The 144,179-nt window shown below is 46.8% G+C and overlaps 2 long non-coding RNA genes across 8 annotated transcripts; one reads left to right on the forward strand and one right to left on the reverse strand.

The window, feature by feature from the left end:
• Positions 1 to 10,339: 10,339 nt before the first annotated feature.
• LOC140645003 (uncharacterized) lies at positions 10,340 to 98,488 on the reverse strand. Of its 7 annotated transcripts, none has more exons than XR_012039891.1 (6): positions 98,412 to 98,488; positions 75,840 to 75,992; positions 63,262 to 68,350; positions 59,958 to 60,059; positions 41,632 to 41,730; positions 10,340 to 11,958 (listed from the first exon to the last, which is right to left on the reverse strand). It is a non-coding gene; the product is annotated as an uncharacterized lncRNA (long non-coding RNA). The 7 variants fall into 7 exon arrangements; XR_012039892.1 differs by having other exon boundaries at positions 41,614 to 41,730; XR_012039893.1 differs by lacking the exon at positions 10,340 to 11,958 and adding an exon at positions 24,905 to 25,096.
• On the forward strand, positions 85,941 to 90,578 carry LOC140645018 (uncharacterized). Its single transcript, XR_012039904.1, has 3 exons — positions 85,941 to 86,067; positions 86,509 to 86,599; positions 90,166 to 90,578. It is a non-coding gene; the product is annotated as an uncharacterized lncRNA (long non-coding RNA).
• Positions 98,489 to 144,179: the final 45,691 nt, after the last annotated feature.

Raw genomic sequence — 144,179 nt, forward strand, 5'->3', positions numbered from 1 at the left:
GTTGAAATACCATGGCACCTCTTTCTTCTTACCCTTACTGACTTCTCTGCAGCAGTCAGGAGGGTGGCAAAGGTTTTTTGAAGAAAGGGCAGGGAGGATGGAGGGAAAAGGGGATTTTCAGCAGTGGGAGCCAGCCACCTGACTTGCCACGCGTCTGGAGAAGCCTCCCCTGCCCCCACAGCTACAGCTGATGCAAATACACCTAAATGCGTCAATATTCGCAACACAGCACTTTAAAAAAAATAGCTGGAGGAAATCAAACATGTTGCCTCCTGAGAAGACCAGGGAATATACATTCCCAAATGCTGAGGAAGATCATCCATTATACATTTCTATCTATTCCGCTGCCTGCCTGCGTATCCCCCTCCTGCCTACGCAGGACAGACACCCTGGTTCTGTATCCAGCACGGGAGAATTGCATCCACCAAGGAGGCACCCCTGTATCCGTGGGTTTGCTCTCCTGAAACATTGAGATGCCAGCACTCTTTCAGGGACAATTTTCTTGGCAAGAGAAGATCTTGACTGTTGATTGCACTTCGGCAGCAGCCAATATAGGAAGTAGCGGTATAAATTCTCATTCTCATTAAATGTGTCTGTCTGACTGATGGACGCCAGTAGAATTACACAGTGGATCCAGATTTGTGGGTCTGACAGTAATAAACCAAATTTTCATATAGAATACATGTCTCGGAGGGGTGTCGGACGTGCTTTATTTCCGTGAGTTATAGGCGCTGCGTGACACGGGAATGGTGCTGGCCACCACTGCGGGGAATGGTCACCGAAACAAGCCCAGCCCTGACAAGCGGAGCAGTGACCTCGCAGACATACGCTGTATTCACTCCCCGAGAGATGGGCTTGCCCACCACTTCTGTTCATCCAAAAGACCTTTTCCTCCGAAAAGCTGCCCTGTGTGCCATGAGCCGCTCCTGCACTCTCCTGTGGCAGTCTTGGTGGGAACAGGCAGAGAAGGGAAAACCGGGCACCCGAGCCTCTGAGCTGCTCTCCCAAACCCACCACCACCACTCCTGTCACCGGTGACCTCTCCAGACAGCCACTGCAACCGGGCAAGCAGCGGGGAAAGTGCTGCAAAGGCCCAGCTACTGACCCTTTTTCCTTCTGAAGCAAGAGCGAGCCGAAGGTGTAGGTGCTGGGCCTGGGATGCGGTGGGTCACTGCACTGCTGCGAGGCAGCCAGGACACCTGGAGTTTTGTTTTCCAAATCACTACAGCAACGGCCGGGGTTAGATACCGGAGCCGTTAATTCATCTGCATGGCTGCCAGCGGTGGAGTGGTGCCAGAAGGAAAGGTCTGCAAATTTTCCCAGTGAGACTATTTCTCAATACTGTTCTCTGTCCTGCTGTTTCGGGTAGGTTCATAAAAGACGTAAAATATTTCCTTGTCTTACTTTTGCACTTCGAGCTTCTGTTTTGCACACAAGGCTCTTTTCTCATCTCAACTTCTTCCCAGCAACCTGTCTCCTCCCAGCCCTGCGCAGCCGCCGTGCTGACCCTTCGAGCCCGGGGTGTGAGGTGCCGTCCCCGCTGCTGCCAGCCCTGGGGGTGTGTTGGACTGTCCTCTCTTCAGTCTCCCTCCCAGGCACTAGATAACGCTCAGGAAACCCCAGGCCAGCTCCCGCTCCCTGGATTTCCTTGCCGTGGTCTAATTTCACGCCCTTAATTTCACTGCCAGGCTGCCGAGCCCATCCTGAATGCACCTCCCGCTCCCACCACCTGCACCGTGCGAGCATCCCTGCTCCAACAGCCTATTTGCTGCCACGGTCGTGAGCTCCTCCGCTGGCTGGGATTACTTCAAGTGAATCAGCCAGCAGCAGCTTTGCTTTTAAAGCCCTCTTGACAGCGCTTTCTCCCCCGGTGGAAGCGTCAAAGGAAATTCCCCTTGACAAGGTTGCCGGCTGTGGAAAATCAGCCGGGAGCGTGCCGAGCGGAGGGCTCTGGCAGATCTCATGTTGCAGGACTAATCCTGCGGCCCGCGATGGAGGAAGGTCCTTGGGACGGCGGCTGAGCGGTCCGGGCTGCCATGCCCCAGGAGCCCCTGAAAGAGGATTAGGTCGGCGCACTGAACAAAACGGAGGGCGAGTGGAAAGCTCAGTCATTTTGGGATTGCTCATCACAGCCGCAGATAAAAAGGCGAAAAGAGAGACTTAAAAGATTATTCTGAAAGCAGGTCAGACTTTAGGAAAGCAGCTAGCTGGCAGATGGGATTGTAGCATCCTCCCGCCCGTGCCCGATCCGGCCCGACGACGCTCATGGATGAGGCTGGGTGCTCCTGACCTCCAGTGCCAGGCAGAGGGCTCGCCGTGTGAGCGATGGGTCGGACGGGTCCTGAGCTCAGCTCAGGCGTGGGCTCAGCCATGCCTCCCTGCGCTGTAGGCAGCACGGGTGCTCTGCTCCCCGCCCTGCCCTTTGCCTTGGGGTGCGTGGGGAAGCCCACGGCAAAGCCATTTCACCGCCTGCGCTCGGGAGGGCTCGAGGGAACACTGAGAGCCTGAAGGGAGAAAAACAGGGACAGTGAGACTGTGGTTAGGCAGATTATATGAAGATGTGGGCCTCGTATTTGCTTTTTGGATCTGTTTTCTCTGTCAAGGGGCAGTTTCTGTGTTGATTCTGGTCCCATTATCATGGGCTTATTTAGGCTAATATTTACCATGCAGTTCTCCCCCAGTCCCAGCCTTTCTGCCCAGAAGCGCCTTTGGGTTTCCACACTGACAAGGCTCTCGCAGGGGATGCAGTAAGTGCTTACCTGCATGCTGGCGCTCCTCCTTGCCTCGACTGCTTGGAAGATTTTGCTGGAATGCTGACCTTTCTCAGTCTCCAGGTTGTACTGAGTTTTATGTTGTGTTTTAGGATTTGCGTTTTTATTTACTACGTGTTTCACCGAACAGCCATTCTCTAGCACAGATTTGTAATGCCTTGGAGGAGATTTTCTCAGTCTCCCCTCTCCTCCATGTCCTTTAAAAGTAATAACTGATAAAACTAAGCTCATTATGCATTCCCCAGTTGATCTCCCCGACTGATCGCATGGCTTCTAACTCCTTCTTCTCCTTCCCCAAGTCCTGCATTACTCCTACAGGCCATACAGACTGCTGCTCATCTGTAGTGTGATAGCAGATGTCTGGAAAGAGAAGAATGAAGAGAGAAAAAAGAAAATTGTAGAAATCCAAACCCCAACCCATTCCCAATGCTTTCAGAGACAGTCGGCATTTGCCAGATAAAAGCCATGTGTTGCAACACTTCCCAGAGATGCCTGTGATGGTGATCTGGAAAACCACCCTGAGCTAAGACTCATTCAAAATCTCTCTTGGCAATTTCAGATTTTGTGTCGAATAAAAGGTCTTGATTCCTACATGTCAACAAAATCCATTTCTGAATACTTCAGTGTCCAAGGAGGTTGAGAGCCAGCCTTGCAGTTTTGCCCTTGCTGTTTGACAGGCAGGGAAACGGCCAGAAATACCTCACCCCCATTTCACCCAGCGGTCCCTCCAGCGCAGGGGATCATCTCCCCAGGCTCTCACCCATGTGGGCACTGCTCTTTCCTTCCCGCAATCTGCCCTCTCCACTTTCCTGGCAAGTGGTGGTCACCTCCCGGTGCCATGGGACTTGGTGATCCTCGGGTGCTTTCCTTCGTCCTTGTCAGGTCAATGGGAAGAAATGAGATGCTATACCATTGTTTTGGGAGCTAAGTGTTCGAGATGCAATGCAGACCTGGCAAAGAGGCAAAAGGTTACGCCAATGAAGCTGAGAAGATGCAAGCTTTATCACCAGTGGATACTGGAGCCTTGCTACCCAGGGTGGGTGGGTTCCAAATCACTTCCAAAAATCAGATAGGAGAGGCCTTTTTTTTCGGTAAAACCTTCCGATAAGAACGAGGTAAACCAAGAGCCTTTTCTGCATCCACCAGAGGGGAAGGAGCCAGCATGTATTTACCCTTGAGGCAGATGATACGCTGGTCTGGAACAGACAAAGCTATTTTACTGACATTCGCTCTTCCGTCCCGCATTTTGCAGGAGTCAGACGGCAGCGACTGGAGCTGTAGGATATTAAAGGACTTGGCAAAGTTATCATAGATTGTGACATATTTATCAGGAGCTTGAGCTTCTCTGAAAACCCTGACTGCATCAACCGTATCTGTTACTTGATTAAAAATACCCATAATAATTCATACCCTCCCGCAGCTTTTGCACGGAGCTAAGTGCTAAGCTGTTCTGTGGGAACTCTCCTTGACTGATATATTTCACAATGCTGGATGTGATAGATAAATACTATTGTTACATCACATACTGGTTTCATTTTTGATAAGCTGGGCAGAACCGTACCATGCCGCCATGAAGATGTTACGAAGTCCAAACTGGCTGGTTCGCTGCCTCTGGGAGCAACAGACCGCACGTCAGCACTTAATTTGAGAACGCAAATTGTACGTTATTTGGAAAGTCCCTATCTGAGCCAGATGCTTTTGCCCCAGAGTCATGGGGCAGTAGTGCTTAAAGGCTTGCAATACCATAATCTAAACAGGGATGCACATATCATTTCACATTCATTCCAGTCTCCGCAGGACGAGTGGATTGGGTTTCTGATTGCACTTCCTACACGTACTGGGCAAACGGAGGCTGCCATCACAGAGCAGAGTGAATCAAATCGCCATGGCACGAGCTCTCCCTAAAGAGAAGGAGACGGCAGCCTGCACCAACCAAGTCAAGCAGAAGTCATTGCCAACTGACGCTGGCCACGAGTACTTCAGGTACTTCTGATGTGACGCCACACTTTCCTGCTAATGTTTTTATCCAGCAAGGGCTTCACCGGGGTGGTGAGGGAGGGTCTGGGCCTCCCTTCTGAGTGGGGCAAACAAACATGGCAACACCCTCAGTGCCTCTGTTGCCCGCTTGCAGGGTGGGCAGGGGATGACAGTGCGGCATACAAGTGGGCTGCAGGAGCATGGTGGGAGCAAGCACAAGGATGTGGGGAGGAGAGGGTGGCTCCGAGCAGCTGAAAGAGATGGGACTTTAGCTTCAGGAGCCAGAGGAGGCTATGGGGAACAGGGCTTACCTCTGGAGGCTACACAGCACCCGGTGGAAGGGAAAGAGCCACGTAAGTGGTCCAAGAGCGAAAGGCACTCACCTCTTCTCTGCTTAGTGTCTTTTTTTGGACTGAGTCCAAACCTGAGCACTCTGCAGCTCAGACCCACCTACACAGTGTTAGCTAAGCTTAGAAACAAAAATCCACAGTGCTGAAAATCAGATGGCTTATGTAGATAGCTAAATATAGCAGTGAGTGTCTAACTTCGGGGCCCTTTGCTGAGGAACTCATGCCTTGCACGCCAAGGGCGGCATTCTCTCTGCTCATACTCTCCCTCAAAGGACAGCTCGGCCTGGCTTGCACAGCGTACCTCAGATTTTTTGGGAGCATGAGAGGCCATGGTAAGGCACATGGGAAGGGGCAAGAACAGGCGGAAATGTGTATTGGGTAAGGAAGAATGGTGCTGACGTCCCAGGCTGACGCCCTGCTCCCAGCTGACCCAGCCGGCTCTGGAAAGCGTGCGGTCACCCTTTCTGAGTGCCCGCAGGCAAGCTGGGCTCCTCCGCAGCCGGGTTCCTGAGCGGGGGCGGCAGGCACCCAGCCTTCCCGGGGGGCTGGACGGGTGGCTGGGCTTGACGCTGAGGCAGCCCCGGCCCCTGCTCCCGGTTCTGCTGCTCACCCGGGGGAGGCACTTCCCACCTCCGCTCCCCACACTCAGGAGGGGGGAATTTATGATCCTGACCTTCTTCCTGCTGTCAGATCAGCTGATGAAAAAGTACTATCTAGGAATTGATTAGGGACCGGTCCAAATCACAACTATAAATCTAAATGCCCCCAATCAGGAGCTGCAATATAAAGTTGGATTTTTACGTCGACCCTATCTATAATAGGCCAAATCTGGATTCTCAGTCTCCTCCAGAACAGTTAAACTAAACTTTTCAAAGTCTAGCTCCTAAATACTTTAGTAGCAGTGAGTGAATTAGTGCTCTCCAGCACTTCTGGAGTTAATCAAGAATAAATTGGCATTTTCAAATAGATTCAGCAGGTCTGGCCATAAATCGTTTGTATGTCTGTATGATAAAAAGCAAATATAAATTTTCAAAAAAATTTAACCTTGCGTGGTGTATAAAGAGAATACATAATATTCTTGAGCATAAATACATCTCAAATCAAACCCATTGTGTATACACAGAATACGTAATGGGTTTGCTTGAGACATTTACCTCAAGCTGAGGCCAAACTGGCAATCTTTTTATGACCGAGGTAGGACTTTGCAATACCAGATCTCTCCACGCTTGTGTACATATAATTTTGCAGGCCAGTACAGACAGTCCTGAAGTACATGTAGGTGTGCAAAGGATATATAACATCTCTCTAATATTATAAGCTCTGGAGTCCGCTGTGGAAGCTGGCTCTCTGTAGCCTGAGAGGACAGAGCCTGTAGGCAGAAAGCAGCGTATTAAATGAAGAGGCGTATATGCCAGCTGGAAGAAGTGGAAAGGGATAGGCTGGAGCTCAGATCACCTTTATCTGATGGCTTAGGACAGGAATGAGAGACAGCAGCAAGAACCACACCCACCCGATGACTCTCAAGCGCTCCGGCTCATGCCACAAGAGGAGGAAAGAGGCTGTGGCCGCAGGAGGCACAGATAAAGACAAGTCACTGCCCTGTGCCTGTGCTGCGACACCGTGCCCCTGGCACGCACAGCGCTGAACCATGCACTTCAAGCCGGCATCTCCGCGGGCTGGGCAGTGGGCTCCGGGGCATATTGCACGGGTATGCTGATCAGATGTGCTGATCCAGCCCGCGGCACAAAGAGAACGAGGCTGTCCTGGAACTGACAGCAACAATCACCCACGTCATCATTCGCCTTCGCAGTGAGACGGTTCATTCTGCGATACGGAGGGCTCTGCCTGGGCTGGAGGCTGCAGGGAACAGCAGAGGAGCTGGCCTAAAGAGGCAGAGATCACGCTCACGTGCGTGTACATGCTCATGCACATGCACTCGCATACTTTTGCTCATGCTGTTTCCTGGCCTGGCGTATGTCACATCTGCAGATCAAGAGTTCAAGTCAGATAATCAGACTGTTATTATGGTGTTTGAGTTAGCGTAGGGTTCACTGACTGTGTCCACGTGGCAGGGCGCTGGTATCAGGATGCACAAGCACCTAACTGCACGTCTGGATGAGAAGGCGGGGGCACACCATCCCCCTGTATGTCTTGCTTGAAGCAAAACACGGGCAGCTGAGAGGGAAGGGGCAGAAATCAGATCCAGCACCCCCTCCTGCTGGCACCCTCAGAGGTCTGGGAATGTCGGTCACACTGCAGCATCCACCTGCCCATGTTGGGACAGGGCCATAGAGGGGGTGTGAGTTTCGTAAGGGCATCGCCCCCCAGGAATGTCCGTGGCAAACCCTTCCTGAAACACGAGGGAAGTTGGTTCCTCAATGCTGGCCTCTTGCTTGAGGTCTGTGGCTTCTTTAATGTTAGCAAAATCCATCTCGCCTCTATATTAACACCCTGTAAATGTAACTGCAACTCACAGGAAACCAGTGTGTGCCAGAACAGCCGTGCTGCATGCAGGAGACCTACTACAAGAATGATATTTATTCCCCAGTTCCAGTCACAGGCCAGGGAGCAGGTTTATGAAAGGTTAATACCCCCTTATATGGCTGCTGTCAGTTCTCACTTCTTCCAGCAGGTATGTTTTAGTCTTTCTTCCTCCACCCCCTCCACCTCCTTTCTTTCCATCTAAGAAATGCAGCTCCAGAAACATGCGAGGGAAGGAGTGAGGAAATGATGCCAGTGTCCCCAGCTGATCCAGGCAGTGACAGCCTGGTAACACCAGCGGCACTAGAAGTCACGCTTACCGAGCCGCGGTTCCTGGCTCATGGTTTGGCCAGGTTTTCTTCTCCATCTAGTCCCGGCAGTGGCAGCCCTCATCTGAAGTCCAAGCGGACACTCCAGCTCCAGTTTTCCAGTGGCAGCCCTCATCTGAAGTCCAGCTCCAGCTCCAGTTTTCTCCTCTGATCCAGCAGCTTTGTGCTCCTTCAGTGAGATAAATTGTTCTCCCCAAGTTTTGAGGGATGACCACATGGAGCTCCTTCAGCCACCTACGTGCTCAGGTGGTATGGAGCCATCCTAGCGATTTCACACCCTCTTCCTCGGGACCACACTTGTGTATGTGTGGGGGTACATGTCGAGGGAATAAACACTTCTACAAACTTCCTCCCTTAACCCTTACTTTCCTCACCTGTCTCTCTCGGGTGACATTAATAGAATTTGACATTGTGGCATAACCCGTTAGTCATCCTGCCAGACTAGTAATTTGGACAAATGACAAACTTTCAATCATTTGAACAAATGGCTGTTTCACTAGGGCATTTGATCAAATGATTAAAACTAAAAGGCATTTGGCCACATGACTGAAGATGTGATCATGGCTCTGGACAGGTGCCGGAACAGATTTTTATAAAACAATCAGACTGGAGTGTAATTCTTCATCTGCCGGAGCTTCAATATGAACAGGTCCTGCCTGCTGCTGACGTTACGAAGGAACATGGGTTTCCCTGCCTTCTCCCCCCGAGCGACCTCTCTCGTGTCCAGGGTGGCTGGGTCTGACCCTGAAGGCACAGGAGCACCTCCTGAGCCCTTTGGCCATGGGAGATGAGCTGGGGAAGGGGTGGTCAGTGGTGAGGAGGGGCGATGCAGGTGGGAGGATGGAGGGGGAAGCAGCAGCAGCGGGGCTGACCATGGTACGGTGCCCCCATGAGTGATCGCCTGGCCACCCCACATGCCCTCTGTTCAAAACACCAGTTTGCTCCAGGAAAGGCCCCTGCCTTTACCAGTAGCCCTGCCTTCCCAGCTTGAGCACTAGGGAGGGTAGGGAAAGGGTTTTCCTCCTGGTTTGCCTTTGTTTTTAACGGGCATGAAGCTCTCCGTGAAGAGCGAAGCAGCAGCAGAGGAGCCTGGCAGGACTGCTGTTGCTGCTAATGTGGGACGGGTCAGCCCAGGACAAGTTTTGCCACGCTGTAATGGGTGAGGGCATGCAAACTCCCTGCCATCTTCACCTTTGCCTTCACATACGACTACATTAGGGGTGCCTGGAGGGACGGATGTCACAGCAACCAAGGGCTGGGGTCCTGCCGGTCTGCATGGGGAGCAAGTGTGGAAGGACCTGAAATGTGGTTCTCCACATGTGCAACGGAAAGGCTCTGGGGAAATTGGTATTCAGAGGTGTGTCTGGGGTTTGATCTCTCCCCCAGAGATCCTCCTGGGCACCTTACCCATTCCCAGTCTGTCCCGGTTATTTACGACGGCAGGATAAACGCTTTCCAGGCAGAGAGGTGACCACAATCTCTCTTCCATGGAGCTGACAAGCTATGACTGGAGAGAGGGACAATGTTTATGGTGAAGAGCTTCCTGCAGTTACAGAGAGGTCAACAGGATGCTTACCAAAAATAAGGTTCAGTTCATTGAATTAATGAAGTTCAAGCATGGAGCACAGAATATACAAGTGAAGAGAAGAATAAAGCTTTTAAGCAACAACTACTGTGATGCATGTAGACAGTATTCCCAAATCACAATACTTGATGTTTTTGCCAAAAGGTAAAAAAAAAAAAAAGAAAAGAAAACAAGAAAGCAGAAAAAAAAGGCCATTTCCTGACCAGACTCGTTGCCCAACCACTGGCTCTTTTCAGGTTCTCCTGCACATTCACAAGAAATGTGACCTTTGTATGCTGTTGCTGGGGGTAGGCCTGGCTCCTCAGAGGGACGGGAAAATATGTGATTGCTGGATGAAAGCAAAAAGGAAGCAGCACAGCCAGCAGCAACCCTGGAGGTGTTTCCAGTGCCTACTGTACTTGGAAGACCCAGCAAAGCCATGTCTTCCCTCCTACGGCTTCTGGAGTTTGTTTCCAGCCTTCTCTTTTAACATAAGAACACAAAAAATGCCCCGCTGGGTCAGACGAGCAGTCCGTCATGCCCAGTGCTCTGTCTTAAGAGAAGCAATTTAAGGAGGGCACGTGAACCCAGCCACTCTCTGTGACCCTGTTCCCTTCATCCATTCCCCAACACCCACACTTGTAGGTGTGTTAAGGATGCTGAAGGGCACATCCCTGTCTGTTCTTTCACTTTAATATCTGTTTACGGACCTGTCACCCAAGACCACGTCTAATCCTTCCTATAGCTGTTCATAAGAAAAGGAGGGGAGAGACCTCATCCTCAAGACCCCTTATTTCATATTATATCCAGTAAGCTTTATTTCAAAACAGCCATTCAAAACATGCAGGCAGGGGGGACATGGTCAGCGAGTACGCCAGGCTGAGGACCACCTTCACCCGGTGTCCGCACCGCACAACCTAACAGGATCCCCATCTGGATCAGGAGCTCTCAGGAACGTGGGGACACACAGACACCTACATTCCTCTCTGCCTCTGCGTGTACTTGTGTCTGCACCTTTTGGGAAAGCCTTCTCTTTTTTTTTTCCAGTCCTTCCTCTGCAGAATTACATGACAAGAGGCTTTTAACTAAACGCTTGAAAGTTTCTATTTGGCCAGGGGACTGTGAGATTTTCATTTGGGTAAATGTGCGAAACTTTCGGCCACTTGACTGACAGAGCGTTTGGGGAGAAGGAGAGCCTTATCTGCTGGAATGATTTGATGAATTTACCGTCAGATTGACTAAGACGTAGATCTGCACATATGGGAACTCCTTTCTGCCTAATAAATAATGCTCGCTCGCTTGCCCCACCAGGGCATAGGGAAGACTCATTAATTACTGACTCCGCATAGCCTGGAAGTCAGAAGATGTTACGCAAATACTAACTGTTCCTATCTTGTAAAGCAAAAGGCTGCATTTGGGTTTGAAGTTTTTATTTTGGTGAAGGCACAGCCAGTAGTTCTGCGGTAAGGCTATTCACACAGCTACTTCAGGCAAGTATAAATCATATGGACTGCGTACGGTACAGGAGAAATCTACTCTATGCAAAATTAATGTTGGGCTGGCCCAGCAGAAGCAGCGCACGTAGCAAAGGTGAAGTGCACAGTCTTAGGGGGAAGCTGTGTGTCTGCCCACCTGGTAAATTTATGTCTTTCACCTCTAGAACTTCAATTCATGCACAGTGTGAGGTTGTAAGTGAAATGAATTTATTGGTGTCAGTTCATTCCCTAATGGGTAACAGTTCATGTCACAAAATCAGCACAGATAATTTGTCATGATTGGAAGTCCCTTCTAAAGAGAGGCTCCGGCGTGCAGGGGTATGGAGGAATTAGTTGCTGGCCCCTGGGAGAGACGGCAGAGCTCGGTAGAGAAGCCCACGCTCCAGCAGAGGAAACAGAGGTAATAACTAACCCTCCCTCCCACCTCCTCGCCCCCTTGTGAACTGCGTCAGAGAAAGTTCCTGTGCTGCAAGTTCAACGCTAATGAAAAACAGGCCTCCCTCAGATCATACCTCGTCTTAGGATGGGAATGAGATGCAACAGTTATGTTAGATCAACACTAAAGTCAGTGGGAAAACAATGCTAGCAGAGCAAAACAGAGGCAATGGACCATATTTGCAGCTGTGCCAAGAAAGAAACATCACCTAATGACCCCTAAGGGTTTACTGAAGGGGAGATCCCGCTGACATCTCCAGCGGGTCTTGACACTGTTCCAGGACGCTCCATCTCCCAGCTTAGCCCCGTGAAGCTGGCCTTTCATTCCCCACTTCAGCCTTGCTTGCTTGTGCTTCTTCTCAACCTGTGCAGAGCTGCGTGCTTGTGGCCACCTGTGCCCTGCAGCCAGGGTGGCCAGGGTGCTCCTGCACGGCACTGCCTGGCAGCGGCAGGGCAGGGCTCCGTGACACTGGGACGTTGTCATCCCACTGACTGTTCGATTCCCACCGGCCGTCAAGTGAGTGCCCTTTTGAGGCCAAGTCATTTTAGTGATAGCTGCAACAACAACAAAAAAGGATCATTACGTACCTTACCAACTGATTTTCTGAAAGGTTGGAGGCTACTGGGAAAGAAACAGCAAAATACATGTTCCACCCACTGCCACCTTACATCTTTGACTCCAGTCCGTCCTTCTGCTTGACCTGAGGAAGAGAAGCATCATAGGAGGCCAAAAAAACCTCGGAAGACGTCCAGTCTTCTCTTACAAAAGGTTATTGCTTAAGGGATGACTAGAAACTGCTCTTCCTGTGCCTTAGGAAATTCTGAATTAAAAAAACAAGGAAATAACAAGGAAGCAAAAAACCCAGCCAAGCAAACAAGTCAAATTTGATTCCAAAAGAGGAGGACAATGTATAAAGATAGGAATCTGCGTCTCTCCTGCAGGGCTGAAGTAGGAAGTCCCCAAGACTTCATAGAGTAGGCTGGCCATCCCCTTGTTTTCTCCAGCGTACTCCCAGGGCTCAATGGCCCGCCAGGAAGCCCAGCAGCAGGGAAGCCCTGGGAAGTGCCGCTGCCAGGGAGCCAGGAGATGGGGGCATGACAGCCTCTATCCCCTGCCTGCCGTCTCCCCACCAGCATGCCAGGTGGGCTGCTGGGGAGGGAGGTAAGCAAGCTTCCAAAACTTGCTTGGCAGGAAGGATGCCAGCCCACATCTGCCTGGTTTCTGGGAAGATCTCATCAAAATTGACGTTTCCAGTGTGTTTCAATGCCGGTGTATTAGCTTTTGCTATGCCAGACAAGCATGCCAGAAAATTTCTGACCAGCTGTACTGTGAACACTGAGCGCCAGCAACTATCAGCTTTAGCCCAGTCCATCTTTCCAATGAGCAGCCAGAGAAACCTGGGGAGCAAACCCACCCACCTCGATAGCAATGTCCCCACTGCATTCAGCACTGACTTCTTCAGATGTGGGCAGTGCAACGCTGGTGCACATGGGAAGCTGGTCATGGTGCCAGAAGGCTGGACTCCAGGCCAAGGTGTGCAGAGGAGGGATGTGGCCTGGCAGCCTTTACTTTATGCCTGCTCTTCTAGATAGGCCCTTGGCTTGACTGTTGACCTGGGTTCATTTCCAAGCCCTCCCCTATCAATCAGACATGCACACATACTGTTCCAGTAATGAATCAAGCTGGCTTGTTCTTGGCCTCAATCAACCAAGACTGTGTACCACACAAACTTTCATCTAGGTTGGAAATAATAGGGAAAAACAGCCCCAAGCACAGCCTATGAAGAGTGACTCCCCGTTGCAGCAGATCTTCAGAGGGTGGAAATCTTTCGATGTGCGCAGGTGTGCCAGAGACACTGGTCAACAATTAAAGACAGCAAGGACAAAGATCCCAACTCAAATATTTTCTATTAAAAATGTGTGAAGAGAGACGTAATACTATTGGCATAGAAAATTCAGAATGCATTAAAAGCTCAGACTCTGGGAATTTCTACCCATTTACAGAAAAGCAGGAATTCCTGTGCTCTGCTTTTAAGCCTGCTTGAGAAAACCAAGCTGTCAGAGTTAACTGGGGCACCTTCAAGCCAATAGCTGGGAATGGGCTGCCCAGCAAATCTGTGCAACTATAAGTTTCTGCTAAGCTCTTATAAACATACTGGGAAAAAGAGCCATGGAGTCAGCGCAGAGGCATTCGCTGGCCCCGGAACGTGCCAGGGTGATGTAACCTGACAAAGACTGATCTACAAGATACAGCAGAAAATCCTTATTAGGCACCAGCCTGCTTATCAAGCAACTCAACAAGCTCTCCTGAATCACTATATGAAAACTTACCAAAAAATGGGTCTTTGTGAATGATGCTTTTCTCTCCCAGCTGCGCTGAGCTGACCATTCAGGATTAAAAAAAAGAAGCAAGCTGCACCGGACGCATGCTTCAGACCCAACCAAATATATGTTTATCAGCTCCTTCCAGATGTTCCTGCAGCTGTATCGCCTCACCATCACCACAATTTGATGTGGCACCAAAGCAAATCAAGAGCTACATTTTTGTAGGCCTTGCTGATGCTGTGTGCTGTATGTACTCCAGCTCGCTTCTCAGCCTATTTTTTACACACTAGTGTCCTCAATTACTTTTCCAAATGAAAGGGAGTCATGCTACTTTAATTAAACATTTAATTGAAGGGAGGGGAAAAAAAAAGAGGGAGGGAGCTGATGTTTGCCAACGAGGAAAGGATAACGGTGAGAGATTGCTGCTTCTAAATGAAACCTCACAATGCTGCTTTCTGCAGCGAGAGGCACCCTGGGCTGGGGCTCATGTATCAAAGTACAGCTCAGCTCCTATTCAATTAATGTGTCTCTTTCGATGGGAAGGTTTTGTGAAGCATTGTTGGAAATGGTTTCTAATTTTCCCTTCAGTTTTTGGCTGGCTTAATTAAACTTACACCCACCGAACCCTTATGTCTCTCCAAAGGCAGACTGGTTATTGACCTAAGGGATTTTTTTTAATCATTTCTATGTTTCACTGGCCACCTTCAGTGACTTAGCGAATCCAGCTTTTCTTTTTTTTTTTATTTTTTTTAAGGTTCATCCAACACTGAAGTGTTTCTGCTCCCCCCCTCAGAAAGCTGGCAGAAATGTGCATCATCTTTCCCTTTTGGTGGGAGCCTGAGAACTTAATCAGCTGCGACTCTCCAGGCTGGGGCTTCCTCAAATAAAGAAGTCGTGCAAGCCAGCGCCTCCAAAGCAGAACCGGGACGTCTGGGCGCTCCTCGCCCCTTGCCCAGGGAAAGGATTATCTGAGAGAATGAATTCACTCACGTGTGTAAAAGTTCATGGGAGGTGGTCATCATGAATTTACGGCACACGTCTGTTTTGTGAGTGAGGGAACCGACAAGGTCTGGTTTGCTCTCAGCTTGGGTCTCCAAGTGAGCAAAGCCCTGTGGATTCACTAGTGTCTATGATGGACGGAGTCACACGGTGGCCTCTTCGTCACTGGGGAATTAGTAAGGTCTCTCTTCAGTTGCCTGGGACCCTGGGATTATATTTCAGACATGTCTCTCTCTCAAATTCAGTAGAAACCTGCTAATGGGCTCAAAAGTGATGGGAAGGCAGAATGAACAAACACGCAATTGCAGAAACCTCCTCTCCTTTGGAAAGCGGGCTAAAAACGAGGTTGAAGCCTGGGTTATGTGTCTGGCTGAGTGAAGGTTCATGCCACCCCCATGTTATTTACCTGTGGGCCTGACTGTATAAAACACAGCACCCATACTTCATCTGACGTTGTCACTGCAGGCAGTGAGTACCTTTGAAATTTAGGCTCTGCCTGCTTGTTAAAGGATGAGAACACTCACAAATGTCAAAACACAAAAGAAGGCTTACACAAAGAGAACATCCTGCGGCATACGCGCATTGCCGTTGCACAGTCGTTCTCGTTGCTAATAAAGCAGGGGGCGAGGGTGGGTAAACTGCACCACTCTAACAGGAGTGACTCATGGTGGAAAGAATAACAAGCGTGAGATCAGAAAACTGACAGTAAGTCTTATGAGCAGGGTTGCCTACCTTGTTCTCTTTTCCAAATGCTCTGAAAAAGCAGCAGGATCTAAAGTGTTTCTTGGGGTACAGCTGACTAAAAATTCAAGAAGAAAACATTCTTGTCTGCCCACAAAAGAGTACATAGGCTTGCTCCTGTCTAGGGCACAAAACCGGTCCCATTCAGACCTGAAACCTGGTTGTCACACGCTCTGTAGTGGAAAAGCAGTGGAAGTGCATCAACCGGCTGGACTTCCCAGCCCCAGCAGGCAGAATAGCTACTCACAGCAGGGAGCTAAACATGGTTTCTGCTCAGCATCGTGACTGTGCTATGGATTAGATTGACCCGCAGATTAACCCGGCGACCTGCCATCCACTCTCATCCATACCTAAGAATATAAGCAAAGGGAAGCTGATGATTAGGGAGAAGAACAGGTGAAGTTCAGCTCAAAGTTCAATGTCACTGAAAAAACCACGAATATCAAAACCAGAGTGGGTCTGCTTTTTCTGTCCATAAGCCTATGCTGAGCCCTCAAAGGCTGGGTCATTCTGCTGAGGGTTCAGATGAGAATGATAAAGGTCCAGCCTAGGTCCAGCCTAGACCAAGGTTCCTGGCATGGGGGACCTCCATGCTCAGTTCTTGTTTCTGTCACCAGCCGGCTCAAGCACAAGCCGCACCACTTCTTCTTGCCATACTTCATTTCAGCCACTTCTGACGTGGAGATACTAAAACATCCTCACCACATGGGGATCTTCTTGGCGCTGTGGGTGTTTGCTCTGAGCGCTTGGGGATTTACAAATGCAAGGTGCAGCAGAGCTGCAAAGTGAATTAGGAACAAGAATCAACCAAACTCTCCAGCACAACCACTCCTGCTTTATGTAGGAAGAGAAGGAGAGGGATTGGAGACAGACTTAGTTTTATCCAGATAGGAATAAACTTCATTTCTAGGACTGTTTCTAATAAAATAAAGACAATTCTCTCTGGCTTATAGCACCTTACTAATCACTGTAGCTGTGATACAGAATCATTCATGCTTTTATTCTGTTTTATTCTATTTATTTTTTAACTTAGGAAAAGCAAATCTATTCAAGCAACCCTTAGAACGGAAACCTACAATATTTGTTGTGGTGTTTTCAGGTAACTAAAATCATGTGGGCTTAAGTGTTTACTCTTTGCATGCACTTTACCCACACCTGAGGAACACCAAAACACAAAGCAGGTGGGGAAAGTGTGATGAAGCAAACTTTCCCTGCATGATGTAAGGCAAAGGGGCTGTCTAGCCCACTGCTTACCATACAAATGTATTTTATCCGGGCACTGCTGTTATTATTAATTATTTTTATTAATGTTCAGATAAGCCCCCAGGCAGGCAGGAGTGTGGGAGCCTGAGTGCACCAGGGCTCTGTGTCACTGTGACGGTGTCTCTGGAAGGGCAGCAGCTGGGTTGTATACCCAAAGCAACCTGTATGCTTATTTTACCATTCTTTTAGGATAGTTGCAGAATATGGCACATTAAAATACATGTTGTGATGTGTTCTCTCACTTGCTTTAAGACACTGTTCAATTAACAAGCAGTTCCGTGGACGTTGGCCCTGAGAGGAGGAAAATGCATGGATTTGTGTTTCAGGCACGGCTGGCTTTGGGCCCTGGGAGATGAGGAGTGTTTCTCCCTCGGTTTAGAAAGGTGCTCTCTCCGGTGTGAGGTCTCCAACGTCTAATAGTGGCTGAGCTCATTCAGCAGCATGGCATCCTGTCCAGTGGCAGGTCTCTTCTCTTCACAACTGCCTAATTTCACAGACCTTGTAGGAACTGAATTACCTAAGCAGCCTCTACCATGCTTTTGCATTTTGTTGGCTTTGGCCAGAGGGTTTCAAAAGTTATTACAGGGAGAATCACACATACATGGCATGCTCACATAAGCCTTTAAAAATCCTGCTCCTGCTATGCCGATTACCATGGATAGTCCCCTTAGCTGAAAAATGAGTCATAATTGTAGAAAACAGTGCAGAATTTGAACCTAACCCATTAATGCTAATGTAATATATGGTGAGAAAATACTATTAACATTTGGATGGATGAGTTACAATACTCTGATTACCACACATTTGCATTCCTTAGCTTCTGTGTGATTACAACCTCAGCTTTGAAGGTGTGTTACCACAAAGACGTCTTTTGCTGTTTCGATTTGTTTTCTTGGTGTGTGCATATTTAGAGCCAGAGTCAGTTTGCTAGTATTAATAATATTGATTGCACAATGATTCCTGCAGCGCCCAACCAAGAACTCAGAGAGGGAGGACAGATGATCCTAAGAGGGTGCATTCCCATCCATTTTTCAGGCTGAGCTTCTGGAGATTTACGGAGGAGTCACCTCACTGAATTGTGGCTGCTTAATGGCTCTTTAAAGGCCCAAGTCCAAGCTAGTTGTCCAGGCTTACAGTACATTCAGCAGAGAGAGAGAAAAGCACCTCTAGAGGGCAATTCATTCCACGTATTGCAGCTGCCTCTGGCGCAGGGAGCTCAGGCGCCTGCCTCCCTTCAGGTGCCTGGAGCTGGCTGGAGCCAGGGCTCCCCAAGGTGACTGTCCTGGCTGCAAGTGCTCAGACCGCGCAGAGGATGCTGCATTGCCATCCAGTCAGTCAGCAAAATGGTTTCTGCTGACTCACTTACCAGTGTTTTCCTCCAGGTTTTTCCCTATGAAGACTTCTCTTGTGCCTTTTCTGGTCAGTGTAAGGATCAGGAGGATTCCCTTGGTCACCCTTGGTGCTGCCGTGCTGCATGCCTTCTCCAAGACACGGGCTGAGAAAGTCTTGTTCCCTGGCTATCTAAGTCTGAGCGGCAGCAGTGTCAGAAGGCAGCAAGACAGACCTACCTCCCAAAATAACTGTGATGCTTCTGGTGCTCTTTGTGTGACAAAAATGTATGAAGAGATCCGATGGGCAGTGATGAGGCCAGAGATTATGCCCAAATGAGAAAGATCTGGCAGCCTCTGTAGTATGGGTAGGACCATATTCTAGGACCTATCAGAAAACAGTAAGCTAAGTTATGAACCCTCTGAATAGCTTGAGGACTCCCTAGCACATGACTTCTTTGATGGAAAATACCCATTTCCTACATCCTGCATGTGTCTTACAAGTTTTTCCTGTGTTCCTGCAATAACAGCCAGCCTGGAGGGCCAAGTTCTGCTCCCTCTTAAACTGAGAACAATTTCTCCAAGAGGTAGTTCGCGTCACCCTGGTGCAAGTGGAAAGAATGGCTGACCAAGAACCCCTCGGGCTGTATCCCTGCCTGGAGGACGTGGGCAGGGTTAACTCTAATTGCCATGCTGGGGCTGCAAGGTGGGGCCCTGCTCGCCCTTAGTTTTGGAGAGAAATATCAACATACATATGGCGCTCACAAAGCACATAAATACAGACTGGGTGTTTTAAATCTATTTTGTGCTGACACTGTAAAAGTCTCTGTAGTTCCCATGGAGGGAGAACAGCTGCTGGGACCACCCAGTGCATCCTTCTCTGGACCTCGAGAAGGGTACTGGAAGATGTGTTGACAGACTCAAAACAAAGTCAGAGTATACTCTGGCTTTACAGAGAAAGGAGCTTTCTATCGGTGCCGAGCAAAGTGCGTGGGCGTCAAACCTCACCCAGGGAAAGCTGAAGGCAATATCACGATGCTGGTCTGCCCCAGCCTTGGACCTGGCCAGGAGAAAATGCTGGCTGCTGGTTAGTATATGGAAGTGTGTGTGAGGGGAGGAGGGAGGTGTTGATTTTGTAACCAGCATCTATATTGCAGTTTTAAATTAATGGCAAGTTGTCTTAATCTTGGGACAGGTGTTCTTTTTTATTCTTGTCCCTGTAGCAGAATAAATGAATGAAATAAAAAATGAATAAGAACTTGAGCCTTCACATAATGAATATTGTGGATACAACCTCCTATAAATTACATTCTAGACTCCCAACGGGTAATGTCTCTTATATATTACTGGGATACTTACATGTTTTTTCAAAGGCTCTCTTACAGCAAAACCCTGAAAAGTTAGCACAGCTCCTGCAGGTTAGAGAGAGTCTGATGGAGGAGGAAGAACAGTAGGGTCATTACGGAACATCATTAGAGGCTTAAGAGCTAATGATCCAAAGCACATTGACATTAATGTGACTCTTTTCTTTGGACTTCAGGCACCTGGGCACATGAGCCCTTGCTTGTGATATTTAATATGTCTGGTTTTCATGCATTATTATCTATTTTGGAATGGGAAAGTTTTTTTTCTCCTCTGTAAAGTAAAAAGCAAACAAATAAACCCCTTGTGCTGGACAAATCAAGCCCTAGCATTGGAGACAAGTTTTCCTAAAATTGGTCCCATCATTAAATCTGCTGCTTTAATTTTTTTCCGTCTTTATGAAGGCAGTAACTAGTTCTATTGAAAGGGCTCAGGTTTTTAATGAAATTAAAAGTCAGAAATTAATAGTCACTATAAACCTTCCTACTTGGCTGTTGCAGCTGTCACAAAATACTGCTCCCATTCACTACAGTTAATCCACAGGGACAAAACTAAGCCATAGGTGTAGCAGATGCACCTGACGAGCTATTCTAGCAGCCGGAGCACACCGAGCCACCGTGCCTGGGCTTAGGCAGAAGGGGGATGGTTTCAGGGTTACAGCACTGGGGCAATTGCTCGGGCTGTCGCAGGAGGAGTACGCTCACTATGCTTAAGCGTCATGGTACCTGTGAAACTCATCTACTGTGTGGGTGGGAGGGCAGGGAGTTGGAAATGCCTGTCGAGATGTTTTCTCCCCCTGTGAGCCCTTGCTCCTGCCCTGTAAGCACACTGTTTCCTCCTTCCCCTGTTCCTCCTGGCAAGGACCGAGTGCCCTCTTCCTTTCCAAAAATCTGTCCCATGCTAGCAGCTAGCGGCAGTGGCCAGCACTGACCATGGACACTGATGCTCCAGACGTCTTTGTGCCAAAACTCACCGCCATACAATTAAACCTTGCCTTCCTGGCCAGTGGAAGGAAAAGCCAAGGCCAAGGGCATTAAACTATGCTTTTTCTTCTGCCACAATAAAGCCACAAAAAACTATTGCTGAGGCCTAGCTGGAAAATCAGAATGTTCTCCTCGGGGGCACCCTTTCAGCCCTCAGCGGGGAGAGGGTTCAGGCAACAGCCGGACTCTTGCTGAACGGGGCCGTGCAGGTGTTTCTGTGAGGGGCTCTGTGCCTCGCGTAGCTCTACATGAAGATTTACCCTCTGCTTGAAGCAACAGTTCCTGTGCATGCATTTTGACCTGATAATGGCTGTGTAAAAATCTGGGATCCCACTTATTTACATTACCCCCTGACAGTTTAAAAATTCATTAATGGCTCAGCAGTAAATTCTCAGCAGACTTCCCTGAAGAGATGAAAAACGGGGGACATCAGCTAATGAATTATCACAGAAATACTCTGAAAGGAGAACCTGTTCTGCTCTTCTACCCTGTTCCTATGGCTGAATGGAAGGGGGCTCGGTTTTTACGTTTCATTTTTGATTTCTGGTTTTCTGCAGAATGTGGGAGTAATGGAGACGACCTCCCCATCTGCCACATGCAGCCCATATGGCAGCCATACGCTCTCCTCCCCGCCGTTTTGGCGACCTCTGAACTGGAAGGGCAGCCCTGTCTGAAACCCAGCATGAGCACCGAGTCACTTCCAATTCCCGTCCTGTTCTCCCTCCCTCCTGAGCAACTTATTTAACGGCGACAATTTACATATGGTGGTTTTACGGTGTGGACTAGGATGCCCCAGGGACTGATTTGAGACTCGCAAATCCATTTCAGAGCCTTTGCGCTGAGGACACAGTGGGGCAGATTCAATATTCAGCTATGCTCATCTAAATCCAAAGGTGCTTCAGGGAAACAACAACCTCTGGATTTACCTTGGCGCAGGAGAGCAAAATAAAGGCACCTGCCTGGACTCATAGCCACCACACATTGGTGAAAAATACCCCGCATACAAAATTCACAGTACTTTTTAGCTAAAGATATACAGCAAGCATGCCACTATATATGCAAATATTGCAGAAAGCAGGAGGAGAGCAAACAATAAACAGATCTTTTACTGCTAAGTTACCTTTCCCTTCCTTCTCAAAAATGTGAGAGATTTAGAAAGAACTGAGAGCTGAACTAAATGTTGTCCCTGTCATTTGTATGATGAAGTTACGCCAAAAGTCTTTTTCCAAATAATTCTTTGCTATGGATTGCACGGATGAATGACTCCCACATAAGCCATATTCATTTTTAAATTTACTAGGGGTAAAGGGGAAATCCAGCTCAAAACCCACTAACAATGCAAAATGAAGAATCTGACTGAAGGAAAAGAGTTTTATTAAAGTTATGGAACCCTTTTCAGTTTTAGTTACATGGAGATAGTGAAAATGTGTACCGGGGAAGGGAAGACCTTTCCCAGCAGACCTCTACCAGAAGTACTTTGCCAGGGAAGACCTTAAGCACCACGCCATTTGAGGCTGAAACAGCTGAGAGAGGGGAAGAATGAGGAACAGAATTCCTTGGCCTCTGTCACTTTCTAAGAGGCAATTACTTTTATTTAAACCTTGACAATTAATTTTATTTCAACTCTGATTTCTTTTTACCATATAGGAATATGAAACAGTGTCCTGAAATTAATAATAAATGAAAAAAACCCTGCTGAAATAATCATGATGAACACATTATTTTTCATGCATACAATTGGTTCAATTCCAGTTTCAAAATTAAAATGAAAACGAAAATGAGAGGAAATCCAGATGTAGATTGCTTTGTGTAAAAACCAGCTATTTCCCTGAGGAATCCAGGGAAATTTCCAGCTATTTTCCAGGGAAAAATCCAGCTATTTCCCTGAGGAACCGTCATCCAGCTGCATGGTGCCATAGGCTAAAACAGCACAAGGAGCCATCCATTTTCATGTCAGAGGCTTGTTTTCCATCAAGAGGATCGGAGCCCACAGAGAAAGTCAAGAGAGACTATTCCTCCTCCACCTACACATTCCCATTAGTCCTTGTGTAAGCAAATGCTGGGCATGTTGCCACCCCGTATGAGGCACTGCCAGCCGTGCCACTTAACTGACTGCCAGCAAGCCTGTGGGCTGCTGGGGTGGCAGCTATTGCCTTCCACGCCATCAGGTACCTCCGTGGTGCATCGCGGTGATCAGCAGTGTCTCAAAGGGGACGTGGTGGTGTCCTGCCTGCCTCCTTCCTGGGTACACAGATCCACACCCCATCCGAATTCATCTCAAGTTATCCCTCTCCAGCCATGCTCTCCTATATACCCCAGTGCTGCTGGGGCTGCTGTGGATCTTTCATAGACCATCCATGCAAGGGAGGGTGTTCACATTTTGAGGGGGAAGCAGCTTGGGAAATTTTCTAAGGTACTAATCATGGAAAAAACCCGCCAGCATTGGAAATGAGGGGCTTTCAACTTCCAACATGTATAGCAAAACCACTTCAAGGTACTGAATGGCCCAGTAAAGACTTGGGAGCTGCCACTACTGGTGGTAGTAGCTACACCACCTCTCCTGCTGCTGGCAGTACTGGGGGCAAAAAATGTCACTGACACCCTCTAGGCTAAGTTCAGTAGTTTTGCCAGTAATCCTATATGAAGGTGAACAAAACCTGTGCTTCTGACGCCTCTCCTTGCTCATTTGAATGCTGGCCTTGCCACACAGTGTTCAAGAAGCAAATCTGGGCAAGGAGCTGTGATGGAGCAGGCAGGGGGTGGTCTGTAGGGAAAGCACACTCCACAAGTGTGAGACTGATGGATCACTTCCCTTGCTATCCATCAGTTACTTACAGCCAGGTGTAGGACAGTGTGTTTTCCAGGGAGGCTACTTAGTCTTTTATCAGTTAACAAGACACATGAATGTCTTCTTTTGGATGAGTGGCAAGAACATTATATATGTATATGTTTGTGTGTGTGTCTCTGTGTGTTTATGTTTAAAAAAAAAAAAAGGTACTCAGAAGCTCACAATAAAAAAATAAATGAATGGCACTGTTATCCATGAGATTCTGCCCTGGAGCAGGAAGTCCTGAGGCAGTTTCACATGCAGAAGATCACACCAGCTTTTCTCCAGCATCCCCTACACTCAGACACCCACAATTCTGCCAATGGACTTCCAGATTTAAAGCTGTTCCATGCTCAGATTTGGTCCTTTCTGCCAAGTTGCAACCTGGAATCATCCTGAAATTACAAACCTTCAAGCAAACCCTTCTGCAGTCCTAAGCCCAATATCCAGACTTCAGCGGGACCAATTGAATTCTCTGAGCTCTGGGTTTCTTGGCAAAGTTTCATTCAGCTCATGTGACTCACTGTTCCCCCTGTTGGGATGATGGAAAAGATAAACCTGCACTTGGATGTCAAGAGACCAGAACCACCAGAACCACAGACAACAGAAATGATTAAATATGAAAATATTTTAAAAATATCTCTAGGTCAGATATGAAAAAATCATGAACAGCAAATGCTTTCAGCAGATGTTTCCTAACAAAATTGCATCTGGAGGGTTCTGCCCTGTTCATTTTGCAGACGCATCAGGTGCTGTACACAAGTTGAACCATTCACATGATTTCAGCCCTCCATCTGAGATTAGCCTAGCCTAGCACTCACAAAAACACAATCCTAATCCCCCTAGAACGGGGCAGCATGGTGTACTCAGTGTGACCAGCCTGCAGCAGAGAAAGAGGAAGGCCAGCTGCTCAAGCAGTCCAAACTCAATTAGTTTACATTAGTTCCTCCATCGCTGCGACGTGATAGCCCAATCTAACAAAAACAAAATCTCTGAGTCAGTGGAAAGCCAAAATGAAAAGCCATTTTCCATGGGTCTGTCATGTACTTAGCAAGGTTATATAACCAGCCATTAGTTTACTCTTAAACTAGCCATTAATTTTGTTTTGTCTAAAAAAGGGTAGAGAGGGGGAGAGATGAATCATCCCTGTATGCCCAACAGTCTTCTTCCAAATCTTTGTGCGAGTCAAAAATTACATAGAAGCCAAGCTGCCATCAGAAAATTATTTCTACTGATGATTGGCCACAGCCAGTTGTGATTTCCTCCTCATCTTGCAGAAGTTTTCAAATCACTGAGTTCAGAACTGCTCCTGGTGAGCAGGAGGTGTATGACTTTGGAAACAAAACCAGTTTTTCCCCCTCTGAATGTGCTTTTACTTTGTCTCCTGTGAGAGGACACACACTACTAGTTACTCTTCAAGAGCCTGGGAACACATTCAAAAAAACCTCAAAACCAAAAAACACCCACTAGCCTTATATGAAGCTCATTTATCTTGTAAGCTTTTCAGGGCAACACCTGAGGGTCCTTGTACTGTGCGTAGCAAAAGGTATCCTGCTCACCTTCTTTCAGCTCTTTAAGAAATAAAATGTATTTAGTAACAGTCTCATTGAAGCCATCCAAACAAGAAACCCACCTTATCCACGAATAAAGCACCAGAACAGGAGCCAGGAGACCTCCTCTCTGTTCCACTCTGCTGCCGATCCAGAAGGGACACAGCCCCAGTAGTGGGAACCCAACACATGGGCATGGTGCATGGCTTCCCAGCCACAGCACGACGGTAATGTGGCTCTCGGGCATTCACCACCAAAGCACCCTCTGAAAGTCAGCGGGCTTCTCCTCTCTCACCCCTATCTTCAAGTGGTCATCTGAGAGAGGCAGGAACAGAAAAAATGCCAAATTCTGTCCATCACCTTAATACAGTAAAATATTGCTGCCCAGCCTTCATAGCTGGAGGCTTCTCCTTCTGCACAGACTCTAGCACGAATGACTTATGTCAATCACAACACATGCATGTCATTCACACAAGCTACCAGGAAGCTCAGATCTTTGTCAGAAGGTTGGGGCTGACTTACACTCTGCTCTTGGGAAGGTCTATTTAAACGCCCTGTAGAAATAGTAAGCACGGATAAGCACATACAGGCTCTGTCTGGAAAAAAACAACAAAAACTCTCCAAAGAAGTTGGTTGTGTTTTGCCTTGTCTTCTTTATGGAAATTTGGAAGGAATTTAAACCTCTGTCCTGTTTCCTGACCTTTGGTGTTTCGATATAGCAGGATCTGGATCCAAATGATTGTTGTGTCAGTCCAAACCCCGACATACTAATATTTGGAAGACTGAAGTTACTCTGATTTTAGCTTGCTCAGCCTGGGTGTGACTGGAAGGCTCTGCTCAAAGCCAGAGCACTGCTGCTCTGACGAGCAGTCAGCAATAACACCGACAATAAAGACACAGAGAAGGGTACCCGGTCCGCTGCGCCGTTCCTCACATGCAGCGCAGGAGGTCTGCAGAGGTTACTCCCCCAGGCTGTATCACAGGCAGGGAGCCGAGGCTGAAGAGACTCCTGCTAAATTGCAGAGAATTCCTGGTGGTGCCTGAATAATTTCCTGGTCAGAGAGGTTGTGAGGAAGGGAAAGAGGGAGGTATTTCTTTGCAGAGCAAAAAGCTGACCTGTCCAACATGACTAATGTTCCCTGTTGGGCTAGGAAGACCAACACTGACTAGGTGAAGTTGCTGGGGCCTTTGTGCGTAGAGCCAATCTCTTGGGCTTCTCCCTCAACCCCCTTCCTCTGGAAACAGGAAAATTAATTCTCTGGGTCAGCCTTGAATTTAAGAGAGTCATCATCAGGAATTTGTCTCACTGTGAATCATGAATTTTCTGTTCTGAGTTATTTCCCCCTCGGTTTTCCGGGGAATGGGACTGTCCTGCGCAGTTCTCCAGGATTTGACAGAGCCCTTCACGAACACGGCACAGCCTTTGCTGTGTCTTGAGAGGACAAGGAGGTTGAAGGCTGAGGTCTCTTAAGCTCCATTCGCTTTCCTCCAAGAGATTTCAAACTATCTTTGGGGGCTTTCTGCTAGCTACATCCTTTCTGTGGCAAAACTGGGAGGGGATGATCTGGCTTCGTGCACTTTTTAAAAAGCTTGAGAACTAAGAGCATTAGCTTCTCCACGCTGGCTAAAAAAAGGCTTGCTAAACCCATTGAAACCAATTGAGGAGCAGAGCAGAGTTAATCCTGGAAAACGCTCACAGTAGCTCAGTGACGCACAGCCATGCAAAGGCAGAACAGTGTTGCTAGTGATCTGCTCAAAAAGGACTAGGAGAAGTTGCAGTTAAATTCTGGGGTGGGGGTCAGCCCTCAGGGTTGCCTGAGTGGAAGTGAGGGCTGCTGCTATGAAGCTTCTCACGCTGCATCTTTAACATTTTGCTCTTCTTCACGTAAGATTTTCTCTGTTGGGAATTTTTGACATTTTTCCATATGCCCTCTGAATTCAGGCTCATGGAGGACAGGCATGAAGTACAGACAGAAATGCTTTCTCTTTTGCAAGGGCTGTGAGTTCCAGTCTCTACTTGGAAAAACATTTTATACTGTATTATCACTATTCGGTATCGTGCAGTGGTACAAATAGCACCTGCGTACCTGAAATGGGACTACGGCCCCTCTGTCCCAGACACTGTACTTCCAAGGAATAAAAGGTAATCTCCATTTTCAACCTTATAGTTTAAGCATCAGAAAACATATTTAAACTTGCAATGGCATTCTGACTGGATTAAACATATTTGGGTGAAACATCTACCCTTCATTTAAGGTGTGAGAAGCCATAAGCTCTTTTATTAAATTAGCTTGCTGAAGCAATAGCACCCTCCAGCCAAAACATGGGTTCATGTCAAGGCCCAGATGAAAACGTCTGAAGCTTCTAAGGAATCTGAATTGCATGGAAGGATGAGGTTTGCTACATATAGTTTTAAGAGAGGGCTCTGTGTCTGTATGTACACAAATGCAGAAGAGAAAGAAAAAAATGCAAATGCAGGAAAAAAAAGAAGGAAGCAAAAAGAAAACCTCAGAGACGGATACAGAATTGCTGATGGCAGGACCCTGAGAAATATCTGAGAGAATGGATATTTAGAGTCTGGAAAGGGCTTGGAAGTTTGGCAAAGAGGGCCACTGACTGTTGTGTGACTCCCTTGGGAACAACGTCTTTGGGCGGTCCCTCTATATTAAAGGAACTGCATCCAGGAAGAAACTGTCGTTAATTCCTTTAACTGACTCACCCCAAAGCTTTGCTAGTGGCTTGAATTAAAAAGAAATTACAAATCTTAGAATAGAAATCTACCACTTTGCTCATTTTTAACATACTTGAGTTGCAACAGTGAGTTCTCAACAGGCAAACAAAAGCATCTCCAATGGAAATTATCTTCTAAAAATTACACTGCTCCAATAACAAACAGAAATCTTCCATGTGACATGATGTATCCTATCAAAATTGTGCCATACAACTTGAATTTCAAATTCCCAAGGGCTTATCACACCTCTATTTGGTTTTGGTTTCTTTCAATTAGTTTCTGTTGCTTTGCTGTAGAAGGATGACAGCCAGTTAAAGCCCACAAGAATCAAGCAAACATTATCCTCCTTATACAAACATCACTGAAATCCTCTGATGCTGTTTGTTCGTTGACATCATTTCCGTAGGGGCCACTCCCTCAAGTCCTTGTTTAATTTTCAAATTTGCCCTGGAACCAAATTATTCAATTATGCTCTGGCCACATGAGATCCTGCAAAGGCAGCTTAAGCGCAGAATTTCCAAACTCCAACGTGGTAAGACACAAGGTGTCCTCTTTAGTGCGTCAGCTACCCATCCCAGCTCTCCATAGGTAATCAGAAGGAGGATGATGACTCTGCAGCTTAGGTAATGGAGCTCTTAAGGATCTCAGTTATCTTACTGACAAACTAAGAGGTGTCAAGTATTGCTTCATATGTCACTTTGCCATAAATACGATACCCTAAGTAATCACAAGCCGGCATTATATAGCTGATGGCTATAAAAAGCTGGAGCTCTGGCCAATGTCTTGGAAGACACCCTTCTTTTGCTGCTGTTTTCCCTCCATAGTTTGGACACAAGAACTGAGAAGGCAGGATAGTCCTGACTCCCCCCACCTGCAGCATCATAAATAGCACAGACTCTGTGTAACATGGGCCCAGGGAAAGTCATCTGGGTATGCATGACACTATCTTCTCAGCTGGCCAGGCAGTTTCTTTCGGCTCATTTCCAGGGAAAATCGCATGTAGAAAAGGAAAAGGCAAAATCTAGCGCCGAAATGATTATCTGATCAATGGCTGTACTTGCTAGTCAGATGAGGTTTAAACACAATGGCCTCCACTCTTCTTTTCCTTTCTCTGCTGTAAATCAAAACCAACTTTCTTGAAACCTTGAAGTGTATGCTGCAAAAAACCATTCAGTCAGAGTGGGAAATCACATCTATTCTTTCCCCAAATTAATGGCCATGTGCTTCCCTTTGCCTTCCATGGCAATAAGCTGATTTGATAGACATCTTCTAACCTGTGTCACTCTCCCTTCGTGTTCTTCACATAGTGAGATTTCTTCTACTTCTTCTCCATGCTGTGCTGCTCTCTAATATGATGACAAGGCAAAGTGTGGAACTGGGTGAGAAAAAATCCCGAGGCTGTTTTCATTAACATGGAGAAAAGATTCAGAATAGCCTTGTTTCTTGGAAGGTTTGAGAGAAAAAAAAATATAGCAGAGAAGCATCAATAGCACTTATTCTCTTGTTTTAAATCAGATCTGATCCATCCATCAAGACCAGCTAAGCTAAGAACTTCAAGTGGCCATAGGGCTACAGTCCATAGACTCTTTTTGCTGCCGTCCTTGTCTCTGAGTTAAAGGGCCCATTTTCCTGAGGGAGACACAGAGGAAGTTCCCTAGGAGGCACAGAAGTCTTCCTCTTCTTGCCAAAGGAGGAAATAGTCATGAGCAGCATTTGCAGGGCTGATACTGCGACACTAGCACGCAACAGTTTTGGTTTTCCCACCTGTGTTGCATGATGCCTCTCATGACTTGAGAGCTCGGATTCAGCCCTGCCCATTCCTAAGGAGCTCACCTGCCGTGGCTGGCTCATACTTTAAGGTGTGGGCAGAGTTAGGCTGCAACTGTCCCCTCCCGCCCAGGAAGACATACCCCAGACCCCAGCCCTAGCCACGCTCTGCCCTCTTTGCTGAGGCTGCTGGCCTCTGTGGTGAGTGATTTTTCATCAACCATGAGAGGCCTGGAATGGCACAGATCCTACTAGTGTAGGCAATCAGAGGCTTTTGTTAATTACTCTTACATATTCCCTTGGAAAAGCTGCAGCATGCCGGCAAGGTACCTATTGGATTCCCAGGCTAGCCAGAGGCTAGCCAGAGCACGCAAGCCCAGGAACCTGACCAGCATCTTTAAAATGAGTAAATTCACTCCAGACTCTGCATACCAATTAGAAGCTACTTACTAGTAAAGTAATAACTTACTAGAAATAAGACTGGTAGCAGCCCTCTCGTTGGATGAATCAGCTGTCATCCAGGCACCAAAATAAGCAAGCAGATCTTCGTAAGCACTCTTTGCAAATCGGCAATGAGTTCTTTTGCAAATATGACCCTGATTTAATCACCTAAATGGGATGAGACTCCTTTGGGAAGCCTGGTTTGTCAAAGAAGCCAGTAATCACTGATCACCACCAGCTTGGACTGGTTTGAGCAATTGACCAAAATTAAGATATATGCACACCTGATCCATTCTGTGTCTGTCTGTCTCTCCTTATCACTATCATTTCACAAATAGCACAGAATATGCACCAGGACAAGATCCTTATGCACTTGTTAGGACATAACACTTCATCATTGTCAGGCAGATAACCAAAAGCCCAATGCTGAGGATACAGTGCACTTTTAAAAGGGCATAAACAATTTAACACAAATGAAAAATAAATCTGGCCTGTCTTAATAAAGACCTCATAAATACACTGATGAATTACAATGAAGTATATGGGGGGGAGGAAGATATCATTCTAATACAGACTTTTTCATCAGTGCTGTTTTTCCACTTCAAACAAATGGGGCGGCGGGGGGGTGTGTGGTGGAAATATGCCAGGTTACAAATGAGAAGGAGAATCAAAATTCTTAGCTGTAAGTCACTCTTTCAAAATCAAGAAATCTCCTCTTTGATGCTAGTGCAAAGAACATTGTTGAGCATCCTTGGAGATGCACGTAAAAACATATCAGGGAGTAAAGGCTACTCACTGTCCCTCCAAATTTGTGCATTTTAAATACAGACGTACATATTTACACATAGATAACCCTCTGTGTGTGTGCATGTAGCTCCTGAGGTATGAGAGACAGTGCTTCCCACAGGAAGGAGCGGTACCATCTATCAGCCTATCCATAGTTTCCTGCCCCTACATGAGTTTTTGCAAGAAGGGGGTCACTGCCCTACACAAGCAAGATGCCAAGACACTAACTGTTGAGGCCATTTCTTTTTCCTCTCATGCCGCAAAGACAATGGAAGATCATCCACTTTGGTAATAGGCATCAACACAATCAAGCAACGCAATCACTGCAGGGGGGTGTATCGAGGCCTTCTGGAAAGTTAAAATGGGTCTGTATGAAAGAAACCAGGAGAGAGCTGTCCTAGGGAATGCCAGCTCCATTTCTCAAGCGCTAAGCTCAGCTCAGTTGCACATCACCAGTGCCTCATCTCCATGCAGTGCTTTGTCACTCCATCCAGCAAAGCCATATAGTTTACAAGGAACAGTTTTGCTAGACTCTGCCCTCCAAATCTTGGTTCTTCCTTCGTACAAAACAGATGGCAATGATTTTACATCTTGATCTGCATTTGTTCACACCAACAAGCCTTTTCTGCTAGAATCTCTGCAGTCAACCCTCTGTTGCAGCAGAAACAAAAACTCCCTTAACAGACGTGAAACCCTCAAGTTTTAATGATCAAATTGAAACTCCTGTTTCAAACAGCTCTAGGTGGTGTTTTCAAATGGGAAAAACATTTTCGTATGGCAAAGCTTTGCAGAGAGCTATTGTATGCAGACGTAAGAACCTCCCAGTGCCAGACCAAAAATTAGGTAGTTTACATGCAAGGTCTCCCTGGAGCAATGCAAGTGCAGATAAAAAGTGAGAAAGGATAACATTAAAGTTTAAGTTTATTGCATAACACTAAATATGCATTTCCAGACTTTGACCAAGTTTGGTGTTTAGGAGGAACAGGTCTTTCTTACAAAATTTACCAAATATTCACTTTTATTTCAATTTAACTTGCCAGCTGATCCAAAGCTTGATTCAAATGCAATATTGCTATGCTTGCTAAAGAAGCTTATGTTAAGGGGTTTTTGTTGTACTCCTCATGACCTATGTCTTGTCTTCCCACATATGTCTATTGCTGCATCTTGACCTATGTGCAGCTGCAAACATTATGTGCCAAAGATATCATGTGTCCTTTTACAGTGAAGCTAATTAAGGAAGAGCTCAAACCGTGAAATAAAGTTTCTCTTTCATTGCAGCTCTCTCCAATTTGACATGACCAATTTTTGTCTCTTTAGTTTCCATTTGTTCCTCTTACCTGGTCATAGAAAACAAAAATACAGTATCATCACATTTGATAAGAACATGTGAAAGGAGACTTTACCAGAATTAGCACGTTGGCCATAGAAACACACAATCCTCGTGTATCACTTTTTAATGGAGCAGACCCACTGGTGTAGTAGTTCTGGGGAAATAACCAATTTTTTAGCTATTGATGAGAAAGAGAGAGAAAGAGAGAAAGTGAGAAAAGGAGAGAGAGAGAGTTCTTTTCCAGTGGGAAATATGAAACTAATTATTTTTCCCTTAAGACCATGCACAGACAATAACAACGTTTCATGAGGAGTATTTTCAAATAAATATATATTGTGAATCAAAAAACCCCCACTCACACCAACTCTGAAGCCTGAATCTCACAAACAAGTTCTGCCTTAGAGATTTCAGTCCAGAAACAAATCCAGGATTTAAAATGGTCAGAAAACAGTGCTAATTCTGTCAGTTCTGAACAAAATTTCTTTTGCTTGTACCAACATCATTGAGTTTGCTTGTTTAGGATGCCTCCTAGATAGCAAACGGTGTGCTTTAAGAAACTTCAATTTCTACCAGATGTACAAGTTAGCCCACTTTAAACCCTGGAATTAGCTACAGTCAGCAGGAGCCACCTGCATATCAAAGGAACTAATATGGTCCTTAGCAACTGAGAAAAGGAAAGAGGAACCTTTCTAATGAAAGGGAGAGAAGAGACCAACATCCCTCTCATCCCTCATTAATGAGCAAAATGAACAAGCTTCTTTTAGAAAGGATAGATTTTCATCAAATGAATGAACTGAAAAAAAAAATCTAAGGAAGACTAGGAAGCTACATGGGCTATATTTCAAGCTGAGAAACATAAAGACAACTACCACCACCACCTAATTCAGTTCTCCCTCATTTTTGAGAATATGGTGTAATGTACTTGTTTTTCAGAAATTAAAAAAACCACCAAAAAAATTTGTATGTGATGGCATTGTTGATACGCATCTGAAGCATTACTGAAGGAAGCACCAAGCAGGACCCAAAATGTCCTATAATGAATAATGGTAGAATCTAATTTTATCTTTACAAACTTACAGGTGAAGTAGACGGGATAAACTTCTTTAAAGAAGCCCAGCAAGCAGATAGCCTGGACTTACTCACACACTGCACCTCTCAGGGTGGCTAGTTCAAATTAAATCATTAGCTGAGAAAGAATAATCCTGGTAGGTTCAGAAAACTGGTTTTAAATTTGGCCTGCTAGCAAAATTCTGAATGTATTTACTCTGGATTCCATTTCTCAACCCATATTAAAGCTCCATAGCATAATCAATTATGGGCTTATTGCAAAGTACAATAGGATTCAATCTCCAGGAATGCCTCAGGGTATGTCTTAGAAGGACGATAAAACTAACAGTAATGGGTCTACAGCTTCTAAGGCTAATTTCCACAGTTACAAATTTTATAAATAAATAGAAGGAATGTCAACTCTCAGTCGCTCAGCTTGAGGTCTCTCATGCTGATAACTCCTCTCTTCTCAGATACTCTTCCGTTTCTCAGATATATTCCTTTTTCTGTTCCGAAGCCCCTGGGACTCGTTCAAAGCACTTCCATTCCTACCTTTTACATCACTAAATGGAGCAAAGAACTAAGGCAACCAGGAATATGGAGCAAATACAGGAGTGGATAGTGCCCTCCCTAGTGTTGAAGTTGCATCTCAAGGAACAATCATACTGCCTGCAACTGTGATTTCATGAGATCTCAAACTAAGCAGCATGACGCAGGCGCCAGATGGAGGAGAGGCTGCCTTGGAAAATTCAAGGGCTACGGGAAGTGACACTGGTTGCTTTGCAGTAGTTTCTCTTCAGCAGGCTAGATGACACAAGAAAAAAGACTCCCAGACTCAGTGGCTGTCTGCTGGAGTTCATGAGATTATTTATTTCATATCACGTGAAGGAAAAACATGAGAAGCATTCTGCCATTGTGGTTGCTGTTTCACCCTGGAGACTGCCGAGGTCCACTACCAAGTCTCACTAGCCTCAGTTAAACTATGCTGTGTCCCACCAGCAGCTGAATTTCAGCAGAGACGGTGTTTGCCCAGCAGTCTGTCCAGCACTCTGTGCAGAAGGGCATGGAGAAGGGGGCCAGAAACTCTGCTGGGGACAGTGTTCCTTGCTCAGCAACAGTGGTGCCATGCCACAGGGCACGGTCCCCAGCACCCACTGGAGCAGCTGCCCCTGGCACATCAAAGGTGCCAACCAAGACCAAGCTCCTGAGGAAGATGCAGCTCTGCAGGCCTGGGGCTGCAGGGGTGCCTGGGACCTCCCACTGAAGGCTGGGGCAGGGGTGATGGTCTCCTTGCTTGCAAAAGGTGTGCACTAGTGGAAGATCTGTGTTGCCAGTAGAGAAGCTGCAGGAGAAGCTACTGTGCAGTTTTGGAGATGACAAAAGGAGAGTGACTGGATCTTCTCTGAGACCCTGCAGGTAAAATAGCCCAAGCCCACAACTGTACCAAAGGAGGCATAGGCTGAGTATGTTCTTAGCAGGCCGGTGAGAGTGAAGGCTGGAAGCTGGTGACTTCTAGCACCAGGAGGAAGACACCTGCTCCACCCACAGACCTTCACCTTCAGAACAGAGTCAGTGCACTAGTAACAGATGAGAGGCTGGAAGTTGTGTTCAATGAAGCATCTGAGCTGGCTGAGCCTGAGATACCCAGGAGCACCAGGAAGAAGCTATGAGTGATAGCACTGGGTGACTCCCTGCTCCGGGGAAGAGAGGTCTCCACCTGCCAACCATCATCTTTTTTTTACTGTTTGCTCAGGCCTTGGATACAGGGTGTTGTGGAGACACTGTCAAGGCTTTTCAGACCCTCCGATTATTACACCTGCTGCTCTTCAGTGTGAGCACCAGCATATGGCCAGGGGAGACCTGGAACATATTAAGCTTGGTTTTCTCTTCAGTCCTGCCAGTAAGGGGGAAGGGCTTGAGGAGGAATGGATAGATTCTGGGTGTCAACATCTGCTTATGCAGCTAATGTCAACAGTAGAGATTCAGCTGTTATGATCATGGGGGCCCTCTTTGAGGAACAGGGACCGGTAGGAAGAGATGGGATCCACCTGATCAAGTGGGACGAAGCATCTTTGTCAACAGGCTGGCCAACCTGGTGAAGAGAGCTTTATACTAGGACTGGCACGGGAGAGAGATGATGACCTGCAATCAAGTGAGGAAGTGGTGGAACGGGACGGCAAGCAAGGATTGCAGGGTAACGCGGGCAAGAGAGACTTTGTGATCAAAAACAGGGCTGAAAGGTGCCCATCCCAAGTGTATGCACACAAATAAGGAAGCGCCTACAAGACAGCATGATGGGGGAAGCTCTCACACTTTTTCTGGGAAATCAGCACAACGGAGTGCCTCTCTAAGTGCCTGCACACTAACACACACAGCATAGGAAAAAAACAGGAGGTATCAGAGGTTTGTGTGCAGTTGTAGGGCTACAGTCTCAGTGGGATCACAGAGATGTGGTGGGATAGCTCACATGACTTGAGTGCTGCAGGGATTTTAGGAAGAACAGGCCAGGACAGCGAGGAGCAGTAGTTGCCCTTCATATAAGACAGCAACGGGAATGCATAGTGTGGAGCAGTGGGAATGTGGAGAAACAACCCCATGCACCAGTACAGGCTGGAAGTTGATCAGCAGAGAGCAACTTTGCTTAAAAAAGCCTTCGGGTCCTGGAGGACAAGCTGAACACAATGTGCCCTTCCAGCAAAGGTGGCCAACAACGACCTGGGCTGCATTAGGCAGAATGTCTCCGTCAGGTCGATGGAGGTGATCCTTCCCTTTTACCCAGCCCTGTTGAGACACATCTAGAGTGCTGGGTCCAGTGCTGGGCTCTCCAGTACATGAGAGACACAGACGTACTGGAGCAAGTCCAGCAAAGGGCCATGAACATGACTAAGGGACAGGAGCATCTCTCGTACAAGAAAAGGCTGAGGCAGCCGGGACTGTTCAGCCTGGAGAAGAGAAGGCTCAGGGGGGATCTTATCAATATGTATAAGTATCTGATGGGAGGTGTAAAGAAGATGGAGCCACGCTCTTCTCAGTGGTGCCTAGTGAGAAAGCGAGACAATAGACACAAACTGAAATACAGGAAACTCCATTTAAACATAAGAAAAAAGCATTTTTACTGTAAGGGTGGTTGCAGGCTGTCCAGAGAGTTTGTGGAGTCTCCATCCCTGGAGATATTCCAAAGCTGACTGGACATGCTTTGAGCAACCTGCTCTAGGTGACCCTGCTTTGACTAGGGGGCTGGGACTAGACAATCTCTAGAGGTACCTTCCTGCTTCAACCATTCTGTGATTCTGCCTTTCTTCTCCCTCCATTCCCTTCTGTATCCCTTTCAAAAATACTGTCTCACAGTTTCCCACACCAGTGCAGCTCTTCTCAGAGTTGCCAACACACAAAAAGGTGTATGGCACTGCTACTTGATGGTGTGGTTAAAATCCCAGCAACTTTTTGTCTGTTAACATTTCCAGTGTCCTTATCCTGGATAGGATTGCACTGGAAGCAATGAGACTAGAGACAGCAGAGGAAAATATACCTCCTTACTTCAGAATCATCTGTTAAAATGTAATGTGCTGTATGTTGTTATGATCTTTGACAACAAATGTTGGCCTTAAAGGATAAGATTAAAAACCATGGGGACATAACATGCAGTTGGCCAATAAAAGCATACCAATATCCACAGAGTCTTCAAGATCTAATATGATCTAATAAACAAAAGATCAACCTGCAATATGAATATGAGCCAGCAGTGTGCCCAAGTGGCCAAGAAAGCCAATGGCATCCTGGCTTGTATCAGAAATAGTGTGGCCAGCAGGACTAGGGAAGTGATTGTCCCCCTGTACTCGGCACTGGTGAGGCCGCACCTCGAATACTGTGTTCAGTTTTGGGCCCCTTGCTACAAGAGAGACAGGGAGGTGCTGGAGCGTGTCCAGAGAAGGGCAACGCAGCTGGGGAAGGGTCTGGAGCACAAGTCTGATGAGGAGCGGCTGAGGGAACTGGGGTTGTTTAGCCTGGAGAAGTGGAGGCTGAGGGGAGACCTTATCGCTCTCTACACCTACCTGAAAGGAGGTTGTAGAGAGGTGGGGGTCGGTCTCTTCTCCCAGGTAACAAGTGATAGGACGAGAGGAAATGGCCTCAAGTTGCACCAGGGGAGGTTTAGATTGGATATTAGGAAATTTTACTTCACTGAAAGAGTTGTCAAGCATTGGAACAGGCTGCCCAGGGAAGTGGTTGAGTTGCCATCCCTGGAGGTACTTAAAAGACGTTTGGATGAGGTGCTTAGGTACGTGGTGTAGTGGTGGATTTGGCAGTGTTAGGTTTATGGTTGGACTTGATGATCTTAAAGGTCTTTTCCAACCTATACGATTCTGTGATTCTGTAAATCCGAGACTGTCCAAATCCTCGCCTCTGCTGCTCCCTTGGTTGTCTAACCTCACGCAAGTCACTTGACCTTTCTTTCCATAATATTACTTATGCACACAGTCCTACTTGCTCCTACACCTAGCTGTGAAATGGGGTTTAAAACAACTAACTACCCACACTTCTTATTTGATGCCAGAATTAATTAGTTCCTTTGTGTATGAAGAATTCTAATGCTGCTATTGCCATCGGAGTATTCCTTCTAGACAGTAACTGCATTTTACAAGAATACTAATACTGTTTCTATGCAGTTACACAATGGATGTCTCATCACCTACAAACAGCATCATGCTTCACATTGGACATTTACATAGGAGAAGAGGGAACCTTGTGAGGGACACTCCGAAACTCTCCCTCACCAAGAAGCCCTCAGTGAAAGCCATATTTGCTGCCAAATTCTTAAGGGAATTTCATCCAGGTTTATAGTCATTCACATATTTCTCTCCCTGACCAGGTTCAGCAAAACCTATGCCTCCGCACATTGAGACATCCGTACCTTAAAACACTATGTACATCTTCCGCCTGTTGGTACACAATAGTTGTGCATGGCAAAATAGAAAACTGCCTGTTCATTACTGACAGCCTGTTTAAACCAGGTTTTCAAAAAGAAAGAAAGATCGTTTTTGGTTTCCCTTTTTTAGAGATGAAAATTGTCAGAAAGCATTCTAGCTGTTTCATAGCTTACAAATGTGGTATCATGTTACAAACAATTGTGGGGTTGCAAGTCACAGTTAGCACCAAGGCTGATGCATGAGTATTTTATGTGTGTTTTCAGCCTATTAGCCTACTGCATAACCTTTTTGGCTTTATTTTTAGCAGAATCCCACAGACTGGGAATTGCTCAGATAGATAAAGAGTCATACCTGCCCCCCTATGCAAGCAAACTCAGCTCCCTGCTAGTTCTGGTAGGCCAACAACTGCAGGAAAAGCACCCATTTGCTTTTTCCTTGGTGTAATCCCCCCCTGAAATGCCAATGGGAAAATTTTGCATGGAAGGATGCAGAGTGAAGCCAGTTTTCTTCATATCATTAACGCTGTTCCCAGTTCTAGACTCTGGAGTTCCACCTATGCTGCAGAAAGACTGTCATTTTTACAGGAGCTCAGTGTTACCAGGGTAATTCACTTTCAAAGGCTGCAACTGCCCTGCCAGGCTGGCAGGACTGTGAGGTGCAAAGACTGAATCACCAAACTGGCCAGGAATGCAGGCAGGATCGGTTACATGTACATGTATGGGGCCACTATGAGAGTGAGATGCAACACAGGACAACATGGTGGTCTCTTGGGTGTTTAGTATGTCTATCATGTGGGGTGTTGTAGAACTGAACAATATAGACCTTTTAATTAGAGGTGGAGACAGATACCTCATGCATCCATGCCAGAAATATCCAACTTGCCTGCTTTAAATAGCTTTTCATCCATGGTCGAGCTCTTTAAACTTTCTCCTTTTATTAAAACAGCTCAACTGAGACCATTTTAATGTGCCCCCATCTAGTTATTTTATTGGAAAATATTAAAAGTGTGGACCAGGTGAAATTAAATGCTTTGAAAGTGGAAATCAAGCAGTACTTTCAGTTTTTAAGAGCAGCTTCCTCTCCTTGTGCTGATGCACTTAATATTATCCTCTTATTTAAGAGGTATTGTTTGAGCTAAAATTGTGAATAACACCATAATGGGCATGAACAAAGGAAATGATAAGTAAGAAAAATATAGCTCATTAGAGAGAGTGTGATTAAAAGGATAAATGGACTTCCAAAGGCTTGGGACATTCTTCTCTGGTTATTAACCAATCCTCTTAGCATTCCTTCCACAATATGCCAAGGGTAGATGGGAATAAAGGCAGGAGAAGCCAAAGATAGCATGTCCTCCCCCAGCTGCTGAGACCAGCAGGTCACCTCTGGGGAAAGACTGAAAGGGATACATAGAACAGACCCCTTCCTTCTCGAGCACAGAAGTTGTGTCTCTCTTGTGGAAAAGACCAAGCTGTTACTTCATAGAACTGAACATGCCACTTTCCAGGCTGGCATGTCCTAGCTGAAGGCTTAGCTCGGATGGTCAAGCCTGGAGCGTGAGTCAAGAGGCAGCTGATGTCCCCACAACCATGTGGGCAGGTTAAAGTCCATAACCAGAAGGACAGCCGTGCCCACATGCCTTTTGCCAAGCCAGCTGGGCAGCCAGCCTTCAAAGTACTTCTAATTTCAGGTGAGAAAGGCTAGGAGATGAGGGGGTTTTAGGACAGTAGTTGGCAAGAATCTAACTCCTCAAATGCATACATTGAAAGTTTTTTAATCCATGATTAAAATATCTCCTGGTTCCCACTGGAGCACTGCTTGTGTTTTAGGTCACATCCGACACTAAGGTCATTTACAGAGGACAGGAACAAGGCCTTGGATACCATCATCATAGACACAGGGTTGTCACCGTGGTGGTATCAACAGTGCTCAACTGTGATACCAGGTATCAACAGGTATCAGCTGTGCCAGTCCTGTGCCAGGCTGTGCACAAGCCCAGGATGGGAATCCAACGACACTCCTTCTCGCCAGTGAAGGCTGGCCCTGACTGGGCTGCCCCTTCTGTCATGAGCAAGCACTGGAAGAGTTGTCCGGACATTCAAACAGTTCTACCCCAAACAGGCATTCTCCTTGGCATGACTTTGAAGTAACTTGCATATCAATCAATGTCTGCCACCCCTGATGCAGAACATCCCTTTCTTTGTAACTAGAGGTGCGATATGGTGGTGGCAGTGGAATCCCAGCACATTTTTATGGTTCACATTATCTGAAGGCTGAGAAACATTCCTCCAGGCAAAAGCACAGCTCAAGAGGTGGCAAAGAGCAATCCCTGGAGCTGCAGGAGGAGAGAGGGGGACTACAGGGTTCAGAGGCAGTGAGGCAAAAGGTCATATTCTGGTGTAATCAAGCTGTAAAGGCTGACTGTTAAAACATGCCTATCCCGTCTACCCTGGCAGAAAACCAGTGTAAAGCTGCACCAGTTCAGCTGGGAGGGAGGTGAGGACTTCCTTTGAGGCAGCATGACAAAGACATGACACCAAAGCTGGCCTTTGGTGAACCTGATGTCAGATGCAGCAAATCCATTTTATACAGGTCCCACTGAAAGGACAGCTGCATATGTTCATATCACAGCACTCTCACAAAAAAAAGGAAAGGAGAGCTGTGGGAACAGTACTTCTCCCAAATTTTGGGTTGTTGCGCTTTTTATTTTAATGAACAAAGCGATAAAGACATAGTAATACAAATAAAAAATGTAAAATATGACTTTGATTTGACCTAAAAAAGATATGGGATATGGAGAATAAATAAAATATTTCTGAAACTAAGGAATAAATCTAGCTCTGGGAATTCTCAGGGAGGGGAAAAAAGCATTCATAAAAATTCACTCCTCTCTGAGCTGCAGCCCTGAACCTCCCATGCACTAGATGGGAGACACTGATAAATCTAGGAGGCCATACGTGCCAACCAGCTCATATGTTTTCAGTGAGCAATGACAGGGAGCCAAATTGCTTTATTCCGATTAGTGAAGGTCCTCTGACTGCAAAATACACTGTGCGAAAAAAATATTGAGTTTTAGTTCGCTGACACATCAATTTAAGAGAATTATTGCTCTCACATAGAGGCCAAAGCATGTATCTCCCTTCATGTATGTGCAGTAAAAACTAATTGTCAACTTTTATGTAGGGGCGAAAGGGGAGGGAGGGATGGAAATGGTACCTCTCCAACCTGCGGCAGCATGTTCCAACTCTCATGGGTTACCTCACACTGCAAACAACGGCAAACTACTGGCATTTTGTTTTATTCGTAAGGACATAATAAGCTCTCCGTAAACAGCGTAAGCATGACTCGCATTTTTTTAGCTGCCTTCTCTAAAGAAGTTTCTAGAAAGCTGTTTCATCCAGCTTCTTAGCCATAAAGTCTCCCAGATGGCAAAGGAGACCACTAATGAAATCCACGACTAGACCGTCTCCTGCTGCGGCTTAAATCTTGCTTGCTTTACTCACAGAAGTAATTCGGGGGGGCAAGGGGGGGTTGCCAAGGTGCTTGTGATATGTGGTCATTTCAGTGCCTTGTCCAGGCGGGTTTCAAGCCCTGTCATGTGCTGGAGCTGATTCAATTATGCTATTTCCTGATTTGCCATGATGCTCCCCTCGCTCAGAGAAAGGGGTGCGGCGAGCCCTACGCACGCTAATACCACTCAGACAATAGGCATGCGAAATTGATGTCAATGCAATATCTTTAAGTCCCCAGAGATTTGTATTTTAGCTATTGTACGAAACGCTTTGCTTTCATTGCCTCTCTCCTTCACCTTTGTTTCCCAGCTCACCGTCTCATCTTCCGCCTTGGCTGGGGCTCCTGACTGCTGCGGGTTTCTTCATTGCATATTCAGGAGATCTACCGGTGCAAAGCAACTCATTTTCACCACCTGAAATTCACACCATGAAGGCAGAAATAATCAAATATTTTGAAAAAAACTGGTGAAGCGAAACACTGCACATTAATTATTGTGATAGTTATAGGATAATAACTAATTATTAATTATGCTTTCCAGCAATTCCTGACTAGTATTTTGTTGAAACCTTCAGCTTGGCATTAAAATTTGTATTAATTCTCCCAATGCAGCATTTTACAATCAAAATATATAGCACGCTCCCATTTTTGCTGGAATGTTTTTCTCTGCGATAAAATAGGAACTGGCCTTTCCTAGGATGAGAAAAGAAGAATTTGCACATCTTACTACTCTGGCACTACCTGCGCCAAAACCAGAAAAAGAAAGAGAGCGCAAAAATGGGGTTTTCTAATCCCAGCTTCCTCCTACCCCCAGTCATTTCACCACTTCTCCATTTTCTCACAAGAGACTGCCTTTGATTTGCTTTCGAAATGAAGGCCTAGCTGACAGACAACTGTAAGAACAAAGGGGCCCAAACAGGAGAGGGCCTTTGGGGAGGTGCTGGGCACAGGGGCGGAGAGGGGGTGGCCAGGACTCCGCAGGGGAGATGAGGGTTGAGGAGGCTGAGGGAAGGGCAGCGTTGTGCACAGGCACATGAGAGAGAATGGCGGAGAAGGGGGACGGAAATAAAGGGGAAAATGAAAAGTGAGGAAAGGTGGGGGCAGCGCGTGGAGACACGGGGTGTCTCTTTGCCTAGCCAAAGGGAGGAAACAGAGAGGCAGGATGCCTTGCCTGCATGAAGGAACACCTGGGCCAAGCAGAGCTCCTCCTATGCCTGCCACGGAGGCACAGGAGGTGAGATGTCCCTGACGAAGGGCAATAAGATCCAGAAGGAAAGTACGAAAATAACTTAAGAAAACATCTTGCGCCTTTCTGCTGTATTTGAAAAGCGCCCAGCGACGTGGGACACGTACCCTCGCAGCACTCTCCTCGTGGTTGGGAGCGCAGGGGAAGCACGAGGGTTCCTCCAGGCCACCCGGCGATTCTGCCCTCGTGCCCAGGGCTGCCGGGCCAATGCTTCCTTCTCTGGGGCCCCTCTAAAGACACAGCTCTCAAACTGGTGGCAGGTCACCCGGGAGAGCAGGCACAGAGCTGAGGATGGGGAGAGAAGGGGAGAAGCGCTGGGGAAACACTACCAAGCCTTCACCTCTCCTCTTCTCCTGGCTCTCCCAAGCCTGGTGGCTGTTGGCTTTGTGTTACTGGAAGACAGAGGAGAGCAGGACCACAGGCTGCAACTGGGGTGCAGGTGTACCCTCCCTGTGAGGGCTGGCTTGTCCTCCTCATCTGCTGAAATGAGCTGAGCGGTGACAGGAACAAAGCTACGGCTGGCACGTCTGCATTTCGCTTCCCCTGGGGAAAGCCCAGCTCTGCTGGCTCGGCCAGGGGCGAGAGGGAGCAGGGCCCCACACCCAGTGCACAGGAACCATGGAAGTACCTCAGCGCGACAGGGAGCTGGGGAGGCAAACCAGAGGGGACGAGCAGGCAGAGAGGTAGAGGCAGGGTGCGAAAACCTGCCTCTGGGGAGGTTTGTGGGACAGCTCTGGACAGGGTCAGGGCTGACTTCACTGGACTTTGGGATGCAGCAATACTTCTGCTGGGCATGAGACAATATGGGTTGTTCCGTCTAGGGGAGACTGGAAGGAGCTGGAAGCAGGCAGGCAAGTGTTCGGGATAGACCAAAGCATATCAGAAATGCTTGCATGGGAGGAGGCCAAAGTACTGCAGGATTAAAAAAAAAAGAAAGACAGAAAAAAATCTAAATCGTTTTAGAGCCACTACTTGACAGAACTAAATAGCGTTCAAGCATTCAGACCTTAACAGCACTAACAGAAAGGGAAATTTCTTAATGACAGCATTTCCTACACAGTCCTTTATCCGTATCAGAGATGCATAACAGGAGCTGGGCAATCTAATGGAGATTAACTGCTCAAAAGAAATAAAAAAACACAACACTTCCACACGGCACTGGCTGCTGCCTCAGCTCCCCGTCCCCTGGCAGCTTCCCAAACACACAAGTTCATACCGTGAATGCTGAATTGGAAAAGCTGGAGGGCAGAGCTCCTGTGGAAACCACGGGGGGGGGGAGCATACATGAAGAAAAAGCTTTCTGCATGACAGGATTTAACTGGAAGGTACTTCTACTGGGGAAATAGCCCCACATACCAAGACTGAGCCAGGAAAAAATGGCCTCGCTAGAGTGTTGTTGATTAATCCTACCGTGATCCAAAGAAGCGGCAATTTGCTATTTAATTGTAGCCAGCCACAAAAAGGAAAGAAAAAGAAAAAAGGAAACAGTAAGAGAGCATTTCCTCACTACATCTAGCTCAGCTTTTTTAAATTTTTGTTCGTGGTGACTTATTCCTCACGCAGTGTAGGTATTTATTTAAATAATAGATAGGTACCTACCTCCAGGTACAGAATCTGGCATGCTACAAAGTATGTAAACAAATTAAAGCTGGGCTCAGTGCCCAGATAAGAAAGCTCACCAAAACCAAACAAGCCAACCCCAAAAGCTCAGGTCTCAGCAAAAGAAAAGAGTCCCAAAATAACGTATGAGGTAAGAGAGTAAAAAGCTGTAATGCACCTGACTGGAAATGTCTGATTAGTAGTATTACATCAGCCTATGTGTCAAGGCTTCCTTATGATAAGCCCAGTACAACTGTATAGTGAGAGATGGTCTTGCTGCCCACAAAGAAGAGGCAGTCAAGTCAGGAGAGAGGCATCTGAGATTTAAAGACGATACGGGATTTGGCCCAAGTTGCATGCAGAGCTAGGATCAGCTACAGACTGCTTTCCTCCCAGTCCCAAATTCAGAGATCACATCGCTGCTGAGATTCATGGCTCGTCTCCTGAAATCCAGCATGGTATACTAAATGTAAGCCTGACCTTCCTTCTCTGACCTCATACTGTGCCTTCAAAGTCTGGGAAGGGAAATTCAGGGTTGAACTCTGAAGCTGTTAAGGACAGGGTTGGGAAGAGATGAGAAAAAGCCTGTAGAAGAGATGTCTAGTTTGAGAAAAATAATCCAGGACAGAAAGCAAGGACAATCCTGTATCTGTCTCATTTGCCTTGGAAGGACATATGACAAAGCTGCAGTCACTCAACAGCCTCAGGCCTGGATAATTAAAACCTTTATAAAATATCAGGTAAAAGAGTAAACAGTCTTTCCGTAGCATACTGAATTCAAACCCCCCCTTCCCACTTGCAGCTCAGGGTTGTAGTTTTTTTTCTTTTCCAGAGCATCTTGAACAGATAATCAGAGCGTGCTGACATTCAGCAGTAATCAATTAGCACCTACTTTAGATTAAATTGAGAATATGTAAATTGGGCTCCTCATCAGGCACCACAGTCAACATTTCAGAGACACTCACCATGCTCTGAACATATCAAACAGATGAAATGCAAAAGTTGTTCCAAATCCTACTCCAAAATGGGAGGCCGGGTGGGCTATACCAACCATTTAAGATTACTTTTACCTGCTTTTTTTAAACCTTATTAGCTTGTGTTAAATTAGCCTCTACAATTCTTTTGCCAACCTGAGACAAACCTGACCTTTTTTATGGAGTTACTTACATGTACAATATGATAAATCGCACCACTTTTACAAATTAACAGGAGGAATCTGACCCCTAACGGGTGCATCACAGCATTCCCCCTGGTTGTCCTTTGGTCCTTCTTGCAGTGAAAACACAGCCATGACCAAGTGTCAAGAGCTCATGCTGGTCCTGGCAATGTTCGAAATAATTCCACTTTGTTTCATAAAAAGTCAAGGAGGATAATCCTTGCTGTCATCCCACTCTCAGCGCCACAGCATCCACACCTCCTGGTTAGCTAAATTTCTGCTGGACCCAGCCCAGAAGTCCCATGCTGGTACACATTCAATAGAAAAGGCTTGCAGGAACCACTTCTTTCTTCAAACACTGAGCAAGGAGCTTGGCTAGAGTGGTATAATTGTTCTTATCCGTGGGATTTTTTCCAGTCTTCATGGCAAACTTAGACCCTACCTTGGGTCAGTCTGCCTGACCTCTGACTATAAATTAAAAATGCTGGTTCTTCACCACCTTACTTTCACAGCATCCACCCACAGCTGATCACATTTGGAGAAAGAAACAATAACTGGACCCCACCTAAAGTGGATATTGTAGTTGGTGCTCATTATAAAGAGCATCTAACCTGTGTGAGGATGAAGGAAAGCATGGATGTGTTGAAAATACATATATTTGAGTGGGTTTTTTATATCCTTTTTGTCTCTAGAGATCACTGTCTTATACAGAAGGGCTTTTCTTCTGGCCTCTGAATGCATGCGATTGCCATGACTATACGGGTTTTGCATTTCATTCTGACTCAACAAAAGCTGTATGCTTCAGCCTCTTCCCCCCCTCCCCCCGTTATAGGTGAGATGCGAGACCAGATTGTCATTTTTGCTTGAACGTACCCCATTTAAGTAACTCATAAGGCATTAGCAAAAATGTACCCCTCAAACCAAGCCACACATGCGGATGTATCCGTATAAAGCTGTCACGTTGTGCCTACAATAGCATAACAATGTACAGCAGATAGATTATACTTGTCCCACAGTTTGTTTTTGCGATTAGCAGGCACGACGCAGCTCCAATAGATATTAGCATGTCCGGGAAGCACTCACAATAAATTGCAGAGCTACTAATAATTTAGATATTTTTATGACTGTTCAGTGGTGGCTAATTTCGTCTAATAAAATCCCATTAAGTTGCTGCCTGGTCCTCTTCCTTCCTCCAAGTCCCCGAACGGGACTTATATGCTAATTGCAACCAGTATATGCTAATTAGGCCTCATTTCCATTTCTTAAAGAGATAAGCACTGCCTTATGCCAACCAATCATTAACGCGTCCCACCTTTGCAGCAACCTTTCAGTCTGGCTCACGCAGAGCCGCGATAAAGCATCGCCCTCCGCTCCGCGCAGCCCCGGAGTGCCGGGGGGTCCCTCAGCAGGAGCGGGCAGGGATGCGCCGCGCCGCCCCGCCCCGCCCCGCCCCGCTCCGCGGCCCCTCGGGCGGGGGGGCTGCCCGGGGCAGGCGGCGTCGGCCTGGCCGCCCGGTGGCCCGGCGCGGCGCTCCGGCGGCCGCGGGGGGGGAGGCCGCGCTCTCCTCTCCTCTCCTGCCCCTGCCGCCTGTCGGGTCCCCGCTGGGGCGTTTAGGGGGGTCTTGGTATGGCGGCTGGAAAAGCAAGCCAGCCCGGGCTGACGGCGGGTTTCGATCCTGCGGGCTCCTCTTCCCTCTCCTTCCCCGGAGGAGGAGGAGGAGGGGCAGGCCCCCTTCGCCGCTCGCCCCGGCTGCGGGCCGCCCCGGCTCCGGCAGCTCTCCATCACGGCCAGCCCACGCGGGCTCATTAGGGCTTCGGGGAAGCAATCAAGAGTTTATCATGCTTGAAGGGGCGGCGAGTCTCCTTGCAGCGCCTAATGTGATTTCGCGGCACCGCAATGTAGTCAGAATTCGATCCATATTAAAGATCGGTTAGCGGAGAGAGCGAGCGCAAGAGCGAGAGGGGCAAGCACCGCTCGGTTTGGAGAAGCCCAAGGTGCCTTTTCAACTGCGGGCTGTGGTATCACACGCTTTGCTCTAGGGAGGGTGACCTTCAAACCCTCGGGACGAGATTCGTCAAGACTTTGAGGCTGAATACGGAGGAGTTCAGGCAAATGCTACGCTGTGCGTTAGGCCGGCAGCCTTGCTTCGTGGCCTTGGGACCAGACTCTGAGCTCGTCGGCACTGGGGTAAAAGCCCACCGGGGCAGAAAGCACTCCACGGAAGCTAGCAGGGCGGCTCCCAGGCTACACGGGTGTAAATTCAGAGCAGTGCCACCAGCACGGGGCAACTCGACAGGGAGTTCAGGCGAGTAGTTTATCAGCACATCCTTCTCCCTCTAAAAGGCATTTCTTGAAAGTACTTAGAAACGACATTTCCCCTCTGCCCTCCCCAGAAAGCTAATTGTAACATTTTACTGTTTGAAAAAGACAACTGCGAAGTCAGAGGAGCTGGGAACATTAGTGATGCCATTGTTTGAAAAAGAAGCAGCCTTGAAACATCATTTGCAAATCTATTCATTATTCTGAAATGCTAAATGCAGGACGAGCGGGTTTAGCATCTGTCTGCTAACTCACTCCCTTATTGTTACCCGGTGGAGGAACGCAGACGGGCAGAGCATTACTTCAGGACACCCGAACGCTGCAGATGCGAAGGGTTCCCAAAACACGCAGAACCCTCCGCCCCCACCCCAGACGGGGCTCTTCGCTTCCTTGCTTTGTGCTGCGCTTGACAAATGAGGGTAGACTGGCTCCTTATTTCCGTGGGTAAAAATGAATCCCCGATGTTGTCTCCGGGAGCTCGGCGATGTTACGCCAGGGATGAATTTGCCCACGTATGCCTCACACTAATGCAATTCTCCCCATAACCAAAATCATTATCCGCCTGATTTCCCCTCCACCTTTCTTATCTCTCCCCTCTGTACACACACGCACGCACTCTCACACACACGCACGCTCTTTTTCACCAGCACGTCAGTCACAGCTATCTATGCAAGAGGACTGAACTTCATTCCTCAGTGTCTCCAGAGAGGTCACAAACGGCAGATGCAAATATATAGCAGGTTGCTGGAATTCTGTGTCTGGGGCAATGGGACAAAAGGGCAGCATCCCCTCGGTGGTGGTAGCAGGGCAACCGTCCGCCGAAGGTAACATTTAATCACAAGGTGGGGGAAGAGGCAGAGCGGAGAACTGGCAGCTATCCAGTGTAAGATAGCCTGTAGCGGTATCAGCTGCACACTGATGCCACGGGGGAGCGTCAACAGCGGCAGCAGAAGCAGCGCAAGAGATGCTCGTATGAGATGGAAGGAGAGGGAAAGGGCATGCGAGGCGAAAATCCATCAATATGTAAAAATTATCGCAAAGGCTACTTTCTTTCAGTAAAATTAAATGGACTGGGGGGGGAGGGTGTCCTGAAGAGCTGATCTTTTTATTGCTTGCACATCTCTCTTTATACCTCTCCCTTCTGCTATTACTGATTATTTAACTCTGTAGCTGCACTTTAGCTTTAGAAAGAGCTCCAGGATACAGTCGGTTTGAAGGAGGCCATACAAAATAAAATTTTATATTTTATTGCATTGTATTGTTCAGCATTTTAAAGAGGTAAATTAATCACTAAACTGCTGTTCTGTGCTTTAAACTGCCAGCTGTTCAGTGCTCTGAATTACAAGATTTATCCTTCAGGATTTTTTTTAATCATTTTTTTCCACCTTTCATATAAAGACTTTATAGGGAAATAAGAACATGCTGGGGAGCGGAGGAGGGGATTAAGAGGCAAAGAATCACACCGTGCTTTGGTCTTCATCCCACATCAGATGACTTGGTGACAGCCCTTCCCCTGTGAGCTTTACAGCTTAATTACCTGGATTGTGGGCTTCCCCATTTCCCCTCCTTCCAATCACCCTTAGACTTTATTAGTATTTAGACCATCTTGCGTAGTCTGTTAAGTTTTCTCTTTACCCTGGCAGCTGTAGTGTTAAACACACACAAAAGGCCTTTGGTAAGCCCTCATCACTGTGATCTGTGCTTAAATCAAACAACACAAAGTCTGACCACATCGGGGACCTTTTTTCATTACAGGTAGTAGTGAGGCAATAAAAAGAAATGCGGGGCGGGAGGGGGGTGTTTGCAAATGCCATCCAGGGTGTCCACAAGCCCCCTCCCTTTTAAGAGAGTGTGCAGGGCTGGTGAATGGGGGGAAGGGAGGGTGGTGGAGCGGTGATTCTGTGCATTCAATTCTCATCTTTTCCTTTAGCTCTTCTGAGTCACTTCTCCGCGCTTTTCATTGAAGCACGGTTTTGAGCCCTGGGTTAAGCGCAGGAGCCATCTGACCCCTCCCCTTTCTGTACACCTGGCTGGTGGCAGCTCACCTGCAGCATGTGCTCAAAGCATCCGCACCGTGCTCAGGAAGAGCCGAGCTCAGGGTTTCTGCTGGGAAACGATGCCAGCATGCTGACCTCAATTCCCAGCCTGTCCAAATGGGGTGTCAAGGCCTGAGCTACAGCTCAGAGCGTGGCAGGGCTCTCCACTCTCCACACAGCGGACAGGATAGACAAACCCAGAATCCTCTTTGCAACTCCGACATTGCTTCTTCAGCCATTCTGCCTCCACCAGTTTCTCTCCCATTTGCTTCTGTGTTACGTTGGAGAAGACTTCTGCAGAGAGTGGGACATGAAAGGGAGGAGACCAGGTCTCTGCCTCTGCACTGCTGCTAATGCTTAGCAAATTACACTGCTGTGCTCCAGTTTGTCCTCTCCTTTGCAAAACTGAGTTAGCGTTGCCAGCCTATTCTTGTGAAGTGCAAGGTCTAGATGGAAAGTCCTCGTACAAGTTCTAAAACTGGGCTGAATGTTCTGCTACATAACAGAGATAGCCCCACACACAAACACAACCTGCATCCTATGACAGATGAGAATGGAAGTTGAATGCTTACAACATGTCTGATAACCAGAGCAAATACAGGAGACTGAATTCTCTTGGTAGGGTCAAGAGACATCACACAGGCTTTCTGAGCATGAGTTTGGCAGTAGGTCTAGGTTTATCACTAAGACATTGCCTTCAGACACCAGTGAAAAGCCCCAACTCTCAGCCACTGCCTTTTGAATCTCTTACCTAGAGCTACAGTCCTCCTCCTCCTCCAGCCAGAGAGAGGTGGTAACTACTTGAGTCCAGAGCCTGAGTGGTTATTGCTGTGAAGACTCAGAACTTCCTGAGGGCAAGACCACCTCCTCCCACCATTCCTCAAAGCATCACCATTCCTCAAAGCATCGCGTGTCCAAAGAAGGGCAACGAAGCTGGTGAAGGGTCTGGAGCACAAGTCTGATGAGGAGCGGCTGAGGGAACTGGGGTTGTTTAGCCTGGAGAAAAGGAGGCTGAGGGGAGACCTTATTGCTCTCTACAACTACCTGAGAGGAGGTTGTAGAGAGGTGGGGGTCGTTCTCTTCTCCCAGGTAACAAGTGATAGGACGAGAGGAAATGGCCTCAAGTTGTGCCAGGGGAGGTTTAGACTGGATATTAGGAAACTTTACTTCACTGAAAGGGTTGTCAAGCATTGGAACAGGCTGCCCAGGGAAGTGGTTGAGTCGCCATCCCTGGAGGTATTTAAAAGATGTTTGGATGAGGTGCTTAAGGACATGGTGTAGTGGTGGTCTTGGTAGTGTTAGGTTTATGGTTGGACTCGATGATCTTAAAGGTCTTTTCCAACCTATACGATTCCGTGATTCTGTGATTCTGTGATCTTGTGGCCAACAGCTAGGGATGTTCTCTGCTTTTGTAGTGTCTGCCCAAACATTTTTCCCCATACACATCCCCAGAAAACTTCACGTGCTGCTTTCTTCATGCCTGCATAGAGCATCCTTCTAGTCATCTTCTCAACCTTTTCTGTAGCTAGATCCAAACCTGCCATTTTCCCCTTTCTGTTGCTCTGGAAGGGCTCACATCCTTCACTTCTGAATGGCACTTGACCATGCAGCTATGTCAGTGCTATTAAAACATTCTAATTGAGAATGGGATGCACAGCCTGTCATGAGCAGCATACCAGGTCAGGAGACAGGCACGGACACTGCACCCAACAAAATGACTGCGGACCAAGCCAGAGGAATGCTGAAGGGAATACACCTTTTTCTGAGATAACTGTTCTCCCTGCTCTACCATTACACACCCAGCCGTTTTCAGAAAAAAAAAAAAAAGAGCATTTGAATGCAATGCAGATCGTTATTTCACATCTTCCTGAAACCAAGACAGAGAAGAAAGAAAGGACATTATCAGTTCTTCCATGTGTTAGACATTTATATTAAACACAATCTCCTATGTTTAGTTAACATAATTAAACATAATCTATTCAGGAGGATCTTTATTTGCTTTAGACTGGGTGACCACACAGCCCAGTTTGTCCTGGGAAATCTTTGGCATGTTCATTTGTCTTGGATATTCATCAAGGCAAAAAAGCTACCCCTTTTTCAAGAGCACTACAGATAAGGGCTGTGGACCCTTACCCCCAGGCTAGCTCATTTATTAAGAACTGAGCTAAAATGGGTGTTGAGAAGGAGAAAGTATTGCAATGGCCCCTGCTTCTCCAGTCTTCTGTTATGCAGGAATTTTGTGCAGCACCCATGTCTACTACATCCTCTAAAACACCTTCAAACACCTCGCTACATCCCTTAAAATACCCCCAAACTCCAAGCCACTCACTATCACAAATACAACTAAGACCACAGCCCTGCCCTGGCAGACTCCAGATAAACACAAAGAACCTGTCTTCTTCCCTCAAAATCTTACAATTCAAAGAGAAGTACACAAAACACTAACAAACAATAACAGGAAAAGGCGGGGGGAAGGAGGTGTGAGCATAGCAAATGATGAGCCCAGCATACTTCACTCTTACCCCACTGTCAAAAGGCTCTTAGGATTCCTACGGTCTCAAGGGGCGTGTATGAGCTTAGACAAGAGAAACCACCACTCCCCAAATGCTGGAAAAGCATTCATTAGATGGTGTCTTGTGCGAATCGGGATGATAAAAGCAGCTCTTGGTGAGAGGTATACAAAGGGGTCTGAGGGTAGGCAGGAGGAGAGCCTTGGGCATGACTGGAAAGAAGGATTTCAGTGATTCATGAGGACAGTATGTCATGAACTGTGTGCTATAATGCAAGTCAGTAGGTTACTTCGTCACTTCAAAACCATTGCAGAAAAGCTAGCCCTCATCGTAGCATATTCTGAATTTTAAGTAATCACCCTGAAAATTATTTGAAGCCTCTTTAAAATGTTCAGATGCAGAAAGCTTGGCGAACTGAAGTGTGGAGATAATGCAGAAAGTTTTAGGATAACTTACTAATCTTGAAAATGTCTATGCGATGAGCTTGTTATCACTATGCTTTTTAAACCTTTGATAAGGTAAATCAAAATATATCGGTTCAATAAGTTTGCCACACTGATAAAAAAATCTCATGACATTTCAGTTTCCAAATCTTTCCCCTTCTCTGTGTTACTAGCGAGTCTGGATTGGTTTCACAGCTGTTTGGAAACATTGTCTACAATTATTAACTTCAATCAAAGGAAGGAAGACAATCAAACTTTAAAAAAAAATTATATCAACGTCCCTAACATTTGGAAAAATCTCCCAAAGATATGCAACTAAGCATCCTATGGTTCCTACTGTAACGTTACCTTGGAGAAAGCAGATTTAAAAGAGCAGTAAACAGTTTCATACACTACAACCACATGAGCAATATAAAGTTGATTGTGGTACTAAGTCTGGGCTCAACAAGGCATTACATGAAAGATCAAGGGCCCGATTTCCATTGTCTGCTTCTTGTACAGTCAGTTACAATGCTGCAAGTCTTCATCATCCGCTGCATTCTTTATAGCTACTCTGCATAAGAATAAACCAGTCTCTCTTAAATTTCTCTGTGTGTGAGTGTTGTGCATTGTGCAGCAGCAGAGCCTATTCTGTCCTGTGAAGGCTAACGTAGCAGGCTGGTGGGCTAAAAAAGTGCTCTGCTGCACTGCAATCAGGACAGTTACCACTTTATAGAGCCTTTCAAAGCACCAGACCTAGTGTAATCCCCAGATCACATAGTCTGGCTTCCCTAACCATCATGGGCAGAATTTAGAGGGCACCAAGAACCAAGTTTCCCAAGGAACAAAGCAGTGGAGATTTTCCATATGACAGCCCAGCAATGAAACAGTGAAGCCACCAGTGGACATCAAGACATACTGGAAAACTTAATCTGGATCACCTTCTGGCTGTTGCATAGTTCATATGAAGAAATGATGCCAAAGCCTGGCACCAGCTTCCCATTGGATACGTATATTTAGAAAAAAAATGAAGAAGCAAAAAAAATATAAAATGTCTTCCAGAAGAACCTTACCCATGGTGATATCAATGCAGAGATGTGAGAAGCTATGCAGAGAAGCAAGCAAATCACTAGAATGACTCAAAGCAAACCTGGAGAAGAAATCCTCAAGTGAGCTGCGCTAGTAAACAAGAAACGACTGGAGCTTACCAGCAGTGAGAACATTATTCAGAGACACTGAAAACTTACTACTTTTTCTCTACTTAACCCAAAGAAAGATCTAGAAATAAAACACTGGATGTCCATGATATGGTCAAGTGCTCTGTTGCCTGGGGGTGGAAGATTTCTGACTTGGGCAGTGGACCTGACTACCTCAACTTGGGATATGGAGACCATATTGCACACATATGAGAGATTTACCATATCCATTCACAGACTGTTCTTCCCTACACAGATGGTGTTTATCACCTGAATTTGCTTCAGAATTTTTTCCTGGGGAATTATTGAATAATCAACTTATCTTTCATATAATCCCTTCCTTATTATCCAAGGCAAAACCTGCTGGATCTAATAGAAGACTTGCACACAAAGGGCAAATAACGTTCACCACAATTGAACAGACGTAATTCTTTCTTTAAATCTCAGATGCTACACTCCACAATGGCATTTTTTTAATCTAATGCCACACCAAAATCCGATCAGATAAAGAGAAGTGGAATTGGCCTGATATTGAATTTTAGAGAATTAAGAAACCACAACTCCCCTGATCAACCAGATTTCACAAGAAAGAAACCCCACCAGCTTTGCCCATCCCAGATCCCAAAACGAAAACCTGAACATAATGCATATTCATGACAGAGGAAGGAATAATATGGTCTTATTGAACACACTCTGGGAACGGGTATAGAGGAAGAAAATAATAAAACAATATGAAATCTGGATTATATTTAGTTGAAGATTTACATGCAATTTAAAATCCAATTGGATAGCTCTGTGAATGAGCTGTGCGAATGATAACATCATAATATGCTGCATGGGATATTTTTCTGAAGAGTTTTCTCAAGCCATGAGCGGTGAGGGAGTGAAGGGAAGCTCAGCACAGCTTATCCAGATCAACATCTCTCTTCAAGACTGACAATGAGATTTTTAACAAAACCATTAGTCATTTGATTGAAGGCAATTTGACCAAAATTGATTCCCCCTGATCCAAAGGAATTAATTTCGAACACTGCAGGGTGTTTTCATGTAACATGAAAGGGCTCCTTTTGTGCTGCATGAGATTCAGACCCCACAGATCTGCTCTTCCGCAGCTCCCATCTGTGCATGGAAAATCCTTGACAGTTAGTTGTCCGGATATTTACTGTTTCAGAAAAATAATTTATTACAGGGCTCTGGTACCTTTTCTATAACCATGTAGCAACAAACACATGCCACCCATGCTATTAATTACTCTACTTTCAGGAAAACATAAGAAAAGGGCTGCAGAAAGAAAGAAAAACATATAGGGTCATATTTATATATATAAATATGATGTTACACTGCTTTCTTGTTTGGTTGGTAACTGGAGCATCCTTAAGACATCTGGTGGACTAGAATTCCCTCTGATTTGTACCGTTTTGACTGCTTTACCCTGAACTGATGTTGGTATGAAGAAAGAATCAAGCTCTAGGTCAGGGATTCCAGGCTGTTGAAAGCACATCAGTACAGCTGTCCGTGCCACCCTGGACCGATGCGTGACTTGCTGCAGAGCAGGGACGTGGTGGGTGACCAAGGACAACGACAGCACCAGTTGCCACAGAAACTGCCATAAGGGGAATCCACTGCGTGTGGGGATCCTGGGACTCCCTGTCCCAACTGCTATGATTTAGGACATGGCACAACTAAGCTTGCTCTCAGAAGCTGACAGCTATGTTAAGGTGTCCTTTTCTGCCCAGACTGGCTTTTAACTTGGTGGTTTGGGTACTGTTGGGAAGGTGTGGATTTGAGCCACTTTGTCAGAGCCTTGTGAGTGAAGGGTAGGCTACTGAACCAGTAGGCTATTGTATAGAAGGCACCTGCCCCTGCCACCTTCCCCTGCCAAGTCTTAAAAGAAAAGTAAGGTTTCCACTCTGTTGTTTGGATCCTACGTGCCAGATGTGCTGTGACAATACTTAGCAGCATAGATCTCTCTGGGGAAATAAGCACTGAGTGCACTGTTGCTGGGTTAAAGATGGGATAGGTGTCACTCTGCTCAGCTTTCTCAGGACTGAGGCGTTTCTGGGCATGAGCAGATGCACAACTTCAGCCAGTTGAGGAATATTAAAGTAAAAACTTTATGACATACAAGGTGAGGTGGACACCTTCAGGTATGCAGCTTTGCACTTAGGCACCTATATTTCAGTTATATGCCACATTATGTGCATAGGTCCTTTTTGGGATCAGCCCTCCATACCTTCTTGGTTTCTTTCACCTTCTTGGTTTCTTTCATATTCTGTTTTCACACAGAGGACAAAGGGTTTCAAGAACATTTCTGATACAACCTGCAGAAAGAATTAATTGCCTTCTGAGAATACTTTCATTCTTTCCTTCTGTTCTCATTACAGAATTCTAAATCATAAAGACAAATCTCTCCACCATCAACATGTTATCAACATGGAGAGTTCATAGTCACAGGCTGTTCTTGGGGTTAAAGAAATCGCAGGAATGAAAAAAAAAGCTTGAACTGTTTGGTAAAAAATAGTTACTAGCATACAAAATGTGTTCTTTAACCTTTCATTTTAGGATATAAGCCAACAATTAAGTGCTTATCACTAGGAAGAAATCTCTACTAACAGTTTATTTCCCACCTACGAAATTTCTTTGCTTGGTAGTGTCTCTCCAGGTCACTGATGAACATGTTACCCTAGACAAGGAGACCATAGACCAGGGCACTGATGCGATTTGGTCATTTCCAGATGAGTACCAGGAACTGCCATATTTTTGCAGAGACAATGAACAAAGAACAAATCTGCTGTTATCTGTTAGAAGATGATGCCTGGTCACAAAATAATAATTTCTGAGAGTTAAACACTCATTTCTGCTCAACTCTGAACCACTGCTAGCTGATCCTTCTGGCAGTCCTTTCAGTCACCAGCACTTCAGGAAGAAGGTCTGGTTCTGCACAGAAAATGTAATAGTAATATATGCTGAGCAGGAAGACACTACGAATGACAGGGATAGACACGGCAACAGATATAACATTTTGCTGGGGTGAACGCAAGAGTTTAACCTGAACAGAAGGGCTGAGTATACACACACCAGGTTGCTGTTACGGACAGACTGCTGTAAGGCCTGAAAGTGCCCTGATGGCGCATGGAGGTACAATACAGAGGAACAGCACAAACACCACCTCTGTCCCATCTCGGGAACAGAGATGACTTTAGAAGGGAAGACACCTCTTGTCCCTCCTTTGTAGGCATATGTGTTTACTAGATCCATAGCTAAACTGGATAAGTAGAAAGGAAAGGTGAGAAAAAGTACGACTGCACCACTGTCACAACAATAGTAGTGGTTTGTAAGTAAAGTTGCACATTTGGGGATTTCAGCAGTTTTCCAGTCGGCTATTGAAGCTCTGGGATGTTACAGCAGTGTTCAAGGCTAGTATAAACTAGCTAGTATAAACAAGTATAAACAGCAGTGTTCAAGGCTTCCTAAGTGAACACTCAGTATTTTACAAGAAGACTTGAAGCTCAGCTACAGCAGAGCAAAAGTAGGAATTTCAGCTGCAGACATCCCAGATTCTGCATCCTGTTTCCCTAGAAATAATTTGCAAAGCAAAAGCGATAACCTTTGGTCACTGATGTTGTTGCTGGGCCTCTAAGACCCCACCCTCACTACCAAGGAAAATTGTCTTTGCAAGCAATGGGAAAAAGGGACAAGACACTTTGGGATTTCTAGAAGAGAATTAATTCAGGTTGTGCAAACCCAGTTGAAGGGAACCCTTTGGAAGCTTTGAGGCCCATGTAGCCTTCATTAGCAATTCAGAAACACATGAAAGTGATGTGGACAGACAGACTAGGTAGGTAGTGTGAGCTTGTACAGCCCTGGAAAAAAATATCAGACTTTGATACAGAGAAATGGGAAGGATTTTACAGAATTTTACAGAGTATGAAATCCCTTTTGAAGTTTGCTAGAACCACTGGTCCCTCACTGAATGCAAAAGAGAAATTTGATGTGCAGTATCAACTCATATCCAAAAAGATTAATTTAGTATTGCAGCCGTTTCTGGAAAGTGGCACAGAAGATGAGAAGAAGCTCAAACATTAACCTGAGAAAAGATCCTTCTTTTGTTATACATTGTGATTGGGAAGGATTTGCGAGCTAAGCGGTTCAGTTTGCCTGCAGTAACTTGTCATTTTAGGACCCAAGATCTTACTCTTGAGGGTATTGCGCCCACCTCAGGATGATTCACCTCTTTTTTTTCCCCACAGAAAGTGGTCCAATGCTCCTCTGTGATCTAAATTATATAAAACTGGTACCAGCTCAGATGGATTTTTCTGCTACTTATCAGAATACTGCAGTGGAGTGTATATTCAAGTTCAAAGGAGAAGAAAAGGGAAGAAGGATGTGGTGAGCAAGGTCTATAGAGATGCTTTGATCCCTTATGGAAAAGTCCTATAGACTATCACAGAAAATAAAACACAACAAACAGAATTATAGCATCATTCCACAGAGTTTAAGAAAACCATATCCCTGCCCTTTAGAATCCAGCTGAACAGGACAACCTGGAGAAAATCACATTAGCCTTGACAGAGCAACAATTCTTCATCTGAGGTACTTCTACTAGTGTAATATTTCAGTGTCTCACACTTGTAATTATCTACACTTCATGTCTGTGAGGCACAGCAATCCTCTTACCCCCTTTTACAGATTAAAGAATTGAGAGCTAGTGCAGGGTTCTGCCTTAGGAGCAGGATGGGTCTACCTGGGTCAGCAGTAGCACAGTACCTGTACTTGCTACAGCCGCTCTCAGGATTGCAACTTCTCCACTGCAGGAAAGGTTCGTCTGTTCGTGGAGCAGCCACCAAATCTCTGCTGCTCACTATCTTGGACAACACAGGCCATGTACCTCTGCAGCTGCTACACAAACAGCTGAGCTTTCTCTGAACCCCTGTTCAGAGGTGAGCAGAATCAACAAGGTGAGGAAGAATGGCTATGGATGCTCTCAGTGACCCACTGCAGGTCATGAAGAAGCCAGGGAAGGGAAGGAAGCTGTGTCTGGATTTTACAAGGCTACTTTCCTCACTGCCATGCCACCCTGTCTCTCTCAAGATCACATTTCTATTTCCATTGAATAGCGTTCATCTTTTCTACCTGTGCCAGCATCCTTCATAGCGATGGGTTCAACTGGGGTCTTGATCATCTTAGAATAACGTACTTACTTCCCTTCTTAAAGAAGGACGGTGCAAAACTGCTTATATTGCTGGTGAAACCAAGAAAATGATGAGCAATAGAAGAATTAAATGATATCTGTCCATATACTCCAGACATGAAACTAGTGGCCTTTCTAGTTTTGAGTTTCCTGTTCCTTTGATGAAAGTTTGCTGGACTTCTGTAAGAGATTAGACTAACACCTTACTTACTTGATACTCTTCAGATCAAGTTCCTATTGACAACTAGCCCTTACCCAAGAAGGACAAACTCCACTAGGAAAAGACCCAGTGCACATTTAATCTCACAGCTCCAGATATGGACCACAGGGAAAAAACCAAACCAAACCAAACCAAACCAAACCAAACCAAACCTTTGGTTTACAGTCTTATGCTCCCTTACAATGTCTTCAATTCCCATTAGCTACAAGCTGGAGCATAGCAAAGGAGGGTTGCTATACAAAATTCTGTTACACAGTACAATGTAGCGAAAGTCAAATTATACATAGTAGAGTAACACCTGGTACAAAACAATGCAGTACTACTGGTTAGGCTTACAACCTAAGAGGAGCAATGTCCCCCTGCCCCCATTACTACCCCAATCACTGCTAAAAAAATAAGGCTGTCTCCTTTTGGTTCTGGTGCAGCCCCAGCTATAATTCTGATGCGCAGGTACATGCTCGACCACGTGCCTTTCATCTAGACAAAGATCTCCCTGCTAGCTAGCAAAAAACCAAAACCTATTGCACATACCTATGATGTAATTAAAAGATTCTTAGTCAGGATGCCAGAGGCATATAAACATTGGCAGCACTGCTGCTTTTGCAATCCACAGTGGCAAAAGGATTGCTGCTAGTTTACAAAACACAGCAGCTGACACACTCCTCTTGGTTCTCTGCCAGCATGCTGTCCTGGGCTCCCCTCTCAGAGTCTTTTTTGACTTTGACACAATCAAACTGCAGTACAGACCTGTCCCCTGACTGTCCTCAGGTCCCCTGCTCCGGGTGATCAGACTGTCGGTGGTGGCAAGTGCGAGGCTGAGGGTGGGATGTGAAGGAAGTCACGTGAACCCTGAAGGATGATGACAAAGAGGCAGGGGACAGGTCAAGTAGGAAAGACATTTGTTGGGTACCGTAGATAAAGGTTTGTATTTTACCCTGTATTTAAACGTGATCTTAATTAAAACACGGAGGCCAAATCCTTCCCTTGGACATGTATCCGTGAGTAATTCCTAGTAGTTCAGAAAGGGAAGAGTTATCTTGACTCCAAGGTAATTAAAAAAACAACTATTAGAGCATCTGACTAATAGGATTGCAGCCTTCCAGCAAGCCTGAAGGAACTGTGGGCTTATCAGGAATGCCAGCTCTTATCATTAACTAATGACCGACTGTTCATACCCACCTAGAGATGAAAGTGAAAATTTGCACATGTAATATCTGCTTCTTCTTATGTTTCCCTAACAGACTTAGAAAACAGAAACTTGTAGCAGGGCCCGACCCTGCATTCATAGTAAATTCCTATGAATGCCAGTGTGATATGAGGGCATATTAAGAATACAAGCCTGGGAAACTGGTATGCGAGAATTTCACACTTCAAGTTCTAAAATAAAAAAAAGGTGCATTAAAGTATTAGTGTGTTATAAGTGCAGATGGTCCTGAAGGCTTTTAGAAATACCAAAACACTCAATCTTCAATCCCATGGTAATCACATTGTCAGTTGATTGTATCTGTGGATGTGTTTAACCTCTTAATACAGATCTTTCTATGCAATTTTTACCCTCTTCCTTTACCATATATGCTTAATCATGGTTTGTGACACATGAAAACCTCTGAATAGATAACCAAGTGTAATTCATTTTTTGAGAAAATGTATGTTGTAAATATTGTGTAAATAGCCATGCAGACAAGTTGGCAAAAGTGTGCAGCTAAAGACGTACATCACCTCCAGGACCATGTGAAGGGCAGGTGTAAATCCCTACTGTTTGACTTCTGTGCAGGAAGCAGGCAAGGTTTATATAAGCATTTATAAATCTGGACACAAGCTTGAAAACTTTACAGAACAATAATCGATAACTAAGAGAATCACAGCCTAGAATTACACATGAAGATGTGTGAATTCTGCTGTGGTATAGGCACCTCATTTGCCCATGCAGATGTATATAGCTATGCAGCCAAAATAAGGGTGCTGCTACTTTCCTTATCCTTGCAGCCAAGATTTTCTTTCTAGTTAAGGCTCGGCTAGAAATATAGGCTTCATGTAGCCAGAAAAACAAGGTAAGGTTTGGTCAATTGTCTCTGACCTTTGAAGAAGTGTACTTAAGTTGTTCAGTGGCCCTTTGCTGTCAGATACTCTGGTTAAATTAGAAAATGTGGTTTAACTATGTGAGTTTTGTTACACGGGTAATGAATTAGACAGTCAGTTTGCAGTACAGGTGCATTAAATGGGATTATTTGGAAAAGAACTGCTGATTTATTTAAGAGGGAATTTCTAAGGTAATTTTCTCCTGTGGGGAGATTTTGCCCTGAACAGTTTGTCTTCCCCTCCCTTGCCAAACACTGCTCTCTAGCTACATCCCCATTTGAACTCTCCTAAATTCACTGGATGGCATTTTTTCTTCCAAGATCAACTGGGAAAAAAAACCCGTCTCAGGCTTACTCATTTCTGAATCTGTCCTGCTCTTCATCATGGGTAAAAGTGCTAAACATGAAACCATGCTCACCTATTTATTCCCTGGCAAACCCAGTCTGCAGTATGTCTATCTCTTGAGCTGTCAGCCCTTCAGCGTGGGGATGGTTTTTATTTGTATTATCCAGCACTGAACTCCTTGGCAGGACACCGAGCAAAAGAATTAAACAACATTATCACCTCCAAAGGGGCAATCACTTGTTACATCTAAAGAGAGGACATTTATTTTCTATGCTGCTTTGAGTATTGCTTCCATTTAAAGAACGTGGGGCCAGGCTCTTGGCTGGAATTCAGTCCAATAACATCCTGGTGATCTGCACCAGCTGAGAATCTATCTGCTGGTAGGGATTTGGGGGACCACTAGTCTCCCTTTTTCCCTTCAAATTTCAAGAAAGAAAATAAAGAAGAATCACCTAGAGTGATACCCTGCACAGCATGCAGCCCAGGTACATGATATCTGTCCCACCTCTGCTGGCTCCTTCTGCAGATCAGCCCCGGTGCCTGCAGCACTCTCCAGGAATCAGGAGCACCAGCGAATCCAGGCCAGAGATGCCCAAGGCAGGGCTGGATGGAGTCAGCCATGCCTGGGGAAGGTGGTGGCAGCCCCAGGCCAGGGAGGAGTGGTAAGGAGAACTGGCCCAACCTGCTTGGAGTCACCACTGGTTCCCAGCCAGTGAGAGTGAGAAAAGCAGAGGCTTTCTTCACAGGATTTTCGGAAACCTTTGGTGGAGAAATACTGGCACGCTCTTTAAACCTTTCATGTGAGATAAGATTTGGGATGGGCCACAATACTCAGAATTATGGGAGAGTTTTGCCAGTCACACATTGTCCAGTGGGATTTCAGCAGATATGCTGAGAAAGAAAAATATTCTCATTCATCACATTCCCTCGTGCAATTCCACACATTCAGAGACAGGAGCAGACTGTTTTCCCACTGTGAAACCTGACCAGACCTTGTTGAGGTTGTGGACAAGGTCTCAGTGCAGCTGAATACTCTCCAGTTGTGGTGAAATCAAGCATGAGGGCTAGGGTTTCCCTATTGCTTTGATGTAGAAACAGAAGGAAATAGGCTGAGAGAAAAGAAAAAAAAAGGTTTGTTTTCAGGGGTACAGCTCAGAGCAAAAAATTGAGCCTCGTGTTGGTCAGTCAGTTCCCCCTAATATCTGCAGCACCTGCATGCCCTAAAAAAAGTATGTGTGAGGGGTGGGAGGGGAGAGGAGGAAGCTGGGGTCTGACCAGGGTGCAGTACTGTTAGAATTGGTATTCTGCAGCGATGACCGTAACAAATAACTTAGCAACATTTATTATATGTTGCACAAGGGGTAGGAGCAGTCATATAAGGTGAATGCACGAAAAACCAGGCTCATTCAAACTTTTGCCTGATTCTTCTCACTGTTTGCTTGGTTTACACCATGGTAATAACAATAATGCTAAAGAAGTCTCTTGATAAACACTCACGTCAGTGAAAGAGGAGTCAGTCTCCTCATCCTTCACGCACTTTTCCTGCCCTCCATCACGCCGGCCCTTTCAGTCTGTGACTGACAGCCACTCTGCAAGCATTCAGGTTCAGTTAGATGCCTTCACTTACCTTCTGCCTAAGCCAGCAGGTAACACACAGGGATCCCCGTGTCACGGATTCGTTTTCTTCAGAAAACCACAGGGAAATGAGCTGCCATAGCTCAATTCTGCTCCCATTCCTTCCAGAGTAAACTCAAGGCACTGCAGGGAACTCAGAGGAGATAATTCAAAGGGAAACAGGGCAACGGACAGTGGCTTGGCTGGATAAACTTAAAGAAAAGAGTATCTGGCTTCTTTTAGATTTAACTGAAACAAATGTGCTTCTCAAAGCTTAGTTGCTAAGCTCGACTCCTGCTCCCTGTCACCCTTTGAAAAGGCACCTTTCTGTATGGGAAACACTGACAGATTACCTTCCAGCAGCTGTAATTCAAGGCACATTTATTTGGTGGCAGTGCTGGTTTAGTAGACTTAATCTCTTCTCCCCTCTCCACAGGTTCCCTCCTCACACCACCCATCTGCTGTGCTGGGACAAATGTTTGCTCCGCTGTATAGGAAGTGGATCAGGGAACTGATGTGACTGAAAAATAACGCAGCCTCCCCCCACCCTCCCAAGGTTACTCTTCAGGGGGATCAGTTCCCCAAGCTGCTGGGAGGGTGCAAAGGACGGGACAGGGAACCCCAAGGGTCTTCAGGTATACCTCAACACAGCTTCACAAAGGTTGGAGAGTGAGGTGTCTACATGAAACCCGATGTAAACACCCCCATTCCCAGCTCTACGTTGTAAAAACAGATGTGCCAACTTCCATCAGCCACTGGTGGGGACGCAGAGGCTCCTCTGGAACCTCTTTTAAATCCGAGCTGCCACTCTAAAGGAACTTTTAGGCTGGGGTAATATCACTGCCTTGCACGTTCACCGCTAGCACTTACCAAATGACCATTTCCAGGACGGAAATAACCTCTGCTGCCTGGCCTCAAAGGTACAGCAGCAGTGCACCAGCTTTGTCACCAGAAAGGGTCAATCAAACAACAGAGATTAAAGCAGAACAAAACAGTTCCTTTCAGGTGAAGGTTTCTCCATACAAGGTCTTTTCCCTTTCCTTTAAATTATACATGCAGATCAGCACATCATTGCCTCCTCGGGCTCCTAGCAGCATCTCTCCATGCTGAAAATGCAACTTTCAGGAAGCTGAAGAAGGTCCATAGGTAACCAAAAAGAAAAAAAAATCTTTTTTTCCTGAGCCACAGACAAGGGACAACCCATGCTTGCTGCTTATGCAAGCGCCCATTGGGCTACGCAGCCCCGGCGCTGCCGTAGCCAGAGGACTGGAAATGCTTGCTTTGCCTTCTCAGGGCCCGGCACGTGTTGGTTGTGAATGCAATGTGATCAGTGGTGTTTCGGTGCATCTGCACAAGCCATGCAGGAGCGCAGCCCTATACAAATACTTGCCTCACCACTGCTGTGTGCTCACATGGGCCCAGCTAAATACCTGTCAGCAGGCCAAGGACGCTTCACTGCCCGGTTCAAGACAGCCCTCCAGCCTTCACTCTGAGTGGGCACACCTGTAAGGGAGCACGTGTGGAAGTGGGAGGGGAAGGAAGGCAGCAGCGTGCCAAGGGTAGTGCCTTGCTGCGCAGGCTTTCCACAGGAGAGAACGGCGGTACATTTCTGCAGGGATTTAGTTTGGCCTGTGTGACATCCTGCCAAGGTGGCTTTTTCTTACTGTTAGTGCGAAGTCAGGATTATAACCAATCCCCACTGCTGGCTGGGCTGAGGTGGATAAGAGAGCCCTGAGGCTATGAGGGGAGAAGGCAGCTCTACATCTCCTGCGTATCACCCTCATCCCTAGTAAAGGGCATGGACAAATTAGTCAACCTTAAGGGTTATTCTAATTTATAGCAGCAAAGAATGGGCCTCTGGGAGCCATTATACTAGGCAAGGGTAATTGGAGAGCTAACACCCTTTAGCTAGATGTCCTTCTCTGAATGCATTGTACATGGGAACTGCCAAGAAGAAGCCAAACAGCACCAGTTTGGATAAATTCCCTGTTGGGCAGATCCTCTGCCCCTCATGCATGGTAGCATTACATCTCTTGAGCTAAAAGGTGCTGTCATTGCAGGACTGACGATAACTTACGCCTCTCCCCTGTTACACAAAGTATTTTCTTGTGAAGAACCAGGGCTTCAGTTCAATTTATACACGACCAGCCCGGCTCCTGCGTTTCCCACAGCCACTCCTGCCCCCAGTGCTTACAACTGCTGACTTAGGCTCTCGTGTTTCATCTCAAGCACCTCTTCTACCGTGTTGCAATACTCTCAGCCCCACGGAACACAAATTGACCAGGGCACATCACCCCATCTACCCACTCTGTTCCCAGGATAAATTTGCAGGAAAAGTGTGCAGAAGGGATTATATAACACAGGAAGAGCTTTTCCAAGACATTAAAGTGGAAGCTGATCACTGTTTGAACGGTAGATACTTGCTAAATTAGCCACACCTTTGCTTCAGGTACTATTACAACAATTAGCAGTTTTGCCTCTCCCTGTAGACCTGATGGCTGACTCAGTATGTGCCAGTAACTATTTTTTTAACTATAGCTAGCTCAATGGCCAGCTAATTGAATGTCTGATGTTCAAAGGTGTGTAGCAGAATACGATACAGCACACAGAAGTAAATGCTATGATATGAAATCAGCTGGCCTCGATCATTTTTTACAACTGTAGGCATTTCCTTGCATCTGTTTAAGAACCACAAAGACCACATTATGCTATGAATATGGTAGCTTAAATCTAAAGTAAATTTCACTGCAATTGATTTCCACTGATACCAGACCAAAGGAGATAGATAAGAATTGGGCTCTTATTCCAGATTTACACCAGCAGAGCTAACAGCAGAATGTACAATTTTCTCCCAGTAATATCTAATGATTAAATAAAGCAAAAATGAAATTTGACAAGCAGCTGGCTTGATAAAATTTATAGGCACAGAATCTGATTCTCTGCCTCTTGCAATTTACATAGTCATTCAGACCAACACTAAGTGACTTTAAATCTCTACTGTTCTAAGCCAAGGGTGTCTCATGCCCAACACGATAAAAGTAGAAATGATTGTACAATGCATGGGGCAGTATAGAATCAGCTTCAGTAAAATTACATTGTCTCCTTCCTTGTGAAAATTTACATCCATGAAAGTTCTGACGTTGCAATCATGACACTGGATTTTTCTGTGTAACAAAGAAAGCTCTTACGGTTATTCTGGAATAATGGAGAGCTATTAAAAGGGGGTACTTTGGAAAATCATTTTACAAATTATTTTTTGTGTATAAGGCCGTATCTTCAGCTTCTGTAAAGTGATCTTAACCCAAAGAGCACTTGAGAATGCTAAAGAAAGTGTGGCAGGAAACAGGACTGATAACTCACTGCTTCGTCTATCTTAGTGTATTTTTTATGCTACTCAAATAAAGAATAATTTGGCTTCTAATATTTATAATAAGAACTGTGAAGGGAGATTCTGAGAAAGCATGAGTTTCTGCCACTGCAAAGTTCTGGCACAGGAAAAGGAGGTGAGCATGATCCCTGGGATCGGCAGAGCTCTGTGTTCTCATTTGTAGAAAGTGTGCCAGAAGAAGCAGAAGAAATAAGACTGCAGTGGCCAGTTTAGACCAAGCGATGCTTAAAAGCACGAAGGATCAAGAAGCTGGCTCAAACACTGTAGCCAGGTGTACATCTGGCAGTGAGACTTCAGTAGGCCTGTACACCAGAGAATTTTGCAGTCGGTGTTTACTCTGTGTAGACAGGACAGCTAACTTGTCAGGAAGGGGAAAAGGGAAGCACTGAGAAGGTTTGCAACAGGCAGCAGGTACACTTCAAATAAAGCAGCACAATGCTGCTTTCTCCACCACACCACCTGTTTTTTAATACTGTAACTATCCTAATTTATCCAACAGCCTGATTACAAGCAAAAATATTAACTGAAGGTATATACAAGTTGCTGCAAGACAGGATGGAGCAGGACATACAGGATATTAGCTAGTTTGTGGCTGATCTTGCACACCTTCACTAACTCCAAGGCAGCTTACTCCACTTCTGTTGTGGAGAGATTCTTTGCACTTACCATAGAGTTGAAGTCCAAATGCAGGACTAAACACAATCTAGATAAAACACTGCAGATTTACATATAGCATTCCCACAGAGATAAGCCTTTGAGAGTCCACTGAAATACAAATTTAGCTTTTTTTCCTTATTATTTTTCCTTATTATTTATTCTTTTTCCTTATTATTTACTTATTATTTCCTATATTATTTCTAGGAACGTTTTTGCTTGTAATTGATGAAGATAACACTCTGATTTTCAAAATATATTTTGAAAATCAAATATATTGTGGTAAATTATATTCTGGACAAATACATTGTGGTAAATTGTATTAGACACTTATATCACATATACCTAAAGTAAAAAAGGAGCTAAATTAGCAGGTAAAAAACAAACAAGGAAAGTAATTAATTAAAACTAGGAAAGTACAATAATCTTATGATCTTTAATCTATGGCAGGTACTTCATCCTGATGTCCCCACCCTCCTGGCACACCTCTCCTACATTTCTCTTAATATTTAAATTACCTGCTTGTTGACCAACAGCATTCATGCTTTAGGTTACTGCAAGAGGAAATGGCAAGAATGACATAGTGCCCACACTGAAGGGAGTGGTTGAGGCCTGGCATCCACACAGCTGTGCAATGAGAGGATGTTGAATTATACCGCCATGAAAGTTCAATTTTCTTCAACTTGTACCAAGCACCACCCAGAGGCATGGAGCACAATGTCTTCTTGAGGGCCACTCTCTGATATTAAGGAAAAGAAAGGGAATGCAGGGAAACTAGCACTGACTGTGGTGTTCAAAGAGATGACAGAGAGAGAGCACATCCTTCTTTACGTTATGCTTTTCTGAATTCAGAATACAATAGTTTGCCCTTCCCCAGCATCACCTTTGTGATGATGTGAAGTGTGAACGGGTGCCAAAGTGTTCTTCACCCAGTCATGGAATATGCACATGATGGTGAGCCTTTTGGTGGACAACTAGAGGCAGCATCAGGATCCTCTTTCCACTTGGAATGGGCTGGGATATGGCAGCTCCTCTTCCTACTACAGGCACCACTTCAAGTCTGTTAAGAGAAAAAGGAAAAATCCAGTTAAGAAACCCAGTTCCCCCAGGAAACAGCTTGAGATCATTTTATCACAGATCTTCTGGAAAGCTGTTACTCCAGACTCTAAGGAACTGCAATCTGAGCAAGAAAAATACTTAAATGGTAGGTCGGCTGTCCATGACACAACCGTTTTATGTACCTTTGCATTTAAAAGCACAATTTGAACTGGTCATTGCTGAATTAGAGTTTACAATACAAACAAGCAGGCTTCACCTTAGAGTTAAGCAGGGGTAACTTCCACAGCAGTGCTCGATTACAACTCATTTCTACCACTGCTAAAGGAAGAAAACCGTGAGCTGACAGAAACACGCATTTCCCCAGCCACGTGGCAAACACAGCATTCAGCTGCTGTCCTGTGTTCAGAGGCATTATGAAGACAAAGTCTGTTATGAAAAAAAATAAATACTCTCCTGACAGTTAGATGAAATACCAAACAGAACAGAAAACAAAACAAAGCCAGCACTCTGCCAGCCCTTTCTGAAGTTTTCTCTTGCTTCTGCAATAGAGGGCTACCACACTGAAGGCAGGCGCTAATGCATGCGACGGCCTGCTGCTGAGCCTGGATTTAAGCCATAAATTGTAGCTTAAATGCTCTGAGTAGTCCTGTGACTGGTGGAGTCTGAGTCTTTCCGTAACAGAACAGAGGTCTTCTGAGTACCTGATCTTGCTGCGCAGTACAGCCTGGAAACAGGACCTAGGAAGCCAGGTGAAGGCAATCATGCTGCTTAGGTGGGGGCTATATTGAGGGAAAAGGCACGGAGCAGGGCAAGTGCCCCTTCTGCAGTAGACCAGACATTACGCCGGAGTTGCCACAGCTTATGCCAGCTCTGGAAGCTGAGGCTAAGTCTATCACCAAGTTTTCTGGATTGTTTTAAATAAGCTATTAACAAGCTTGCCTTGGGGAAAGAGACATGGTCACAGCTTGAAGAACTGGCCATTTGGCCCTGCTGGTAAGCTGCCTGTCAGCTCATACAACCCACGCTCACTGTCACAGAGCATGTGAGCCCATGCTCACATGTCAGGAGCCTTGTGACACCCCTCGAGATGGCCCAGCCAGCACCAAGGCAGGTGACGCCTCAGGCCATGTCCCTCAGTCCTGCCCTGCATATTCTGACAAGGCTCTGGATATCCTAGTCAGACAGCCCCTTGTCTAAATTTTGGCAGGAACAGAATCATGAGTATGACACACAGATCAGCAACAGAAAAATAAAACATCAAAGGCTGGGGGAGGTTTTGTTGGAGTTTATTTAATAAAAGCAGAAGTTGGTTATCACAAGGAATAAAATATCATGTGAATAAAAAGAACTCATTTCAGCTGTCTGTTTCAACTTTGCTGCGCACCTTTTCCTCTGTAAAAATCTTGAAATACGCCTGCCCCCAGTTACAATGCGCCGATGTTGCAGTTTACATCCAGTCCTCCGAGGCACTTGGATGTTAGAGTATTGCCAGGCAACTAGAGCTCTCAGTGACATAAAAGAAATTGGGGGTCTTCTGCAGAAGATAATTAGTATCTAGATGGATGCTCTGAGAACCTGATTCAAAGAGAGATGTGTGACTCTTCTCTACTTATACACCTGTATCCCTTGGAAGAGAGTGACGCGTAAGTGCTTGCTAACTTTCCTGGTAAAAGCATTAACATTTTTTGTGATCAGGCCCTTTCTGACACAAGCTGCAAGTCAAACTGAGAATTTCAAGAGTGAAAGCAAAGCATCCATACAAAGCTCTGTCTTTAGCCTGAAACAGCAATGAGCTCATGTCCTGATAAAAGGCTAAACACTGAGCAGAGCTAGCAAGATCAGAGGATTTCCTCACAACACAGTCTCAGCCAGCTTTGATATTTTGCTTCATTTCCCACTGTAGTAAAAACATCCACTAAGCAGGAATGGAACAACCTGCTTCAGTGGCAGGCACCAGCCCACCCTCCCGCCAGCCGGCCGGGAAATTCGTGAGGCAGCCAGGGACCTGCCCCGCTTGCGTGTTAGATAGGGCCCCAGCTCCCTGGGAGGGCAGGAGGTAAAGTCAAGCAGCATGGCCACTCATCTGGTAGACAGCTGCAGATGCCAGGCACTCCTTTCACTCACACATGCGGAGATGATTTGAATCGCCACCCTTCCAGGCAAGCCAGACAGAAAAAAGCTACCAAACCCAGATCTTCTGACAAGGCAGGGACGTTCCACACAAACAATTTCATCGTCAGAGCAGCATTTGCCAGAGGAAAAGGGTTTCCCTGAGCAATGAGGTGGGGAGGAAGCACGGCAGCACAAGATAAAAGGAGGACAGAAAAGTGCATTGCCTGAGAAGGCATCCTCTTCCTATTTGTAGCTTGGTCAAGATGTCCTTCCCGTAAAGGGTTTTTGTGCAGCAAGTATGAGCTCTTTTCCTCACGCAAGCAAGCCAGGACAGGTCTAGCATGAGTGGGATGGAGGTTTTCAGGGCCACACCTAGCTCACAGAAACTTGTGTTGGAGCCAGCTGTGGCAAATGCCAATAAAACCTGCAATCAGTGGCAGTTTTTATACTAAATGTGTCCAGGCTGACTTTCCTTTCAACAGAAAGACGAGAGTGCAGGTTGATTTTTTACAGGACATTGTAGACCATAGGCCTGTCTTTTGTTGCGGTGGCTGAGATGCCAGGCAGTCCAGCACAGGGAGGAACTCCCTGATAGACACGGTGCAGCCCAGGGGACCAAGGAGGTTGGATGACCAAACATCGCCTCCCCACCAAAGAGCAGTGGTTGGAAGTAGGGGTGAGGGGGAGGGTGCACACCCTTCGTTTAATGCCTCCGTCTCTTCTACTTGCTAATGACAGAAACTAGTGGCAGACTCATACCCCTGATACAATCTCGGACTCTGCTTTAGACTGGAAGTGGCTGTTGCAACAGAGCTGGGTGAAACACTACGGTTGTATTGTTTATTCACTAGAAGCTGCAAGTTTCAGGTCGGCCATCAAAATGAGATCTATTATTTACACAGATATTTAGAGAAATTAAACATCCATCATAGCACCACAACCGGACAATTTAAAACAAAATCCAAACCTGAAAGTCCTCCAAAGCCTGGATTATGAAAATATGCAAAAGCAACATCAATATCCCCAGAGAGATACAACTGTGTAGTCAAAAGAAGAATTTGGCCACATTCTGTGCTTTCACAGTCCTGTCAATATTTATTTGTTGTGACTTGCACTCTCATGACTCTAAGCGCAGTGGAAACTGTTCATTGAACATGTCCAAAATCAATTGACCTTGACTCCAGTCTTGGGTGAGAATTAGGCAAACCACATATTTTTATCTTGCAGATTTCATCAGGATTAAATCGTATGCAAAAGAATCTAAATGTGATTTGGTAATATAAAAGTTTGTTTTCTACTTTTTCTTAGAAATGCAATCAATATGCTTCTCTCCAAAACAAAAAAAATTTTGCTCCTGAGCAAAGGCCAAGCATTGAAAATTTAATCCAGAGGAATAATCTTTTCAGGAAATTGTGAGCATCAGAAAACAAGCCATTGTAAGACAAGTGCAAGCGTAGCCTTAAATAGAGCTTTCACTATCAACAAAGGCTTTAGTAAATGCTATGTGAGACTAATGACTTTGATTCTTATTCCAGAGACTTTAAGGTGAATTGCTGTTCTACCTGAAAACAATCCCATGTAAACCCAGTTAATAGTAAACAATCTTGAGCTTTCTTATGGGTTGCATGCAGAACAAAATGCCTTGTTTGGGATTCTTCTCCATATTTCCCCTTTGCTATTTGTCCACCCTCTTCTAATTTTGCAGCAGCCTCTGCTTATGCAGCAGCCAGAAAGCAAGATCCCTTCATTGCACACAGTAAACAACTTCATTGCACAAAGACTCAATGGCTGTTGATCTGATTTGATGTTTACTGTGCATGCATCCTTTGCTGTGCTGAGGAACCGGCACTGAGGGCTTCAGAGAGGTCTATGGGCAAAAGTGCAGGATGCATTCTGCAAAAGCATTTCCTGAACCACATCTGACAGGACAAGTTAGCTTGTGAAAACCCTCGCAGGCTTCTCTTGGTCAAACCGCTGCCTCTCCTACATTTCTGCACTGTACCACTTTGCTGGGCAATAGTATTTTTCAAACACAGCCTAACAGGGAGGCAAAGGCACAGGCTTAGTGTTCAGGGGGGAGCTGAGAGCCCTGCTCCTCTCTGGGCCCTGGGAGAACCGGAGGAGCTGACGGCAGGCGCAGCACGCTGCTGCTGACCCAGCCTGCCTGGATGCTGAACCGCCGCGCCACAGAGAGAATTCTAATTTGTTCTAACAGGATGGGCGTACGCTGGGCCGCGTCCCCAGCCAGCGTAAATCACAACAGCCCTCCTGAAATCAATGCAATTACGCCAATTTTCATAGATTCATAGATTTTCAACTCAGAAGGGAGCATTGTGATTTACATGTTGGGTATAGCTGTGATCTATGTTGTAAATGAGGATTTATACCAGCCGTGAGGATCTAGCCCTTTGATGCATTTCAGGGAGTCTAATCTTTTAGTCAGATAAATTCTACAGAGCAGCTGCTTTGCCGCAGACAATTTTTAGCCCTGCAGGAGAATAGCAGAGCCCTGCAGATCCACATGGAGTGGGAAGGGTTATTTACACCTTGATGAGAGGCTCAGAGGGGCAAAAAAGAAACAACACAAAGTACTGCCTGGAGCGGAGGACTGGGTCAGGGAAAAACAGAGGTGGTTGAACAAGAAGGGAATGACAGCGAGATGGAAAGCACCAGCTCAGCGTGCCCTCTTCAACATTCTCAGGCAGCCCTGAGGCCTCCCCTTTCTCTCTCATCCAACAGCACAGTGTTCCTGCCAGGGACCACCTCTGCAGAAAGGCACCAGCACTCTCCTCAGCCTCTTCTGCCTTCATAGCTTGATCCTGCCAGCCTATGGCCATGTTGCAAATGTATGCCTCACAGCCTCGATAGCAATGCACCTCTGATTATCCAAAACACCTGCTGACAGCGTCCTCTCTGTCTTCTCGCTGCTCCTCAGCCCACTTTACTGTGACCATGCGCTGTCCCGTACTCACTGGAGGCTCTGGCCTTGCCAGTATGAGTCCCGGCAGGCTGATGGCATGGGGGAAGAAGTCCCTACCCTGTTCTGCTTTTCTGGCTGTGCTGTTCCAGACAGCCCCCGGCAGCTAGAAGAGGGCAGGCACAGAAAGCAAGGCAGCAGCTTTTGAGGGAGAATACCATGTTTTCTTTCCTCTTGCAGGACCAGCTCAGCAGGGAACCTGTAGGCTGGGTGGGATTTTGAGACCTCTCCCTGCTCCCTGCAATTCCTGGCTCTTTCCCAAGGCACCTTGCTGCTTCTGCCTGGCCTCCCTCAGCCCCTCACCCAACTGCAGGCAGCCCTGCCTGCAGCAGGAGAGTGCTATTCCTGTACCTACACTTGCAAGGGGCTACAAATCAGCAGACCCTTCGGTACACTGTTTGATTGTCTCACATGAGGATTTGCACTGATCATTTAGGGGGTTTACAGATATTCATTAGTAGGTTCATTCCATCGTCCCCCTTTTTCCCCTATTTACCCCTTCCTACCAGTAGGAAGATGGAGGCACTTGAAGGTTGAGTTAACAGTCACTGGGGGAGCACTGCACCGACATTTAAACTAGTGTTTTCCAGTGCCTTCTCCTTTCACCATGACAGCTAGGAAAACCTTCCTTTTGTATTGCCAAAGCATCCCTACATACTGCTTTGTGAGACAACACAAATGTGGGGATAAGGACCTGGCATGCCAGTGAGCTCTGCACAGCAGCCTGACAGTACCTAAGGACTGACGGTGATATCCTGAAGGACAGGATTAGTATGGGAGGGAAAATGAGGAGGCCTTAAGGAACCTTTTAGAAGCTCCCTCCTTCCTCAGAGAAAGAAAAGAATTAAAAGCGATGAGTCCAGTCCAATGCTCCAGGTAACTGGCACAAGTTCGGTTTGGCTTTACTGAGAAAACAGGTCAAAGCAATGAATCTAGAGCTAGTCAAATAAGCTGTGGTCATTTTGTTTCATCTCTCAGAATAAAATAGGGATGGCCTGAACAGAGCAGTCCATCTGCACTGCCAGGAGGCTGTTTATGTTGTGAAGTCTTCGTAGGGAGAAAGGGGGTTAGTTCAGTCTACTTGCAGCCAACTGAAAGGCATCAGAGAGCTGGCCGACTCTCTTACTGTGCCAATCCCTCTGCTTAATCTTAACTCATCCCACTCAAGCCAACATAAATGAGACAGAAAGCTGCTGTAGGCTTAGGCAGGGCTGGGGAATTTGTGAGGTCTTAGTGAGAGAAAGAACATGTATTTACTTCATGGACCCGACTCTGGGCTGATGTAAATAAGCCTGGCTTCAGGGGCACTGATTGATGCTTGGTGAGAACTGGCAATTTGTGGGGCCTTCTCAGAAGCATTAAGGCTGCATTTTTGGGGTGTTGCAACTGGATCTGGGATTCCATGTGCTTTATTTCAATAGCTGTGTTTACCCAAGTAGGCACAGGCATTTAACTTAAGCAATCCTAGAAGCTGAGATAAAACAGCTCTTTCCCTTTCTACACAGTAAATATCGAATGCAGTCTAAAATTTCTGAAATTTTAGACTGCAAAATACATTGAACCGCCTTTAAATCTTGCGCACAAATACAGCAGTTGGAGAACAAGGCCCAGTCTTTCCCATATCTCCTAACCCAGCCCTTACTCCTGTCCAGAACATACAAAAAAGCTCGGGAACTGCATCAAGAATATGAACACCGAGTGCCTCTCTTTCCATGATTAATGCAATTCACAATGCTTAAGGAAGAGTCTATAAACACATACACGCACACACACAGCAGTAGTCTACCAAATTATGCAAAGCGTTTACTTCATTTATAGTTTTGCAATCAACCCTCAATTTGATTAGTGGCACGCTGACACTCACCTGGGAAATTTTTTTAAAACTGACTTCTGCTGCTATGAATGCACGCTTCAGTCATCCTCCACCAATGCAGCAGCAACCTCCCAAGGTCCCGAGTCGGGGAGGGAAAACATAAGGCGGTAGCTGGGAAAAGCACTGCTCCTCTTGCCTTTCTGATTTACATCGGCACTAAATCCCACTTGATTTCTTTGCCATGTTGGCTTGGACACAAGGAGCAGAGGGGGGACAATTAGCGCTCACCCCCTCTGCACACACATACCCTCTTGGGGAAAAACATCTCCGTCTCTGGAATCTCTTTTGTTCTTTCCCCAAGTGCAGACTGATGTGAAGGATTTTGAAGTGATGCACAAGAACTGCTATTCACAACCAGTTATTTCCTACAAACTGTTAATTTCTGATCACTGTTTTAATTCCTCCCAATGTCGCTGTTAAGAATTACATTTTAAATGCCAACCCAAAATATGAATCAGTGGTGCAGAGAATCCCAAGAAAAGCATTGCAAGCTTAGAAAGCAGGCACTTGCACAGCACGCTGGCCTACCTCAGAAGAAGGAAATGGTGCTGAAATGGTAAGAAAGGTAATTGGAGACTTTCTGTACAGCTGCTCTTTCTGTGGCGTACATTTCCACAGCGATTGTGACTTGACTGCATGGTGGAACTGAGTGGCACCACTGGGGCATGAGAGGAAGGACTCCTAAAGAAAGTATGGAAAGTAGATGAAAGTAATCTGAATCGCTCTAGAAAGCATTAGGAAGACATATCTTATCCAGAGATTGGTTACTACTACTCAATCACTGTAAGTCCATAGAACCAAAACCTGAGCTCAGAACAGGGACTGATCCAAAACACAACTGCCTCCTTGGCCTCAGAAGGTTTTGCTGTGCACACAAAATTGAGGGCAAAATGAATTCTTCTCATTTAGCAGCAGAGGTGCCACAAAAATCTGCATGTCTGTTCTGGGGGGCAAGATCACCATTTTAAAAACAAACTAACTTTTCAAATCAGAACAAAAAAATAAGATAGAAATGTTTCTGCAGAACCAGAAATTCTGTTCTTCTGCAACAGTGAGGCAATATAAATATGGAATATATAGGTAGAAATATGTAAATACAATAGCAATGTTGCAACAGAAAAGTCCAGATCTAAACAAGGAAATCAGAATGAAACATTTTCACTTGCACAAATGAAACAATTTGACATTATCACAGTGAAATGAGAAAGTCAAAAGATAATTGTTTCTCATTTTCCCATTTTGAATTTTGACACATTTCCACAGAATAATTACATTTTGACAAAAACACTTTTACCAAGAGAAGACCACTTCACTGATCTATTTTTTCAATCTGTTTTCCTAAAAAGCTTCCCACAACAATGCTGCATGAGGCAAATCTTTGTCTTCTTCTCGTGCACCTGTGCACTTCCCCAGGAATGGTTCCTTCCCTTGAATTTCTAGCCTGCTTCTGTAGCACAAATTGCACTGACTCTTCCCTGCTCATCTGTTTCAGGTCAGAGAAGGATCTCATACAATTGAAGTAATCAGCCTACCCATGGATTATAATAGATCTCATATTTTCTAATCTAAATATTCAACTGTGGCAGTTAAAACTAAAGCAGCTGATTATTTTTTATTCCTGGATTCCTATCAGGTCTCTCAGTGAAATGCTGGTTCCACACTCAGTTCCCCTGAATGCCTCCATGTTCTGTCTCTTCTGTCATTAAGAGAGATGTGCTGTTCTCTGCTTCTTTCCTCCAATGAGTAGCTATAAGGACTCCTATGACATGATTTCCACTACTTGACCATCCACAACAATAAAGATGAAAAATCAAAGGAGATCATCTGCAAATAAACAACAGAAAATGCATGATGCTTCAGGCCACAGGCAGACCTGGTATAGCTCAGTGTAAGCCCACACCCCGCCCAAAGACCACCTGAGAAGTTTTGGGCTTTGTAAAGGCTAGGTTGGAGACCAATACTAAATGGTCAGGGACTGTGAGAAGTATTTAGCAGGCAATGTTCTCCCTTCAGGGTATTGGAAAGGAGTGCTAGTCTCCTTATTGTCTGAAGGAGACACATTTCTAGGGCTCTAGCTGCTTCTGCTGATGGAAGATCCTACAGCATTTTTCACAAAGGTTGCACCTGCCCCAGCCAAGTCCCCACTGAGTAAATGCTTTCAGTCTACCTAATTCCTTCTTACAGCTTTCACAGAACACGACATTTTTCACTGCCTCTCCCCAACTGTTGTGTAGCGTCACTCTGTGCTTCCAAACACCTGACGCGTCATCTCTGTGATGGATGAAAGGGTTCATACAGATTATGCAGCTTCTTGGAGGATCTAGAGCTAAAGCCTGTCTAACTCTGAAATTTTAAAGCACAGTCTAATTTCCAGGAAATTCATGTAAAATGAATGCGTTCTGAAGTGGAACCATGTTAAAAAGCAAGTGGGGCTGGACTTCTCCAGGTGACTCAAAAACTACATTTCTGCTTCTTCCACTGAACATTATAAAGTTCCTCTGGTTTGAAACATTCAGGCTCTGCTGGCCTACAGAAGCCTTTTATTGCCCTGGCACCTGTCAGTCCACAATACTAAGCGCCACGGGGCAGTTTTACATAACCTGGAAGGAAAATTGTGGCTGCAATGTCAAGATATAGATAGAACCCCAAATCAGTCATGGGGGGAAGCCCAAGGGAAAGCGTTCAGGGGCAACTCAGCACCTAAGAACTGCCTGTGAAGAAGAAATATTTCCCTATCTTCTCCATCCAAGTGCCTGGCTGTGCTACGAAGCACAAGACAGTAGGAGCACTAAGGACAGGAGGTACTACAGTTGCGCAGCTTCACTGATTGCTGGCACTGATGTGGCTTCTGTCCTCGAAAGCCAGCTACTCCTTCTGCTTTTAGGACCAGGCTGGCCCTTACAAAACCTCAAAGCTCCCCAGGATGGGGATGGCCTAGAGGAAAAAGAAAGAAAAGGAGAAAAAGAACTGACTATGGAGGACAACAGTGAAATAAAGGAAAGGGACGTGAGGATCACAGGATCAGACATGCATTGAGAGAGAACTGGATGGAGGGGACATCAAGCAGAGCACCCCCAATAGCACCCATCATGCCTTGATGGCATCTAAGAAGCTGGTGGACGCAACCCACTGATGCTCTGCCCAGCGATGTGAGGGAATGATAGCACAGGCAGAGCTCCCACAGTTTCTGGGATTTACCATCAAACTTCCCACACTGGGGAGGTGACAAGGAGTTCCCTCAGCTTTTTGAGCTCATTAGGATCCCTGAAGCTACATATCCAAGCTTTTCCTTGCAAGCCTTTTACATTAAAGCTGAAGGAAGCACATGAATCCAGAAGCTGGAGCTTTAAGAAGCACGGCACATATTGCAAAGCTTGTCATAAAAAAATGCACCTGACAACACTAGCAACCTTCCAGGTGCTAGTTAATCTTTGGGCTGCTTGGCATACAGGGTGAGAAGGGCCTACTGGGCAGAGAAGGACTGCAAGCTGAAACAGGTCTGGAGATCCGGGTTGCTTTAATAGTAGTTTCCCTGCTTTCTCATGGTGGTTTTAGAAAGAAACGCATCTACCACAGAATCTAAAAATCTAAACTGAAAGAGCTCTGTGCCTCTCTTCTCATCTTCATTTTCCTTTCCAGGTGTACAATATATGCAGCACTAAATTTGGCATTAATGTATATCGTGTGAAATTGCTTACTTGAATATACAGTGTAAACAAGTGCAGGATTTGACCAGCAGATAGATTTGTAAAATCTATCATTTTTATGTAAATGGTTGTAAAATTATCTTTGTACAGAACATTGCATTTTGACATAGTATCCTTTGTCTAGCTCAGAAACCCCCAACAACAAACAATGCAATGCACAGCATATACTTTTTAAAACTATTTCTGGCATGCTCTTTCACTTTGCATAGCATATAGCTTTAGGCTGTATTACACGTTACATAGTAACAGTCAGTAACATTACATTTTTTTCAAACAAATCCATTTTTTATTACACAAACCCATTAACATAACTGTTTTGTGCATGCGCATATGTGTGTCTGTGGATTTCCCTCAAAAGGAACCAAATTGATCAAATAAAGCCTGACAACAGTAAGTTTCTGCATTGAGATTCAAGCTTTTGTCAAGTTCTGACATATTTTTTTCCCTTTAAAAACTGTAAGATTACTTTCCTCTTGTTCATACCACGTTTATATTATTGCAGGTTTATTACTTCATTGAAGACACTGTCAAGGGATACCAGAAAACATGACATTGAAATCAAGTCCAAAGGCTGTGCCATTAAAATGCTGACATAACCCACACGGCAGGAGTGAAAACATGCATATGAAGGTGGCCAAAACTGGGGATATGCAGTGGGATTTGTAAAGTCATACCAGCTAGCCTTTAGATTTCCACCAGACAACAGAGAAACCAACTGCTGTAGTGCTAACATTTCTGCGGTGTTAACTCTGAATGAATGGCAAGGAGAAAGAGGACACCACAAGTGGCATAACTTCATAGTATCATAGAATCATTAAGGTTGGAAAAGACCTCTAGGATCATCTAGTCCAACTGTCAACCCAACACTTCCATGCCTACTAAACCATGTCCTGAAGTGCCACATCTACACATTTTTTGAACCCCTCCAGGGATGGTGACTCCACCACTTCCCTGGGCAGCCTGTTCCAATGCTTGACAACTCTTTCAGTAAATAATTTTTTCCTAATATCCAATCTAAACCTCCCCTGGTGCAACTTGAGGCCCTTTCCTCTCATCCTATCGCTTGTTACTTGGGAAAAGAGACCGACCCCCACCTCTCTACAACCTCCTTTCAGGTAGTTGTAGAGAGCGATAAGGTCTCCCCTCAGCCTCCTTTTCTCCAGGCTAAACAACCCCAGTTCCCTCAGCCGCTCCTCATCAGACTTGTGCTCCAGACCCTTCCCCAACTGCGTTGCCCTTCTCTGGACACACTCCAGCACCTCCCTGTCTCTCTTGTAGTGAGGGGCCCAAAACTGAACACAGTATTCGAGGTGCGGCCTCACCAGTGCCGAGTACAGGGGCACGATCACTTCCCTACTCCTGCTGGACACGCTATTTCTGATACAAGCCAGGATGCCATTGGCTTTCTTGGCCACCTGGGCCCACTGCTGGCTCATATTCAGCCGGCTGTTAACCAGCACCCCCAGGTCCTTTTCCGCCTGGCAGCTTTCCAGCCACTCTTCCCCAAGCCTGTAGCGTTGCATGGGGTTGTTGTGACCCAAGTGCCGGACCCGACATTTGGCCTTGTTGAATCTCATACAATTGGCCTTGGCCCATCGCTCCAGCCTGTCCAGATCCCTCTGCAGAGCCTTCCTGCCCTTAAGCAGATTGACACTCCCGCACAACCTGGTATCATCTGCAAACTTACTGAGGGCGCACTCAATCCCCTCATCCAGATCATTGATACAGATATTAAACAAGACTGGCCCCAGTACTGAGTCCTGGGGAACAGCACTTGTGACCGGCCGCCAACTGGATTTAACTCCATTCACCACAACTCTCTGGGCTTGGCCATCCAGCCAGTTTTTTACCCAACGAAGAGTACACCCGCCTAAGCCATGAGCCACCAGCTTCTCCAGAAGAATGCTGTGGGAGACGGTGTCAAAGTCTTTACTAAAGTCCAGGTAGATAACATCTACAGCCTTTCCCTCATCCACTAGGTGGGTAACCTGGTTGTAGAAGGAGATCAGGTTGGTCAAGCAGGACCTGCCTTTCATGAACCCATGCTGGCTGGGCCTCATCCCCTGGTTGGCCTGCACATGCCTGTTGAGCGCACTCAAGATGAACCGCTCCATAACTTTCCCCGGTACCGAGGTCAGGCAGACAGGCCTGTAGTTCCCCGGATCCTCCTTCTGGCCCTTCTTGTAGATGGGCGTCACACTGGCAAGCCTCCAATCGTCTGGGACCTCCTCTGTTAACCAGGGCTGCTGATAAATGATGGAGAGTGGCTTGGCAAGCTCCTCGGCCAGCTCCCTCAGTACTCTCGGGTGGATCCCATGCAGCCCCATAGACTTGTGAGTGTCCAGGTGACGTAGCAGGTCGTTAACTGCTTCCTCCTCAATTATGGGGGGTTTATTCTGCTCTCTGTCCCTGTCTCCCTGCTCAGGGGGCTGAATACCCTGGGGATAACTGGTCTGACTCCTAAAGACTGAGGCAAAGAAAGCATTAAGTACCTCAGCCTTTTCATCATCTTTGGTGGCAATGTTCCCCCACACATCCAATAAAGGAGGGAGATTCTCCTTGGCTCTCTTTTTGTTGTTACTGTATTTGTAAAAACATTTTTTATTCTCTCTTACAACAGTGGCCAGATTGAGTTCCAGCTGGGCTTTTGCCTTTCTAATCTTCTCTCTGCATGACTTGATGAGATCCCTGTACTCTTCTTGAGTTGCCTGCCCCTTCTTCCAAAAGTGGTAAACTCTCCTTCTTTTCCCGAGTCCCAGCTAGAGCTCCCTGTTCAGCCAGGCCAGTCGTCTTCCCCTCCGGTTCGTCTTATGGCACATGGGGACAGCCTGCTCCTGTGCCTTTGAGACTTCCTTCTTGAAGAATGCCCAGCCTTCATGGACCGCTTTGCCCTTCAGGACTGTCTCCCAGGGGACTCTCTCAAGCAGTGTCTTGAACAGGCCAAAGTCTGCCCTCCAGAAGTCCATGGTAGTGGTTTGGTCATCCCCCTCCTTAATTCGCCCCGAATCGAGAACTCTATCATATCATGGTCGCTTAAGCCCAAGACGGCCTCCAACCACCACATCTCCCACCAGTCCTTCTCTGTTTGTAAACAGCAGGTCAAGCGAGGCACCTCCCCTGGTAGGCTCACTCACCAGCTGTGTCACGATGTTATCTTCCACACAATCCAGGAACCTCCTGGACTGTTTCCTCTCTGCTGCGTTGTATTTCTAGCAGACATCCAGTAAGTTGAAGTCCCCCATGAGAACAAGGGCTAGCGATTGTGAGACTCCTGCCAGCTGTTTATAGAATGCTTCATCTGCCTCTTCATCCTGGTTGGGTGGTCTATAACAGACACCCAGCAGGATATCTGCCTTGTTGGCTTTCCCGCTCATCCCTACCCATAAGCACTCGACCTTATCGTCATAATCACCGAGTTCTACACAATCAAAACACTCCCTAACTTAGAACTGTTCAGAGCCGCCCAGGGATATACAAACAGCAGACTACACTCCAGATGAATAAATTAACTGAGTCAATAAATTTTGTCCAAATTTTTGTAAGACCCCAAATATATGATGTTCCCCATATTGCTGAAGGAGATTCTGCATTTCTGGGGGTCTGTTGGAGAGCAGCTGCCACCATTGCCATACAAACAGCAGTAACACATCACCTGTCTGGTTTAGCAGATCTGGAGCTGCAGTGGAGCAAGTGCACAGATTCCTGCTGAAGTGACCTGCATAAAATTACCCCATAAGCCTGGCAAAAGCCAGTGGACCTCCATGACATTTTTCACCAGACCTTAGCAAAAGGTCTAGAGGTCCTGAGCTCTGGGCTGGCCTCCAATTTTATGAGGACTACACTTTGCATTTTTTCCGCTTGTGCAGGGCCCTATTATAAAAATCTTTCTTTTTTCTCTTTCAAATGAATCATGTCCTGCTTTAAACACTACAAAAGAAATAAAAGAAAATACAGGAAAACATGCAAAGTTGTGCATAATATGTATAAGAAATTAGTGTTTATCACTGTATGAATACCTAATTAGACCAGACGTAGCTCAACATCAAAATAGCAAAACTACGGGTTAAAGCATGCAGCATTCCACCGTTAGTACTGCAAAGATACAGACAAGAATGTGTAATGAACACCCTGTGAAGTAAGAACCATTAAGCAGTCAAGTAAAAAAATCCTGCAGAGATGAAGGCATGCCTTAGCTGGGCGGCCAGTCTAATCTCTCCATTGCAGTCCTTTTTGTTCTCCACCCATTCCCAGTTGTGCATTTATTCCCTGTCCTCGTAGGGATGTAGGCCTCTAACCTGAAAAGACATCTGCCTGTCTTTTAATTGAACTGAGCGTGTGGGTGTAAGGTACACTCAAGGCAGACCTCTCGGGATAAATGCTGACCTGGTTAGCTCAGACCCGGCATCACACTGATGTGGTTACACTGCTTCCAGCCCTGGCTGGCCTGTGCTGGTTAGTGTGGAGCTTGGGAAGAGAAAACCCGTGATTGCCAGCACCCGTCCATACACCTAGGAGGACAGGTTGCTCTGTGCAGAGGCTGTCTGTCTGGTTTTGGTTTTGGACAGAATCTAGAGCAGCACGTGGCAAAACACTCACAAAACCTTGTTGTCGCTGACCATGGGGTCGTTACCTTATGTGTCTTGTGATTTGTTCTTCCAAACAATGAGAACAAGGGCCTCTGTCCAAGTCCAAGCATCAGATTAGCCTTAAAAGCATTACCTGAGAGAGCATGAGGGTAACAGAGAACTCATGGTGTAGTGAAGAGTGCCGCTGTGTAAGAACATGTGTAAAACCTTAATATAGCACATACTTTGTACAGCTATATTAGAGATCTTCCCCTACTTAGAGGAAGACTTCAGTTGGCAAAAGCATCCAAAATTTTCTGTCTCTGGGAGGTCTTGTTCCTAATGGTTCCTATTCTGGCTCTGTCTCTTTTTTAGCACTCCACCAACAGATAAAAGCCAGTGAGCAAGATTTCAGAAGCGGTCTTATCATTCCTGCCCCATCCTTAGCCTTTTCCTCAGAAAATCTTCTTCCTTTCCTACCTGCTGTGGTTTTAAGAACCTCGGGTGTCCATTTCTCCTCTCCTGCACAGCAAAAATGGCAAACCATTCCCCCAGTATCTTCTTGCAATATAGTTCCCCTCTTTCTTGCAAAGACTTTCTCTTTCTTCCACATCCTACTTTCTATTGTTTACTTACAAACTCAGCTGATCCCTTCCTGAGCTTCTAGAGTATCCCTCATCCCAGATGCCACTGCAGTTTTTTCCTCTCTCATATTGCTGGGGGATCTGACTCATCATTTTTGCGATTGCTCCTTTGCATCAAAGCCTCATCTAATACTTGCCCTCTCCACATGAAAAAGTGGTTAGAAGCAATACGACTATCTAGCGAGCCCTGGAAATAACAAAAAAGGAGATGGGTTATGGCCATCTGTCCACTGCTTTCACATTTTTTTGGGAGTGATCCGAGATGGTCTGTCCTGAGCAAGGACAGCAGCTCAGAACAGAACCTGTGTCACATTAAGAGGTGCTGCAGTCTGCTTGAGCTTTTCAGCCGGTGAGGTGCACGCCATGCATTCTCTAGTGCATCCTCGGCAGCGATAGGGACACAAGCCTTTTCTCTGCCTTGCGCCATTTTGCAGTCAGCCCCACTTCTGTCTGACAGCACTCCTGAGCAGCACCCACCTCCACTGTCCCATCACCACGACTGCTCAAACAAAGCAACAAAAACAGGTGTGAGAAAGGCTGGCGGGAGCCAAGCGTGCCGGCCCAGATTCTCAGCTCTTATGCCGATTCCCTGGTGATTGTGCTGCACGCATGTCAGTAGGAGATCAGCTGCCTTATTCCACTATCCATTTTTGTGCTTCCCAGAGAAGCGTATTCTTACATTCGCCTCTTTTAAAGACCAAGCTGGGCGCATGCTAGATGTGGGTGCCCCCCCCCCATGTTTAATTCTGCTTTCTGAATGTGCATTTTGAATGCTGCTACAGTGCACCGCGTGCAATTAGAGACAGTCCCACAGGGCAGAGGTGCAGGCTGCATTCTGAGATATTCCTCTGCTGTAGAAAATAAACAACAGCCTCTGAGACTATTTCTCTGCCAAAATAATTTTAGCATTTCACTGTCACACAGCAGGCGATCTGGGTGGGGAGGGAATACGCTGACAGGTGCCGTGCGCCAACCTCAGGAGGCTGGTTATTTTAAAATGCACCAGACAATTAATTAATTTTCCTTTAAAAAATGTTGCAAAAATGTAGTTCGAGGTACTACACCTTCATAACAAAGTCTCTATTATAAATGAGCCTCTCCTTTTCAGACAGGGCTGTAATTAGATTGCCTGTGGTGATGATGAATGGCCAAGGTGAATTAATTCCTGGGGAAGCGCGCAGCAACAACCCATGTCCAAAAGGCAGGGCTACCTGCGGCCGCCACCTCAGACACCCCGCCACCACGGCAGGGAAAGCGACGGCCTCGCTGGGGGGGGCGCGGGGCCCCGGCGGGCAGAGGTGCTCGCCACAGGCAGCCGGCGGGTGCCACAAACGGCCCCCGGTACGGAAAAGCCATGGCCGCCCGCTTCCCCTCCTCGCTCGCACCAGCCTTTCAGCAGCGCGGGACTTGGCGCAGCCCTGCGGGGCGGCCACCACCAGCGGGCCGCGGCCCGGGGGCGCGGAAGAAGGCGAGGAGCCGTGGGCGGAGGGGCAGGCCCCGCGGCGGCCCTGACAGGACGCCCCGCCCGCTCCCCCAACGGCTGCGGCCGCCGTTCACTAACCGCCCGCGCCCGGCGGCCGCGGGAGCGCAGCCTCCGCCCGCCCCACGGGCAGGGCCCGCCGGGCTGCCCTCGCCTCGCCCCGCCCGGCCCGGCCTTCCCCCGCGCAACACCGAGGCCCAGCCGAGCCCGGGAGCCGTTTCGGTGCCGCGGGGCCAGCGCCTGCCGGGAGACGCCGGCGAGGGACCGAGGGCCGCAGCGCAGCGGGCGTGCAGCCCTCCTTGCCTTCGTAACGAGCTCCAGCCTGGAGCATCTCTGGGCGGCTTTATTACTGTGATTAATGTTAGTATGATGAATTCCCCCTCCCCCCGTCTTTCTTTGCCTGCTACACAGTAAATGCGGTTTCAGAGGTAGGGCAGTGGGAGAGCACCGTGCACCCCGATGACCAGGGAATGCTCTTTTTAAGGTCTGGCTTTAAGCGCATGTGCTGTCAAGAAGGAGAAGCTCGCTGGTATGTGGCAGTGCTCATGGCTGCGTTTCAAAGGCAACCTTCTGCAGGATGCAGCAGGTATCTGGAGAGATGTAGGTCACACTAGGCTCAGTCCTGGCCAGGAACCACCCTGTTTTTACAGATGTTTGTTGTTCATAAAGGCCATCAGCATTTGGCCTGCCGAGACTAACAGCTCAAGCTTTGCACAGTTTCAGAAGTTTCTCCTTTCTCTAAAACATGACTTTTTTTTTTTTTTTCCTCTCTCAACTTTACTGCCGGTCGTTACACAACAGACCATGCCTGGAAATGAAGAGCTCCATCCAGAAGTAAAAGCTGCTATAAAAAGAAGAAACTGTCCCCAGGACAGATCCATTTCAGTAAATGGTGAGGGTAATGCAAAATGAAAGTTGTGCTGAGATCATTAGCTCCGAGAACATTGAAAGGACTGAAGAGGTATAAGCTGGAGCAAAAGAATTATAAGCAGCATTGTCATTTACAGTTACAAAAACTCTTGCATGGACAAAATCATTGGCAGAAAGAGGCAGGTGATGGCTGTAGCAGCAGCAGCACGTTTCTGCTCTGTGGACTTTTTCCCGGCATTAGTAAAAATAGTCTACTTCAAGGATGAAACAGCCGCTTGCCAAAGGGCCTCTGGCTCCCCACACAGCACTGTTTGGTGTGGCGTGAATGCTAAACCTTAGGAAGGAACACTGGATTTGGAAACTGCAGGCCTCACTAATGCACAGTCTGATCCACTTTAACCACACATTTTCATGGGCCTCCCATTCCTCATTTGGCCCTGAACACTTTCTGAACAACCCTAAGACTCTCAGCATCAATTAATGTAAATGTGACAAGCTTCTCTGATAGGTAGGGTAAAGGAGTCTTTCAGCCTCATTAGAGAAGGGAAGGGCTTTCCATCCATCTCCCAATTTTGATGGAAATAGTATACAACATGTTTTATCTTTGTGGAACAATAAGAGCGAAGGGGCTGTGAGCCAGGGCCGCCAGCTAAGAGTTGAAGATGAAATTTAATTGGTTAGTAACAAAATTTTAGTGCTGAGACAGCTTGTTTACATCTATTTAATGTCATTGCTTCCTGAATTTGTCTATCAGGGAGTGCTGCCTGACTGCTTCAGCCAGATAACAGGCTGGTTCATGCCGCTTCCAAATTTATCTTCTCTTCTGGCCACCAGCAGCCTCTTTCCAGTCTTTCAGTCTCTGTCTGGTAGCGTCCTTTCCTATTGAACCGCACCGAGGTACACTCTGTCCCTGCTTATACCATGGCCTTTCACCTGCTGGTACTGCTGTTTTAATCACATCCTTTATCTCTGTTCTGGCTCTGTGCCTTTTGTTTGCCATCCCGTAGACCTTTGGCAGTTTGCACTTCCGTGTTTCCCAAACCTGGTCCTTTCCTTGTTTACAAACCCTGAAAAGGGCATTTTATTTAAGTGAGACATTTCAGCTCTAATGCTAGATTGTGCAAGGACTTGGGAGCTGGATCTCGGGAACATGGAATTACTGAGTGTGCTCATTACTTTGCGGGACTAGGCCCGTAATGCACTCCTATTTTCCCACATTTGCTTTTCTTTGAGCTGTAGCTGCCAGCTCCCTAGCATGCCTTTAAAAGGCAAACGGGATAGGAAAGTGCATTTGTTGAGCTTGCTGTGTCTGTTGCACAGTGTTGCACACTGTAAGTAGGGCCGGAGCCCGCATGCAGCAGTCTCTGACCCAGCACTCTTTAGCTGGTTAAGTGGCAGTATTTGCAAACCTGAGAGCTCAAGCATGAGAAGAAAAAGGAATGCAAGTTTAGAGACAAACCGCAATCTAGCTGAGAACATAATGCATGTATCTGTGTGCAGATGCGCCCAAAAGTACCGATGAATTATAAAGCACCGTAATTGCTCCCATTGACATTCAGGTGGTGTGCCAAACAAAGAGCAACTTACGCATCCAAGAGGGCACACAAAGATTGGCTCCACAGTTCAAGGGGAAAAAATATGAGCCAATATCAGTAAAGTGCTCCTGTAAGAAAGCTGAAGGAAATGGTCTGCTACTCTGCCTATCTCTGCTATCTGTTCCATGCGGGAGAAGATTTTGAAACCTTTTTAGGACCATGACAGTATTCTCTACAAATGGCTCTGTTACTGTTATAAAAGCAGGGAGGCAGCAGTAAGGTTTTTTTAAAGTGGGAGCAATTGTTTATGAAAAGATGCTAGAGGAACAGTCAGATGTACCTGTAAAAAACTAGCATAGCATGATTTTCAGATGTTAAAGCTCAACAAAAAGCAATTGAGTGATTCTTTAATTAGCTTTGTATCTGGGTGGATCCCAAATTTCACTATTTGGGTCTTGTTGGGAGGATTATTTGGCTGATGTAAGCAATTGTGAGCATTTCCAAATTCTTCAGCTAAATGCTGAGAAAATTGAATCAGGACTAATAAAAGGTCTTGTTACAGAAATAGGTGCTGGCATGGAAAAGGGATTCCAGCCCTCTGACTACTGACATATGCATGTTCATCATGTTCAGCGTGTCTGTTTCGTTTAGACTGAGTCAGAGTTATTACATAAGGTTTAACTATCACTTACATGAGCTTCTAATGGTAATCTACTGCCTCGTTACAAAATAACCAGCCTTGCAGAGACCCTGAGGCTCAGCTACTTCTCCGTGATGTCCTCAGAACCAAGCTACAAGAGGAACAGCGCTTTGGACTGGAATGTGTAACACAAATGATAACAGAAAGGTGTTGTCGGGAGGTATTAGTAGGCTAAAGGAAATTAAGAAAATTGTTCCTGGAAACAGTAGAGAAAGACAATCTTATTAAAATGGATCCCATTGGAAGGAAGCTGTTTGAAAAAGAATATACCTTTTCAGAAGTCATAAGAATACTTATGAGAGCCACGCACCTTCTGTAGCTATCATTAGCTGGTATTTGGGGTTTTGAAACAGCACAGATGCATCCCTCAGAGCCTTTCACAGTGACAGAGCCTTGGAAGGTAACACTGGAGAGGACCTCCTCTTGGGTAGGGGAGGCTAACAGCAATGGTGACATCAGGTAATCACTTCTATGGGTGAAGACTAACTGGTGCACAGCTCTACCATAGAAGATATTTAATACCATTCCTCTGGCACCACATGTTGTTAGGTGGGAGCGTAGACCAAAACTGGCATGCGTCAGGTCCTACGCTGCTGTGGGACTCAGGAGAGGGACTGCAGTTACCTACCTGTGACTGAGCTTTTAAAGATGGCCAGTTGGCTTTGGTTTTAAGTGAAGTACAGGATGTTCTTCCCCATCCCCTGGGGCTCTCACACCGATGTGCTACCTTTACAAAATCAGGCCTTTTTCCTTAGGGAAGCGGAAAAGAGAATACCCTTCATACAATTTTACTTTGCCCATAAGGGCATCTACCAGGCATGACGTATTGATGGCAACTAACAAGGTTTGTAAATATACCATGTCTAGGAAGTCACTGGTGGCAGATGTTTTTTCTCCCTCACTGCACACAAGCCTTGTAAGTACTAGCACCCTTTCAGCATAGTAGCGAAGGAAAAATGCAGTGATGTCTTGCCATGGAGAGAGAAAAGACATTGTCTAGAGCTGAGCGCTCGGGGGGGTGGACTCAATTAGAAAATTAAACATGACCTTTTAAGCAAAAAATGGATGGATGTAGAGCAGACATCCCATCAGCTGTGTAAGACAAAAATGTTACAATCTGGCTAAAAGCACACCATGCTTTTTTTGAACTCTAGATATTATAAAAAGCTGTGGGCAAATAATTTTGTCCAGTTCTTATGAGTATTAATATATGCATCCATTCGCAACAAGAAAAGAAACAGTGCCTAATAATAATCACGATGCATTCTCAGCACTTAAAGGAGCAAATTTAGCCCTGATGCAATCAATACAGTTGCACAAGAGTCTGACTTCCCTGCTGCCTCCATTCTGCAGGTCCCTACATGGCCTTATGTTTCAGTGGCTACAGCTCAGCCAGCTCTGAACTACCTCCCCACAGCCCTGGCAGGCTCATCCCCGAGACGAAGAACCGAGGCACCTGCTGCAGTGCATGCTGCATCCCTGACTCCCTGCAAGCCTTGTCTCCTTCTCAGGCTCAACCTGGTATGTCACAAGAGCATGGCCAGGATGTGCACCCTCACGCAGGAGCTGAGAAGTGCTCTCCAGCTCCCTGGGGCCAATTCAGCCATGGAAGATGAGCAAGTGCTCAGTGCCTCTTAAGAAGAGATTCTTGTAGGAGATCCAGAACAAGACCTAGGGCTAAAGGAGACCTCAACATCTGCGGAGCGCAAGAGCTGCGCAGTCATTGATGAATCCACTGAAGTACTGGAGGTGAAGAATGAACTGCAGAGGTCTCCTGCTGCATTGCGTAAGTCATGTCTGTCCTCTCCAAGGTCCCCATACCACAGCATAACCTCTATTGACCCCTCCTTGGATGTGATACGACCTTCCTCCCTGAGGCTGGGGGCAGCTGGTGAGCCAAAGCTGCCGCCCACTGCGAGTTTGGGCTTGTCTACTGCCCTTTAGGCCTGCTGCCACCTCTTTTTCTGGTCCATTCAGCTGTTGCATCTTGTCACAGTCCCAGCCACCTGGCTCTCTGAGTAAGCAGTTGCCTGGAAATGTCAAAAAGCCCCAAACCTGCCTGCCCTCCTGCCTCTGCTTTGCATCCCAGACAGCCTGTGAAAGAACACAACCTTGTGGCTATGCCTCCAGTACTGTGAGACCAGGGGTTACGGCATGCTGCTGGGAGTTCTGTCGCAGCAAGCCTTTGATTTCAGGCTGCCCTCCTTTTTTAATAGTGTGTTTCATTCATCCAAAGTTGCCTGACTGGAGGAGCCTATGCCCACACTGATACTGGTTTGGAGACTTCATTTGTACGTTGGGTTTTGTTTTATTGCCACTCATCACCCACTTTAAAGTGGAGCCAAACCATTCAAGGAATGCACAGGCTTGGTGCCCTCCTCTGTACAGCCTGTGTAACACTGGTTTCCAGGCCTGTAACTCCAGCTCACAGTGCTGTCACAAAGTGACTCCAAAGAACGAGCACTTTACCTTGAAACAGAGCAGATTGCACCAGACACAAGATATTAAAAAAGAAAAAAAAAATCAAGCGTCAGAATGCATTCAGTGCCCCTGCAAGGTCTCCACTTACACACAAACCATTTCAAATCAGCCAAGTTAAACACTGGCCTGCACTATCCCCACACTCGGTACATTTCCCAAGGACACAGTATAAATGCTTCCATCAAGGCACAGCTTAATTTATTTGTTTGCTTCTCTCCTTGCTCACGAGAAAGCATTTTTGTTTAAATGGGGAGAATAAATAGTCTCCTGACCCTTCTCTCCGCAGCACATGCTCCAGCACTGCCCTGTGTTTATGAGGCTAATGGGGGAGAATGCTGTGGGAGGCCCTTGTTAAAACACTGGCAGCGCCTTCCCTTTCATAACGCAGTGATTCAGGGATGCATTGTGTTTGTAGAAGCAGGAGGAAGAGGAGGCTAATAAAAAAAATCCATTATCTGAGCTTTCTATGTGTAAAGACAGACAGTCAAAATGCAGGGAAGACAACAAATACCTTGGAATAAAGAGCCCATGATGGAGACAAATAATCATGGGGCTCATTCAACAAGAGCCTGCTGTTCAGAAATCCACTGGAACAGCTGCAGCTTACACGTCATTATACTTCTGATCAGTGAGTGTTAGGAGCTTTTTTGTGAGTCCCTTGTTTGTTATATTAATCATTGCAAAAGCAGACTCTACAGACATAAAACCACATAGGAAATGTGGGGACTTCTCCTCACCCCAACTTTGCCAGTCAGTCTCCATTTTAATCTTTTTCACTCCACCCCTTTCTTTTTCTTTTCTCCAGTGGTCTGGGGTGAGATGTGCATCTTCTTCACCAGACCTGTACAGCTTTTTGCTTTTTAAATCATCTGCTAGTAGAGTTTGATATGATGTCAAGCCTTCTGACTTGGAGACACTCATGGAAGTCTGGAGCCATGAAAGTAGGGTCTCAGGTCTTACACATCAAGCTTATTTCTGCACCTATTTCTGGCCCTAGCAGTATCTTGGCATTGTGTCAACATGCTGTGCAGGAAAAGATGTTTTTCCCTCCTCTAATTCTTTGGGGAATGCGCTGAAGGAAAATGGCATATCCCCAAGAATTGAGGGGAAAGAAGGCTTTGACTGTGAGAAGAAAGGTGCATCTCTCTTTCACAAACAAGTAGAGGAAAGGAATAAAAAAGAGCTGGGACCCCAACTGCTCTCTTCTTGTTACTGATATCTTCTTCAGGCTTTGGATCTGGGGCTGGGTGAAAATCATTTGGGTCTCTAAACAGAGTGTTCCTTAGGCAGATCCATGAGGTGTGCTTCCTCCTGCTTACCTCGTGGTGGTAGCCTGTAAGCCACATAGAGTGGTAAGTGACCTGCAGGTCACTTGGTGGAGGTAGCAGTAACAGAGCATCTCCTAGCAGATACTTTGTTGGACAGGAGAGGGCAATAAAACTATGCCCTCCGCCTTCTTCCTGCCCAGCCACTAAAGTTCATTTGTGAGCTAGTGTCACTGCGGTTCCTCTGCAGCCACAGATCTTGTATTGAATACTTCTCTGAGATGTGTGGGGTCTTCTGTAGGCACAGACGGTTGTCATGGGATGAGTTGTGTTCAATCTTTTCTGTAAGGTTTTCTGTGGATCTGCACTGGCTTGCTCTTTTAAGTACAAGCCGATACTGATGTAATTGCAGGAAGCCTCAGTTTCTAAACTGTGTCTCTATTACCAAATTGGTTGGTGGTTCCCAGTTGCTAGCTCCAGATTTGCTCTGCCACATTCTGACCCCACACCTCCCTGCCACCACCTCCCCAAAGTCCCAGTTTCTGAACACAAAGGAAACCTGGGCGTGCTGGCTGATAGTGAGCAATGACATGGTCTGGGCAGGTACCCAGTTTGGACTACTGCAAAGGCGGGAACTTGGGATGTTCTGTGGCATACCCTAGGTTGCTCATGTGGATACAGTCTCCATGGATTAATGGAATCACTCCACAACAGAATCTTAATTGCATAATTCAGCTCTCAATATCGTCCTTAAGATCTATTACTTTGTCTGTTTCCCACAACCTTTCATTGTATATAGCCTGCTTTGATAAGGCTGTATCCTGAGTTAGGTCTTCATCCTGCCAGGGCAGCTACTACCTAAACATATGCCTCCTGTGCCTGAGAGAGAAGATCCCCTGGAGGTAGTGAAACTTTTGCCCAGGTGCACATATTAATTTGAGAAGATGCTTACGCAGCAGGAGGGATTCATATATACTGGGCTGAACAGTGCCTGTCACAGTGAGGACCGTGTCATGGTGCACAATCTGGAGAACGCATCATGTAATGCAGCAGGCAAGTTCCAGCCCAGGTAGGGCCAGGAGAAAGGATTTCCCTTCTTGCATCTTTCTTGAGACCACTGCAGCTGCACTGAAGCACGTCACCATGAGGGACACCAAACATCCAAGCTAACTCGGCGCTCTGTTGCTTCACTGATGAATGAGAGAATCTCTGCTTTTTGTGTTTCACAACTGCTCCACCTTCTCAGGAACAGATGGGAAAAAACAGTTTCCAGCACAACCAGTGTAGCTTTTGTGTACCACCCACAGATCTCAACTGGCCATTCTCCACTTCTGCCTGGTCTGCCCCCACACAGTGCAGCCTTTCCAGTTCCCCAGGGAGGGGACATCTCTGAGAGGACAGAACTGGCTTGTCCCATCTGTGGACGCAGCCCTTTGTGCTGGCCACTGTGCTGCTCATCCTGCTGCATGCATGTGGAGGAGGAGGGGATCTTCTGACAGCTTTAAATGCAGGATCCTTTGGATGCTGAACTCATTCCTGCAGGTCTTCTCCAATTTCCTATCTCTTCTAGACTATTATCTTTCCAACAGTGTAAGAGTGACAACACAGCCTATCTAAACAGGAACCTAAACAGAATTCAGTGGCTAACCATAGCTGAGCAGGCAATCCACATGCAAAAATGTGATGTGATGTGTTTCTGAGATGTTTAAGATCCTGTGAGAGATAAAATAATATTCTTTTGAAAATGATGTGATATAATTAAAAAGGCCTCCTCCACCCCCATTGCCTGCTATTGGTTGTTCCCAGCTCTCCTCGGAGCTCCCTGGCAACATACAAGCAAATAGGCAGCATCAATCACTTACATTCAGTTTGCTTTTCTTTTTCACTCTTGTTGTTTAATTTGAAAATGCCTAAAAGTTGTTATTGTGTTCCCCCACTCCTAACAAAGAAAAAATCATAATAAAGAAAAAAACCCAGGAATTAGTCCTGACTTGCTTGTGACCTGCCTGACTAAATATCACAGGCAGTGATGTTCCAGCCATCACGTCCTCAGCCCTCGACACCAAAGCTGTTCTCGACAACAGCACCTGAATAACTTCAGCAGGGGGGGTAGCTTCTTCTGAAATCATTCATAAAAATGATTTATTATTTAGGAGGGCAAGTAAGGCCACTGGGATTTGCCACTTTCTGCTCAAGAAAGACAAACTACATGCTGTCTATGTTAACCCTCTATAATACAGTTACGTACATAGTCACCACTACCAATGGCTCATAATTAAACTTCTCATGTACCCCATTAGAAAACTACCCCAATGATTTTTCTAGAGATTTTTTTTCCATCAGCTTTTGCCCTAGCCAAATGCAAAAAAAAATCATGATCAAGCAAATGCAGACTTTCTGAAGAAGAGAAATATTCCCATGTTAGCAATATTTCCTAGCATGGCTAGGAAAAGTGAGTCATATTTATGCAAAAGGCGTTGTCCTCTGGGCAGTGCTGGAATAATTAGGAAACATTAATTCCATAGAAAAAAACTCTCTTCTGTGTTGGAGAGCTAACATTCAGTCCCACTTTCCAAATGAAATTCAGGGTAACAAGTTTAGTTCAAAGTCTCGATAGAAGGATCTCCACAAAATTTCTCCCTTCAAGCTGCTTTATGCACCATGAACCCCGAGAAAGGAGGACACAGGAATTGGGAAACCTGCTCCTTTGTCTTCCTGTAAATCTCTGTGGCTTCTCCACAGCTAAGGAGAGAGGCTACTGGTGAGGGTGGCACATACCACTGGCCATCCTCACTGCTGATATTGTAGACACCTAAGGAGAATGAAAGGGCCTGATCCAGAGGTGACCCAAATCAACAGGTTGATGGCTTCAGGTAAACTTGGACAGGGCCTAGAATAAAAATGCTGGTGTCGTGGTTTAACCCTGGTGGGCAGCTCAGCCCCACACAGCCGCTCACTCACACCCCCCCGGTGGGATGGGGAGAGAACCAGAAGGGTAAAAGTGAGAAAACTCGTGGGTTGAGATAAAGACAGTTTAATAAGTAAAACAAAAGCCATGTATGCAAGCAAAGCAAAACAAGGAATTCATTCACCACTTTCCATGGGCAGGCAGGTGTTCAGCCATCTCCAGGAAAGCAGGGCTCCATCACGTGTAACGGTGACTTGGGAAGACAAACGCCATCACTCCAACATCCCCCCCTTCCGCAGCTTTTATTGCTGAGCATGACACCGTATGGTCTGCGGTATCCCTTTGGTCAGTTGGGGTCAGCTGTCCCAGCCATGTCCCCTCCCAGCTTCTTGTGCACCCCCAGCCCACTCACTGGTGGGGTGGGGTGAGAAGCAGAAAAGGCCTTGACTCTGTGTCAGCACTGCTCAGCAACAACTAAAACATCCCTGTGTTATCAACACTGTTTTCAGCACATACCCAAAACATAGCCCCATACAAGCTACTGTGAAGAAATTTAACTCTATCCCAGCCAAAACCAGTACAGCTGAAAATGTCTAAGCTGTGTTCAGACTTCCTACACAACCACGACAGCTATTCTCATGTGAAGTTCAAGACCATGGTGGATTCAGTCCTTTGCTCTTCAGAGCTGCCTGTTAGGACAGACAGAGCCAAGGCATCAAAGTCAAGCACTGGTACGGTGCAGCCTCAATGCAATCACTGTTCTGCACTGGGGAACAGAGGAATCTCCTGTCCTGAGGTTTTTTGGCTCCTCTGTTTCATCTTGCAGGCATTTCCACCCGTCTTCTCCACCCAAGTAGCATACTTTGGGAAGGATGCATAATCTCCCCAGGTTGTCACTGCAGACAAGCTGATTTAGTAGTATGCAGAGAAGGGACAGCATCTGTGAGGAGCAAGGATGTCTCCCCGGGCCTCCTTGCAGCACTTCACCAGCACAGGAAGGGCTCTGCAGACAGACGGTCCAGCCATACCCTGGCCCAGCTTCCATTAGTTGTTAATTGCCCTGCAAAAAGACTAGCTCGGGGCTTCTCAGCCTTTTCCATGCCGTGAGCCCTTGTTTGAACACAAAATAAGTTTTCTGACCTCTCCTCCCATATGTCCCAGAAAAGAAGGAGGCAGAGGGGGAGTGTGCAATCCCCTGCTGCAGGCTGTAGTCCAGAGGTTAAGGGACTCGGAGCTAGGACATCTGCATTACTTTATAAACAGCATTTTAAACACTGCAGCACCGGTAGTGGTGAGCGGAAGAGCTTTGCTCTGAAAAATGCTGCCACAGAGCGCAGCCTAGTAGGAGACATGGTCTCTCAGCCTGCGAGTAGTAGCAATCCAGTATACCTGCAGTAATAGCTGTGACGCTTAATGATCTCCGGGTCAACGCCACTCTGTCTAATCAACATTTACAGAGTGTCCTTGAGAGCCCAGAGGACCTTGAGGAGCAGCAGCATAAACCCGTGTTTCCCGTTGGATCCCAAGGACAGTGACTGACTGCGCTCTGCAGAGCCATTTAACGCCCCTCCTGCTCCAGAGCCAGCAGGCAGCTGGGGGAGAAAGATAGCAAAACCAGCCTCTCACACTATCTCTTTTCTCCACAGGTCACAGTGACCAGCAAAGGTGCCCTGCCCCACACACAGTAATAAGCTGATAGCAATGGTCTTCTTGCCTTTTGGATGAAAGACGTGCCAACTGCAGCCCTCTGTGTGCACAACAAGGCAGCAGTACTGCCAGCTCTGTCTCCGCTGCAAGGTGGAGGCATTGCTCACAAAGCCGAGAAAATAGTCCCTGCCATGCCCAGGCGGTCTGGCAACAGAGCTCTTACTGAGATCTTTTATCCTTGTGCTAGGAGCTGTAATTAATCTGAGGATTTTGGAATTATTATCATTTGTCATCAAGATGGAGCAGGGAAAGTTTCACAGAGCAGAAGTGTGCGTGAATTCAGTCACTTCCATAACATCATTCACATACACACCTGAAAAGCACATTTTTTTTTTTTCTGTGTATGAGTGAGACCCAACCACCTCCTTAACAATGCCTGTGTGTGGGCAAAGCCAGAACTCACACTAGGGTGGGCCTGATGCTGTGCCTCCCATTTCGGCTTGTCTGGAACTTTGCCAAAGGAGACCTATTGGGGTCGCATCGTTTCGGGTAGGTTCAGTTTCAGTTGTATTGGAAACTTACAGAGGCAGAGTGAGGCCTCACGGATGATGTCTTGTTTTGCTTTAGTAAAGTTGTAAGTTATAATTAAAGCATGTGTGTACACACACAAAAAAGCCAATTTAAGGATGCATGTGCAATGATAATTTATGTACCTAATTTGTAAGTATTTGACTTCTCAGTCTTCGTTTCTACTTTTTGTAAAAAGAAAAATGGGCTTCTTATACATGTGATACAGCATTTATTTCTCTAGTCTTCTCCTAGTTCTTCCTGTCTGTCCCCAAACGTAAAGTCTGCATGTCAGCATCTCTCACCACTCTGTTAACTTTGCATATGAATGAACAGTATTCAAGATACAGAAGAATTGTGGAAGCCCAGTGTCTCGTCCCACTCGGTGGGTTGCGAGAGGGGTGAATCTCTTCGATTCCCCGACGGTTTGTGGACCGACAAAAGCCGATCTCTGCTCGGCAGAGCCGCGTGGTCGGTAAAGTCACGACAATGACCCAGAGGAACAGTCTGGCCAGCAACTTTATTAACTGGCGAATTCCACAAACGGACAAACTTAACGAACTGGCGAGCTTAACGAACGAACAGAGGCAATCTGGCAATGGAGCTATTTTCCGGGCAACCCGTCACAATTTTTCCCAAACTTGCATACATATTGGAAAGAGCAGAGGAAGAGAGAAGCAAGAAAAGGAAAGGAAAAGAGAGGAGGAAAGAGAAAGGAAAAGTATCACCACCCTTGGATCCCGCGATGACGATGACAGACGTGGCAATCCTCCAGTAGCGGGCGGACGCGCGCGCGCGCTTCCCTGAGGGGGTGGGGGTGGGGTGAGCCTTTTATAGGCTAATCCCCGCCTCCAGGTACGCCCCTTCAGGACTGACATGGTTCTTGTTCTAGAAAGTTCTCAGTCTTCTGCGCAGGCGCTGGGGGAAGGGGGGGTGGTCGCGAGGGGTCTCTGGGGCGGTCGCAAGCCCTTTCCTCAGATGAGCTCTGTGCCCTCTGGCCATACCTGGTCAGGTCCGGCAGAACCCGCAACCGCGCGTCCTCCGACGCGCTCTCCACGTCCCGCTCTCGCTCTCCCCCACCCCGTGCTCGCCGACCTGCCGTCGCCATGCAAATAGCGCCTCAAGTCGCCACAATGTTTGAGACATTAACTCTTTCAGTCTCTCACACCCAGTTACGGTGTAGGTATGTTTACCTGTATGTTTAGCAGTATACCGTTGAAACTGGACTGATGACAAAGGAATGGCCTTGTAATGGAACGAAATTCTGAAGAAATTAATCAAACCTTGTCAGGAGAAACTAATGCCATTTGCATGTTAGGAAGGCAGACACATGGGCTGGAGTCGTGTGAATATACCTTAATGTAGGAGCGGTGCAGGGACCCCAAGCTAGGGCTGGAAATGGAAAGTGATCAGTACAGCCCTACTGATGTGATGCTGTAAAAAGCCCACCATAAAAAGCCCTGCAGATTGCTAAGTAATCACAGCCCTAATCCTTCTGGGCCTGGGTGTCTGGGCACGTGCTCAGAGGTGCAGGCACCGTGGTAATTGCAAAGCCATGCTCTCAGCCATTGCTAACCCATGATGCAGAGCCCTGCAGGAAGTCCCAGGTGGCTGAAGGAAATGAACTGCGATCACCAAACATCCCTAATACCCGGTTGTTTCCCTCTGATAAATTGTGTTGCTTTCTGTTTCCCCTGAAGTGTCAGAAACACAAAACTAATGCCCTGTTCACCTAACCAGGACAATTCCCAGGAAAGAGATGGAGGACTTTGCTTTTCAGCAGCTCCTGCAGTGCAGTGCAGCTTGGCAGTGGTGCCCTCACACACCTATTCCATTAAACTCCTCCTCTGCCCCAATGGCTGGTTGCAAACGCTGGCTGACTACTTACAGCAGCTAGTTAGGAATAATGGTGAGGCGAGGGAGGTAGTTATCCTTCTTAGTTTACATGATGGAAGGCTTTCCATTCTGTCCATATAAAAAGGAGGGAGATGGAGGAGAGAAAGATAAAGGGAAATGTCGATGTAGAATATAAAAATGGTAGCAGTTGCAGGTTACCCTGTATAATCAAAACAACTTATATTGTGCTAACTATCTTTGACAAATAATCGAGAGCTATTTAAATGCTACTGCTAGGGCCAGTCCAGGATCCCAGCAGCCCCAGTGCAGTGTGGCAGAGGGAGAGAGATGCTGCCACTGCTTCTTCAGAGCTGTTTTCCTGACTCAGCTTTTGCAAAGCAGCCACACAATGCGTAAGCTCCAGCCCAGCTAGGTAGCTCCTGTTCTTGCTCCTGGTCTTTTCCCCCGGAGACAGAGAAATCACCGAGTCCATTAAGGCATCTCCTCTCCTCGTGACAGACTAGCCTCCGCAGCAAGAGCTGGCTCCCCTCAGCCTGGGTACCTCTGCAACCACGTATAGGGGCTGCGCTGGGTGTGCTGCCCGCTCCTTCTGCTTCGTACCTGTCTGATTAGTCAACACCACTGAGCCTTTCTGCTGGCGTAGCCCATGTGGCTATGAGGGCAGGCCACAGGGCTGTTGTGGAGACATGCAAAACCATGCACCCTGGCACCTCCCTTCTCCCGGGACAGGATGTGTTCCCGTCACACGGCTGACACCTGGGGGTGTCTCTCATAGGACTTCCCTGGCACCCTGTCATTTGACCAGAAGTGCAGATACAGCATGGCTGGATGTGCATGTATGCACCCTCCACCCTCACCCATTTTCACCTACTTTCATGTACCTTTGGAGGGGCGGGATGGCAGGGCAGGGCCACCCCTGTGGTAACTCTCTCTCTGGCACCAGCAGCCAGTTGCCCGGCTTGCAAGAACATTTATGGCAGACATTTCAAATCACAGTCAGAAAACAGGCATCTGTTTCACTTTGATTTTAAAAGAAGTCAGGTCCCTTTTCCGAATTATTCAGCTCTCAAATTTAAAAGGCAGGGAGGAGACCGCATGTGCAACAACCCTGCTTTATTCACTCCCTGTAATTTGTGGTGTGGCTTCTGCTCCTGGTGTCAGGGATTAACTTTTCAAAGAGAATTAAAGAACACAAGCACTGAGCGCCTCTGGGTGAACAAGTTGTTTTCTTTACACCTGAAGACACAGAATCATAGAATAATTTGGGTTGGAAGGGACCTTTAAAGGTTGTCTAGTCCAACCCCCCTGCAATGAGCAGGGACATCTTCAACTAGATCAGGTTGCTCAGAGCCCCGTCCAACCTGACTGTGAATGTTTCCAGGGATGGGGCCTCCACTACCTCTCTGGGCAACCTGTTCCAGTGCCTCACCACCCTCATCGTAAAAAATTTATTATTTATATCTAGTCTAAATCTACCCTCTTTTAGATTAAAACCATTACCCCTTGTCCTGTCACAACAGACCCTGCTAAAAAGTTTGTCCCTATTTTTCTTATAATGCCCCTTTAAGTATTGAAAGGCCATAATAAGGTCTCCCTGCAGCCTTCTCTTCAGGCTGAACAACCCCAACTCTCTCAGCCTTTCTTCATAGGAGAGGTGTTCCAGCCCTCTGACCATTTTTGTGGCCCTCCTCTGGACCCGCTCCAACAGGTCCATGTCTTTCCTGTGCTGAGGACCCCAGAGCTGGATGCAGTACTGCAGGTGGGGTCTCACCAGAGCAGAGTAGAGGGGCAGAATCACCTCCCTCGACCTGCTGGCCACGCTTCTTCTGATGCAGCCCAGGATACGGTTGGCTTTCTGGGATGTGAGTGCACATTGCTGGCTCATGTCGAGCTTTTCATCTACCAGTACTCCCAAGTCCTTCTCTGCAGGGCTGCTCTCAATCCCTTCATCCCCCAGCCTGTACTGATACTGGGGGTTGCCCAGGGGATGTACCTTGCACTTGGCCTTGTTGAACCTCACAAGGTTCACACGGGCCCACTTCTTGAGCTTGTCCAGGTCCCTTTGGATGGCATCCCATCCCTCAGGCGTGTCAACTGCACCACTCAGCTTGGTGTCTTCTGCAGACTTGCCGAGGGTGCACTCGATCCTGCTGTCTGTGCCATTGATGAAGATATTAAGCAGTACTGGTCCCAATACGGACCCGTGAGGGACACCACTTGTCACCGATCTCCATCTGGACATGAAGCTGTTGGCCACTACCCTCTGGATGTGACCATCCAGCCAATTCCTCATCCACGAACGGTCCACCCATCAAATCCGTATCTCTCCAGTTTAGAGAGAAGGCTGTTGTGGGGGACCATGTCAAAGGCCTTACAGAAGTCCAGATAGACGACATCCGTAGCCCTTCTCTTGTCCACTGATGTAGTCACTCCATCACAGAAGGCCACTAGGTTGGTCAGTTACAAGAGAATCCCAGCCTCTATTAACACAACTGCCGAGCTTTCATGGTGGCAGAGGAAAGCTTTTGAGTATGAACTCTGACTGCTTAGAAAGCAGAAGTCAAATGAGAAACACGGAGAATATATCAGTCATAGGAAGCCCATTAGAGCAAGCATGGAGGGATGCAAACATGATTGAATCCAACAGCAGCCTGTTTGTAAATGTTTGTAAATACTGTTTCATATAACTTGGGTATTGCAAATCCTCTAAATTTTTGCTTTCCCAGAATTCCTGCTCTCTCCTGAAAACTCCCATTGGTTTCAAGCTGGCATTTCTCAAGGTCACACTGGTCTACTGTTCACTATTAAATCCACCTCCCACAGAAGAAACCATTAAAAGCATCAGGAATCAGATTGCGAGCCATTTACTGCAGAGTCTGTTTCTCCCACTGTGTTTGCCATGCTCTTAGCTAGCACAAAGGGCTCCTGATCCTGAATGGGGCCTCTGGGCGCAACTCTACATGTTAAACAGTAATTATTTTTGGTTAGTTTTGTTTTAAACAAAACACATGAAAATCAGGGCTTGCAGAACTCCCCAGACAAAAGGCAGCTTGGGTTATCATAAACTGCCCCGATCTGTGGCAGATCATTTGCATTGCCTCCTCTGGCACATTCTGGCTCTTAAGGAGGTCAAACTCGCGTTGGCTTTCTCTAGAAAAAATGTTGTAATGCTTTGTATGACACTTGTTTTTAAAGTAATTCAAAAAATAAATATGACTATCTCTCCGCACAGTTTATTTTTATGAGTCTCAGAGAATTGTATTAATTGCTTAATTTATATTTCCATCAGGGTCCATCAATTAAGAGGAATCGGTGGTATTATTATCCTTGTAAAACACCACATCAGTCAAAAATGAAGCAGAGTCAGAGGTCTAACTGTTAATCAGGTCACATTTCACTTCCTGTTGACATTTTTATTTCCCTTGCAGAAAATATTTGACGTTAAGTCTCAGATTATGAGTGCTATTCACCCAATGCAAACACTGCAGAGAAGTAGTCCTGCTGGTGCGGCTGGGAAGTATGCACCGAGTCACTTACGAGGCACCTCTTTAAGCAGCGCAGGGTGGATCGACAGCTATTCATCTTGATGATGAATGGGAAATCACTCCAAGGTGAAGGTCAGATTTCCATCTGCACCTCAGAAAGCAAGAAACAGGACCAGCAATGGCAACAGAGGTTGTTCTGTTGTGGCTTTGCTGCAAGCTGAGCAATTTGAAGAGTTTGGCCAAGGAGGCAAAAATATCATAATGTAATAAATGCAATCAAGTGTTCACTGGCAGCAGGGAAACGGTAGGCTTGGCTGATGACACAGCAGAGGAGAGTACAACTGTGGTCAAGGATTTGCTTTAAAACAAGACATCAAACAGGAAGGACAGTTTTGTAGTTAAGGAAATTGACTAAGATATAGGGAGGCTTTCAGTTATTCAGAACTAGATATTCATACGCTTCTTGAGCAACCTTGAATGGGTCATTTAGTTCTGCTGGGGTGAACAGCCTAGGAAAGGCGTAAAACATGCCAGCCTGAACAAGCTGATGTCAGGGGCTGTTACAGCCTGAGCAACACTGGGAAACACAGACCCTTCTCTCTGCCTCACAAGTTTCTTCCTAACGGACTTGTTAATTTACATCCCCATTACGTCAAAGACACATCCCATGATAATCTTCTGACTCAACGTTCACTACTACCCAGAACGCTACTTGTTCACAGTCTGTAATAAGGATCTAATAATATTTACCCTTTGTTCACCGTATCATCAGTAACTTCCCAGCGAAGTCCCCAGTACTGTCTGTGGAATCTGAGTAATGATGTGCTCTGCTCTTGAGATAGCTGACTTAGACTTTGAGAACAACGTACGGTCACTTCCAACAACCATACTCAATGTAGCTAGTTTAATCCCTTTCTTTCCTATTCCCCCTTTGCTAATGCCTCCTCCTCTCTCTTTACGCATTTTGTCTCACAGTGTATAGAAATAAAGAGATGCTTTACTTGTTATTGCTCCTTTCTGCTGCAGCCCTCCGTTAATGCTTTTTCTCAAAAAGTGACGCAGAATATTGATTACAGTTGTTTGTTAACAATGATAGCACTGCGATGAAAAAAATGTATTAAAAAATTCTACTTGCACTAGCACCTGCAAAGGAGAATCCACTGTTGACATGCAGTGAGAGCTCAGCCAAAACCAGTAACTTTCTAAAACTATGTTTGCATTTTAGCATTTTATTCATAGTTTTCAAACTTAGAATAATCTAACTACTGTCTGAGCTGCAGAGACTAAAAAAGGGGAAGAAACTACACGTGTCCTTTTTATCAATCAAACTTTGTAAAAGTTTCAACTGTCATTAGGAAGCTGAGTTTTCCACCTGAAAGGTCTCTAGAGAGCTGGTAAGATCTGTTTCAGAGAGAACCAAAAACCTCCGTTCCTACGAGCTGGGGTGGAATTAGATCCATGCTGTGGTGCAAAGTCCAGTTCCTACGGAGTGTAACACACCTGCCTGAGGTATTCTGTTAGCAGCTAAATCTGCAGACCTTGCCTCTCTTTCTTGCCCTCAAAAGGCATGTTTGAGTAGTACTAATTCTCAGATAAGCAGATATTTCCTCTTACACATATTTGCTTTCTGTGGGGTGTGTGGCACCACATTTTCTCTACAACAGCTGTCTCAAAACTCCTCTGCTTTGGATCGCTCTCTAAACTCCCAGTTTGACAGCACTGCTTAGAGACCACTTTGACTGAAAATAAGTTTTTTTTTCTGATTCTGCACTAAATCTTTATTTCACTGAATATTTTACATGTTTGAAGTATATGTGTGAGGAGGGGGGAGGGGAAAGAGAGCTCTCACTTCTGGCTGAGGGGCGCATGTGAAAAAGTGTGGCTTTGCTGAGGCCAGTGAGAGTGCCTGAAATCTCTTTGCAGTCCCGTAACACTCAGAAGTTTCCTGAGGTGTCTGGCTGACTCTTGGCTCCTCGACAGAGTCAGCAGATAGGGTCCTCTTCTGTGCATTTAGAGCAGGTCCTTTATGTGTGTGCCCCAGGTGGCAACTTTTGACACTGCTGTGCTGAGACAAAAAGTAAGCCCAAGCCCATCCCCTTGATGTATATAGTCCTCCTCCTGGATATAAAGGCAGAGGTGGGCAATTAAGACCTCCAGTGTGAATGCATTTTTTAGTCTTCCCCAGAGCTGATCCCCTGTTGAGCAACCAGTGGCTCTTCATTTCACAGCAAGCTCCTGTCGGCTCCCAGCGCTGCCATAGCTCTCTGTGGTTATTTGGGTTGTCTGTCCTTGAGGCCCGCTTTGTCCCAACTTAGGTATTCAAAAGCCACCAGCTTGAAATCTCCTCCTGATACAGGTGAAGCCTTGGGTAAATATTGGCATCTCCCACCATAAACTTTTGTATGAAAAAAAAGGTTTAGCTCTGCAATCTAATTGTGAAAGAGCTTGTTCCTTTCCCTCTGTAATATTGCATAACTGCATCTGAGTGTGAAGGGAAAATAAGTGCGTATGTCTGTATTTCCCCTTATGCATTACCTTCAGAGAAAGGACATGGTTTCTATTACATCTCTGACTGCAACAGATGGAGTAAGATGGGGTTTTTTTTCCTGTGTATGACTATAACTTCTTAAAAGCTGCCTTCCCAAGTTGATCAAGCAAGTCATGAAAAATGGTCTGTTTATAAAAATGATGATTCTGATTGAGTTAAAGCACTGTAAGGCAGGCAGTACTGTCCCTAAAGAGAGAAAAAGAAAGGCTTTATGGAGAAATATCTTGTTTTCCTAATAGCTTGGTTTGGAAACAAGTTTATAAAACACATTAAAATTCCCCAGGGGCTTCAGGACTCCAGTATTTCTAAACAGTCACATTTACCTTGACCTTACAGTTGTAGGATAAGGAAAGATTGCCTTCTTTTTAGCCCGAGGAATACAATACTTGGCATTTATGTAGCACTTGAAATCTTAATAGCTCTAGAACCACGAACCGAGAATCCTCGCAGCCCAAACAGAGAAGTGGGTGCAGGCACCTGTACCATCCCCTGTATTATGCCCCATTCCTCGTCTGCCTGAACAGAGAGCCTGCCCTGTGGGGCTCTTGCCTGCCAGGGTCAGAAATTGTCAGCAAGAGTCCAGCAGGCTACTGAGAGACACAGGCCAGTTGAACAAAAAACAGCCTGTTTCTTGTAGGTTGCGATGAACAACTTTGATTTTGATCATATTCAAAGTACTGTTAAGGGCTGCTGAGCGGAGAGACAGGATTTTCATTTGTTTGGGTTTTTTGAGATGTGACAATCACATTTTGTAATCCTGTTGTCTGCTTTTAAACCTTAGGAAGATCTTGGTTCCCACCTCTCACTGGCTTATGCAAAGTACTTGGGAAAAAAACATGGAAAGCAGAGGCAGGGAGCAGTAAGTGAACAAGCCAGAGAGACCAGACCCTGTCAGATTCTAACATGGATCAGCTTCTCCCCTGTCTCTTGCTGTCCTCACAAATGCCTTGGGATTTTTATTTTATTATTTTGACTCAGCAAATTAATGGGAAAGTGGCTGAATGTAAGGCTAGCAAGAGAGATTGCTAATGTCAGTTCTGTAAAGTGACAGTGCTTTATTTCCTCGACCACAGCACGAAGGCAGAAAGTTCCTTACTGGCTTCATGATCACTAAAGACAAACTATACAAGTGAAGACTGCATTTTGTTTACTAGAGGGTCAGTCAATCCACCATTCTCGTGCTCACCCAGAATGTAAAATTCTCATCAAATAGGGTAAAATGTGGACATTGGCATGTTGCTGAAGCTGTCATCTCCTTCTCCATCAGACCAATATTAGAGAAATAGCTCACCTTCTCTCCCTGAATGGCAGAGCATGATGGCGGTAGGCTGCCTCGTGCATGAAAAAAACACTGCCTCCAAACTGGGAAAGCCCACTGTCTATTGAGAGGACTTTGGGAAGCTTCGTGGGGTGTTGCCTGCTGCTCAAGCACTCTGTAGGTAGAGACCAGCAGAGGGGAATGAAGTCAAAAGAAAGTGTATTTTCAGGAGAGTTCACTCTGGGAAGACAAAGTGGGAGATGATGATGATGATGATGATGATGATGATGATGATAATAATAATAATAATAATAATAATAATAATAATAATAGCCTTCTAGCATAGCCAGGAAGCATTTATGTAAGCAAACAAGTCCACAGCAATATGGACTGTAAGATATGTCTGTCATTCCACAGTCCTGGTGACTAGACCTTGCACCTCATTTTCACTCTTAGGTATGTCTTTTTAATTTTATAGTTTTAACCATTGTTTTAGATTTATAGCGACTTAGAACACTGGGATCTCAAAAATCACGATGGGAACCCCTCAGGTATTAACTCAGTATGGATCTTAACCTTCAATTATAATGCACTGTTTCACACAACTGAACCATTACGCTGGATTTTTTTTAAAAAAGACTGCCATTGGAAAAAAAAAAGCTTTTTTTTTCATAGTAACTCCATTTTCCAGATGTAAGACACCATTTTCCAAAAGCAATGACTATAAAAATAAAAAATTGCCAGGTCATCTTATGCATTATATAGTACTTAACTGAGAATAATAAGCATCAACTATAGATTTAAAAACTCAGTAGATCCTTGGGAGCTGCTATGTAATCTTACGCATGCAATTATGATTCAAAGCAAATTTTAAAATCAATGTCTTTATGACTCATCACCAGCAACGCATCCGTCAGAAGAGAAGGCTGATGATGAACTGATGGATGCTTCTCCTGTAATGCTGCTCAAGGCAAATAATTTTACAGCACATTCCAAAGTGCTGAATGGCCCGGGGAGAGGCCAAACCCCTTTGTGATTCCCCTGGGAACCAATCCAGAAAAAGGTGGAACTCACCAGTAAAAAATTTGACTTGCTCAATAAATTGTTACATTTTTCTCAGTCAGATCCTCTATATCCACCAAAATAAGGATGCTGCAGCAACCTTCCCAGATTAAATCAAATAGCAAAAAGAGCTGTGCCGCGGAACTAAAAATGTGCGAGTTCATCATGCTTTTACCAACAGGCAGAGGCTATATTGTGAAAACCTCTGGACTCCATCTATAAACCTAATGGTGGACAGTAGCATAGCTTAGTCCTTCAAGGAATTCCTTTAGCCTAGTGAGCTTTGACAGTCTTCTACAGATCTACAGGAAGTTATAGTTTGACTTTTTCCATACATAGTGTATGCTTGGTAGTCAACCTTTTTGGGATCATTTCTTTCCACAGCTGTGTCCTTTAGATCATAACAGAGGTTGTAAACTGTCTAATTTTAACCAGTTTTTCCATGAAATAATTTTGGGTTGCCCTCGTGTCATTCTGAAAGGACTGGATGCAAACACTCTGTGGATGGGGAGGTGGATGCCAACAGGGTATGTTCTTAAGCAGAGCGCATCATCTCAGAGAGGTTAAAACCATCTTGAATCCTCTGCATTCAGAGTAAAAAAGTGGAATTATCCTTTTCCTTACATCCCTCAGTGAAAAAACAACCAAATAAGAAGGACCAACAAGGACCTTCCTTCAATATAAAAGAAGTCTGTTCTGGCTGGATGCTTGCCATGATAGTGGTATCTCTTGTTACTAAAATAATGGTGAGCTAATCCCAGTTAATGAAGGACTACCAGTTTAGCAACTCCTACCAATGAGCATATATGGCATACACTATAACAGAGCATGGCACCAAGTTGGAGAAAGTAATGAGTCATTGCTGGGCCCCACAAGGCAGACGGCGGATGAGAACAAAATCCTCCTCCCAGAGCTGTTTTTTCTGCCAAGGATTACGAGCAGGGAGCCTGGCAAGGCTGAGGTGGTGTTGACGGGTCACTCCTCAGTCCTTCACAGGCATGGCACCCTATTTCTGTACCGACGTGCCCAGATACAGCGGAGGAGAGTCCTCTGAAAGAGAGTCTGCAGAGAGTCCCTAGTGGGACCAGCCTGACAAGTCTGTCCCCTGCCCAAAGCAGCTCATTTCAGCACAAGTCCTGAGGCACCTGATGACAACACCCGAAGTTCAGTTAAATATCTGCAGACAGAAGTCACTTAAATCTCAAGAAGGAACACAAAATAGGGCAAACTGTAGAGAAAAATGGTCTCCAGTACTCTGGCGTGCTTTGTGTAGAGGTATCTCACATTGAGAGGTTAAGCTGGGAAGGCTTACCATGGCTATACAACCTAGAAGGGCTCCATTGGCAGTAATGTCATTGTCATTACTCAAAAATATAGCATCCCAAATCCACAAAGAGTTGGGATCCTTTTGAAATAGTGCAAATTCAGAGCCGTCCTGAGCATGGGAAACAAGTATCAGGCTTGCTGAGCTGGGAGACAGGACATGAAGTGGGAAAGCTCAGGGGTTAGTTAGGCACAGGAGCACATACCCGGGAGTAAAGCAGCTGTTGAACCACTCTGAGATTTACAGGGACATCAGGAGGAATAGGAGACACCCCAACATGATCTCTCAGAGGTGCCAGAGGAACATTAGACATGACCCAAGACACCAGGCCAAAGCAGACTGGCACGGACCAAGGGCAAGTGCCTGACAAGCAGGAGATCATAGAATCATAGACTGGCTTGGGTTGGAAGAGACCTTTAAAGATCATTCAACCCCCCTGCAGTGCACAGGGATATCTTTCACTAGATCAGGTTGCTCAAAGTCCCATCCAACTGGACCTCGAACACTTCCAGGGATGGCGCATGCACAACTTCTCTGGGCAACCTCCTCCAGTGTCTCACCAGCCTCATGACCAGAGGCAGTTCCCTCAGCCTCCCCTCGTGTGCCGTGTGCCCCGGCCCCTCACCATCTGGAAGGCCCTGGGCTGGGCCCACACCCCACGCATCAGTATCTTTCCTGGACTGGGGAGACCAGGAGGGGACAGAGGAGTCCAGATGCAGTCGCCAGAGTACCAAGCGAGAGAGGAGGAAAGCGTTTTTACTGTTTTTTTCTTGTTTTATTGGGTTTTTTTTTAATTGTTTATTGCCAGTCTTGAAAAGAACTCCTAATGAAGCAGCTATAAGGGACCTTAATGCTGAAGGCCAGCACTTCGTGCTGGCAGAACTGCACTCTTCTGCTTCTCCAAAGGAACAGCTGTCTCTCTGACTTCTTTGCTTGACCTGTTGCTATTCTTCATGCACCGCTGCAGAGGGTCTGGCTTTATCTTCAGCCACCCATCGGGCAGCCTTCTCATCCTCAGACCAAAGAAACCCCACCTCCAGGCCCCAGGGACCTTGGTGGCCCTCTCAGGGACGACTCCCATTGCCCAGGGCACAGCAGCCCGGTGGAAGCCAGGTCATCTCATCCCCTGTTCTTGGGGCTCAGGGCAGAGGACGTGGCACACCTTCTGGAGGGGTGGGGATGGGGCAGGGGGGGATGGGAAAGAAGGGCTCACACCACCCATGGCAATCAAAATAATTGCTGATCGCAGGGAGATGTAGTGGGTGAGCCTGCAGGACAGCCAGGCGCAGAGGCTGGGCCTCCCAGCTAATGCCGGGCACGGAGGCTGGGCCGATGATCGGGCGCTGGCTGGGTGCTCCTGCGATGCCGCTGCTGTGGGTGTCATGGAGGGGAGCCCTGGCATGGTGTAGTGGTGCCAGGGGAGCCATGCTGGAGGTGGATCCAATTCCATCAGTTCTTCTTGATCTTCGGCTGGATGCACCTCCGTGGGCTCCACACCATCAGCCACGTGAGCGATGGCCATGGCTACCACGTGGCTGATGGTGCCCCCCTCTGACACTGCCTCCTCTTCCTCTGCGGCTCCTGCAACCACCTCTCTTCTCTGCCACTCAAAGGTGGGCAGTCACCCGCCTTGCTGACCTGGGACCTCTTGCTTCCAAGCATTCTTGGCGTGAGAGGGCCTCTAAGCTCAGTGAATTGTGGGCCAGCTGCTGAGGTCCCTGTATTTACAGGGCCCAGAACAAATGGCAGTGAGGTGGCTCGTGACATCAGGAGGCCACTGTGATGGCGATGCATGTGGCCAAAGATGGCTGTTCTGGGAGTTGGGGGGCCTGTGGCTTGAAAGATCCCCTCCTGTGGGAGGAGGAGGAGGGTCGGGGGGGCTGAGGGCCCCTTTACTGGGGATCGCTCCCCTGTGCCATTCTGCTGCCCCTGGGGCTCAGGGACTGCCCTCCACCTCCCCTCATGTGCCTGGGCTCCAGCCCCCTCCTCATCTCGTGCCTGGGGTCCCCTGGATGAGATGGTGGCAGCAGTGGGTGGGTCAGGGGTCCTCAGTGACCCCCCCCACCAACCCAGCTCCCTGCAAGTGGCACAGCAGCTGCGAGGGGGTGAAGCACCCAGACATCCCGCCGGCAGGAATGGGGACCCAGCCAGGCTGCACAAGGTCTCCCTGCACTCCATAAAAAGAGTTGCTGATTGCCAAGTGTTGCATGGGCCCCTCTTCCCCGCTCCCCAGCCCTGCCCCTGGAGCGTGGAGCGGTGCCATCTCCTCTGCATGGAGCCCCGAGGGAGAGGGGAGGAGAGGGCTTGGCATCCTTTGGGCCGCTGTGCTGGCGCGATGCGAGGAGTCTGTCGGCGGGCCACCGAGGTCCCTGGGGCTCGGAGGTGGTGGGGTTTCTTTTCAGTCTGAGGTTCACCCTTGCTCTATTCTCTAGTTTTAAGGACAAACCTTCTCACTGATTTTTTTTTTTTTTAATTTAATAAGAAGGAGGAGACATATGTCCTGGGAAAGACCTTAAGAGAGTGTGCATTCTTAACACCTTGGCTTGGGAGTTGTTATGAATTTCTAAGTGGATGCAACTACTGCCTCCCATTGCTATGAGAGTACAGACTATGGGTCATACTTGCTGTTCACAAAATTTCTTCTGAAATAGGCATGCACTGATGTTTTCAGGAATGGCATGGTGCATGCCTGTCTTGCATCATCTTCTGCACTGGGCAGGTAATGAACACCTGAGAGAATGCTGAGAAGGTTTCCTGGGGCACATGGAGGGAGGCTGGCTTATCTTCACAGCCTCCTGGGGAGTTTTCCGTGGAGATCTGAGATGAAAACATACCTGGCCCCAGCAGATAAGTCAGCATTGCTGTAGGCTTCTGTACAAATAGGTGAAGAACGAGGTAAAGACTACTGGGAACTGTGCTTCAGAGCCTATGTGGATGCCTCTGAGCACACAGCAGGCTTGGCAGGACCCCAGCAGCCGGCAGGGGATGGGGCTGGCTCTGCCCACCTCCAGATCTCACCTGGTGTGTCCCCCGTATGGCAACCACCATAATCAGAGGTAGCTTCTCCATTGTGATGACTGATGCTGCCTGGGGATAGGAGTGACTGGGAGGGTTTCTTAACAAGACCATGGTTGGGTTTGTTTTTACCAACAGTAACCTCTATTTCCTCACGTTTCCTTTCTGGCAAACACGTGATGGCAATGTATAAGAGCATGAGGAGCAAGCTGAGCCTCCGAAAGCAGACTTTGACACACACGCGGGGATGCGGGAACCTTGTTTTGCGGTGGAGCCACCTCAGGAACACAGCGCTGAATTTCTTGTTTATTCCCAGCATCGTGCTGCTGAGGCCTCATGCTGGTCTCCACTTCTTGTTAGCTCTTCAGCAGCTCACCAGACCCCAGCTGGCAATGGCTAATTGCAATCAGCAGGTGAGAAATGCAGCGTCTCAGCAACAGAATTGGCTGCAGCTCTGGGACACATTCTGGAAAACTAGGAGTGCCCGGAAAAAGAAAGGGAGATGTCTTAAACCTGAACTTCTGTGAAAAGCATTACCTGAGAAAGACATCAATGCACAGGACAAATCACATTTGCTTTACTGGAAGTTATAATGGAACAATTTAGTGTTAAGAGACGGGAAACTTTTAGTGCTCACCTCTGGTGGTTTCTAGTTGCAGTCTAATATCACTGGATGCCTCTGTAACATGGCTTTTTTTGCAAGGCTATAAGCATCCTTCTGAAGCTCAAAGGACAGCGAGGGTATAAAGAATGTCTTGCACTTGGGCCAGCAGTTCAAATATGGCCCAGAGTCTTAGGGTCTGAGAGGTGGCCTACTGACATTGGTGATCAGCCGGTGGCCTCAGGTGGTGGGCAGTTTTCCACTTCACTCTGGGTGTTGTTTGGGAACCTGGGATGCCAAAGTCAACTTACTGCACAACTGTGTGGTCTGTGTCTTGTAGCAGTGACTGCTTTCAGACTATTTTGTCTGAGCTAAAGATATCTCTACCATCTTGTCAGTCACAGCCTGCAGCAGAGGAAACAGTGATTAAATCTGCAAGGAGAATTTGCTGCTTTCTCGCCCTGAGAAGTAGATCCTTAGAGGTCAAGGTTGAGTCACAAAAGCTGAGAAACTTGCCAGGCAGCCATGTAAGCTTCTCTGTTGATAAATTCGAGAGGACTTCCATTTCCATGGCTAGCAATATAGTATCTTGACAGGTGCTCAGTTATCACAGCAGTAGGTATGTTACAGGACATAGAAAGCTATGGATGATGGATACATGTTTGAGCAGCTCTACATTTTAACAGGGTATTGTGAATCTAGGATTCCTCTAAGGTAGACAAGTGGGCCATTTCTAGGGGGTTTAATCAATGAGAATGAAGATTTGAATCCTGCAAAAAAAGACTCCCACCTTCTTCCAAAATAAATCCCACATTACCTCCCATGTAGGGATGGCCAGTATAGTGGATATGTGATATTAGCATATGTGCTGAGCAGTTCCACATCAGCGATGCTGCATGCAGCTGCTGAAATGAAAAAGCATCGAGCAGCCTGGGAACAATGGGAGAGATACCTGGATTCTTCTGATGTGAGCGGCATGTCTGTGTTTATTTGTTTGCAATTGTGCCAATGTTACAGGATCATCAAGGGCAAATTCTGCTAGATATAGATCAGTGCATAGGCAGAAAAAGCAATTAACATTTTATTACCATCCCGTTCATATGCAATTAAAATAGAGTCGATTCCCCTTCAGATAAAGACGCATAAATAAGTAGAGACCAGATTTGGGTCCTAAAGTAGATAAAGGTATGCTGAAAGTCATGGAGGATCACCTGTCAATTCAGTTACTCAAACTGAGATGCTGCAGGAAGCGGTGACTGAGACAAGCAGAACACATGGGAAATGGCAAGCCAAACGGTGAGATAGGATGCATACAGCTTTTTTTTTTGTTGTTTCAAAACCTGATTTTAATTGCTGTGGGTTTACAGATTAATGAAAAATACATTTCTTCCAAAGAAACAGCTGTTTGGTGGGTAATTTTAATCACAACCTGGTGATAACCTCCCATGGGACTTCATCTGAGCTGCCAAATAACTTTTTTGACAAAGAGTAAAGATGGTCACGAGACTGTAGCTAGAGAACTGAACAAGTGGAAACGATTGTGCAAATTGAAACACAACTCTGTCCCTTGCATGCATATCTCTGAGTAGAGGAAAAGGCTCGAGAGCACAGATCACTTTGTCACGAGAATACAGCTAGTACCAGTATACGCACAATCACTATTGCTGACCATCAGCTGGTGCGAAATGGCATAGCACATTTGATGCCAATTGATTGCACCCCAGCATGCCACCCATTAAGCAGTTTATTGAAGCACTCAGTTTGGATATGCTGGTTTGAGGCAGCCTGCACTGCTGAAATTGCTGCCAAATGGCTGGAATCAGGCACTTCTTGGGTCAAACTAGATATTGGTCACTTAGCCTGACATTAATTGTCCCAGCAACCACACACTGTGAAAACAGGCTTCTGCCTGTCTAGGGTAAACAGTGCTAGTGACACTCCCTAAAAATCAGACAACCTGTCTGGTGAAAGCTTTTAGAGCCTTTCACAAGCTGCAAAAGAGCACATAAGTGATGGAAGGCAGTAGGGTTGGGTGCATTATTGTTCTCATTAGAGCATCACCTGCCAATTTACTGCAGCAAGAAGCCAGCAAATGCAAAGCCTTCTCTCTGTAAAAAACCCACTGTACTCTTTATGTAACATTTAAGATATTCAGGGGGTGGGCATGGGGGTGCTGTGGATGTGGCCCTTGCTGAAGCCTGGCTCTCTATTCGTAAGAGCAAAGGGAGGCAGAGCAGAGGGCTGCCAGGCGGCCGTAACAAAGAGCCCAGCCCATGGCTGCAGCGAGGGCTCCTGAGGGCTCTGCAGGCACCTGCTCAGGGCCCAGACTCTCTGGTAATGTAAAGCACATGGGCTCCCCAGGATTTCATTATAACGAAGAAATGCGGATTCTTGCCAGACTTTTAATTCTTATGCATTACAAAAATACGTCACTGTCTTAGACGCATGCTTCCAGCCACACATTTATTTGATAAGGTGGATTGATTTTTCCCCATCTTCACTTACTTATGGCCTGGATCCTGCTGCCTTTGAAGTATGTGGTTTCTGTAGTACAGGATCAAACATCTTAGCAGCTCTTGAATTAGAAGAACCCCACACTGCTCTTCTAACAACTGTCCATCCACACATGGCCATCTGTCTCCCATCCTTATAATGGACAGGCTAATAGTTTTGCTTAAGATATGCTGGTGGCAGAAATCCTATTACTTGGGGAGAAGGGGGGTTGTGGAGCCATTCATTTACAACAAAATTTGTGGTATAATCAGCAGTTCATCCCATGACTGCTAGAGACCAGGACTTTGATAGACCCTGTGCAGTAACAACAGGTAACCCTAGTTTTGTTCCTTACTATACAAGCTAAATAGTCAGAGAGTGCAGGTCATAGTGGTGTGAGCATCTCTGGACACCCGCTCAATCCCTACTGGCATCAGCTGATTGCAGGAGCATCGGAGGTGTCACTCACTGGCTGGCGAGAGCAGCTGGAAGACTTGGTGCCTTCACCGGCCCCTCTGCGGCTGGGTTTGTCTGCAGTCCGGTGTCTGCACAGCGAGACCGGGGAAACTCATTGGGAGCTCTGCATCCTACTGGAATATAGATGTACCGCTTTAATAAAGCCCTGTGTTCCTCCGAAGAGCTGTGTGCGCTACACATGAGACTCTCTTCACCTGCTAGGGAGGACGCAGGATTTATACGAGCTGGAGCAGTTATTCCTCTTCTAAAAAGAATCTAAAGTTTTGATGTGTAGGGAAGTGGCATACATTTGCCCTACCCTCAGACAGACCTGAGGTGTCTTGAGATGGACCTGGACCTGAATCCTCTCGCCTCTTTGCTTTTTCAGCGGTAGCAGCCACCTCCTTGGAGGGAAGAAAACTGGGGAGAGCAGAGGAACCGTGGCCAGGCTACCCTGATGAGCTAAGCCTCCTGCTCTGCTGCTCTGAGCCCAGCTAAATCTACCCGGTGAAACCTGGCCGCCCGCCAGTTTCTAATGGGCAGTGACACACGGCAGCTCATGCCCTGCTGAGAAACCCAGGGAAAGGGAAATCCCAATACATTGAAATCCTTCCCACCATTACACTTAGAAGCACGAAGCAAGGCAGGGGACTGCTCTGTGGCACAGCACTGACCTAATAGCATCTCATTTCACAGCAGTGCAACTGTGGGCTGATGGGGAGGGATGGACTATTTGGACCTTTGCAAAATATAAGGGTGAGAGGGCACTTGCGGGAGGGACTGTAAATGCTTTACCAGCGCTGCAGTCCTGCACCAGGCTTCAGAGTGCTGCTGGCACTGGAAAGTGCGCTGATCAACAAACCCTGGAAAGGAGCTTCTGAAGCAGCCTCCATCGCTGCGGAGGGCAGGCCATCCAGCCCTCCCCTAGCAGTGCGTCGTGCCCGGGTTGCAGAGGAAATAAACTGCCTGGCTGCCTGCAAAAGCATCTCCTCCTGGAGAATGCACTGGGTAGCTCTGATTTAGCCACCACCTCCCAGGGGAGGCTGGGATCCAGGCACCTCAGCAAATCCAGGCTTAAATGTTTCTAGGGTTTGAAGTTTTACCGGCCACTCCTTTTCCTTTGTGTCTGTGGATCAGAGAGAGAGAGAGAGCAGAGAAAGCAGATGGTTTGTCTAAACAAAGGTCAGACTCACTGCTCAAGAGGCGGCAGACCAGCGTCGTTCTGCAACAAGCAGTGTAACGCTGTCAGGTTACACAGCTAGAGTCCCCTTGGGAAGGCGAAAGCATTACCCCGCCGATGCAATTTCTATCTTTTATGAAAGCATGCACAAAGACACAGAAATTGAGCAATTATATAATACTCAGATAGCTGGCACCTTCTAAGTGACTCAGATAAGATCAGGCAGTAAAAGCAGCAGAACCTCCTGCTTAAAACATCCTAGGGGCTCAAAACCATGCCCCAAACAAGAAAACCTAGTTTTTAGCCGTGTACCTGGTCCTATTGCCAAATGAAGAGTAGAGAGTCAGCAGACATACACAGGAGAGAGCTGGGTAGGTAACTAGCACTGGCTACTCCAGCAACCAGGCCTACCAGGGCAAAGGAAAGCTAAAACTCATTGCTTGCATCGCATCAGTGACAGAGCTAAGCTGAAACGTGAGCAAGCTGCATAATCAGGTGACCCAAAGTTGTCTTTTGCTTCTCATTCTTTAAGAAGAAGGAAGCATTTTTTTTCTGTCTAACAATGGCTATAGCCAAACTGTAGAGCTCATGGGGGAACAAGTGAAATATGGTATTACCATATTATTTCAGTAGAGCAGACATCACTAATTACTTTCTTACCTTGTAGAATGTCAAATCAGTTGAAAAAAATAGATCAAGCTACTCTTAAGTACAGTGATTAAAGTGATCAAAGGCTCACAACAGTACAGAGAGTGCAGCAAGGTTGTAGTTGCACTCTAAAACCTGCATTTCATGATGGAAGATAACAAGAGGCGAGGAGAAATGTAAACACGAGCATTTCGAAAATGCTCATACTGAATTCCAAAAATCATCCCAAATGTGGACATTTGGATTTAATCTCAGGCTTCAGTCTCAGGCTTTGTTTTTCCAAAGCAAAGCAAGGCTTGTAGGAAGAGGTAATATTCTCTCTTCTGACCTTCAGTCATATTGGCTACAAAATACTCTTATGCCATTATTCTAGAGGCTCTTTAATATTCTGAAACATAAGGAGGTCCTGCACAGGTTTAAAAGACCCAGGCCAACTTCTGTGTCAGCATTCAAACCAACCTTCAGATTTTCTTCTGAAGTCTACCAGTAGCCATCCACTTCTCTATCTGGAATAGAAGGATGGATCTCATTACTTCACTATATTTAATATTTATCTTCACAGTGCTACTGTGTGGACCAAATGCTAAGTATCTCTTTACACATTTGGAACAACTCCACGTAAAGGTCAAAGCCTGGACTTTTCATAGGTCCCTTTAGGCACCTAGCAGAAGCGCCTAGGCTAGCAGAATAAATTTTCTGCATAGTCCATGGAGAAATACGGGCAACACAGGAGCGTAGTTTATTCAGGCTCCCAGCTGCCTTCACTGGCCCTCAAGGCAACACAGCTTCCTGATTTAGACCATGCTCCTATCATAGGCACTTCCAGGGAGACAGCAAGAATTAGGTGCAATAAACCCAGGCCTAAGTGACTTATCCGGTGTCATACTGGGACCCTGCGGCAGATCAAAATTTAAACCCATGTTTCCCTGGGCCCTAAACTATTCCATTATAATCAAACTATTTTGTTGTTTTGACTCTTGCTTCAGCAAGGTGGTAGATGAGTTCCTCTTGGAAATTTAGGTTTATCCAAGTTAAAAATCTGCAAGAAACAAATGACAGTCACAGTGTCCATAAAGATCCTCTTGTACAGCCCACAGAAACAGGAGAACGTGGTTTAAGTTCAGTAGACTTGGAGTTAAACCTATGAACCCCATAGGAAAGATAGTTGGCTGATTTCTTAAAGAAATCCCTCAGATGAGTATTATTTTGTGTGAGATCATTTATCTAAGCAGAGCCAAATAAATACTCAATAGATGTAAGCCAGACTCCTCTAAACACCCTTGCATTAGTTTACAGCAGGACTAAATTTGACCCAGGGTATCTAATAGGATATTTGATAATCAGGATGTCTTTGAGGGATCTGGAATGATTGCTTCTGCTCTTTGCCTTGCGTTTCTTCAGCAGACGAAGGGGGCAATTCTACAAAGTTTTCACAGAGATTACTGGAAATTCTGGAGAAGATAAGCTTTAGACTGATGAAATACATATAAGTATTGTCTTTGGCATCCTCATAAAGCGTGCAAGATAGAAACTCATTTTCTCTTTGAAACTGAGCAAAATTGAACCTCAAGGTGCAGTAACATGAAGATTTGCACAGAAAGGGAGACTGCAAACAAATCAGGAATGAGAAATTTTAAATCAGTTTGTTTACCAAAAGAACTGCTTTGCTCATTTGCATTTTCTGTCCTGCAAAATGTAATTAGGGAAGAAAGAACTCTCCTTTCCTTAATTTCTTACCTAGAAATTCTTTTTCGTAAAATGTAGGCAACATTCCTATCGTATCTCTGTTCATTAGTAAATCATCTGGAATCACTCCTGTTACTCCTAAACATCTCCATCTTTAGGAAGCAGGCAGCAGTGTAGGTGGAGCACTGCTGAACATTCGCTGTATGCTGCCCTGCGAGCTTCAGGCTCTCCATGGGACGTAAAGGCAGTGGAACTGTCTGAGAACAGCTGAGACCGTGGGGCTCCACAGCCGTTATAATATTTCGGGTGCAGAGGAGAGGATGGGGGAGGGAGGTGGCTATTAACAGTTTGCTCTCTGTCTAATGTACAGCTTGGCAAATAATTCAGAATTAAGGGAATTCAGCCTTTTCCTTGGCCACTGTTGCAGGCATGGACACTTGTAGGCACATGACTGAGGACATACATGTTTTCAGTGTTTACAGCAAAGTGTCTCCATTGCTGGTTGTTCTGCTACTGTGAGGGGGAGGGCAATTTTATTTTTCCTCAATGTGTAGCTAACAATTCCAGGAACCCCAGTTCTCCTCCCACTTCCCTTTTTCCCTTTCCTGGCTCCTTTCCTCTGGGATTTGACAACACCAGCCCGAGGCTCTGGGTTACCCTTAACATCACTTCTCCCCTCCTTCCTTCCAAACCTTGTAAAGGAATTAAAAAGTGAAATTTGTGGGTTTGTTTAGCAGAGGAAGACCACTGGAAAGACCACTGGAAAACCCAAGCTAGCACAGCTTTCCTGGGGTTTCAGCTTTGGCTGCATCTGTGCTGCTCAGTGTGGTGCTGGGCAGTGGCACGCAGCATGCCTTCAGCACCCACGCTGGCCCGGGACACCCAGTGTGCTGCTTGGGTACAGCCTCCTTTCTAGATTTCTGCCACTTTCCTTAAGGTCTGGCCTCAGTAATCAAAATCTTGAGCTAATTCTAGCCCTGGTTTAATCCTTGCAGCAGTCGTCCCACTGGCACAGCCTTATGCTAGTGGCAAAAGTAGGAAAGAGCTTGATCCCGCAGGAGACCCAGGAGATACCTGAGGGGATGTGGCTGTACTTAAGAGGCTCATTCCTCAATACATCTTCCAGGCATTAAAATCTCAGCATGCACTGAGAGGCTCTGGGAAAGATAAACACAAAATCTGGATACCCTTAGAAGTGGAAATGCTGGGGTATGGGGAATGGTGGGTACCACAAGCTTTCTTTCTGCCTCTGTGTGTGCAGCTGGATTAAATGCTGGACATGCTTTTATATTACAGCACTACAATCCTTCTGGAAGGCAGAAAGAAGCAGCACAGCAATAAGAATGGCAGGATCTCTGGGAAGGATCTGGTTTTGCTCTGGTGCTTCCTACAGCCCTGGTCTATGCTAGGGGAGAGTTTTCCTTCTGTGTGACTGTGAAGCAGGGAGATGCCTAGTTTCCCGGTCACACAGGGATTTTATGGAAGACAAAGCGAATCAATTCCCCTGATTTCTAGTCTCACACCCTGACCCTAAGGCTGTCCTTCCTGCACAGTTCCCGCATGCACGCTGAGAGCAGGGCTAGGAGCGCAGCCCAGTTTGAAAGAGTAATAACCTAGACCAGTGGTGCCCAAAGCCTTTTATCACTGCTCACCATGCCAAACAGAGCATGGCATGTGGGCCACTGCCAGGTGCTGGGGCATACCTGTCACGTCAGCTCAGGTCACCGTAGCCTGGGAGAAGCCAAGTCCCTGCACTGGGGCTACCACACGTGCCACCTACAAGGGCTGCTTTGAGTAAGTGTCCTGACGCAGCGTGGAGCCCAGCTGGAGCTCATGTGTCCTGGCCTCACAGGTCACTAATGATCTGCAAGCCGCAGCCTGGCATGGCCAACAACATGCTGCTAGACACTGAGCAGCGAGTCCGCTTGGGAAGGGATTCACTTCGAGCTTTCTTTCACAAAGGATAGCTTGCATACTTTGCCGGCATGGAAAGTCATGGTGTGGTATTTCTTAAAACAGGGACTTTAGAAAAGGTTTTAAAGTTCTGTTTGAAACATTTTGTTGTAATAAAGTAATGGTGTGGTTTTTTTCTTTCTCTGACCGAGCCTGGAAGCTAGCAGAACCTAATTTCAATGTTTAAATGTGATGCTTTCTGTTTAGTGACATAATAGCGGTGGCTAGAAAGCCCTACAAAGGCAAAAGGCTTTGGCCCATGCTGCAAGGAAAGTTTTGGTTGAAGATGGCAATGGTGAATGTAGTACAGCCATAATAACTCTGTTTCGCCAGGTATGCACTTAGTCAGTGCCCAACAGGGAACTATTTTACTGTATTTACATTTATAAAGTCCCGTCCACTGCACCTAGGGCTCTTGGTCAAAATTAAATACAGGCAGCTGCATCCATGCTGGTTCTTAAACAATTCCTCTGATCCTCCTTGCCCCTACATGAGCAATAGCCTTTTCTCCCCCCCCGACCCTCATGCACAGAAGCAGTGGCAGTAGCCAGTGCACTGCTATGGTCCCAGTGAAGTTGCACTGGGGTCACCCTGCTCAGGATATGGCCTTCAGGGCTTTACCCTAGAAAACGGGCAAAAGAAGGCAGGACAGCAGGTTTTTTGTAGCCATCTTTGGCTTGGTTGCATTTTTTCAGTTCAGTTTCACTCCCTGGCTCAGAAGGACTTGTTACCCACCTCGCTAGACAGGCTGTTTCAGGTCTGTAGGGTGCAGCTACGGCGCGCAGTGACGACAGCTATTTGCTTGGCTGCCCCGTGCTCGGGGCCAGCGTGGGGTAAGCAGCGCTTTCCCATTCCTGCTGATCCCTGCTGGAACAGCACCAGCCCTACGTGGCCTTACAAGTCGGCTTCACTTTCCTTCTTATTTAAAGCTACAAATTAGCAGCTGGGCAAACATCTTGGTGTCATCCCTTGGCAGTCCTCAATTTCACAGCAAGGGGCAACAGAAAACTGAGAAACAGAGGAAAACGCTAGGAAAAAACCCCAACCCAACAAAATGTCATATAAGATGAGTCCTAGCTCCCTTCCCACTCACATTGTAAGATTACTTAGGTCCCCATAGTTTCTTAGTCCTATGGGTATGACAAAAAGTATGCCAGTGTTATTATGGGTCCAAAAATCATGCGCAGAATTTCCAGGTGATACTCAGGACTATCCTGTATGCTCTATGAGAAAGGAAGCACAATCCGCATTTAAGAGGTGGGTAATGATAGCTGTAAGAGACATAGCTAAGAATTCAGGGCACAGAGCAGGTCAGGTAGCCAGTACCACCAAAGAAGTTTATATAGGTATCACAGGCAAGTTCACTGTAAGTAGGGAATAGGAGCCCTGTGTATTCAGGAGTACAAGTACTGACAGAAAGATTCAACATTACGGAAGTTTCTGCAAGAAGGTTTTGTTGAAGCCAGTGTTTAATCCAGATCTCCCACATACCTCCCCACTGCTTAAACTGCAAGAATTTACTTGTTCCCTAATTGCAAAAGAGCACCAAGGATCTGTAAGTATTTCTGCCAGTAGGATTGCTGAGTGTTGGCATAATCAGAGAAACCCTTGACTGCAGGCTTTCAAGTGTCCACATCAGCTCTGGAGTCTGGAGAGCAAGAGCACAGGAGGAGAAAAAAGATTGGCGAAAAAACAAGTGGTAGGCCACAGGGCTTGTTGCCATGCTAAGAGGCATTTTTTCTGCAACAAATCAGCTAACTTAGGGAGGGTGGTCCGGATTCAACTCATGAGCTCCTGAATGCCTTGTACCAGTTTTTAACAAGGTGAAATTTCCATCGCCCTGTAGAAAGGCCTTGGTTAAGTAAGGTCTGGGTATCACCTTGGAACGTACCCTGACTGGGTTGTGCAACCTTTGCTCATGCTGCTGCCCTCAGTTCAAGTAGCCTCTTTGCAAAAGCCAGTTATTGTACGCCCTGAACCAGCTCTGTGTATAGTTGCACCTTTGATGTAGATGTCCCTTTTGTAGTACCTCCCAGCCAGGGATCTCCAAGACCTATGTAAATATTAGTTATCAAACTCTAACGCAAGCCTGTGAAGTGGTTTAGGATTTCTCTTTGTCGCATGAAGAGGGGTAAACAGTGGTGCCAAGCTGGTAAGTGCTTTGCCCAAGATAAGAGCTGTTGGTGGAACACGACTGGAGGAATAAGGTATCGATGGAAATACAGGGTCCTACCTTCAAATCCCCGCCTTTTACTGACAGAGCAGCAGTTTTGAGACTGCACGGTCTTTAAGATACCACCAGTGTTCATTTGGCGTTCATCGAGCCTCCTGATTCCCGGCCATTTCATGTATTTGCTTTTGAATCCACGCGATTAAAGGAAACACGAATTTGTTCCCAGACTGGCTCTGTGTTGCTGACGCCTCAGGACCCACCCGCAGCAGGAGGAGGTGTACTGGGACAGCGTGTGGCAGGGGAAGGCGATGCGTGAGGACCACCATGAGGTGTGATGGTGGATGGCTGCAGCCACCGTCGCTCGGCCCCTGCGCCGCGCAGGCGGGGACTGTGCCCATCCCTGGGTGTCACCACCCGGGTGTGATGATGGCCCATACTTCAGAGCCATACTGTTGCATATACTGTCTAGATTACGCTACCTTGTGCCGTTCCTATATGTCAGTGTGCAAATACAGGCGGGGAGGTACCCAGGGACAAAGGGGAAAGACCTCAAGAAGTGAGCGGAGGAGTCCTTTCACACAGCATGACCACGAGCACCCCGGTTATCTACGGGCACATTAGCCGAGGCTCCTTTACCTCTCACCCCTCCTGACTGTCACCTTGATGGCCAGGTTCCCGTGCGTCCGCGTGGGAAACGAGGGCTGAAGGTGCCCCCCAGCAGGCAGCTTGCCACAGCTATCGGATGATCTCCCTCGGCGCACCACTGCCTCCGAAACGTCTTCACCTGTTGTCTGCTTGGCTCCCCCATCACCACTGATAGCATCGCCACCATGACCTTGAAATCCTTCTCACAAGTGCCACCCTGTCTCTTAGCAGCGGGAAATCAGATTTTCTTTCCCTCAGCATGACTCCCTGCATTTTCATTTCTGAGGAAAGAGCCAGGGAGGGAATGAAGTTTTTTCCTCTGCAGCAGTGACTCTATTTTCAGCTGTAGCCCAACAGATTGCTTTGCTCTTCAGCCTTATCATCCAATACCACCTTAATGCATGCAGCTACGCAAGGTTACTATTAGTGACTGATATCACTGGCGCTGCTGGCTGGAGGTTTTAACCCTAGATGAACCAAAATCTCCTCTCTACCACATCCTTAGTACTCCCTGGGATTTCAGATGATATAAATTATTATTATTTTTAGAGTGTTTTTTTGTAAACCAGAAAATACAGTAAGTTTGTTATGTCGGAGGAAGACAAAGAGAAAAGTCAGCTGTTCTCTAGGACCAAATCAATCAGTGGTTTACCATGCATGGAGTGACTGACAGCTTTGGCCCTCTGGCATCGTAATTTATTCTCCAGTCTCATCTCTTTGCAAGTATTGCATGTCATGCTTTTAAAAATGTATATATAGAACCAGCTAGATGGTTATATTTAGTGCAACCATAGGTATGGAAGCATTTCTTTTTTTAGCTTGTCTTGGTACAAATATAGAGATAGGAGGGAATTGAACGGCCTCTCTGCACCTCTCTTCTGCACTCCTGTGAAAGCATCCCCTCTGTTTGGCAATGTGCCCAGAGGAGTCTGCTCCTGAGGAAGGGCTCTGGAAAGAACCCGTCGAGGAATGGTGAATTTACAGGACGTTCCGAAATTTCAGCAACAATCCCGAAAAATCTCATTCCAGTGTGGAACAAGAATGTGGTACAAAACAGAAGTTACAATTTTTTTCTTCCTGGAAGTCCAAACAATTTATTTTGACCTTTTCAAACCTATTTTGAGGCTGTGGAAGTCACCGGGGGGTGCACCAGTTGATAAGTGGGAGACTCCAAAGGGCTGAGCACCTCTGAGGGAAGCACCCGCTCCAATATAAGCGTCCTCCAATTCAGGATCCTCCAAATGCACTCTCCTTAGCAGGTTGGCCCCTGTCCAAGGAAGGGAAGTGCTGCCAACTTTGTGAGACCCTCAAGGCTCCCAACCCTTCTGGACCACTTCCCTCCTGGTAAACTGAGTAAACTGGGGAAACTGGGCAGCTCCAGAGCATGGGTCCAAGCACCAGGAGGACACTGGGGAGCAAATAGTCCGCTGGAGACCATTGATGTCCCAGCTATATCCCCACAGAGCGTGTCTAACCACACAAATCCACATTTTCCATGGAAAAGTTATTCCAGGCAGCCCTGGTTTCAGACTGGGCATCAGAGCTCCCTTGGCAGGGAGCTGCTGGCTGCAGGAGCGAGCATTGCAGCAGGGGAGCGGGGGCACGGCATGCGGGCATCCCCAGGGGTGCGGGGTCCCTTGCCAGCTCCCAGCTGTTCCTGGCGGCTGCATCCCACGGCCTGACAGCAACTGCAGCCACTGAAAGTCATGAAAACCAGGCAAGTTTAATGGGTACGTGGACTTTTTGTTGGATCTGAACAGAAACCTCTGCTCTGGCCTGAGGAAGGGTTTGTGCATCCCAATATACCTGTTTTTTCAGGTTGTTAGCAGCTGATCTGATAAAATGTCTAACTTCTCCTTGCAGATCTCACTTTGCTTTTGCACTAGCCCACCAGGGGTACAGACATATGAATAGCCTGTTATAAATGCACCATAAAAACAAACGCTTGCATTTTTTAAATGCTGTTGTCCATTTGTATTGTGCTTTTTCATTTTTTATCTGTTTGGTATCTACTGGTCTGTCCACATATGAGCATGCGCATTTATACATGCACAAATCAATTAGCACATGCTTTTTCCTGTGCAAATACGTTTGTTCCTCGGGCAGTTGTATATCACAGACCAGTGACTCTCCACAGCTTATTTTAGGAGCTGGAGGCAGGTTTTTCACATGTTGACCTCAAACCTAAACACACACACAAATTCTTTGTTCTTAAACGCTCAGACCTTGTTTTTCACACTTCCCAGCGAGAGAGAAGGATAAAGCACTGCAGACCTAAGAGTGTATTTTATAACCATCGAGAAAGTAATAAAATCTTCTGCTTCAAAGCAGAGATACATAATCCATGTGCACCTGCCCGGAGCTGGTCGAGCAGAGCTCCCGCAGGGCGGAGGCCAGGGTGACGGACGCGATGTCACAGGCTGTTTGGAGATGGTGGTGTTGGTATCCTGGGTATCAGTAAGGGCTTGCAAGTTATTACATCCCTTGCTCAATGGGTGAGGGAGATAAGGAATACTTGCAGCAGGGTCTAAACACATGGCACAGTGATAAATGCAAATCCCTCGTGGCTCTGCACAACGCAGGTAATGGGTCTTCAGCAGCTTCTCGCTGGCAGGAGGAAGATGCAGTCTGGCTGACCTCGTCCAGGAGGACAAAAGACAAAAAGATGAGAAGCCGTAGGAAGCAGCAGCTGTGACAGAGAGAGGGAGAGGTGTTTGGGGGTCCGGGATCTCAGAGGCGTGGGGCTGCCCTGGCCACAGTCTCCGTGGGGGGGACAAGCCACTGCCTGGCAGCAATTTGGCCAAGAGCACGCAAGTGGCAGAGTGTGCATTTATCTTGGTTGAAATCAAGCTTTTTTGGGGGGGGTTCAGTTGAAGCTAACCAAGCGTCAGCACTCACCCTGGCATGGGCATCTCCAAAACAGAAGCAAACCCCGGGACATGCCTCGTGGCAGCCCTGGCGTGTTAAGCTGCGTGCAGGCGAGGCCAGCCGTAGCGGCAGCCTCTCTCCTGGGAGCAGAGAGGAGGAGCTGCCCCAGCCGGCTCCCGGGGCTCCGATTACTAAAGCCACAGCCAGACAACGTGCAGAAGTCTCCAGGCCTGGGGAGGAACGCCCTTGGGACACAGTGAGACGCTGACAGTTCAGGAACTGTCAGCCCTGGGACTAGGCCTGCCAGGATCCCTCTTTGCAGAGGTCTGGATGCCTGCGCTGTGCTGGTTAATGAAGTATGTCTTTTCCCTGCCATTTTTCAACCTTGAAGGATGCACAATCACCACTATTTGATGAAGCTGCTTGTTAATTATGCTTACCGAAAGGTATTTCCCCCTGCGTCTTCCTGAAAGACATGATGCTGTCCCACAATGCATAGCACAGCTCTAAACTGCGCAGAAAGTTAAGGCAAAAATACCACCTTTTCCAAGGTGTTAAATGACTAGCATGGACTTGCATACTTAGTGCAGTGTACTCTGTTCCCCTCTCTGCCACAATCAATACCACTCTGATTTCTTTATCATGGATGATGGGGGATGGAGATGAGCGATCCCATTCATACCTCAGCTTTGGCATTTTGATTCCCAAACAGCCCATTCACTAGTAGCATAAAAATAATGTAAAAACAAATACATCAAATAAATGTAGCTTGAAGACATCTCTATTACAACCCTGCTCTGTATTCTATAAGCAAAATATGTACTGTGCATACAAACACCAGGGGAATGAAGGGATGCAGGTATTAACACTGACATATCAAGCGGTTCCTTCATGAAACCGTATTATCTATGCAATCACCTACAAGTATTTACATTTCATGAGTGAGGTTTTCCAAACAGCACCTCCAGCCGTACCGCCTCATGCTGTTCTTGGATGAAGTTCAGGCGAAGAACGAGGCCAAATTGACGCTTACAGAGGGTGTTTTGCGAAAGACCCGGCTGCAGGGGGAAGCGGTTGGTGCTGGGGACGGGGGGGTTTTCTCCCCTGCGGGGTGGCCCTGGGCCAGGGTGACTCTGCGGCAGTGAGAGCCCCGTGCTGCTGGAGGTAAAGCACCGTGTTTCTGGAAGACGTCGTTCTTGATGAAGACCTCTCCAAGCCACGCAAGTCCCCAGGCAGAAAAAGGGTGGGCCATCGTTAGCTGGATTCAGCCTCATTCTTTGGCCACAAGGTTGGGTGTCTTTTTTTTCATGTTTTGGTATTGCTTCCTTTGAACACGTAGCAGGCAGGCCTTGCAAACTATTTACTGGGACTCCTCTTTGGAGCAGTTGTGTCTAATTTGCCACTTGTGGGGTGCGGTTGGTGGCTGAACTCACGTGGCATTTTTACAGCCTTCATCAGATGAAAAAAGTGTTAACGAGGAAGAAGGTTTAAAAAAGCCACCCATTCTGCAAATAGCCTCCTCCTGTAGATATGCTGACCGAATAAAACAGCTCTGGCAGTTCAGAAAGTTTGAAAAATATCATAATCAATTAATGGATTTTTTTCAATATCGACCCACTCCTAAATCCTGACCACTAGTTCAGATAGGGCAGTTTATGACACTAATAAAACAAATAGTGGTGTAAATTGTCCCAGCATCAGTTCAGCAAGTTGCCTCCAAGTACCAGCATGACTCCAGGCCTTCGCCATGTCCGGACTCCAGCACAAGGCATCCATTTTACTTACTTAAATTCCCTTTGCAGTTCCAATGAGACACGTGCAACTTCTCTACTTCTTCTCCTAAGTCATTGTGATTACATTTGCTCTTAAAATGTACCTGTTTCCTTGGATATACTTTATAGGGTAAAACAAAAAATCCCAGCCAGCCCTCCCTCCCTCCCTTCTTTTTGAGAAGTGAAGCATTTGGGAATGAAATGTGCCAGTACCATAAAAATTATTAACCTATGCCCCTCCTACTCAAAGCAGGAATCCACATTTTGCGCAAGGACAATTTATACGACACTGTATGAAAATGCGGCTTGCATTTTTATAAACATAATTTTTTTTTTTTACATACTGATGAGCAGAGCAGGAGGTGGCTGAGACATCTATGCAGGATGTGGGAGATTAGGGCTGAACTCCTGCTCTGCTTGAGGGAATGTGATCCACTGCTCCCACCTTTTACTAGGAAAGTCTCTTTATCCTCTGTCTTCCAGCTACCCTGGGCTGTGGGCGCTCCCAGCCAGCTGTTGCAAAACACTCGACTATTTCTTGGCAATGGGAGAAGAAAACAAGTGAGTGCCCCTGTGAGACTAGGGAGACACACGTTTATGCTTGGCAAAGAGATCGTCATAGTCCAACCAGAGAAATAAATGAATTTAGCATTTAGTTGTATGTCCTTCCAAGCACACCCCAACTAGTGGAGTAATTGTGCTGCAGCCAAGGGAGCAGGTCCATGGAGAAGGATTTTCCTGTCACCTGCAAAAAAACCCTGTGGCCCCTCTGAGATCCCTTTTCCAATGCTTTATCTCCAATGATGGATATGACCACTGGTCAGAGGGATGTAGCTGCTGGCTGAGGGTAACGGGAGGGTTCATGCCTCTTTGACTTTCCTCAGTCCTTTTCTGTGATGCTTAGGGCAGAGCCACACTTTATAGATACCATGTGAGCACTGGAGTCCCATGTGAACCTCTGCCATTGGTATCCAGCTTAATCATAGGCAACAGTCCGAGAGCAAATTGGGTTGCAGAGCCTTTCCCAATTGCCAGCTGTCTGGGCATTATCCAAAGCTTGGTGAGTCTCTCCATTGCATTTTGGTGGCTTTTGAACAAGAGCCTTCCTGAATTTTATCATCAGAGCACCACTATGAGATTTCCACTAACAGCTGAACCTTAAAGTGCCTGTAAACCAGGACAAAAAAAGCTCAGCTTAGAAGGAAGCCCCTACTACCAGAAAAAAAAAAAGAATCTATGAGTACCTATGAGTACATACACCGGGCTACCATGTAACAGGCTCATTTGCAACCCCACCTCCTATTTTGTGGATTCTCCAAATATCACAGTTCCTAAAAGAGGAGAGAGCTAAGCCCATCTCCCTTTCACATTTAAGACACACATAGATTAATGTTAATCAGATAATTATTAATCTGAAAGGAAAGGATCTGTAGATAAACACCAGCCCAATATAGGACATGGTTCTGCTGGCATCAGTCATTGGTACTTCCACAACAGGTGCCACAAAGTTTTTCTCAAGTATTAAGCAGCCTGAAGCCAGGTGAATGGGTATAGTTATGTCACAAGGGACACCATTATATTAGAAAAACTGAGTTAAACAAGATCACCTCATAGTAAGTTGGAAGCGTTTCCCTTTTGTGAGGTGAGAATTTGCACCAGCCCAGGTAAACAGAAGGGCCGAGCCACGGGGGAGTTGGTCAGCTGGCAGCGCAGAGTCTGATCCAGACCCCACGCATGCATTAGGAAATTTTCCTCACCTTCCACAGGCACAGAAGGAACCGAGAGGATGGGAACTAGCATTGTGTCAGTCAGTGCCAAGTTCTCTATGGAAATCTCAAAAAAATCTCATCCAAAAGCCCTGCTGCCAAGACAGATAACAAAGGTGATGAGAGCCCACTAATTTTACATTCCTCTGGGCTCTCTCTCTTTATCCACCACAGGTCTCTGTGCCTTTCTGACCTGTCTCCTGGTCCGTTGTTTTCCATTTTGACTGTAAGACTAGCATGGAAACACTTCTCACGGCACAGCGTTACGACAGCCCTCTCTACAGATCTGCTGCTCCCACCGTCCTCCTGTCTAAACTGGGCCATAACTTCTGAAGGAAGGCCTGCCAGGGTGAATTTTACCCATTGCTTATAGTTTGTGGAGAGCCACCACACGTAGCGTGCAATTCACGTCTCCTTCGCACAGCCAGGCATGTGGAGGGGTCTGAGCAGAAATGAAAATCAGCCTCCTGGGTGCCACTGCAAACAGGCAAAGTTAGCACCCTCCCACTGACACCCTTGGGATGTAGGCACCTATACAGAAAATGGATGCCTCAATCACTTAGCAGAGCCTGTCCACAGTATTTATGGAAAACTGATACCTATGAGCATTTACGGAATTGCATGAATGGGGAAAAGGAATCATATATTGCTGTGCAGGCAGTCACCCTGTGTGACCCAGACAGACAGCCTCCTGTATCATGATAATAGTATTTTGTTAGTAGTCTTATCATCTCCACCGCCACAAGTGTTCATCTATGGTTTTCCCCCTTGGTGAACCACAGGGCCATTTCCAGTCCCTGGCAGCATGCTCACTGCCTTAAAATGAACAGGGGGAGTGACTACATGTGGGAAAATAGTGCCCTGAAAGGAGAACTGGGGGAAACCCACCCCCCTAGCCTTCTCTGGAAGAGCTGCAAAACAGCTGTTTCCTGAGCCCGGGGGTAGATGGATCAGGGAAAGGAGGAGAGGTCTGAGAGCACTGACTGCGCTGGGCCCACTGAAGATGGAGGGCTGAGCTTTGACCTGGCGTCTTTGGTAGTGATGCTAATGAAATGTGCGTTATGCACCGAGGAGCCGTGTGTTGAATATGAGCAGAACTGGGCAGGCTCTTTGCATCTACCTGTTATATGGGAGCTAAAAAGTCACTCAATCGCTTCCTCAAACAAAGATTTGCAGTCAGACTGCGTTCATGTCAGTTGAAGGCAGATCACGGCCTCCCAAAGGACTTCAAAGATAAGATAACAAGCACACGCACAAAAAATGCAGTCTGCCTTGAATTCCTCTGCAGGGTCACTAAGGCACTGCAAAGCCAGCTCTGGGTTGAATGCGCTGGCTTGCCTATAGCCCCTCCAGTAAAATATGGTTTTCTGCCTGCAAACCTTGCTACTCAGAACAGGAGAGATGTTGGTTACAGTCTCGTCTCCAGAGCAGGGGTGCAAACGGCATCTCCGGATTGACACGTTTGTGCACGCGATCTGCTGTGTCCGGGGACCGCACGGCTTGACCCTGCACCGTCTTGCAACGCAGAAGACGACTGGGGTACAGGGTCAGACCAAGGGTTCTGGATCAGCCTGGTAGTGTATCCCCAAAAGCGGCCAGGGGTGCACGAGGAGGGAAGGAGTAAGAGAAACATGGCAAGCAGAAGATGATCCATCTCATTGCCACCTTCTTAGCTTCTGGCAGATGTGAAAATTAAAGGACTGTCCGGGCTGGAGCTTGTAGCTGAACCTTTGTGCCTTGCAGCACCAGTTAGTCCATCTTGCCAACTCTAAGTCCTGTCGAAGCCTGTTTGTACTTTGGGGTGGCCTCCACATTGTCTGGTGGCAGCGAGTTCTCCAGTTCAACTACGTACAGGATGGAAAAGCATTCCTTTGCATTTATTTCAAATTGGCTGCCTGGTAATTTCAAAGGAGTTCCCATTCTGTCCCATCTAATTTGGAGGATGTGTGCCCAGTGGCTAGACCACAGGACTGGATCTCTGAATTAATTCTATTTTCATCTCTGTCATTCTTCTAAAAGAGCAGGTATTATTATTCATTGGAGTGAGTTTCACCTTCAGCCAGCTCAATTAAAATTACCCCAAGCAAATAGTGATCTGGAATTTGGACTTAAATGACATAGTTGAGAGTAATGTTCCCTGTGTACCTGCAGAGAAGAGGTAGAAAATAAACTAGGCAATAAAGGTAAAAATTCTATTTTAAATTTCCAATGCCTGGATCGATTTGTGCAATTGAAACTGCTGCCAACATGTTATGAAATAACTTGTCATACAGTAGTAGACCCTATTATATAGCAGAATCCCTGTAGTTACAGGAAGAAAAAACGAGATCCCACATGAAAGGGAAAAATGTGTAATTTCTAAAAACGGCTATTTACATACTGACCTAAGAACCATCTATCTATCGAGCTGTTGTAATTGTGCAGTTTGCTGTTTCTATTGACGTTTCTTCATGTCACTTGTTGTTTGCCAGTGAAACAGCACAAAAATCTTGAAAAAATTCAGCTAGACCAAAGAGTGCTTACCAACCTGCGCTAGCGGGTGAGTAACCAAACAGCTGAGAGAGCTTCACAGGTATAAAGGTGCTGCTCAAAATGAGAAGTGGTAAGTGTCCACGTTAATTGTAGTCTTGGGCACACGCTAGTGCCATGCTCACAGCCCGGCGTTAATGGGATTTTTTTTTCCTTCTTTCAGAGGCAAAAAGCCACAAGGAAAGCCAGGCAGCCTTGCTGGAAGGGGCCGTTTGCATCCAGGACGTGTACAAATCTCTTTACATTTATTTAGAAACTAAGGCAATTAAAACACCCCAGGCTCCTCCTGTTAACTCAGAAACATCATTATGAAGATGCTTATGCCACAGCGGCTTACTACGCTCGGTTTACTGGAAAACTGGAAAGCTGCATTTTCAGCCATTTGATCAACAATTTCCTGAGGTTGCTAATGACTTGCAAAAATCTGCCCAACAGTAACAACCTCAGGGAGACTCCGTTGTCTCCTCTGAGAACCCTTATTTGTTTTCAGAATGAGAAATTTAATTAGGCGAGGTTTTTTTGGCAGAGGAGTTCATGCCTTGCGCCCTTGACGAGCAAGCCCTGTGTGACGGCCCAGCACCACCCAGAAGCTCGAGCCTCGGCAGAGCCTCGGACCAAGCAGGGCAAAGGAAATTAATCTGATTTTAAACTGGTTCCCGCTGTGTTTTCCCCCTTTTCGTGCAAACTGAGCAGCTGAGCTCACCCCCCACCGTTCGGAGTTTACCCCTGCGCCCATGCACGGGCTCGTGCCTGGGTTTCGTGGCTGGGAGGAGGGCCGGGGGTGAGGCGGGGGCCGTGGCCGGAGGTCCCCTGTGGCTGCTCCGGGGCTGGCCGGGAATGCCACCGCACGCAGCCGGGCGGCATTCCCCCAGCGGGGCGATGGCTGGGAAGGGTGCGTGCAAACAAACCCATCCGGGCAGGCGCAGAGATAAGGGACAGCCACCTCTGCAGGTGCCACCAGCATTCCTGAGGGGTTTCTCAACTTCCACCGTCCTAAAACAACCACGCTCAGGAGGCACGCTTAGGAATCCCCAAAGACTCTCCATTAAGTCACTAATTGCTGCTAATTATTTTGAGGATGATTTGTGAGCGCCGGTAACGTGCTTGGTGCTAAGGAGGCTGCAGCGCAGTGCCGGTCCCCAGACGCGGCACTGGTGGCTGCCAGAGATGCGAACACCACAGAAAGCAGCTCCTGCAGCAGGCAGCGGCCCCTCGCTCTGCAGCCATCCCAGGGGCACGGACCTGGGGACTATGGGGTGGGGAGGGACATGAGACCGCTAAGTGTACCTCCCAACGGGTGGGATCAGACAGGGGAGAGGGAAAACGGGTGTTCAGGTCACCCAAGGGTCCTCTCCCCAGCGCTGGAAAGGGTTGTGCTCCGGCTCTTGGAAAAGCCGTGCTCTCCACCGCTGCGGGGTGTTTTTCTCAGCAGAAGCAGAGGAAGGAAATGTCATGATTATCTGAACAATATTAACAGCCTCTCCTCCACGTATGGTCTCATCTCAGGAGACCCAAGCACAGACAAGTGTAAGATTTGTATGATGCATGGGCTGTGCGGTTTTTTTGGATTTGCATTTGCATTTTTTTCCACCTGAAGATCTTTGCTTCGTTTTGCTCCCTGTAGAAAACAACAGTCTTTGCCATGACGGGTTGCGCTGCGCTCTTCCTTTTCCCTCCAAGATGTGCTTGTAGGCACACTCCCCAAGTTATTTTGAAGACGGGCTGGCACTGCAGGGCGCTCTGGGTCTGAGGAGAGGAAGAAGATGAAGACAGACGCTTACTTTTTTCTGGCAGGGCAGAGTGAGCCACTGGAAAAGTTCCCCTTCGCAGGACAAGAGAGATTCTTTCTCTTCCTCTTTGGGTGGCAGAGTAGCACACGTAGCTCCCTACGCTGCAACGGGAAAGCAACTGCCTGTAGGTAAGTGCCCCCAAACTTAGGGACTCCTCAGTCAGCCGCTGCCTGCCAGCCTCCACCTCCCCATCCGCTGCTCTCTGGAGAATGATTTCTCTTAAAGCAAGTGTTCCCCCTCTCCTTCTCAGCTAAGCGAAATTGGCTAAACCAGTGATGGCATCTCCTACAGAGTTCCTTATTTAGTTTGCTGTCAGAATCATTCTATGCATCATTTTTGCACAATTTTATTTCACAGCGTAAAATTAATAGACAATGAGAGAGGGCTTAAAAAATCAGTTGCAAACAGCATGTTCTGATGTAAATGAACACTCTCCAGCACCATTTGCAAGTCTGCAGTAGAGCCTTGTGCATCAGACTGCAAAGGAAAACTAACCGGGGGCCTGGCTACTGGGAAGCTTGGGTTTTTCTCTTTTTTTTTTTCTTTTTTACAATTCAAACCAAAAGGGGAAAAAAGGCTAATAACATGCAACTGAAAGCTAAATTAAATATTTAAAATTCACTCTGTTAAGTTAGGGAAGGAATTGCTCAACACTCCAGACAGAATATGCTTAAGGTCCATGGTTCGGAACCACACCGCGGGATGTTGCCCTGCATCAGGCCTGTGTTGGGCTCTGCCCTATCTCCATCTCCTGTGCAAAAGGAGTGCAAACCAGAGACAGGCATTTCCCACTCAGCTGGTGCGGCCGTCAGCAACTGATTAGCAAAAGGGAAACTGGCCAAGATTATTTTTAGCCTAACAACATCCCTTTAAAGTTCATAGCTCCACAACACATTGATCTACGATGAATGCGCACCTGAACAAAGTCCGATACAAAATTCCTTTTAAAAATTGCGTAGAAGTGAATGCAAACGTATATGGGAGTTGGAAGCTCGGCCTCCAGGCTGCTGCCTGTCTGTCAAGGCAGCCCTCTGTGCCATACAGATTGATCACTCCCTAGCAGAAGTCATTCAGAAGGAAAGCTCTGCCTTGCTAGACAACCCCTAATTTTCATATCTGTTATCTGGGCATCACAGCAATGGCCAGAGTGAGATTAGGCAGATGCATAGGCGCATGCTTTACATTGCCTTCTAATGACGAAAAAGGGCCCTGGAGAGAATGCGTCACGTGCCCCAAGGGAGGACGAGAAGGGTGACACATCTGTGATAAGGGAGTAGCTCTGCGGAGGGGGAAGATTAACTCCCCTATCGCCCACCTCCCCCCAGTAACTCAACTGGTAGCTTCTGCTTGCCCACTTTGGCTCTGTACTTGCAGAAACTTTGCTCTAAATAGCAAAATATTGCAAGCCACAAGGCTACCGAGTCAAAATGCTCTGTTTATACATCAAGGCTTTCACTGAACTGTCTTAATAACTTAAACAGATGCTGTAAGCCAGCTTGTTGAGGTATCTCCTAAGGTTGCTATTGAAAGCCCATCGGACACATTGTGGACACAAAAACTGGGGGTTGCAACTGTCCTGGTGGGGCTTTTTCCTACCTCTGCCCATGTGGTGGGCTGGCTCTGCCTTTTCTGAGGTGCAATGAGCTGTTCAGGAGGGAAATAGAGAAGCTTTGCCTTGAACCTTTCAGGACAATCCGTTGCCTGAAACGATTCACCGAGATACAACAAGCTTTGTTTAGAAACAGATATATCCAACCAGGAGCCCTCGGAGACAATAAAGCATCTGTTTGACTTCCTCAACGGGTTAGCTGTGTGTAAATCATTTATCTCTACTCCTGCTCCCCCTCCTCAGCTCTCACTATTTGTATTTTTTTGCTAAAAAAATGTCGCCTGCTGTTCTGTTGGAGAGCGGCTTGGGACACATTGCCTGGAGTCTGACCTCAAAGTAGGGTGGGATTTGAATCCGAAATCCACGTGGTTTGATCTGACAAGAACCGCCGCGCTGCACAGCTTGTACGTCTTTAGTAAAAAGGCATGCCTTCAAATCCGTCCTTTTCAGAGGCCTGTCTCCCTTGTCAGCTGCCATCTTTCGAGAGAAAGATCTAAAATTAGAGAAAAGCTGCCCTCCACTGCTGGAGAATACTGCTGCTGTGACATATGAAAGCAGAAAAGAGCTTCAAATAAAGGTCTTCTGCTTAGGCTCACGTAACAAGCAAGAAAGGCTTTGGGTCTCTCCTGTCCAGGCCGGCATTTGCGGAGATCTGATTTAAATAGGCAGCCACAGCACCAATGCTTATCTTTGTCTGCCTAAGCGTTTATACTTTGCCTGTCATCATAGGAGCCATTAATTTGATGGAAACCTACAGATCTGAGGGTTTTTCTTTTAAATACCTTTCCTAGAAATCCTGAGGGATGCCAGGAGACCCTACTCTTTTCAATAAATCAGTGAAGAGGAAAGAAACCCTCCGAGTGGAAACAGCAGCTCGAGCCTCTTTGTATGTGGTGGTTGTGATGAGGTGTGGACGCTGTGCAGGGACCGAGCTGTGGCTGCATCCCTGGAGACCTCGGGTGAAATCTGTGGACTTCGGCTGGGCCCGGGGTATCCTCAGGAGCCCCAGAAACCTACTGCCAGTAGTAACAGCTGGGGATCAGGGGTCTGGGGCTGCCTCCCCCTGCGCCTCTGATAAGCCCTGCCACGTCCCTACTGACCCTGCTGCTCTCCTGCCACCATGGTCTCTGCGCACTGCTGCATCCCTCCCATTAAATAGTGTTTTCCTGCCCTGGAGGGATTAATGGGGCTAACAGGGTTAGAGCCGCTCTAATGTATCATGCCACAACAGCCCAGGCATGGTGCCTGGAGGCGGGGAGCCCTGGGGAGACCCCCTCCTGGTGCCAGAGGGGAGAGGAGCCGGTGGCACGCCAGTGCAGGAAAATTAAGATGAGAAATGAGTGCAAGCCTCCTGCTGCCTGGAGGCAATGAAGATGCTACGAGAGAGCAGGACTTGGCTGGGAGCAAGGCAGTGTGATGGCTTACCTTTTAATCTGTGTGTTTTACCGTGTCCCAAAAAAGAGAGACCCTGCTCTAACCCAGCAAGGCCAGCACCACCTTCTTCCTTCTTTCTCTTTTCTTTTCTTTTTTCCCCCTCGCTGCCATCCAAATGACCCACTCTCCCACTGCGTCATCCCTCATGCCTGCGCCGTGCTGGTGATGTCATGCTGCAAACTACCTGCTTACGGGCAGCTGGCTCCCACAAGAGTCGAAGGGGTTTCCCACAGCCCATGCTGGGGAAACTCAGATCTGTCCGGCAGCACTGGCATGCTGCATGGAGAGGGAACAAGTGGCTTACTGTAAAAGATGCATCCCGGGGTTTGGGGGAGGAAAAAGAGGGGGGACTGCCTCAGAAGTCACCTGGTTGAACAAGAGGTTGTGCAGAAGTTGACTTTAAAAATCACTAGCCAAAGGTGACCACACTGAGGCTAAGCTCTCACCTGCCAGAGTGCATGGGGAAGGAGTGAATACCAGCACCAGGAGAGCGGGAGGATGACAGGACCAAGGGCAAGGTGCAGAAACCGCGCGTGTGGGGAGGCTTTGCTTTGGCAGGATTACAACAGGTATCTGCAAAACCCTCGCAAGCGTAAGGTGCCTTCAGAAGCCCCTTTTCCACATTGCGAACACAGGAGAGACTGCTCCCGGTCTTCATCCTCTGGGCTCTCCCTGCAGCGGGGCCCCGGCAGCTCCAGCCCTGTGCGCCGGCACCGCAGGCTGCCTGCAGGAGAGGATCTTGCTCGGAGCCTCTTCACCACGACACATGATGGCCGACTTTGATGTGTGCCACGCTGAGGCCAGGCAAAATCGGAGGCTTCAAAGCGCTGCAAATAGCCTGCCGCTGGCAACTGAAGTGCCGGCGTGTTTTCCAGACCCCTTCAGATCCCTGCAGCTCGTCAGACAGTGTGATGGCAGGGGAAAAAGCAAAATCAATAGCTGGGCTGCAAGTGCAGGTGATGCAGGCACGCTCAGTACCCCACAGGGCACAGACCATGGAAGGTAGGATCCCATGGGAGAAAGCACCTGGCAGCTTAAGGGGGAGCAGGATTTGGTTGCTGGAGTTAAAAGGGACCCGTTTTTCTTAGGCAGGAGTGATAGAAGTTTGTCTTCTTGAACCATTAAAGTGTAACTAGGCTGGCTCATCGTCACCTGGCATCACCCCAATCCTGGTATTACTGTTGGTTCTGCAAAGGGATCGGATCAAGTTATTAAAGGGTATGGCTAATTGTGTGCAGCCAAAAGCATGTATACATTTAGCATCAGCAACATTTTAGGCCTGATTCAAAAGCCAATGAAACCACTGTGAAAAAAATCTATTTAATCCCTTGAGTTTTTTCCTCGCGGACTGGCCTTATGGCAACGGTCCCACAGGAACCCAAGCTGTCAGCGAAACTTGCACGCTACATAGATGGAAAACCAGGACACGTTGCTTAAGCTGAGAAACATGAGTATTAGCGAGTCCGTGTTGCTCGGTATGGTATTACTGCCATGCATGACTCCGTGGAGGATTTGCTCCAGAGCCTTGCCTCATCCCTCTCCTCCTCTCCTATGCTCATGCAGGTCTGTCTGTCACAAGCAAAACCTGATTCAAAATGGGTTATTTATTTTAAGCCAAGCCATTCGGATCAAGTTCTTAGGATGTCCACTGACTAAAATACCTGATCCCTAATCTGTGCTTAGCCCTTGACTTTGCACTTGACTTGGGAGGGTGTGATCCTGCGCTGCAGGGATGGCTGCTGACACAGCCCCAGGTCCCGAGGCCACGAGCCAGAAGGTCAGCAGAGCAGGAACGAGGAGGGAAACGGGCAGCTGCCTGAAGCCCGTGGGGACAAGACATGACATCGGTTTGCAGGCAGGACCCAGCCTCTGCAGGGGCAGCAGGTATTTGCCTCGCCTGCCAGGCAGCACGTGGGCTTGTGGGTACTGGTGGGAGCTGCTGGAGCTGCTGGCAAACACAGCCAGCTCTGTCCAGGGTTACATCGTCGTTTCCAGGCCCTCCTCCAATTTATGAGTAGACAAACAGATGTTTCAGTGTGGCTCTTTGGGCAGATTTTGGCCACTCTCAAAGTGCTGTGGAAAGCTCCCTTCCAGGACACATGCCCTGTGGTCATTCCCAGGCCATGCGGATAGCGATGCATCCCAGCAGCTGGGTGTCTGTGTCTCCTGATGGCCCTTTTCATGGCAGCTTGTCTCGGTTTGGACACCGCACTGTACATTCTCTCCCACGTCCCTTAACTGGCCCTGGCTTCCCAGAGTGCTTTCCAGCCTGCACAGGGAGGTGAGCTCCAGCAGATGCCTTGGGTGCAGGAGACGAGCGACCCAGCAGGGATTGCCCTTCTGCCCCATGTGCCTGGTTGCTCCTAAGCCATCCCGAAGCCTCCCCTGCCAAGGCACTGATGGAAAAAAGGGAGGCAGAGCTGGCACTACCCTAAAAACCTGCTTCCGCTGCTCTGCAGCCCCACTTGGGGCGGGGGGGGGGCTCCCTGCCCAGCTTTCGTGCCCAGCTGTTTGCCCATCAGCAGGCTGCCCAGCTCGGGGGCAGCCGAGCCAGGCTCTGCACCCTGTGGGGTGGGCAAGGCGTTGTTGCGTCCAGGGCCTTGGTTCTCCCAGCAGCCCTGCACCTTGAAAGGCACGACCTTCAGCTGTGCGGCTCCCGGGGAAAAGCAGGGAAGACGTCAGTCCAGAGCCAAGCGTGTTTCTAAGCTGCTAAAATGCTCCTCTTCTACTTAGATGGGAATAAATGGAAATAGGAAAGTCAAACTCCTCTGCACCTGGGGACAAGGGGGCTCGTGGTGCTCGTGAGCACCAGGATCAGCAGAAATGAGGTGCCTTTGCTGCGAGGCTGCAGCGCAGGAGCGGTGCCATGCCGGGGTGGGAAGCTCCGGGCATTCAAACAAAAGAAGAAGTGGACACAGTTAAAAGGATTTTCTGATATTTGTTTAGCTTGGCTGCTACACTTTACTGAAGAAAAGGACGGTTTTTGCTAGAGTTGAAACAAACAGTAGATCAGAACATTAAATAAAGGGTTAGCAAACCTGCCAGTAGTGCTGTCAGATATGCTGATGAGGTCAAAATTTAATTCCACACTGAAATTGGAAATTTCAAGTACAAGTGTTCACAGAAAGCCAAATTATATTACCTACCAAACCTCCAGGTGCTCTGAACAGTCTCTTTCATTGTCATTCGACCGATCAGTATTTGCAATACTAAAATCCACCACGGAAACAGAGACAGAAGGAGAGCAACTTTTTAGCCTATATAGGGCAGACACAGTGGGGAAAGCTGGAACCTGTCCACCCAGCCTGCCTTGGGGCCTCTCGCAGGCTGACACGATCTGCAGTACCATCTAAGCATCTCCCTCTGATCTTCCCCCCATCCCTGTCCATTCCCTCAGCTCCTCCATTAAATTATACTAAGTATAGGAGTAATTTAAAGGCACTAGTTCAGTGGGGTCAAGAGGAGCAGAGGGTTGGGAAGATAAAGAGAGTGCACCTAGGAGGATTCTGGCTCATGGAGGGGTGTCCAGCAGGTAGGTTGAGTGGGGCACTGGCAGGGGGATGCACAAAGCTCCCAGCGCTCTGCTACCAAGCCTCCGCTGGGTGCAACACATTAGCCCAGGCCAAAAAAATAAGCAACGTAATGAAGCAGCGTGGCTTCCGCTCCGATAGCATCCGTCCACCTGAGGAACTCCTGAGTATTTGGTGAAAACGGAGGCGTTCATCTTCTCATTACTCCTGTGGCAAAATGAGCAGCATGAGTAACTCCTCGCGGGGGTGAGTAAGAGATTCACAGCTTGGGCTGTGCGCTCCTTGCTCAACATCGCACTGCCCATCTGCAGCAAAGCCAGGAACAGATCTGGAGATGCACAACATCCGAGTCGTGACTTATAAGTAGTAATTATTGTAATTAAACAGTGGTCCCAAAATACTCCCTGGGTTACAATTGCTTCTTTGCTCAAGTAAACTCCCATTTACCTAACTGAGTAAGGGCACAACAATTTTGCCCCGGAAGACTTTGTATAGCATATTAAATTTGTATCCTCAAATTACACATCTAGTTAAAACACTCTTATAAGTCATTTTCCTAACTGTTTGCAGTATAAACATATTACCAAGTTAAAATTAAACGAGCAATTAGCATATAGTGTAATATAATATAAAATTCACTCCTTATAATACAATCTAAAATTCACCAAATAGAACAGTAATGCTATGTAACTAAGCAAACAGGATAGGTGTGAAATTAAACAGGATATAGATGCATTGTGCGAGAGAGGTTCGGTGGTGGAAATGAGTCACCTCTTTGTCAACGGCATCGCTACCAGCTTCGGCGTGCTGCGTAGAGGGGAAGCAAGACATCCAGGACAACAGTGGCTGTACAAAAATAACACCAGGGCCGTCCCAGCCTGCACTCAGTCCTCTTTAACAGCGAGGAGTGCCACAAGCGAAGCTCAGAAATGTCCAGGCTGGAGAGCCGTGCAGGGTGGGGGTCCCCATCCCGGCTCCATCAGCTGGCACAGCTCCCATCCGCTGCCACAGGAGCTGCCTCCACCTGCCTGCAAACGGAGATGGCACCTCATGGCCTGGAGAACAGACGACTGAAAGCTTATGGGCAATATTGACTCCATCCAACCTCTCTGAAAAATAAAGGCAGGCAGTGCTATGTTAGAGCTGTTCTAGTGCCCGGCTGAATTCACCCCCGCAGTGAATAAATGAGGTCTCTTTGATGACCTTGTTTCAGCATGCCTGGGAAGGGAGTGGTACCCTGAAACCTCAGGGCAGCCGTACTGTGTCCCGTGCAGCCAGCCTCCTGCCCTGCAGCCAGCCTCAGGCTTCACTCTCAGCTGGCAGCACAGTCCTGCTTGCAGGCGCACTAGCACAAATCCAGGACTGGGTCATGTCCCAGATTCATCCCAGGGGTGCCCTGGTTCCAGCCCCTCTCGCTGGTGGCCCCACAGGGAGGAGCGGCTGCAAGGGGCTGACGTGCATTGATGGTGCCTTGCCCCGAAGGACAGCAGCGCTGAGAGCGATGGGCCAGCAGACCGGGCTGCCTGACTCCGGCCAGACATCACGTGGACCACAGCTCCTTTCACGCGTGGTCCCACGCCAGGCTGCCATGAGGACACCCCATTCCCTAGGGGACAGGCATCGGGCCCCCCGATTTAAGCAGCGGAAGAGCTGACTTTGCTCCGTGCTATTTTTGCACATTAATTGTTACATAAATGCATTCAAATATTTGTAAGGTTGATTGAAAATGTTGCTAAATCAGACTGCTCAGATTTAACCACCAGAAATTAAATCAGATAATAAACAATCAGCATTTCGTGCCTACAAAAGGATGATAATTTTGTAGGACTTTGGGTTTATATTGTCTATGCACCTGCATGTGGAATGCTAGCGATAAAGTGAGATTTGATAGCAAATTGGACTGGCAGACAGTTTTTGAACATAATTACTCAAAAGAAACCACCCGGAATCAATTTAATCATAGTGCAACTGATTTTTAATTTCCAATGGTACAAAAAAGTACCATTCACATTAGGCTTTTACTGACTTTGGTTTGTAATCATGGAATGTCTGTATTGTAGCCAAGCTAATTAAATAAATGCTAAGTATTTCTCGCTTTGTAATACAGAAAAAAAAAAAAAAAATTAAAGGTGCCTCCTAAACAGCAAAATGAACAAAAGCTAATGGCTTGGCAGCCCACTGAATCCGTGTTTATACACAGTCTGTACTTGTTTAGCAGTTGTGAAATTCTGGGACTATGATCAGCAATTTCTGTTGAGGCTCTCCGGACAATTAGCAGTTGTGCTACCAGACGGCTGGGACACAGAGCCTAACCGCCAGAACGGAACCACTGCTGCAAAATAGCATCTGAAATTCAGTGTCCTGCGGAAAAAGGTACTGCCCTGGCAAAGAGGGGGGTGGTCAGGGGCTTGGACCGCAGCCTGCCCTCCCTGCTCTTGTCTTTTAAGGCACGGCAAGAGCCGCGCAGCCATCCAAAGGAGCCCGACGTAAGAAGTGCCAGAGCCCCTTTCGGCTCCGCTGCTGCGGAGGCACTCGGCGTGGGCGCCAGCAGAGGAAGCAGCCGCTCGCGGCTGCCGGTGCATCAGAGGGGAAGGCAGCCGTCAGGGCACGTGGTGACTGGAGAACGAGTCCAAAAAACACATCGCCTGTATTAGGAAGAGCAAAACAAACTGCCCTGTGGCAACTTGGTCCTGAGAGGAAAGGGCTGATGCAATTACACTAATTTCATCTGGGATCGGAAGTCATCCCCAACCTGCTTTTATTCTCTAAGTGATCCTTTTTAACCAATTTTGGTGTTTGTTCTGGATGTCATTCTCT

Source organism: Ciconia boyciana, chromosome 1 (genome assembly GCF_034638445.1).
Source record: "Ciconia boyciana chromosome 1, ASM3463844v1, whole genome shotgun sequence".
NCBI classification, from domain to species: Eukaryota; Metazoa; Chordata; class Aves; order Ciconiiformes; family Ciconiidae; genus Ciconia; species Ciconia boyciana.